The 142,138-nt window shown below is 45.9% G+C and overlaps 4 protein-coding genes, 6 non-coding genes and 2 pseudogenes across 10 annotated transcripts; 10 read left to right on the forward strand and 2 right to left on the reverse strand.

The window, feature by feature from the left end:
- Positions 1 to 5,806: 5,806 nt before the first annotated feature.
- On the reverse strand, positions 5,807 to 10,633 carry ISCU (iron-sulfur cluster assembly enzyme). Its single transcript, XM_061602428.1, has 5 exons — positions 10,497 to 10,633; positions 9,459 to 9,572; positions 9,212 to 9,322; positions 8,337 to 8,415; positions 5,807 to 6,669 (listed from the first exon to the last, which is right to left on the reverse strand). The coding sequence occupies exons 1-5, from the start codon at positions 10,596 to 10,598 to the stop codon at positions 6,572 to 6,574; spliced, it is 504 nt and encodes a 167-aa protein (XP_061458412.1). The 5' UTR covers positions 10,599 to 10,633; the 3' UTR covers positions 5,807 to 6,571.
- A 43-nt stretch (positions 10,634 to 10,676) lies between these two features.
- Positions 10,677 to 44,165, forward strand: LOC133373121 (uncharacterized). Its single transcript, XM_061602427.1, has 6 exons — positions 10,677 to 10,773; positions 15,234 to 15,368; positions 35,422 to 35,470; positions 35,566 to 35,614; positions 37,554 to 38,038; positions 40,112 to 44,165. The coding sequence occupies exons 2-6, from the start codon at positions 15,333 to 15,335 to the stop codon at positions 43,954 to 43,956; spliced, it is 4,464 nt and encodes a 1,487-aa protein (XP_061458411.1). The 5' UTR covers positions 10,677 to 10,773; positions 15,234 to 15,332; the 3' UTR covers positions 43,957 to 44,165.
- Positions 19,276 to 19,439, forward strand: LOC133373572 (U1 spliceosomal RNA). The gene has a single exon (XR_009759703.1). It is a non-coding gene; the product is annotated as a U1 spliceosomal RNA (small nuclear RNA).
- Positions 25,981 to 26,144, forward strand: LOC133373566 (U1 spliceosomal RNA). The gene has a single exon (XR_009759699.1). It is a non-coding gene; the product is annotated as a U1 spliceosomal RNA (small nuclear RNA).
- A 3,711-nt stretch (positions 44,166 to 47,876) lies between the features above and the next one.
- Positions 47,877 to 48,111, forward strand: LOC133373574 (U1 spliceosomal RNA; annotated as a pseudogene).
- Positions 48,112 to 50,088: 1,977 nt separating this feature from the next.
- On the forward strand, positions 50,089 to 50,252 carry LOC133373567 (U1 spliceosomal RNA). Its single transcript, XR_009759700.1, has one exon. It is a non-coding gene; the product is annotated as a U1 spliceosomal RNA (small nuclear RNA).
- A 2,984-nt stretch (positions 50,253 to 53,236) lies between these two features.
- LOC133373561 (U1 spliceosomal RNA) lies at positions 53,237 to 53,400 on the forward strand. The gene has a single exon (XR_009759694.1). It is a non-coding gene; the product is annotated as a U1 spliceosomal RNA (small nuclear RNA).
- A 1,973-nt stretch (positions 53,401 to 55,373) lies between these two features.
- Positions 55,374 to 55,537, forward strand: LOC133373570 (U1 spliceosomal RNA). Its single transcript, XR_009759701.1, has one exon. It is a non-coding gene; the product is annotated as a U1 spliceosomal RNA (small nuclear RNA).
- Positions 55,538 to 57,889: 2,352 nt separating this feature from the next.
- Positions 57,890 to 58,054, forward strand: LOC133373576 (U1 spliceosomal RNA). Its single transcript, XR_009759705.1, has one exon. It is a non-coding gene; the product is annotated as a U1 spliceosomal RNA (small nuclear RNA).
- Positions 58,055 to 62,190: 4,136 nt separating this feature from the next.
- SART3 (spliceosome associated factor 3, U4/U6 recycling protein) lies at positions 62,191 to 83,615 on the forward strand. The gene is made up of 19 exons (XM_061602322.1): positions 62,191 to 62,517; positions 65,601 to 65,727; positions 66,175 to 66,279; positions 67,160 to 67,344; positions 67,814 to 67,919; positions 68,365 to 68,489; positions 70,753 to 70,908; positions 71,371 to 71,509; positions 72,088 to 72,195; positions 72,919 to 72,996; positions 73,865 to 73,923; positions 74,074 to 74,183; positions 74,865 to 74,977; positions 76,494 to 76,570; positions 76,947 to 77,118; positions 77,891 to 78,363; positions 80,084 to 80,236; positions 80,816 to 81,006; positions 82,455 to 83,615. Exons 1-19 carry the CDS (start codon positions 62,329 to 62,331, stop codon positions 82,633 to 82,635), a joined length of 2,847 nt encoding a protein of 948 aa, XP_061458306.1. The 5' UTR covers positions 62,191 to 62,328; the 3' UTR covers positions 82,636 to 83,615.
- Positions 83,616 to 85,908: 2,293 nt separating this feature from the next.
- On the reverse strand, positions 85,909 to 90,754 carry FICD (FIC domain protein adenylyltransferase). Its single transcript, XM_061602323.1, has 3 exons — positions 90,565 to 90,754; positions 88,251 to 88,607; positions 85,909 to 87,424 (listed from the first exon to the last, which is right to left on the reverse strand). Exons 2-3 carry the CDS (start codon positions 88,555 to 88,557, stop codon positions 86,343 to 86,345), a joined length of 1,389 nt encoding a protein of 462 aa, XP_061458307.1. The 5' UTR covers positions 88,558 to 88,607; positions 90,565 to 90,754; the 3' UTR covers positions 85,909 to 86,342.
- Positions 90,755 to 113,857: 23,103 nt separating this feature from the next.
- LOC133373598 (5S ribosomal RNA) lies at positions 113,858 to 113,976 on the forward strand (annotated as a pseudogene).
- Positions 113,977 to 142,138: the final 28,162 nt, after the last annotated feature.

Here is a 142,138-nt window from a genome sequence, read left to right on the forward strand (position 1 = left end):
AATCCCTATTCATAGGGTGGCCATAAGTCAGGATTGACTTGAAGGCAGTCCATTTCCATACTCAACAGGAAGCAGGGGTCAGAGCAGGGGAGCCGAACCAGGGAATAATAAGCCAAGGAAAATCTCATTGAAATACCACCGCTGACCAAGCAGCCAGCCTTTACAGCAGCGGTGGTTAGCATGGCCAAGCGGCTGCATTCACCCTTGGCCAACCCTCTGGAGACCGCACACTAGTGGGGAGTGTGGCCAACAGTGGGTGCAGCTAAACTCCCCCCCCCCAGATACCCACACAAGCACATGCCTCCTTGGTGCTTCTCTGCCCACCCCAGTAAAATGTCTACTTTCATTCCCTTCACCCCTTTGCCAGCATTTCCCAAATTGTTGGTGGTCCAGGAAGAAAACTGTTGGTGCCCCACTTACTGGGAGGAAGGGCAGGATATAAATCAAATAATAAACAAACAAACAGGCTGCAACCAGGCCTGCAGGCTTAGTTCCCTTGCTTTATGGCCTTCCGTGATGAGGGGAGAATGTCCAAGCTGGTTGGGCAGCTGCTGTACCACTAGGACTACTTTGCTGCTTAGGGAGATGCTGCAGTAGGCAAGGGAAGCCACTCACCACCACGCAGGGCAGAAGTGCATAAAAGCCGGGGTTGCCAGTTTGAAGTCTGGCAGCACCCAGCAAGGAACGCAAGGGGAAACCTTAATTTGTGGACACTGGCGTGCTCTTGCACAGCTGTCGCTTGTTTCAGTGGGGCTTCCAGAGCAGAATGTCCCGATGCATTGCGGCCCTGTGGGTCGGGCCTGTCTCCCATGTGGCTGCCCTTAGTGGCATTCACCCTAGATGTCCTGTCCCTCCACCATATGCCACGATCTGCAGGCGAGGCCTTTCACTGGATACTTTGGTCTCCTGAGGCTCAGCTGACAATCTCAAGAAGCGGGGCCCGCTCTGTTGTGGCACCTTTCCATGGGCGTTCCCTTCTCAGACTCTCCTGACCAATTTTATAGGTGGCTGTTAAAGCTTTCTTGTTCTGCCGAGCAGTTTGGAGCAGGTGCTGTGTGTTTTGGATCCCTGTTGTTTTTTTTTTAATGGCAATTTATTTTTTAACGTTTAATGACGCTGGGTTTATGTTTATGATGCCTTCAGGGCCTCATGAGTATGACGGCAGGATACAAATACAAAGAAAAGAGCAGGGGTGTAGCCGAGAGGGAACACAGGGCAGCTCCAGGTCTTTTCTCAGATCAGCAGCAAAGATACCATCTGCCAGAGTGCAAGGGTAATTGATGAACCTTCCTTGCTCTCACAAGTGAATGAGGTGATAACGAGGCTTTCAAGTTTATGAGAGACTAGCAGCCTCATATCTGGTGTTGTTTGGGAATTCTAAGAAACCATAAAATCAGTTGTTTTGAAATCGGTGGTTAAAATCAGTGGTTTTTGAAGGGTTCAGTCCACCATCTTGTTTCAACATGGTGTCCACTTTTATAGACAAAATATAGACAAAAGCCTGCTCCTTAATCTCAGGAATAGCTGTGCTAGATTTGATTATGATATCTTAAAGGAGGTGTCTAAATGCATCAAGAAGACAATGTTCCAAAACTTTTAGTAGATTAGTAGAGGAAGCATGAGGAGGAGGAAAAAAATCAAGCGTATGCGCTTTTTTCTTTGATGGGGTTCCTATAACTTCACCCTAGCAGTTTAAATGCCAGCCCCTTCTTGACAAGGTTGTTTGCAATTTTTAATTAAAAGGTTGCATTTCAGCTAGCTGAAGAGCTGCATCGGGACCAGCTGGGAGCAATCCCCCCCTTTACCCCGCACACAGCTTGTGCCCCTTTGTTCTTGACTGTTCAACAAAAACCAGACGCTTCTCAAATCTAAACATTTCCATCTCAACCCTTTTGCATTCGAGGAGGGACCCGCTGGCGACAGGCATGGCTCCTGCAGCGCGGCAAGGCTGGCGTATCCTGCACAGCTGCCGTTATAAACCGTGACACTGGAGCAGCTGTGTGGCCATTCCAGTTGGGAACCCGAGAGGGCAATAAATTATTTCCAGTACCACGGGCCTCATCAGGAGAGCAACTGGTGCTCAGCCAAATAGCTGCATGTCTGGCAAAAGCAGCAAGTATTCAGGGGATGGCCGTGCAGCTGTCGAGCGCTGTGCATTTATAATAGGGGCCGATTCACATGTGTAGGGAGACCCACCTCATTGCTCACCACTGGGCACAGCTGTTGCTGGGCTGCTTGTTCAGAGTGTGCTGGCAAGGGGAGGGAGTGAACCCAAAATGCTCCCCTGTGGGGGCTGCATAGTGTGGTCAATCAGCTAAGGATATAAGGGCCCTGCAGCTGGAACAGGCCAAAGGATGCCTCCAGGCAGCCCACAGGCAGGGCAGGAAGGCAGCAAACAGCTCTAGTCTCTAGGCAGATGCTTCAGGCGGCAGGTACAGGGTGCATGTGCAGCAGCAGCACTCCTGGCCGCTTCCCCTGAGCCACTGGCCGTTCCTCTTTCTTGGGGATCAGAGCTGGGCCTGCCCCACAGGTTTAACGCCTCAACTAGCCTACGCCCCTCAAGTGCACTGGAACAGTTCTTCAACTTTGGGTCCCCAGATTTTGTTGGACTACAACTCCCATCATCCCCAGATAGTGTGGCCAATGGCCAGGGACAATGGCAGTTGTCATCCAGCAACATCTGGGCTGGGCGATGCTCTCCCATTACCTGTGTTGAAGCAAGATTCAACTTGCAGTGTAGGCCGCTTCTGTACATGGGGTGGGCAGCCATCTTGGCATGGGGTGGGGTAAAGACTTGAGCCAGCCCTGATGATGAGTAGGTAGGGTACACCTGCGGCCCTCCAGAAACTGGCAAGTCTTCAACTCTCATCATCCTTTGCCCATTCACTGCCCGTCCTGGCCGGGGCTAGTTAAAGTTGGGGTGCAACAATATTTGGAGGGGCCACAGGTTCCCCTCCTTGCTATTCCAGAAGCTTCCATACAGCAGTCATAACTAGTCATCATTGATAGACCTATCCCCTCCTTGCTTTGGCTGATTTGCTTTTACAGCAGTGTAATGCAGCAACCCACACCCCACTTACCTGGGAGTAAGCCCCACTGAATTCAGCAGGACTTACTTCTGAGCAGACATGGTTAGGATTACAGTCTAAGATAGTAAACCATCCCATCTTGAGGCAACAAGTCCCATATGTCAATGCTCTGTTGTGAAATAATTCCATTCTTCTGTGTATCCTGAAACTATTGCCAACACATTTCTTTGGGCAACCTGAGCTCTAGCAATATAAGAGGGAGAAAAATTCTCTCCCTTTCTCCACATCATAAATAATGTCATAAAACTTCTATGCAGTTACAGCATAATCCTTTGCATGTTTGGAAATACCAATGTGTTCAACACTAGTACAGCTTAGGGTTTCAGCCTTGAATCAGCTAAAAAGCTTTTGAGCAGCTACATTTTTAGCCGGTAAAAGGAGGTTCTTGATCCATCCTTAGGGAGCAGTTACAAAAAAGTAACACTTTTTAACACAAGTATTTACAAAAACTGGTGGTTTGTGCCCACTTAGGAGAGGCTTACCATGCTAAATAAGAGATGGTGTCCACTGAGAAGCAGGGATGCTTTTTCTAAAATCTGACTCATCTTTTCTTGAGAACTATGTTATTTATTCATATGCATGGAGATTTAATCAATCTACCAAAGCTCGTATGGTTAACCATCTACGATTTCTGGAACCAGGCAATAAGCTAGTCTATCCTTGTACAAAACATGGAGATACAAAAAGCAGTCTGAAATGTTTCGTCCAGGAATGGCTACATCAAGCTTTAGCTCTGAAAAGCATGCAAATGGCACAACAGGTCACCAACCTGGTTCCCTTGGGCACCAGTGCACCCACCAGTTCCTCCTATGGTGCCCACCAATATCCCAGTAAACATCCTCTAAAAATCCACAATTCATAAATTGGGGTGAGGGCACGCCTACACCTTTTTGTGTTACTGACTTTGCCTTCCCTTTTCCATGCAGCAGCTATTTTGCGACTGGTGCCCATGGAACTTTCCAAAAGTGCCCACAGGCCCCCAAAGGATAGCAGCTCTTGCATAAGGCGATTAGGGTCTCCTCATCGCTGTTCGGTGCACGGTAGCCATTCTCACGTGCAGCTTCACTGCCTGATGGTACAAATGCGGTGGGGAAGGCTGCGCACGCTCTGCCTGTAGCATTTCGTAACGTGGCTGAGCCCTGCATGCCGGGATGGTTTTGAGGAAAGACTTGGGTGACGTGGATGACAAGCAGGCAAGGCTCCACTGAAGGAAACGGGTTGCACACCTCTCCTTTCTGCCGCCACGGCCAAACAGAATTTTCAAGAAAATGTAAAGTGTCTATAAGGCATTTCAGGGCCAGGAGACATGCTGTGGCCTGAGACAAAGGACAACTTGGCACCTCCATGACCAGAAGCCAACTGGGCTGGCAGCTGAATCTTATTTTGACACAGATGACAAGGCTGTGTCTTCCTGAGGGCTGTCCCCAAGCACCTCACTGCTACTCCACCTGCTTGTCCAAGGCAACCGTCTCAGTCTGCCTAATGACAGGACCGTTCCCAAACACACTTCCCAAATCATTCCAATTGACTTATGACTCCCCCCACCCTAGCAGCTACAGACCAATATAAAGGGAAGTCTTCCCTAAGTACTAGTTCATTAAACCTTTTTTCTTTTTCATGAGGACTAGTAGCTTTGGTCATGAACTAGCCTAGGAACCTGGAAACGTTCTGATCTGTCACTATTCCTGAAGCTCACAGTAGCAAAAGAGAACCCCAGCTGAACTCTTCTGGGCAACAGGTCCCCCATTCCTCAGGGTTTAAATGCAGATGTTGCTACGAATACATCCCTCCCCCTTGGCGAAGGACTTTTTCTCTTCCTTACTAACTGAATTGCCTTATCCTTCCTTACGTGCACTGCTGCCCTCTAGTGGGGATTGTTGCTTTTTCAAGACAATTGCAAGAGGCTGGCAGATTTCGAGGACGGACAAATCTATGAAGACCAGCTGCTGGGGAACCAGAGGACAGTGACCTTCATGCTCTGCTATTAAAGAGGAGGGGGGTGAAGAAGACAAACGGGACCTGCAACAAAATGTTGCAGAGAAGTCTCCCTCTTAAAAGCAGCGCTCCTGTTCAGTAGGGTTCCTGCCAGCCATTCTCTCCAAGTGAGACATCCCGGTCTTCACTCCTCTCTCTCCCCGATCATCCAGTTGCATTTTTCTTCTCTTACTGTCAATCTATCTCCCATGGTTTCTTTGAGCTGCCTGGATAATTTCTGTTGTGTTGCTAACCTTCCTCCCCGCTCCCAAGCATGCTGACACCTCCCTTTTATTTCTCAAAGGTCTGGCTAAATACTTATTTCAAGTAAGGCTTTGACATGAATTTTGTTTCCAAATTCCGCCTGGAACTTGCTATGGAGATGGATGATGACTATTTTTGGTTCTATACTGCAAGGGGTTTCAGAAGGACTCGCAGGATGCAGCTCCCAGCAGGCGGAGAGAATTGGTGCCAGTATGTTGTAGTGGTTAAGGTGTTGGACTACTACCTGGGAGACCAGGGTTCAAATCCCCACACAGCCATGAAGCTCACTGGATGACCTTGGACCAGTCATTGCCTCTCAGCCTCAGAGGAAGGCAATGGTAAAATCGTCTGAATACCGCTTACCATGAAAACCCTATTCATAGGGTCGCTGTAAGTTGGAATTGACTCGAAGGCAGTCCATTTCCATTGTTAATAGCATGTAGAATGAAACCAAGTGCGAAATTAAAGACAATTCATGGTGCTGGGACACAGCATATTTTATCTCTGTATATATTTATATAGTGCATACTGTACATAAGATAAATCTGAAACTTGTGCATACGGTGTCTGATCAAGGCAGGACACTCTACTTTCTTTAAACCTAAACTTGGGAATAAGGATAGGGAGATGGTTGCTTCCGCCTCGGCTTGCTGTGAGGGTTAAGCTCTTTCCTTCACTCTAGGTCAGAGGAATGTGCTGCCGGCAGCAGTGGAAACCTCTGTTGCTCCAGAGGCCAAGAGCTACTGCTAGTCTTTTGGCCCTGTAGACAAATAGTGTTTGCTGTGTTTCCCTCCCCTTGGGGAGAATGACAGGAAAGAGGTGAGGCTGCCTGTTCTCTCACACCAGAAGGCCTTGCCTGAAGCCGTAGCGAGGCTGCTCCACGCACCTGAAAGGCAACAGCAACCACTCCCTACCAAACTACACACTGAAGGCCAGAAGTGATTACTTGCAGCAAATTCTCACACTGAAATAACAAGAAGATTCTGCTTTTTCCCCACATGTGGAAACAAGACAGACAAGCTGGTAGTGAAAAAAAAAACCCAACAACTCAAGGTGATGATGTGATCACCTGAGCCTCCCCTGGTGGCTGTAATACAACCCAGCATTGTGCGCACTGAGATGTGCATGCTTCCAAAATGCACGAAGGTGAAGCGTTGGCTCCTTACTGTAATTGCCCTGTTAAGTTACAACTGGAATGGAGGCGTGGGCCAAGCTCCTAGGCTTTTGATATATAGGACCTCCTTCTATGCTGTGCTTGCATTTTTGACGGACTCACTGCTCTTCGGTCCCTGTTTCAGCTTGTAATCTGATAAGGCAGCCTTGATGGCATCTTCTGCCAACACTAAAGGGGGAAGAACACAAGGGAAATGTGTTTAAGAGCGAGGCTAGCAAAATAATGATAATAATTCAACCCAGAAGTGCAAAGGACTATGGGAGAAAAGCCAGGCTCTTGGCTCTCACCCACAATCCAGCAAGTCATTCAACAGACTTGGGAGTTCACCCACCAAAGCATTCCCCATGGCGACGGCTAGGTGTTTCCAAAGCGAAAGGGTAGAACACATGTTCATTCTCTGGCATCTCCAGGCAGAGCTTGGAACGTCTACTGCCTGAAATCCCAGAGAATCACTGCCAGTCAGAGTAGACAACACTGAGATAGATGGACCAACAGCCATACTCGGCTTAAGGCAGTTTCCTAAACTCCTAGATTGCCAGGTTTCGGGAAGCGGATTTTGTTGGGTTTAAACAAGCTTGCATGCCACTCCCTTTCACAGGGAGATGTTCCCTCTAACCAGTATTGGGGATATCTCTATATGTTTGTTTACCATGATGCAACTTCCTTAAAGGGTGGGGCTATTTACCTTCTTCCTCCTCCTCCTTTGTCTGGGGATATTGACATCTCTGCACATTAACCTCTAGCAGAGGGAGCAGGCAGGCAGACACTCCTTCCAGGAGCATCCTCACCAATGAATGAAAATGGACTGAGACTTCAGATTATTTCTGTCTAAGCTAGGGCCTATGTTTACTTAAACATATGAAGGTTGTGAGTAAATATTCTTTTATTCTTTTTACCCAAGAAGATTGTCTCTGTGTTATTTGATTATCTAGTATGTCTGAGAGAAGGTGTGGGACTGGTTATTCTCAAATTCTGCTGATGCATTTATACTTTGCTAAGAAATAGGACTACGTACTGTTCCTATTTCATTTAACCAAACAGATTTGGGGCCTGTTTAATGACATCTGTGGCTTAGCATGGGCACAGCATTTGGGCACAAATGATTTCACTTGCCTTCTCACTATCCTTTGCAACAGCCCTATAAAGAGAGGCCAGTATTACTCTCCCAGTGTCTCAAATCTGACCCCCTTCAACAGCGACTTGCCTAAGGCCTTCTGCAGAGTTTAAGGCACTGGCAGGAATTGAAAGAGGAACTTCCTGGTTCAGAGTTCAGTCTGTTGTGACACTAGCTCTTATGGGATCTCTGGACCCGCACTTATGTCCCCAGATGGAGACCCAGAACCCGTTTTCCCCATCCCAAGGGAGGAGAGATTGTAGCCCTACAAACTCTGTTGGGATCAGAACTCTCATCAGCCCCATAAGCATGACCAACGGACAGGGATGATGACAGTTGGAGTCCAACAACATCTAGAGCAATAGTTGCCAGCCTGGTGACCTCTGGATGTTTTGGACTACAATTCCCATCAGGCCCAGCACTGAGGCTATGTTGGCCAAGGCCGCTCTAAACCCCCTCCCACAGATTCCACATCACCACCCCAAACACAAGCATATGCTCTTATTTTCCATCACTTGGGTTTCTCTGAGAACATACCAAGTATGAAGACAGCATTTCTGGGGAAAAAAGGGGGTTAAAAATCAAGCCACTAGTGAAGTTAGACTTGCTTCATTTAAATCCTCTTTTCTTGTTCATGCATGACAATTTGCATTTGGGGCCTTGTGAGGTTTCTCTCTAATCAACTAGCTCAACAGCAACAAAGCAAAAAAGAGTTACTTACTGGAGCAGTGCAGTTTTACTGGTGGAAGGCAGAGCTCTTTAGCAATGTCTGTGTTTTTGATCTTCAAGGCTTCGTCAACCTGAAACATACAAGAATTAAAATGTAGTACTTGGCCTTCTGTTTTGTACCATGGATGTAGGAACATAGGAAAACTGCGTTACACAGAGTCAGACTATTGGGCCATCTAGCTCAGTATTGTCTACACTGACCGGCAGTGATTCTTCAGGGTTTCAGGCAAGAGAGATTCCCAGTCCAACTGGGAGAAGACAAGGAATGAAGCTAGGAATTTCTGAACACAAATCCAGTGCTTGACCACTGAACTACAGCACTTCCTTAGTATCTTCTTGTAATTTTTCACTGTGGACAGTTTCATTTTGTAAAATCTAGGAATCTGCTCCCTGTTGGAGACAGTATACTTCTGAACACCAGTTGCTGGGATCTGGAGGGGAGAATGCTGTTGTGTTTGTGTCTTGCTTGAGGGCTTCCCATATGGCACGATTGCCACTATGAGAACAGGATGCTGGATTAGATGGACCTTTATTTATCTATTTTTATTTATTTATTGAACTTATATACCGCCCGACTAGCAAAAGCTCTCTGGGCGGTGAACAACAAAAATACTAAGATACACAATATAATACAATAAAAACATATAACAATAAAACAATCTTTGATGTGATCCAGCTGCAGGATTCTTCTGATGTAACTTACAACTGGCTTCTGCGCTATCACACTCTTAGGACTATGCATGCAAGATCTACATGTGGAAATCCACGCTGCTGAGACTGAAAACAACCTTGTTTGAGCAACCTAAGTGGTGGAAATGCAGTATATTCAAAATAAGACAAAGGTATATATAGGCAGGTCGGCCTTACCGTCTTGCCCTTTACCCATTCAGTAGCCAAGGAGCTTGAAGCGATTGCTGACCCACAACCAAACGTCTTAAACCTGGCATCAGTTATTTTTCCATTTTCATCCACTTCAACCTGAGGACATTTTCATGACAGTTAGTAAGCAGTGCATTAAAAAAAGCGAGACATTAATCTTGCTCACAATTACCAAGAGAACAGAAAGTGACAGGCTCAGGGAAGTTTTTCTGCCCCAAGACTGCATTAAACATACTTGCAATTTCATGACATCACCACAGGCTGGAGCTCCCACAAGGCCAGTCCCAACATTCTTTGCACTCTTGTCCAGGGAGCCAACGTTTCGTGGGTTTTCATAGTGATCGACAACCTGGCAGGGAAAATTCAAAAGCAAAGCTTTGGCATGTGCCTTCAGAGGGGACAAAGGTGTCATGTTTTGGCTGTGAGAGTCATCATTAGGGGATGACAGGGAGGCTCCAGCCTTACACCAAGATCGATTTGGCGATGAGGAGCCAGGGTCCTGTGATGAGGGTGGGGAGGGATTGTCCACACCCAGAGTGAGTTTGGCTTCTAACACCAGGACCAAATGGGTCCCAAGCCCAGTAAGAGGCAGCACCTCAAACGACAGATAGAAACCCAGCCCATCCAGAGAAGCGCCTGACTGCAGGCAAGGTCTCTTTGACAGCAAAGTTCTCCTTGTGAGGAAACCTCCGGCTCAACAGGAGTCAGCTGAGGTTAAGAGTGTGGTTCCAGTACGTCCAGTTCAAAAATCCCAGTGCTAGGCTGCAAGAGCTGCTGAAATGGCTATCCACCAGTACCGTGCTCTGGCTGTTGTCGGATCTAACCTGCTTCTTGTCTTTGCAAGGGAGGGGTGGGTGGGCGCCAGGTAAGCACACTTTAAAGCCCCTGTTGAAGCTGCCCCCACCATCTATGAGCAGGGATAGGAACCTATCCGTTTTCTTTCCATGTTTTTCCTACCTCTGGTGCCAAAGTTGCTGTTAAAGAAGTGATGCCCAGGAACGCATCTACGTTGTTAACTGTGGTACTGCAGTACTCCCATTATCCCGCCACTCTCTTGTAATAAGAGCTTCCAGCCCCCTAAGCCATAAAGACCCCATCAGTCCCTGTGCAACCTCCCTCTACCCCCCAATACTCCAGCCACCCCTTATAACAACAGCTCCAGAACCACACGCCTCCCCGAGCCCCGACGGCCCCACGTTACAAGGCCCCCCTTCCTTTACTCCGCCCACAATTCTTCTCGAAATATCCGCCCCCTGCGAAGCCCCTTCCCCACCTTCTCGTGGTACCCGACAGCAAGGGGGGCCCGGCCCGGGCCCGGACTCAGGAAAGCAGCGGCCACCGCCCGCTGCGCGCATATTGCCCGCAGTGCCGCCATCTTGTCTGTTTGGGAAAAGGACTGCGACACCAGATAAATAAGATCGGGAGCTAAGGCGGGCGCGCTTGTGACGTCACCGCCGGCGCGCCAGCCGAGGGCGCCACGCGACCCCCTTCTTCAACGCAGGCCTTCCAAGGACCCTTTTGCTGCCTGGAAGCTATTTGTACTTTTTTTGGTGTGTCTTGCAAGTTTTGCTTCGTTTACTTTGGCTGTAATCCTAAGTAACCCCACCGACGTGGGAGGAGCAGCACCCATTGTTTTCAAAAAGTGTAGACAGGGTTAGGACTGCGTTGTTTGAAAGTTTTCTTTCTTTCTTTCTTTCTTTCCAAATCTGTGTTTTAATTTTGGGGGTGCAAAGGGAGGTTTTCTTTTGTTTTTATGTTGCCATTTATTTATTTATTAAAACTATTCTGCCTTTCATGTAAGCATCAGAAGATGGCGTCCAAAAATCATAGAACAGTAGAGTTGGAAGGGGCCTATAAGGCCATCAAGTCCAACCCCCTGCTCAATGCAGGAATCCAAATCAAAGCATTCCCGACAGATGGCTGTCCAGCTGCCTCTTGAATGCCTCCAGTGTCGGAGAGCCCACTACCTCTCTAGGTCATTGGTTCCATTGTTGTATGGCTCTAACAGGAAGTTTTTCCTGATGTTCAATCGAAATCTGGCTTCCTGCAACTTGTGCCCATTATTCCATGTCCTGCACTCTGGGACGATTGAGAAGAGATCCCAGCCCTCCTCTGTGACAACCTTTCATGTACTTGAAGAGTGCTATCATATCTCCCCTCAGTCTTCTCTTCTCCAGGTTAAACGTGCCCAGTTCTTTCAGTCTCTCATAGGGCTTTGTTTCCAGTCCCCTGATCATCCTTGTTGCCCTCCTCTGAACCTGTTCCACTTTGTCTGCATTCTTCTTGAAGTGTGGAGACCAGAACTGGATGCAGTATTCCAGATGAGGCCTAACCAGTGCCGAGGGGAACTAGTACTTAACGCGATTTGGAAACTATACTTCTGTTAATGCAGCCTAATATAGCATTTGTTTTTTTTGCAATTTAAAATACATTAAATTGCATTAACACGTCCTTATAGAATAAATGAAATAACAGCAGGACTCTAGTCATTGGATGTATGTGTGTCTTAGACCTCTTACATTTTGGGGAGCAGGGTCCCCAGATTGCCAGCATCCTATGAGCCAATCAGTTAGCCCCTGAGAAGAGTCTTCTAGCATGCTTCCTTGTCCTTTCCTAATGATTGGAACCAATCAGAGTGAAAGGAGTTGAGTCAGCCACTGAGAAGACTCGATAAGCATGAAAGGGGAGAGTGTTAGCCACTGAGAAGACTCATCTCAGTAGCTAACACCCCTTTCATGCTGATTGGCTCCTAGGGGTATCTGTTGTAGTGAGAGAAGGCATTAGCAAGGATCTCATTCTCACCCCCACCCCCAGCAGAAAAAAGGGGTGTGTGGCTGTGACTATCATGAAGGGACCCTGCACTTCTGAATTTGCTGCTATGCTATTGGTTAGCAGTCTGCCTTGGGCCAAAACAGACATCTGTTGACCATAACAATATCTCAATGTCCTGCAAAGGCTTGAGAGCATCAAGAAGTGTTTAGCAGATGATGGAATGGCATCATTTTAATTGTATGTTTTTAACTACATGTAGTTTTATTTGTAAGCCTCCCCGAGTTCCAGTTTGGAAAAGGGCGGGGTAAAAATAAAGTTTCAATTCAATTCTATCATGGTCAGCACCTGCCTTAATTCACAAGGGAGGTGATTTACAGTTTTATGTCTTTTTTAAAATTCAAATTCTTTTCTTTTAAGTTATTTTGGTGGCATGCAAATACATGTGGTAAATCAATACAGTAGGGCCCCGCTTACCGGCGTTCCGTTTTGCGGCGTTCTGCTGATGTGGCGGCTTTCAATTCGGGGAAATTCCCCGTTTTAAAGCCGATTTTGCGATTTTACGGCATTTCGTGATATTTTCGCGACATTTTTGCGCGATGCGGCCCATTATAGTCAATGGGTTCCGCTTTACGGCGATTTCCGCTTTACGGCGGGGGCCTGGTCCCTAACCCTCCGTATAAGCGGGGCCCTACTGCACACTTTGTCTATTTGGAGTGTGTGTATGGGGAAATACTCTTAGTTACTTATAAAATGTTTTATTGTTTCTGGCTGCTTTGTTAGCAACCCTGGGAATATGAATACAAACTTATGTTAAAGGTGCAGGAAGTAAATTGTGCAAATGAATCAACAGCCATGGCAGCAGAAAAGGGAACCTCCATGTTCAGTGATAGTCTGTCTCTTAACAGGCAGTAGGAACAAACGACAGAGTAAGACTTTGCTGTGGAGGGGATCGTATAGGTTAGGGGAAGCATACTTTCTCTGTAAATAGTCTGACTCTGTGTAAGGCAGTGTCCTGTACTGCTACTCAACCCAGTTGCTTGTGAACCCCCCAGAGGCATCTGGCTGGCTGTAATTGGAAGCAGACCCCTTGATTCAGTGGGCCTTAGTCTGACCCAGTACTGCAATGTAGTTTTTAGGTTCCTATAAAGCATTATATGCATTTCTGAGGGACAGAATTATCTGCACCTAATGGAGACAATAGTCAAGAAATCAGAAGAAGGCTAGGACTGGGGAGGGCAGCTGTGAGAGAACTAGAAAAGGTCCTCAAATGCAAAGATGTATCACTGAACACTAAAGTCAGGATCATTCAGACCATGGTATTCCCGATCTCTATGTATGGATGTGAAAGCTCGACAGTGAAAAAGTGGATAAGAGAAAAATCAACTCATTTGAAATGTGGTGCTGGAGGAGAGCTTTGTGCATACCATGGACTGCGAAAAAGACAAATAATTGGGTGTTAGAACAAATTAAACCAGAACTGTCACTAGAAGCTAAAATGATGAAACTCAGGTTATCATGCTTTGGACACATCATGAGAAGACCTGATTCACTAGAAAACACAATAATGCTGGGGAAAAACAGAAGGGAGTAGAAAAAGAGGAAGGCCAGACAAGAGATGGATTGATTCCATAAAGGAAGCCACAGACCTGACCTTACAAGATCTGAAGAGGGTGGTTCACGACAGATGCTCTTGGAGGTCGCTGATTCATAGGGTCGCCATAAGTCGTCGTCGACTTGAAGGCACATCACAACAACAGCAGCAGTCATGGACAGTTAAATGAAGCCTCCATACACAGAGGCAGAATTCCTCTCCTGTTGGGGACATTTTTCAAATTTGATTTTACTGATCTTCTGGTATCCGATTGTAACGTGATGCAGGATGCATTTAAATGGCATTATTCTATGCACTGACAAGGGGTCTTTGCTGATTGAAAGGCAGTATAAAATGGTGATAAGCAAAGAGAAGGGTGCTTCTTTTCTTGCTTTGCTTGCCAGCTGCCCTCAGAGGCACCAGGCGGGTTGCTGTTGGGAACAGGATGCCAGGCGAGAGCTGCAGTTACAAAGATATTGTGTTCCATGAGGCTTCCTTCCATCCTTCCTGGTATCTTTAGCACTGGAGCTCTGCCACTAGGCTCCTCATCATCTTTGTCCTCTTCCTTTGGACAAGTTCCAGTGGGTGAATTAAGAGTGACACAAAGCTCAGAGCTTGCCTCAGCTCAGCCTTTCCTCTTCAGGCTTTGTAGAAGTTCAGCAGCCTCGTCCCCAAATAACAACAACAACAACAGTTTATTACCTGCCCTTCACCCAAAGGTCCCGGGTTACAACAATTTTAAAATATGACATTAAATTCACAATTTAAAAACAACCTAAAATCCCAAATTGGAAGTCATGCAGAGCCCTACTGGCTCAGAATGAATGAGAGTCTACCTACAACACAATCCTGTACATCAGAAGTGTAGGCTTTGTAAACAGTGAGGTCAGATGGCAATGTAGTGAAGAAAAGCACAGACAGGGATAACTGCGCTATTAACCATTGCCATTCACGAAACAGTTGTTATAAGACATCCTGGCAATGGTAAACCAATCAACATGTAACATATAGTATGGTAAATAGCCCTCATCCTATGATAGTGTATTGTAATTCATTGTAGTTTCATAGGGCCTTTCCTCCAGGGTAACCATTATTGTTTTATTATTATTATTATTACTTAGATTTTTTTAGTTGCTTGATTCCCAACACTATTCTTGTTTGTTCTATGTAGAAGGCAGAAGGCCATTGCTAGCTGATGATGGCCTATACCACATTAGAAGGCGAGTAGGTGAATGTACCCCTAATGTTGTGGGTGACATTATCAGGCCCTTTAATAATATTGACAGATTTAGATATGGGGACAGTGCTGGCATCTGGGTCTGCTCTAGGGGCTGGTTTCTGTGCCTGTATCTCTACAATGTGGCCTTTTGCTGCTGGTGATGACTAGTGGTTTTAGGGTGGGGTCTGTCTGTAAGTTTGTCGTAGTAGTTACAGCAGGACCTGGGGGATCATGGGTTCAAGACCCTACTCAGCTACAAATCTTGCTGGGTGACCTTGGGCCAGTCATTATCTCTCAGCCCTAGCCTACATCACGGGGTGTTGTGAAGATAAAATGGGGAGGGGGAGAACCACTTTGAGCTTGGAGGAGAGGTGGGATAGAAATTTATTTATTTATTACATATATTCCCTGCTTTTCTTTTATCATAGAACCCAAAGAAGCATACCTGCAGTTCTGAGGCAGCCTCCCCATCCAGGCACTGACCTGACCCCGGAGCTGCTTTGCTTCAAGCAAGATGGTGGCCTCAGATGTCTTCAGACCAGAGCCTGTATGTAGTAATAAAGGTAAATAAAAAGCATAGGCCTGTTGTCCAGTATGGGCTATGGTTTCAGCTGGGAACAACAAGTGGAGCTTTGCCATTTTCTCTTCTTTATTTTTATTTATTTATTATTTGATTTATATCCCGCCCTGCCTCCCAGTAGGAGGACTATCTTGGTACTTGAAAGTGTCTGCTAAATGAGTTTGCATGAACTGTGCAATCATCATTGGAGATCTTCCTCTGTGTCTCTCTGCCCCCTGAGGGGAGGCAGGCAGTGACATGGAAGGTGGCCTCTTCAGTGGTGGTCCCATCTCCATGGAACATCCTGCCCACAGGGGCTCTCCTGGATGTCATTTCTGGGCCAGATAAAGGCCTTTCTATCTGCCCAGGCATTTCAACATGCAATATATGCTGTCATCATTGTTCTATATCTGCTCTGCTGTTTTAATGGCTGCTTCTGCTGTCTTCATTTATGTAGCATTGTCTATTCTTATGTATTTATTGTTTTTAATTTTTTTTACTGAAATGTCTTGCTGAAGGATGGCATAGAAAATCATCAAAATAGATCAACAGTGCATGATCTATTGAATGCCAGTTACAAGAGAGGGGAAGGTAACAGGAAGGGTAGGTTGTTGCCTCCAAGTCTCCCAAAACCCAGCAGATACACAGTGCCCGGAAAAAGCACATGCAACAAGGGGCTGTATTCCTGGGTCAGGGAACCACTTGTGCCTTCCAGTGCTGTTGAACTCCAGCTCACGTTAGCCCCAGCCCTCACGGCCAGTGCTCTGGGTGATGGCAGCTGGAGTCCAACAGCATTGAAGGTGTAGCCCGCATAGGCAATCCCTTTTTTTAGTGATAACAAAGGGGGTGGGGTTAGGCTTGGGGTGGATCACATGTTCTGTAGGACGTGAGTGCACTGTCGTTTTTGAAAGTTAAGAAGTTGGGTTAAATGGCTGAGCAGCGGTGGAATTGCTTCTATGAGTAGCCCCTGCAGTGTAGCTTGGGTAAGAAAGGGATCATATCATATCATAGAATAGTGGAGTTGGAAGGGGCCTATAACGCCATCAAGTCCAACCCCCTGCTCAATGCAGGAATCCAAGCCACCCACTTAATAAAAAAAAAGTTGGGTTGAATGGACATTGTTAGGTGAATGGCAACGGCAATGGGGAGGCCCGGTGCCAGTGGGCAGCCAAGTTGGGCACTGGACAAGGGCCCTGGGGGAGTGAAGCTCCCACTCCGTGATCCCTGCCAACATTGGTTTGTGGGGCGTGACAGGACAATGATGCATAGCAGGAACTCCATTCTCCCAGGTGACACCAGCCTTGCACACACAGCTGGTGCATGCTTAAATATGCATGGTTCCACCACCTCTTGCATCACCACGTCAGTGTGCTGCGCCTATCCTCACCCAAAATGGTGGCAGGGATGTTGATGCAACAGTGCACATTGGGTGATGGTGGGCATGCGCACTGACGTGTCAATGCAAGAGGTGGCACAAGCATGAGTATTAAAGTACATGCAGGGTAGCGGGGCCCTGCGGGGGTCTGGTACTGGCCCTGGCAGCGGGATGTGGGCTTGAAGGAGGTTATTCTCCTTTTGTCCATCATTAGAGGATTCTCAAATTTTCAAATCAAAAGGGCAGCAGTGGCAAGTTAGTCCATCAAGAGTTTTGATGGGGCATTAATTGTGCTCTTTAGAGTGGTTTGTGCAGGGCTGGGAGGACTGACTGCGATTGTTATGAAGTTTGTGGGGTGGAGGAAACGGATGATTGCTTTGTATTGGATTGTTTGCTGCAAACGGAAGACAGAGAGCCTCTCCTTTGTAGGTTTAGTGATTTGGGTCTTAATAATTTGCCTTTGGGAAAAGAGTCTCTGGGGCTCAGCTCAGCGTTGGAAATTTTATGGTAATTTGTGAAAGATACATGAGGCTTGACTGAAGGGCCATAAGTGAAGTGTGATGCATACTGTTGCCAGTAGGTGGCGGTAACAGGGCCTTTTCTTGGCCTTGCAACTGGGAAAGCCTGCTGTAGTGGACTGGATGAGGGCCAATAAATGTGCTCGAATCTTGGGCAGACGGAGGCTCTTTGTGTATGTAGTTTCTGTTCGGTATTATAAAAAATACACACAGAAACAGGAACTAATTTGGTTGGTCCTATTTCTTAGCAGAGGTATAAAAATATAAGTTGCAGAATGAGAATGTAAACCAGGCCCACCTTTCTCTATATAAACAACAGACACAATCTTTTAGGTAAAAGAAAAGAATGTTTACTCACAAATTCTTCATATGTTCAGAAACATAGGCTCTAGCTTAGAAGAAAGAAAATAGGAGTCTCAGTTTTAGTGGTTTAGTATTGATGCTCTCAGAGAGTGTATCTGTGCCATGCGGCCTCTCTCAATGGTGGATAGATCAGCAAAGAATATTCAAAAATCCCCCAGGACAAAGGAAGAGGAAGTCAGGTAAGTAACCCCCACCCATTAGGAAGTTACATCATGGTAAAACAGGTACATGGGATATTCCCCAAATATCCCTTAAAGTGACCATGGAACATTTGCCTATTCCAACAGTTCCCATGTCCAGGAGATAGGCAGGTTACCTGTTCTGGATGGGGTCGCGCTCCCTCTGAAGGACCAGGTCCATAGCCTAAAGGTACTGCTGGATTCATCTTTGTCGCTAGAGGCCCAAGTATCCTCTGTGGCTAGGGGCACCTTTTACCAGCTTTGTGTGGTTCGTCAGCTATGGCCGTTCCTCCACAGGGATAGCCTGACCTCTGTGGTCCATGTGTGGATAACCTAGAGGCTGGATTACTGCAGTGTGCTCTATGTGGGGCTGCTCTTGGCCCTGGTTGGAAGCTCCAGCTGGTGCAAAATGTGGTGGCCAGAATGCTAATGGGAGCACATGGCTGACAACATACGACACCGCTTTTAAAACATCTGCACTGGCTGCCCATCCACTACCAAGCCAGGTTCAGAGTCCTTGCATTAATCTACAAAGCCCTGCACAACTTACGTCCAAGGTATCTTAGGGACCGCCTGAACCCTTATCTCCCAGCTCGATCACTGAGATCATCTGCAGGAGCAGCTTTGATCGTCCCCCGAGGTGGTGAGGCTCATTTAACACTGACATGAAACCAAGCCTTCAGTGTCATTGGCCCAGTTCTCTGGAATGCTCTGCCAACAGAGATTCAGCAGGCACCTTCTGTTTTAACTTTTAAACACCTGCTGAAAACCTTTCTGTGCCTCCAGGCTTATGCACGCAATTAAGAACATGCTTTTTTCACAACGGTTGACCTTTGTTTTTATTGTATTTTTAATTTTTTTTAATTCCATGGTTGTTTTTTTAATATGTTGTAAACTGCTTTGATGTTTTTAACAAAATAGTGGTATACAAATATTTTTACCAATAATAAATAAAAAATATTTATGGGGGCATTATCTGGATGGAATGTGAATGAGAATGTTTATAACACCAATACTTTAAGTAGCCACTTTTTATACGAGAGAGGCAAGCTAGGGCTGCAAGCACTTCCTAAGAAGTCCCACTAAACATCTTCCAAGTAAACCTGTTATAGGACTGAACTATGTTAATGTTCCTTAGCCCAGTTCTACTAAACGCCTTCCACAAAAGGGCTGGGTGAGGAGAGCTCCTGGCCTCCTTCTGTTGCCTGGATGTGAAGATGCCGAGTGTGCATTTCCCACTGACTCAGGCCTGCATGCAGATTTGTGCAGCAGAGCATTGTGGGGGGTACAGAAACAGGTGAATATTTTGGAAAGTGGGAAAAGGAACCCTAATTTAAGAGCTCAGTCAGCCAGTTTCAGCATAGTAGGATTGGCCCTACACTTTTTTCTAAATGTTGGAGATGCCAATCTTCAGCTGCTGTATCTTATCAATCAGGGTGCGCAAGGGACAAGAAGGCACGTCTACAGCTCCAACTCATACTTACCTGGCAGGTGAGATACCATGATCATGAAGGTGGTTTTCCCAGGGTGAGGCTCATCCATTGCACTGCGGGTGTGCTGACCCCTGCGATTTCCCCAAATGCGGGAAACTCGACTGCATAATTTGTGGTAGTGGGGGACTGCGTTCGCGCTTTCCCCTGATCCTTTGGGTTCAAAGACAGAACAAGCTTTATTCTTTATAGTTCTGTTAAGTATACTATTTAGGTCCTGTGTCTTTGTAAGGAAGTAAGTCATGAAGAAATGTTTCTGAATAAATAGTATTGTGCTAGCAATTAGGTTGGTTTTTTTCTTGAAAGATAGTTTACTCAATCTGTTGCAACATGTAACACAATCAGTTCCTAGAAGTAGCTTTACTCCCTTTGCCTTTGAAGGCTGGAGATTCAGATTGGTGTTAGGCAAATAACCCTCTCTTCCCTCAACTTGAACCTTTTGCAGTGTTCCTGTGAGGATTAATGAGATGAAAATTGTATTGCACTTCCTGCAAGGCAAAGAGATAATTGTTTTCAGACTTTCAGTGATTAAGTTTTAGCACACAAAAAACAGAGTAGGCATGTTGGTCCGTAAGAAAGAACTCCAAAGTCCAGTGTTGGGTAATACCTTTATTAGAACTAGTCAAAAAGTCACACTCACGCGAAAGAAATTTTTAGCAGTATTTTAATGATTTTTAAGAACAGACTCCCATTTAGTCATTCTTTTTCTAAGGTTCTGTGATGGAGGAAGTATGCAAACTTCTAAAGCAGGCTCTTGCCTCCATATGCAGTAGTGGTGAGGAAGGTAAATTCTTTTCTAGGGGTTGTAGGAAAAGGATTGAAAAGAAGACGGTTGAGATTGTAATGTCTCTGTTAGCTGTAGCGGCTGCATCTGGAGTCATGTGAAAAGTTCTTGCCCCGTTTTGTCCACCTAGACAAGGAACAGAATAAACAGTCAAGATCATCAGGGTTGAGGCACCTTCCGCATGCGGAAAGGCTAAAGTGTATGAGTCTTTTTAATTTAGAAGAAGATGAATGTTAGATTGCATTCCTGTTTACACTCGCCTGGGAGTAAGTCTGATTCAATTCAGTAGGGGTTACTCTTGAGCAGACATGCATAGATTTACGCTGCCAGCTGGCTTATTGTTGAGGGTTATGAAATTACGGTTCTAGAGAATTTTTTCTCATAATACTAGAACTTGGAACCACCTAGTGAATGTGGTAGTATATCCAGGACAGACAAAAGAAAGTACTTCTTCACCCAGTGCATGCTTCTGTAGTGGAATTAACAGCCACAGGACATGGTGATGGCCAGTACCTCAGCTGGCTTTAAAAGGGGATTTGACAAATTTGTGGCAGAAAGGTCTATCAACAGGTATTAGTCAACACAGAGAGATCCTGGACACAATTATCCATGCCCTGGTAACCTCTGTTAGGGTCTCTCTCTGGCCTTTTTCTTTTTTTACTCCAAGCTGAAAACATTTCCCTTTTGACAGGCTGTTAATATTTAAAGTTTTATTGCTGCTGATTTTGTTGCTATATTTTAGGTGGCTGTTTTCCAGTTTATTTATGGCGGTATTCTAAATGAGTATTTTTGGTTTTGGTTTTTCCTGTTTTATATTGTTACCGGACGACTCCCCCTTTGCCAGTATATGCATAGGGTCGAGGATTCTTGCCTTCTCCCTTCCCCCATGTTGACACAGAGTCCTTGTATGTCAAACATTAGGACACCTAAGCTCATGGATATCAACAGCAGTCGTCTAGTGTAGGCGGAGAATAGAATAGAGGAGACCCCACTCAAGACGTCTTGAGTCTTGGGAGGTATCAGAAATTCTCTATTTGGGAGTCAGACTTCAGACAGCAGAACAGTCTTTATAATATATGCTATTTATTAATACCTTGCACACAACAACTAATACAATGCATTCTAGGTGTCCTTAGCCATCATTGCAGAAACAGAAAACAGAAAAATAGAAATATATATATCATCATAAAAGAAATTGTTGGATATCCATGTAACATCAAAGTGTAAAACTCTGAAGGTACATCTTAATTAAAACAAGTTGCAATAGTTGAAGGACTGAGTTAAACTCTTAAGTCATATCACAGAGCCAAAATACAAAGGACATAGGAATACATGTCATGATACATCATCCATCAGATGTTATGGATGGAATAAATGGGGGGTTCTCTTGCTTTCTTTGACCCCCCCCCCAACAGAGCTGAGGGTGTCCTCAGTGCTATGAAACCTAGCTTTTTATACACCTTCTTTTCTTCTAGTCTTTTCTCATGAATTCATTCCCACAGATTTGTCATAAACATTCTCATGGGACAGTCTTACAAACACCTTTCTGTTCTCATAGATTTCTATTTTATAAACATAGACATTCTCAGAGATTCATATCAGTTCATAGGTGAATTGGCCAGGTTACTGCCAGCCATTCAGAAAATCCTACGCAGGTCTTTCTTGTTCTCTTCATTGTTTATGTTCTAACGTAGACTTATTTATTTTGAATCTACTATCTTGGCTGTACACCCAGACTTCCTTGAGGTACAGAAATGCTTGTCTTTTAAAAATGTTTTTTCTCCAACTCTGAAGGGGGGCAATTTCAAACTACTCCTCTTTTACTGTTGGCTCTTGTGCCTATAGCAAACTTTATACACTTAAGTCTTAAGCATCTTCTAAGCAAATCTAAGCATATGTAAATGATTTCAGCACATTGTATGCATACTTTAAGCCATTGTCTGGGTCGTCCCATTACAATATTTTCTTAAGTTGTGAAGTCAATCTAACCACCTATGGGCAGAACAGCCAGATACTGTATACATAAAATATTTATTTATTTAAAATAATATATGTCCTGCTATTTCTCCCTAAGTAGATCAGAGTGGTGTATGTTAAAAACAATTTGAGCAGACATTAACAAAACTCACAGTAGTCAGGATACCCCAGAGAGCTCAAAGGCTTGATTAAAAAGAACAGTTTTAAGCACCGCCTTAACAAGAGCAGTGAAAGAGCCACACAAAATGTAGTTGCCCCCTGACTGTACATTGGAACAGAGGAAGCTGCCTTATTCTGAGTCAGAGCCTTGGTCCATCTAGCTCAGTATTGTGTATACTGACTGGCGGCAGCTCTCCAGGATTTCAGACAGGGAGTCTTATCCCACCCCTACCTGGAGATGCTGGGGATTGAATCTGGGACCTTCTGCATGCAACCTACGGCCCTTCCCCGATTGTAAGAAAACTTCAAAGCAGTTTGCAAAAAATAAAATAAAGAGTTAAAAACAGGTATTTAAAAACATTCAAAACTAATTAAAATCAAGAAGGAGCTAAATACAAATAAAAATACATGTAACTTGTACATGTTTTAAGCAGGCACCAGAAAGAGTACAGCAAAGGGACCTGCCTGATGTCAATAGGCAGAGTTCTGAAGTATAGGTACCGCCACACTAAGAGATCGATTCCTTAACAACTGTGGAACAAGTATTATGTGGCACCTGTAACAGTGCCGATTCCATAAACTGAAGCAGTTGAGTAGGGATACATGGGGTAAAGTGATCCCACAAGTAAATTAGGGTGTTTTGGGGGGTCGGATGTAAGGCTTATTTTACCTCCTTTAAAAGAAATGCATTGGCTGCCTCTTTGTTTATGAGCGCAACTCAAAGTGCTGGTTAAATAAGTAAAATAAGTACTTCAATGTGTTGTACATGGGGCTGCCTTTGAAAACTTTCCCCAAATGTTCAGTTAATACAGAATGCCACTGCTAGGTTACTAATTTGGATGGGCTACACATGGATCTTACCTTGCCAGTTGTTCAAAAGTTCACTTTATTACGGTCATAGACCCATATACAGAAAGGGGGAATAATTCATATATTAAAACACAAATACATTGGAGATTACAATAAAATAGGAGATACTTCTAATAATCCGAAACAGCAGTAGGAAAACAATCTTTACGGATTTGTTGAGCGATAAAAATGAATTTAGCTACCGGTAAGGTTATATCTCTGCGAGAACCATATAGTAGGAGAGCAAGTAGATGTTTATCTGATTTATGTGGAAATTTATTAATTATTGGGGTAATAAACTTAATGCGTTCCTCCTTGTATAGTATGCAATTGAAAATAACGTGATAAAGAGTTTCGATCGCGTCAGTTTTACAGGGACAGATTCGGTTGGTAAAAGGGATACCTAAAAATCTCCCATCTAGTAGGGCTGAGGCTAAACAATTAAATCTAGCCTTGGTGAAGGCTAGACGATATTTAGGGATAGTTAAAAAATCCAGATAGGGAGAACAATTCAATAGATCATATTTTAGGCCAAAATGAGTCGGGGAACAAGTAGAGGAAGCTGCGGATATTGCAAGTTGATAATCTATTTCTCTGAGACGGGTTCGTATAGAATATTTTATTGAATTTGGATCTTGGGATGATAAATATTCAGGGGATAGTCCTATACTTGTAAGGTGGGAAATGAAAATTTTCACCCAACGTGAGTTGTAGGTATCTTCCCAAATAAGTGAGGGGTAGCTAGAGGTATTTTCATATGACATTTTGCACCAATAGTTGTAAGCAATAGACCATGCATGAGTTTGCAATGAGATTAAGTCAGATTCCAGCCTAAGAGCCGCTGACGGGGCACATTTGGGGAGGCCATAGATTTGTCTAAGGAAGGAGGATAAGACTACCTCTACAGATGAATTATATGTACCGATCCAGAGTGGAACTCCGTATAACAGTTGAGGTATTATTTTAGAACAAAAAACCTTCAGAGCTGCTGGGATAAATTGGCCTCCTTTAGTGTAAAAAAACCTTAAAATACCCCTAACAGAATTTCTTGCTGTTGCAATAGCTGCTTGGATATGAGGTCTCCAGGATAGTGATGTATGAAACATGATTCCAAGATATTTGAATTTGTTTACTTGGTCGATTTTTTGGCCATTGATATTCCAAACTGAAGGACAAAAACGGTTGGCAAATACTAAGATTTTAGTTTTTGTGAAGTTTATAGTCAATTGATTTTCTTTACAATAGTACATAAAAGTACGGAATAAGCATTTTAGACCCACTTTGGATAGAGATAGGAGTACAGCATCGTCTGCATACAGTAGCAGCGGGCAACGTTTATTTGCTAATTTAGGGGAATGAAAGGTCAAGGACTGGCATTTAGATGCCAGTTGTTAAACAACTATACTGGCTGCCACTCTATTTCTGGGAACAATTCAAAGGGCTGGTCAACATCCATTTGTTGTTGTTGTTATGTGCCTCCAAGTCGACTATGACTTATGGCGACCCTATGAATCAGCCTTAAAACGTCTAGGCACCAGTTATTTTTATTTATTTATTTATTTCTTAAACTTATATACCGCCCGACTAGCAATAGCTCTCTGGGCGGTTAACATAAAATACAATAAAATTACAGAATCTGATACAACAAGCATATAAAAACTACACAATCTAAAACCAAGTTACAAACATTTAACTAAGATTAAAATGCCTCAGAGAAGAGAAAGCTTTTAACTTGGCGCCGAAAAGATGATAGTGTCGGCGTCAAGCGTACCTCCTTAAGGGATCTACCACAGAAGTTTGTCATCATCTGACCCATCATCTTACTGTGTTTTTCCACCCCCTGAGGGGAGGCAAGCAGTGACATGGAAGGTGGCCTCTTCAGTGGTGGTGCCATCTCCATGGAATATCCTGCCCCCAGGGGCTCTCCTGGACGTCATTTCTGGGCCAGGCAAAGGCCTTTCTATCTGCCCAGGCATTTCAACATCAATAATGTGCTGGACTACAACCTTGGACAACAGGGTTCAAATCCCCACATAGCCATGAAGCACACTGGGTGACCTCAGCCTCAGAGGAAGGCAATGGTAAACCACCTCTGAATACCACTTACCATGAAAACCCTATTCCTAGGGTCACCATGAGTCAGAATCGACTTGAAGGCAGTCCATTTCCATTTTTCCATCATTCTATATCTGCTCTGCTGTTTTAATGGTAGCTTCTGCTGTGTATTTATGTAGTATTGTCTTTTATGTATTTAGTGTTACTGAGAGCTTTTGTTGAAGGGCGGCATAAAAACCATTAAATTGAAAGGGCAGCAGAGACAAGTTAGTCCAGAATTTTGATGGGGCATTAATTGTGCTCTTTAGAGGGGTTTGTGCAGGGCTGGGAGAACCGACTGCAATTGTTACGAAGTTTGTGGGGTGGAGCAAACGGATGATTGCTTTGTATGGGATTGTTTGCTGCAAATGGAAGACAGAGAGCCTCTTCTTTGTGGGTTTAATGATTTGGGTCTTAATAATTTGCCTTTGGGAAAAGAGTCTCTGGGGCTCGGCTCAGCGTTGGAGCTTTTATTTACTGTTGCCAGTAGGTGGCGATAACAGGACCTCTCCTTGGCCTTGCAACTTAGAAGAGCTGAAAGAGGCGGTCGAGCTCTTCACTGCCAGCCTGCAATCCCACTGCCTGTGTGGGAGGCAGCAGAGAGACATACTGGCGCATGCAAATATGCATGCAGCAGAGCATTGTGGGAGGAAAAGTAGGGTGCAGACTGGGGCTTGCAGAGCACTCTGAAACACAACCCCCCCCATGGGGCCATGGGCGCACGGCTGCTGTACTGGGTGAGCTTACTGGGACTGTTGCAGCAAGGTCGCCGTGTCTTAAATAGCAGGGCATGCGAGGGGCAAGGAGGCTCCTGTGCAGCTTCAACTCATACTTACCTGGCAGGGGAGACACCATGATCACGAAGGTGGTTTTCCCAGGGTGAGGCTCATCCATTGCACTGCGGGTGTGCTGACCCCTGCGATTTCCCCAAATGCGGGAAACTCGACTGCATAATTTGTGGTAGTGGGGGACTGCGTTCGCGCTTTCCCCTGATCTTTCTGGTGAAAAAGCAGATAAATGATTTCCTTCTGTAGTGATTGAGTGAACTACTTTCCCTTGCTTTTTGTATTTGAGTTCATTTCTCTTCAGTTATGGTGGATTAATTCTATAAAGGAAGCCACAGATCTGAACTTACAAAATCTGAACAGGGTGGTCCATGACAGATGCTCTTGGAGGTGACTGATTCATAAGGCACATAACAACAACAACATGGTGCGTCAGCCTCATGAGCTCTGAATAAAGCATGCTGGGAAAGTACTCCTGCTTCAAGTGTTTTCAGGCTGCAATTCTAGGTAAAGCCCAATTACTTGGAAGTAAGTCTCATTGATCTGAACAGGTCTGAAGAGACATGTATCAGGTTGCAGTGGGAATTATGGATTCTCTTGTGTTTGCATACTTTTTCCAGGGTATATCCCCAAAACTGCTATCAGATCACAGCTCTCTCCACTGACTGAACTGTAACCATACAAGATGCGACACTTTTTGGCACTCCCATGACACAAAAACCTGAATCCTCATGATATTTTCATAGGATCCACCTGAAACAATAAGAATTCACATCACATTTGTGCTCACGGACTGCACCATAAAAATCCCTGATCCCATATTTCACGGTTTGAAAACATGGACCGGGCCCACAGATCCTCATAGCTCCTAATGGGAGAATGCACAGAAATTTTCTTGTGGGGAGCCAATAGTAACCCCCCCCCCAGACATACATAATTAGCCTCAGAAAACAGGCCTACCATTTCTGGTAGATCTAATGCCTGAGTAATGTTGAGGCTTCTGTAGACTTGGCCTCTGATAAACTTTGTATTCCAAGTCTGCCCCTCTGTTGTTACGGTTAGATCTGTTGCTCATCTGGCATCCAAACAGCAGCTTTCTGTTCACCCCTGAAGCGCTCATTCCTCAGCCCCCAGTTCTGTTGTCTCCCCCCAGCCCTTAATCAGTTCCACTGCAGCTGCAGTCAACTTCACAGCAGCAGCAGCAGCAGCAGCAGCAGCACACACACTCCACTGCATTTCCTAGAACAAACAACGCAACATGTCAGAATAACCACCATGACAGCATGGGAGTACAGTTCAGGGTTGTCATACATTTCTGCGATTCCCCCTTTCTCCCAGCAACATGGGTACAACAGGACTTAGAATCATAGAATCCTAGAGTTGGAAGGGGCCTTGTAGGCCATCGAGTCCAACCCCCTGCTCACAGCAGGAAATCCACAGCTAGAGCATCTCCCGCAGATAGCTGTCCAGCCTCTGCTTGAAGACATCCAGCAAAGGGGATCCCACCACCTTCCTAGGCAGTCGGTTCCATTGCCGAACTGCCCTTACTGTCAAGAAGTTCCTTCTAATGTGCAATCTGAATTTACGCTCCTGCAACTTAAAACCATTAGACCTAGTCCTACCCTCTGGGGCAGCAGAGAACAAATCTGTACCCTCCTCTATGTGACAGCCCTTCAGGTACTTAAAGAGTGTAATCATGTCGCCCCTCAGCCTTCTCTTCACCAGACTGAACATGCCAAGTTCCTTCAACCTTTCCTCATAAGACTCGTTCTCCATACCGGCTATCGTCCTTGTTGCCCTCTTCTGAACCCGCTCTAACTTGTCTATATCTTTCTTAAAATGAGGCGCCCAGAACTGAACGCAGTATTCCAGATGAGGCCTGACTAATGCAGAATATAGTGGGACTATTACTTCCCTCGACCTGGAAACTATAGCTCTGTTTATGCATCCCAAAACCGCGTTTGCCTTTTTTGCTGCAGCATCACACTGCTGGGTCATGTTCAACTTGCAGTCCACTACAATTCCAAGGTCCTTCTCACATAGGGTTGCCAGGTCGGAACCATCCAAAACCCTGAGAAAATGGGGGTGGGCCCTAGTGATGTCAGGGGGCGGGCCCTAGTGACATCACAGGGCGGGCCCTAGTGACATCACAGGGTGGGCCCTAGTGATATCATTAAACATGATACATTGTATCAACCACAGTTGCTTGGAGCATACCATTCAAAAAAAATTCTCTGGAGATTAAAATAGAAATCTTACCTAAAATAGGGTGTTCCTAGGTCCATCTGAAGTGACAAGGTCATTCTTTCTCACAAGCTTAGGGTGACACAAAATGGAAATGGACTGCCTTCAAGTTGATCCCAGATAGGGTCTTCATGGTAAGCAGTACTCAGACAGAGGTGGTTTACTATTGCCTTCCTCTGAGTCTGAGAGGCAGTGACTGGCCCAAGGTCACCCAGGGAGCTTCATGGCTGTGTGGGGATTCGAACCCTGGTCTGCCAGGTCACAGTTCAACGCCTTTAGGGAACATTTAATCTAGCTTACTTGCTTCTGGCAAGAAGGGTTTACGTGCCCTCATGCCAGGCCATTATTGGAAGAAAGGAGCTTAGTGTTGCAGAGACGTTAGATGGGAGCACGGATAGATGCCCCTGAAGGCAGCAACTGTAAACATGCTTATTAAGGAACTAAGCCCCATAGAACTCAATAGGACTTACTTCTGAGTAGATATGGTTGCAGCCATGTTAAGGACAAGGGAGGGCATTCTAGGCAAAACAGACAAATAATTGGGTGTCAGAACAAATTAAACCAGAACTATCACTAGAAGCTAAAATGATGAAACTGAGGTTATCATACTTTGGACACATCATGAGAAGACATGATTCACTAGAAAAGACAATAATGCTGCGAAAAACAGAAGGGAATAGAAAAAGAGGAAGGCCAAACAAGAGATGGATTGATTCCATAAAGGAAGCCACAGACCTGAACTTACAAGATGTGAACAGGGTGGTTCATGACAGATGCTCTTGGAGGTCACTGATTCATAGGGTCGCTATAAGTTATAATCGACTTGAAGGCACATAACAACAACAACAAACCTCCCTGATAGACTGTGGGAATGCTGTGGACACAATATATTTCAACTTTAGCAAAGCTTTTGACAAAATGCCACATGATATTCTGATTAGCAAGCTAGCTGAATGTGGACTGGATGGAACAGCTATTGGGTGGATCCACAGTTGGCTACACAATCATATTCAGAGTGCTAATCAATGGTTTCTTCTCAACCTGGGGGGGGTAACTAGCGGGCTACTATAGGGCTTGGTCTTGGACCCAGTGCTCTTCAACATTTTTATTAATTACTTGGATGAGGAGGGGCAGGGAATGCTTATCAAACTTGTAGATGATGCAAAATTGGGAGGAATACCTAATTCCCTGGAAGACAGAAACAAAATTCAAAGGGATCTTAATAGGCTGGAGCATTGGGCTAAAAACAGCAGAATGAAATTTAACAGGGATAACTGTAAAGTTCTACACCTAGGAAAAAGAAACTAAATGCAGTTATTAAGATGGGGGATACTTGGCTCAGCAATACTACATGCAAGAAGGATCTTGGGATTGTTGTTGATCACAAACTGAATATGAGCCAACAGTGTGATGTGGCTGCAAAAAAGGCAAATGCTATTTGAAGCTGCATTAACATTTGGAGGCAATATGCCTCTGAAGGCCAGTTGCGCTTATTTCTTTTATTTATCTATTAAACTGATATCCCGCCCTTCCTCCCAGAAGGGTCCTGCTTGCAGGCTTCCTATTATGGTTGGGGTGAGGAACTAGATGTTCTTATGTCCTTAAGGGAACCTGAAAACTACTGAAAGGTACCAGGAGAACAGATGGGCCCAACTCCTGCTGTGCAGCTCCCAGCACGGGCAGATGAAGCAGGGTGGCCAAGGCAAACTAAGACTCCGAGCCCTGGCCTGAGGCAGGATTGGACCAGATGCGAGGATCCGCTTCATTTACCCAGGAATGTTGGATGCAGACCCATGGGTGCTCTCTAGCCCAGTGCTGTCTGCACTGGCAGCGGCTCTCAGGGCTTCAGGCAGGGGTGTCTCTCAGCCCTACCTGGAGATGCCGCTGAGGACTGAACCTGGGCCCTTCTGCATGCGCAACAGTTTCCCTAAAAATAAAGTAAGATTCTAGTCCTTATGGTTCTGAATGAAGGGTGATTTAAACAGGGAGCTGCTTTATACTGAGTTAGGCCATTGGTCCATTTGGTTCAGCATCAGCACTGTCTACAGCGACTGGCAGCGACTGTCCATGTTCTCTACCACTGAGTTACGGCCATCTTCCCTTGATTTAAAAGGGGGGGACGGGCTCTGGCCTGCAGGTCCCCCAATATCACCTGCTCCACAGGCTCTTCTCAGGCGGGAGGGTGTTCAGCACTGGGCAGTCTCTGCTTGAGGAGAATTTTGAAAGTGCACATTGGGCAGGCTGGCAGCTGACCCAAGGCATCTTCTCCTAAGGCCACTGACCCACAGACAAAGCCAGCTGGGGCCTCAGGTTGATCTGGCTGCTGGTGGTCAATGGCTCTTGACAGACAAAAAGAGGCTTCCTACTCTGCTGCGGGGGGCTTTGCACGCACACTGAGAGGTTTAACTTCCAGAGTCTTGAGTGGAGGCAACTCAATGCTGAAAAAAGACTAGAAACTTGTTAGCAGAGTTAGGTTTGGGATCAAGAGCAGACCCAGCGCTGATGTGTGTGTGTGTGTATGTGTGTGTGTGTGTGAGAGAGAGAGAGACTTTCCCTGTGAAGTAGCAGACTTTTACGCTGCAGCAATAACTGAGGATTCAGACTTAGTAAAATAAGGAACAGCTTCCTTCATTGAAGGAAATACACAATAGATAGGAAAGGGATTCTAGTTCTAGTAAACTATCTGCATTGGAGGTTCATGGACCTGACAACGCCTGTGCCCTCATGCTGCAGGTGAGAGAGACAAAGCAAAGACATCTCTTCTCTTCAAGAGACAGAGAAGAAGCAGGAAGGAGAGAGTTGGAAGGTGTGGTCGGCATTCCTAAGAGGTATCAGTTTTCAGGAAGGAAGATGAGCATATGACCAAAGGAAAGGCACAGCCTAGCAACCTGGAGGTCTCCTCTCTGTCTCCCTCCAGACGTGGAAACACCCAAATCGAGTTGCATTTCCACAATTCCAACACAAGTGATGCTTAAAATGGAAACTGTGATTTATCAGGGACAGGGATTAGGAAACAGACATTGTTCCTGGGGAACCTGGCCTGGTTTTCCCTGCCTTCCGTCTGCAAGATTCTTTTTTTATTTTAAGACCCACTCTGCACCCACCTGTTCCCTGGGCTGCCAGCTTTCTTTGGGTGGCAGCCAGAAATTCAAGACGTAGAACTTTCATTGTCACAGAGATGAGGGGACGGGCCTGTTCACCTGCTGAAGTTCCATACACACACAAACCCAGCTGGAAAAATCACGTGGCAACCTCATCCTGCTATACATTTTGCTTATTTAAACATTTGGTTTTCAACAATCCAAGGAGCAGTGGCAGACATGGAACCACCAGCTTTCCACAATCAGAAAAGGAAGAGGGGGGGGCCGGGGTGTGAGAGTGTGTGTGTGATGGAATTTCCTCCCCCAAGGTGTGGTGATGGCCAGAGACTGCTGAGCCCCATCTCTCAGGCCTCTCTCTCTCTCAGGCCTCTCTCTCTCTGGCCTCTCTCTCTCTCTCTCTCTCAGGCCTCTCTCTCTCTCTGAGGCCTCTCTCTCTCTCTCTCTGGCCTCTCAGGCCTCTCTCTCTCTCTCTCTCTGGCCTCTCTCTCTCTCTCTGAGGCCTCTCTCTCTCAGGCCTCTCTCTCTCTCTGGCCTCTCTCTCTCTCTCTCTCTGGCCTCTCAGGCCTCTCTCTCTCTCTCTCTCTGGCCTCTCTCTCTCTCAGGCCTCTCTCTCTCTCTGAGGCCTCTCTCTCTCTCTGAGGCCTCTCTCTCTCTCTCTGGCCTCTCTCTCTCTCAGGCCTCTCTCTCTCTCTGAGGCCTCTCTCTCTCTCTCTGGCCTCTCTCTCTCTCAGGCCTCTCTCTCTCTCTGAGGCCTCTCTCTCTCTCTGAGGCCTCTCTCTCTCTGGCCTCTCAGGCCCCCCCCTCTCTCTCTCTCTCTCTGGCCTCTCTCTGTCTCTCTGAGGCCTCTCTCTCTCTCTCAGGCCTCTCTCTCTCTCTCAGGCCTCTCTCTCTCTCTCTCTCAGGCCTCTCTCTTTCTGGCCTCTCAGGCCTCTCTCTCTCTCTCTCTGGCCTCTCAGGCCTCTCTCTCTCTCAGGCCTCTGTCTCTCTCTCTCTCAGGCCTCTCTCTCTCTCTCTCTCTCTCTCTCTCAGGCCTCTCTCTCTCTCAGGCCTCTCTCTCTCTCTCTCTCAGGCCTCTCTCTCTCTCTCTCAGGCCTCTCTCTCTCAGGCCTCTCTCTGCAATCAGCCGCAGTCCAACCTGCTCCTGCCACCCAGCAGCCTTCTGCTTCCAAACGAGATTCCAAACTGCTCTATCGGCCGTGATGCAAACAGCAGCCAGAAACGCCCATCGCGGCCGCTCCTCCCACCCAGCAGCCATGCGTGTCAATCACGCATGCGTGCCTGAGGGGGAGGTCCAAAAGCTGGAGATCAGCCTCTTCACACCAAATATGGCCGGAGGCCAGAGACGGCCCACTTTTGCCGGAGACTCCAGCAGAAAACCGGAGACCTGGCAACCCTAATACCATCGCACCCTCCAATCTTATCATCTATCCCGAGATCCTGCCTGTTATACGCAGATGATATACTGCTTCTTTCACAGACACCCATTGGCCTTAAAAGACTGTTGGCAGCTCTGACATCCTTCTGTTTTGAAGAACTAACAGTTAATCGACAAAAAACCAAAGTTCTTGTCTTTACTAAAAAAAAGACAAAACACATTTGGAGGATCGATAAACTGCCGATTGAGCAAGTGAAAACTATCAGATACCTTGGTATTGTATTACAAGCATCAGGTTCCTATCAGATGCATATTTCCTCTTCCCTGCTAACTGCCAGATGTACAACAAAGGTCTTACTATCTTTCTTTTATACCAAAGGGGGCCAAATCATCTCTCCAGCCATAAAAGTATTCGTTGCTAAAATTCTCCCACAACTCTTATATGGGGCCCAAACTAGTACATATACTAACTTTTCCAAACTAGAAGCCATTAAAAACTCCTTTTTAAGATCAATATTAGGAGTTCCTACTTGTGTCCCAAATTACATATTGAGATTAGAATGTGGTCTTCAATCTATTGAGTCTTGTGTATGGAAATTGAGAATATTATTATGGCTGAAATTGATTTTTAGTCCCATAGGTCTGGCTCCGCATGTACTTTCAGATAAATTTTGTTCTCCTTGGGAAAAAATGATCCACGATAAACTATTAAACCTAGGTTTTTCTCTGCCTTATATTTTCCATCTGGGTTATGATTCTGCTCGTGTGATAATCAAACCACGACTTAGAGACATCGATTTCCAGCATCACTTACTCCTTGTAAGGAAATAAAGACATAATCCAAAGTTTTTCACCTTAATGTCATACCTCTCGACTCTGGAACTCCCCAACTATAGAAGGGCTTTTACCCTAATTAGATTAAACATACTCCCATCTGCTGTATTGTCTGGCAGATATAACAAAACCCCATATTCTGAGAGAATCTGCCCTGTGCTGATGGAGAAATTGAATCGAATGAACATGTTCTTCGTTGTATATTTTACCATGATGTAAGATATCCTCTATGTACACCGCCCAGAGAGCGTTTTTGGCTTAGGGCGGTATATAAATTAAATAAAATAAATAAAATAAATGCGCCTATTTTGTCGCCTTTTCCAGCTAAAACGGATTCTTTCTACCTAGATTATTTATTAGGTGATTATAAACCGGAGGTGACACTTGCTGTTGCCAAATTTAGTGCTGCTGTTATTAAACGTAGGAAAATAAAGGTGCAATAATTTAGTTTGAATGTTTTCTTTCTGTATACTGTTTTTACTTGAGTATATATTTTTCTGCTGTTAAATCAAAATGATCCCATTTATACTTGTTTATACTGTAATATTATTTTGTATTGAAGGGTCAATTTGACTGTAAATAAACTCAACTCAACTCAGCCGCATTGTGATGTCTGGTCAGTGTTCCCAGAGCACAACACCACCACTCTGGGCCAAGGAGGGCTGGGCTGAAAAAAGGCCTTTGTGATGTGGGAGTGACTCTAGGAGGAAGAGGCCAAGCTGGGCCCAGAAACTGCCCAAGCAGCTCTTGCTCGCCAGCTCAAAAGGCAGCTTCATATTCCTGCTGGAAATGAACTGGTGCAACTGGTGCTTTGAGCTGCTGCCTTTCCTGGCCTTCATCACTGTCTGGGTCTTCTGGGTGGCTGCAGCCTTGTGGGTAAGAGATCGTCCCCAGTGGAGGAGCACAGATGAGCCCCAGCCTGGCCTCAGGGTCCCTGCGGTAGGTCTGAAAGTGGCTCATACGAGGAGGGTGACGTGAGATCCTGCCCAGTCAGGCAGTCTATCTGGGAAAGTCAGAATTGCCGTGGTGGATCAGAGCATCCAGAATGTCCATTCAGTGGGTTTTCCAGGTCTGGGTTTTGGTTTATTGAATGTATGGATCGCTTTCTACAAAGTGATTTACAAGCATAAAACACAAGAATAAAAATATGTGAACATATTCAAACATCTATGCACTGTTGCTGCCCAAATGCCCAGGAAAAGAAAAACATCCTTTGCCCGGGGCTGAAACAATGACAAATTTGGTGCCAGACAGGCCTCCCTGAGGAGAGCATTTAATAGATGGGGAGCCACCACTGAGAAGGCCTTTTTTTTAATTGTTGCCACCCTCTGGACCTCCCTTGGATGTGGCATGCAGAAAAGGCCCTCAGATGACAACCTCAAAGTCCAGACCGGTTCATATGAGGAAAGCCAGTCCTGTAATTATAAGTCTTGAGCAATGTAAGGCTTCACAGGTCAAAACCAGCAATTTAATTTGGGCCTGGACAGGCCAGAACTGGTGTTATATGTTCGCAACTGCTTGTCCCAGTTAATAACCTAGCCACCACATTCTGCTCTAGCTGTGCATTCCAAACCCTCTTCAAAGGAAGCCCTGCCTACTACACATTATAGTAGTCTATCTTGAAGGTTACTAGAGCATGGACAACTGAAGCCATGCTTTCCCCATTCAGAGAAGGTCAGAGCCAGAGCTGGTAGAGGGGCACCCCATGTCACTTGAGGTCACTTTTGACTCAAGTAACAAGGTCTACTGAGGGTCTGGGCCTGACATATGGGGGGTGGAGTCTGGGAGCCTAAGGGGTGGGGCTTAGCATATCAGGAGGCAGAGCCTGTGGGAGTGGCTGTGATCTCAGGTGTACAGAAAAGGAAGCAGCTGAGGGTCTTTGTGCGTAGACCTAGCCAATGCTTTATTCTTTTTACTTTTTATGCTACAGGCTGATGGTCCCAGGACCAGATGGTTGAAGATGCAGGAGACATGGATTGGTGAGGAGCTAGTCTCTTACTTTGGGACCTTGGGGGCAGATAGACAGTTCTTGGGTTCTTGACTTTCACAACCCCCTTGTGTCCCTTTCTTACAGCATGCTACGGATTCTTTCATAGAGAACACAAAGGAACATCTCTAAAGAAGTAAGTGGTAGTTGAGAGATCCCTTTCCACTGTACTCAGAGGACCACAACCGCCCCTCTGCTGCCCCAAACCATTAAGCTCCACCCCCTGATCCACTGTATTGGGAGGGGGGACGCCTTGCAGTTGTTGCTATAACAACTGGAAGTCAGAACCCTTTGCTGATCTACTGAAAATCACCCAAAGAGCTACCTTCTACCTGCCCTGCAGGATGCTGCTCCAGGCTCTGGCCCTGATGCTAGGCTCCTGTTATTCTGGTCTGGCCATGTGCTGTCCCCATCAGGTCTTGTCAGCAGAGTCAGCTGCCACACAGAACTGCAAAGGAGGCCTGACCAGGTTGTCCTCTTCCCACCAGGCTTCCAGAGCCACCAGAGATCCTGACCTTGGAGCATAGACTGAGCTGCACCAGTGTGACCGTTCGACCACAACCCAAGGAGCTGGACAGGGATGTTGACTCATAAGTCCTAGGAACACAGGACGGTGCCTTACATTGAGTCAGCCTGTTGGTCCATCTAGCTCAGTAATACCTACACTGACTGGCAGTGGCTCTCCAGGGTTTCAGGCAGGGTTCTCTCCCAGCCCTACCTGGGGATCGAACCCGGGGCGTTTTGCATGCAAGGCAGATGCTCTACCACTGAGCTGCAGCACTTCCCCAAAATGAAGTCCTAGAGGAGCCCAGAAGATGCCTTACACGGAGTCAGACCATTGGTCGATCTAGCTCAATATTATCTACACTGACCGCAGCAGCTCTCCGGGGCTCCAGATCACAGGACAGTCCCAGTCAAGGCCATGTCATGCTCTTGACCCCCGCAGGTGCCAAATGCATGCTTCAGACCAAATTCCCCACCTGGGCAATTGATCTGGAACCCAATACCCCCTTTGCCAAGGTGATGCAATCAACGCCAACCCTGCAAGGTAGAAGATAGGCTGCCACCACTCCTTCAACTGGTTCCACTCTGAGTTAGGGGAGACCCAGAGCCCAGATATAGGTAAACCAAAGATTCTTAAAGACAAGAGCCAAACAGGCACTCCTTGTCCAGAAGCCTTTGGTAACACCAAAATGCACTCTTGTTCGGTAGTTTGTGGTTAGTGGTCAAGGTGCTGGATTCAGAACCAAATTGGTCTCACTCAATGAACACACATAAGTAATAAGAAGTAACTTTATTAATAAAATGTAAGTGCACAATTAATAGCGGCAATACAGTTCCTCAAAACCACACCCAACCAGGCGTGCAGGTATAACATAAGAGAGTTCAAACACAACCGGAAAATGATAAACTAACTAGCCTATTCTACTTACTGAAGAGGTAGTTGTTGGCAAATCTCATCTCTCCTCAGAGAGATAACATCAGGATAGTAAGAAGCAGTGGAACCCCACATGGACAACCACCCTTCCAGATGGAATCCAGGGGAACGCTCAAGGAACGTCCCGGGGAACAAAGGCTATGGGTCTCATCCCCTATACTTAAGGGGAAAATCCCAGCAACAGTTCAGGATGAATCAGCCAATCGGGGCTTCTGATGCAATCATATTCCCGAAGTTTCGTCCCTTTTCACGCCTTGCAGGCCCCCTCCCTGCTCTGATCTCAACCTTCTCAGGCCTGCATGGCCTGGAGATGCTAGGGGTCAACCCTGATTCCCGAAAACTGTCCTTTGCTAAGGGGACGGAGAGCTGAGAATTCCCCTCGCAGGGCTATAATGCTCAGTTTCCCGGGAAGAGGGACTGATGGTTAAACCACTCTGAGCACTGCAGCTCTGCAAGGAGAGCAAGGGATCTCCTGACAACTCTCAGCACCTTCTACAGTTCCCAGAATCCTTTGGGAGGAGCCGTGATGGCTTAAAGTGGCATGATACCGCTCTAAAGGTATAGTGCAGGTGAGGCCTTGATGTATCCCACCAAGCCATGAGTCTCATGCCAATTATGTCTTTATGCCCCCCCCCAGAGTCCTGTCCAGCCTGTCCAGCACCTCCTTGGACTCCCTCACCTCCAGCAGCAGCAGCAGCTGGTCTCTGTCCTCCTCAAGTGAGGACATAAGCCTCCCGGACACAGCCGTCTCCCCACTGCCGTCAGCCCCAGAGGAAGATGGCTGGGACTCTCTGCCTTTTCCCAGGCCCCTTGCCGCTGGCCTCAAGCGACCCCGCAGAGAGCCCGCATCCCGCCACCCGGTCCAGTTCAACATCCGCCGAAAGCTGCTGGAGGAGCTGTGGGGAGGCCTCACTCCCCACTTGGAGTCCCTGACCGACCTGATCCTGGAGGAACCCAACCTCCAGCAAGCGTCCCGGGGCACCAGCGAGGCTGACACCAGCACCAGCAGCGGAGGGGAGGCCTTGAGTGAGGAGGAGAGGCGTCCGCCCCAGAGGGCCCAGGAGGACGTGCAGCAAAGCAGCTCCTCAGAAATGATGTCCGCCGTGTCCAGGCCCTCGAGCTGTGAGTAACAGGCCCCTGTTCTCCCCCCAGTCTCACTGAATGCAATGAGGGAGAAGGGTTGAAGTGTACCCGTCTTCCAGCTGTCTTAGCTTTCTATGTGCATGGAACGAGGATGAATCCTACCCCACCTTACTAAAAGATGAACACTCATACCATACGATCCCAGTTAAGACCCCAACGCATGGGTAAACAGGAAAGTCTTTGCCTGGCGCTTATAGGTTTCATAATGATGGGGCTAGGCGCATCTCTCTAAAGAGCATGCCACAGTGAGGGAGCCATCACCAAAAAGTCCCATTCAAATGTTGCTTGTCCTCCACACTTCCCCTAGAAGGGCCTCAGAGGATGAGCGTCCCTGTGCTGCATCCAGTGTGAAGCCCTTCCCCCTCAACAAGTCTCCACTGCACAGAGCCCATCCCCTGCAGTAGCGGCGCAGTAAGGGAGATGTGGGCTGGGAAACCTTTTCCCCTGGGAACATCTGCTTCTACCCTTGATCATAAGGATTGTACAATCAGTGTTATCTTTTTGGGAGCAGCAACTTAAAATGCCCACTTCCGCCTGCCTCTGTTGCCTGTATTTTTGAACCCGGCCACCAGGTGAGCAAACAGAGAGCCTCGCCAAGTCTTGGGTTCCCCAAATGGGCCATGGGTCTGTTCCTTGAACATATGGGGCTTCTTCAAAATGGAAGATCAGCTCACCCCTTATATACCCAACCAATCGCTGCACTCTGCAGGAGAGGGCCTCTTGCAGATACCATCTCATCAGGAGGTCCGTTCTGTACAATATAGAAATTGGCCCTTTAGTGTGGTTGAACCTACCCTTTGGAACACCCATTACATGTCAGACAAGTGACAACTCTGTTGTCTTTTTGGCATCTTTTGAAGCCCTTCCTTTTTCAACAAGTCTTTTAAGTTCAGATCTTTATCCCACTCTGCATCTGTACTAGATCTGAAATTGTTTTAAATTGTTTCTACATGAGAAAGTGATTTTTTTTAATGTTTAATTGTTTTTATATATGGATTTGCGTGATTGTTTTATTGTGAAATCGGCTCCAGATATTTTACAGGAAGCAATTCATACATGGAATTAAATAAATAATAACAAATTGGAGTTTAGGGATAAGGTCAGGACCAAAGTCAGCAAGGATGCTGCTAGGTGATTAAAACATTTGGTGGGTGACTATAGGCACAAATCGGCATAAAATTTACACTTGCTGATTTATTGATAGCATTCCATTTGTGAACTGATTCCTATGAAACATCTTGAAGCTATTTAAAATGTATAGGTTCAAATTTTGAATGTAAATGTCACAGACGGCAAGGCAACTAACTTCCCATCCAAATCATCCCAGATAAATTCGTCAGTTAATTTGCACCCTATTCCACCCAAAATAAGTTCCTCTTTCATTTATTTGCCTGTGCTTCATTTCCCAGCAATTCCATTCTCCTTCACTTCCCTCCATTCATTACCCCCAAATAATCTCTAAAAGCCATGTGAAATCAATTTTACCCCCAAATTAACATCCTACCCAATAAACCCAGATCATGCCCCCATTCCATTTCCCCAAACTTCATTACCCACCCAGAAACAATTTGGGCAATCAGAAAAAAAAATGGGACCTGTACCCCATAAACCTACGCAGTCACAGCCAGCAGGGAGAGACAGCACTGCTTATCTGACCTCCTGTTACCAGCGTTGCTGTGGATTACTGGGAGGTAGAGGGGGAGGGGTGAGACCACGACAAGCTGGGGAAATTGGTGTGGTGCAAACACATTGGCAGAGCTAATCTGGCACTCCTGTCAATATGTTTGCACTGCACCACACTCCCCACTGTCTTGCTCGCTCCCTTCTCCTTCCCAGTAATCTGCAGCGATGCTGGTGACAGGAGGTCAGGTAAGCAATGACACCCCTCCTTGCTGACTGCTGCTGGACCTATCTCTAGCAACACCCCTGCAGGTCAGGATTACTCTGATTCCTGGACCCTCACCGTGTCAATCTATCTAAGGTGCTGTGCCATCCTGGTGAAAGACTCAGCCAGATTCTCTCTCTCTCTCTCTCTCCCCCCCCCTCTCTCAGGTCCCACCTGCAATCTTCCAACCTCCTGGGAACCTTCTGCTCATCCCTTAACTCCTCCTGAAACCAGCAGCATCCAGGGCAGGCTCTTGCCGTCACTGAAGACCAGCCGAACTCATGTGAAAATCAGGGCCCTGCTTCTGGAGGACATGATGATGTCAAAGGGAATGACTTCCCCGGAGGAGCAGCCTGTCTTGCACAAGCTCCCCTTCAAGAGGGCTCTGCATCCTTGCCGTAGACCCTGCACGGCCATAGGACCGGATACCGCACAGCGCTTGGACTTCAATGTGAAGAGGAAACAGATCCCAGAGCTCTGGGGGGAGCCCACCCCCTTGACTCAGTCGCTGGCCAAGATGGAATGCCAGGCTCCCTACTCCCCTTCCCCAGTCCCCACCCCAAGCCCCCCAGAGAGGGCTGAGAAGGAGGGGAGAAGACAGCCTGAGCCAACGAGCGCCCACCAAAGCAGCGTGAAAACCAAGGCCAAGCTTCTGGAGATGACAATGTTGACAGGAGAAAGTGTGCCAAAGGAGCAGCCCGCCTTGCCTAAGCCTCTTCCCCCCATGGCCCACCACCCCTATCGTGGTCCCCACAAAGCAGTAGGCCCGGACACCGCAGAATGCCTGGATTTCAATGGGAAGAGGAAACAGCCTGAGCCAACGAGCGCCCACCAAAGCAGCGTGAAAACCAAGGCCAAGCTTCTGGAGATGACAATGTTGACAGGAGAAAGTGTGCCAAAGGAGCAGCCCACCTTGCCTAAGCCTCTTCCCCCCATGGCTCCTTGGCGTGAAAGTCAAGATGCCTCGCGACACATAGAAGAGGAACCATCCCTTGCTATACCACTCATGACCTCTGAGGAGGAGGGTAGGATGTCAGAGCACACAAAGGCCCCCTCACCGGGATCTGCACTCCCAACTGCAGGGGAGGAGGTTCCCCGAGCAACACCCCCCATTTCCGGTAAAAAGGAAAGCACAGTCCTAACCACACCAATGGGCAGTGCCGGGGTTCGGAGGGAATTCAGGCCAGGTCAAAAGACACCGGCTAGCCCCCAGCCAGCAAGACAGATTGCATCTTCACAAGCAGTGCTGCAGATGCCAGGTGACCATAGCAGGGACATCGTGGCCAAGCTTCCCCCAAGCTTCCAGGGACCCCCTGAACCTCCCTCCCGCCAGCAGCTGATTCGCTCCATCCTCACCTCCCTAAGCGTGGAGCAAACTGTGGAGGACCTCCGGCTGAGTCTAGTGCAAGGGCTGGAAATGGGCCACGGAGAGCTGAGGGCACAGTACCCCATGTGCCGGCTGTGCGGCAGCTGCAGTGCGAGGTGTCCTCACCCCCGCACTCACCAAGACCCTCTCCTCCATGTCGACCCACGGCTGACCGTACGTGACGGGCATGTGCATATGGACCTGGATTTCCACCTGAAATTCAAGAGGACCTACGGCAAGAAATGGGGGCTGGCGGAAACTGTGGAGGGTGACAAGGTGCAGGAACAACCTCCAGAGCGATGCGTGAGCATCGTGAAACCCAGTGTCCCCACCGATCCCCCAAGCTTCCAGGGACCCCCTGAACCTCCCTCCCGCCAGCAGCTGATTCGCTCCATCCTCACCTCCCTAAGCGTGGAGCAAACTGTGGAGGACCTCCCGCTGAGTCTAGTGCAAGCGCTGGAAATGGGCCACGGAGAGCTGAGGGCACAGTACCCCATGTGCCGGCTGTGCGGCAGCTGCAGTGCAAGGTGTCCTCACCCCCGCACTCAGCAAGACCCTCTCCTCCATGTCTACCCACGGCTGACCGTACGTGACGGGCACGTGCATATGGGCCTGGATTTCCACCTGAAAATCAAGAGGACCCACGCCAAGAAATGGGGGCTGGCGGAAACTGTGGAGGGTGACAAGGTGCAGGAACAACCTCCAGAGCGATGTGTCAGCATCGTGAAACCCAGTGTCCCCACCGATCTGGCCTCCAGGGCCCCTCATGAGTCTTCCAGACTGATGGTGCATCATCGTCACGTGGGGACCAAAATCCAGGCCACCGCCTCCTCAGTCCAGCTGAGTGTTGTAGAAAACCGGGGCCTCCGTCAACCATGGCTTCCTCCTACAGATGTTCCAGCATGTCCACGTGTGCAGCTTCAGCAACCTCTGCAAAGCCTCCCAAACAAGCCTTCTCCCAATAACGACCTATATTCCAAATATCACCTAGAACCTCCGTTGATAGATGATCCACCAAGTATCCCTTTAAGGCAATCTAGGGACAGAGGTATGAATTATGTGGGTCTGTGTCTAATGCTTATGTCTGCAAAACTAAATCTATCCTTCCTAAATGGCCGTATAAGAGGTGACCTTGAGGGAGAGTTAACCTATTTAGGGCCCAGGGGAGTATCTGTTATTGATATGATCTTTGTCTCGCTGGAACTTTTTGCTCAAATTAAATGCTGCAGAGTCTTGGCACGTCCTGAAAGCGATCATTTTCCGATAACTTCTATTGTCCATGGTACAAATAAATCCCCTTTTTTAGAACAACGAACATTCGCTGTGACGGATGTTGAGGTATGTCCAGCGCGGATTAAGTGGATCCCTAAACTTCAGGAAAAGATCGCTGAAGGTCTAAATTCCTTTGAATTACAGACCATTAAAAACCAAATTATAACAGCCACTTATAGTTCCGTAAATTACCATCACTTATATCATCTAATAAATAAAATCCAAGATTTGATAAGACGAGATCCTAGGGAGATAATGAGAAGGCCTACCCATAAGGTGAATCTTTGGTTTGATTCTGAATGTTATGAGGCAAGAACACAAGTCAGATCCCTACATCAAGCATTTAACTTGCATAGATCTCATGAACATCTAGGAAAATTTAGGGCAGCTAGGAAAATGTTTAAACAGTTAATCAAACGGAAGAAGATTATTGCCCTAAGACAAACGTGGCAAAATCTCCTCCAGGCTTCTAAACTAAAGGATTCGACTATGTTCTGGCACATAATAGCCCAACAGTGGCCTAAATCTAATTTCCAACTAGAATGTGCCATTGCCCCAGCCATTTGGGAAAACTATTATACTCCTCTATATCAGGGAAATTATATTATGGATGATCCCCTAGCAGACCCTTCTATAGAATTCCCTGTATGGTCACCTGTTACCTCTGCTGAAGTCTTAGATCTTATAGCCACCCTTAAATCAAACAAGGCACCAGGGCCAGACAATATCCCTCCAGAGGTCTTTAAAGCAAATGCAAAGTGGTGGGCCCCCACCTTGGCTGCGCTATTTACCAATATCAACTCTTCCATGGTTATACCACAAGGATGGGGCGCTGCTATAATAATTCCAATATATAAGAAAGGTTCTCGGTTGAACCCAGCAAACTATAGACCGATAAGTTTGCTTAATATAATAAGTAAGTTATACACCACTTACCTCTATAGGAAATTATTAGACTGGGTCAACCAAACTGATTTGCTAGCACCTGAACAAGCTGGCTTCCGGGTAGGACGATCATCGTCTGACCATGTTCTGGTTCTTCAGCACCTTATCACCAAATATAGTAAAACCAACGGCCATGCTCTATATACGGCCTTTGTAGATCTAAGAGCGGCCTTTGATTCTATATCCAGATCAAGACTTTGGCTCAAAATGCAAAATTTGGGAATTGATAGGCATCTTTTAACCTTGATACAGGGCTTATATCATAACACTTCCCTGCAGATTCGTTGTAATAATCAAGGCCACTTAACAAAACGAATTTCTACTTTTAAGGGTGTCAAACAGGGGTGCATTCTTGCAACCCTATTATTCAACATCTATATAAATCCTTTAGTGGCCAAACTCACATCTATACACACGCACTACTGCTAACCCGGGTATTTCCCATCCTGTACCCATGCATTTTGTTTTTGTGGCCTAAATGCAGAATCCTGCATTTGTCTTTATTGAATTTCATTTTATTAATTTCAGCCCAATTTCCTAGTCTATCCAGGTCCCTTTGGATTTTATTCCTGTCTTCCATTGTGTTAGTTATCCCTCCCAGTTTCGTATCATCCGCAAACTTCATAAGGCTTCCCTCCACTCCATCATCTAAGTCATTGATAAAAATGTTGAAGAGTATCGGCCCCAGGACAGAACCCTGGCGTAACCCACAGTCTCAGTCACAGCCCTATCACTCTTGTATGTGTATAATAATGATTGTTATCATCATTGGTAGAATAATTTTTAAAATGCTTGCAAACATTTTTTGGGGGGGAAGAGATCACTCCCAACCCCCAATGAAAAAAGACTTGAGTTAGAAAGATCATGATCTCCCCTTGTCTTTGCTGCAACATTTTGTTTTTGGGTTGACACCCTGCTGCTCCCTGATCACAGCCACACTAAAATCCTAAACCCTGTTTTCTGTGGGGCTGCAATCACTTCTCTACAAGGGAAGACCACCAGAAAACACTTAAAAGCCAATCAACCAGGTCCTTCATTGCTAAGGCACTCAAATACTGAAATGCGAGAACAGGCTAGTTTCGACCTGGCCCTGATGCACTTCTATCAGAATGGTTTGAGCCCCGAGGTGCTGGCCTAGGTGGCCCGCACCTCCCCACCAGGCACCTTGGCCGAGTTGATCCAGTTGTGTTTGCAGATAGACAGTCGACTTGAGGGCCGTCAGTTGGAGTGCAGAGCGGAGCCGATCCTTTCCCAGGCACCTCTGTCTCTCTCCCCCCCCTCCCAGTGTGGGAACCTCGACCTTGTCAGGGGTGAAGCCTGTGCAAATTGGTGGGGCCCGACCATGATTGTCAGAGGAGGAAAAAGAGAAGCGCAGGAAGGAGGGGTTCTGGCTATACTGCAGAAAGGGGGAGCACCTGCCCGAGGATGCCCTTCCAAAGCTGAGAAAACCCCTGTGCCAGGAAACTCCAAATCCCAGCTCTCGTAGAGGCCTAAGAGTTGGGAGCCAAGTCAACGAAGTGGCCTCATTAACAACCACTTCCATCGCAACCCGCCCTGCTCATGCCGGTCTGATTGACACTGCCCAAGGGACAGAGTTTTCCAGTCAAGGCCATGATTGACAGCGGGGTATCGTCGAGTTTCATGGACTGCAGTTTCACCTGCGAGTATGGCGGCCCCATTCAGACGCTTGAGCAACCCTTGTCTGTTGAGACCATTGATGGGCGGCCCCTAAAGTTGGGAACTGTGACCAGAGTGATCGAGATGCTAGGGATGGAGATCCCGGGGCATGTGGAGGAACTATCATTCTATGTGGCTTCTCTGCCTCGCTACCCAGTGGTGTTAGGGATGCCTTGGCTGGTCCAGCATAATCCGACCATTTTCTGGATGAGGCGGTGGTGGCGTTCGCCTCGAAATACTGTCAACAACACTGCCAGGCCCGGGAAAAAACCGACCCTGAGATAGTGGCTGGAATGACATTGCAGGAGGAAGCTCCTCTACCTGAGAAATATGTGGAATACCAGGATGTGTTTGACAAGAAAGAAGCTGATCAACTCCCCCCCCCCACCGGCCATATGACTGAGCCATCAACCTAATGCCAGGAGTGCCCAGCCCGTCTGGGCGCATTTATTCCCTGTCAGAGCCGGAGTTGGCGGTGCTGAGGGACTTTCTAGACATGAACCTGAAGAGAGGCTTTATTCAACCCTCTCAGTCCCCGGCCGGGGCACCTCTGCTGTTCGTCAAGAAGAAGGAGAGCTATGCCCATGTAATGACTACAGGGTGCTGAACCAGATCACCATCCCCAACAGTTAACCCCTGCCACTCATCACGGAAATGTTGGATCGTTTGTGATCCGCCAAGGTCTATACCAAGCTCGATTTGAGGGGGGCTTACAATCTGGTGCGAATATAGGAGGGGGACAAGTGGAAGACCACCTTCAAGACCCAATATGGACAGTTCGAGTACTTGGTAATGCCCTTCGGACTATCTAATGCCCAAGGGGCCTTCCAAAATTTCATGAATGATATCTTTCGGGACTACAGTAGGGCCCCGCTTTACAGCGTTCCGTTTTAAGGTGTTCTGCTGATACGGCGGCTTTCGTTTTCCATTTTAAAGGGTTTTCCCCCCTTTTGCGCCATTTTCGCATCATGTTTGCGCGACGCAGCCCATTAAAGTCAATGGGGTTCCGCTTTACAGCATTTTCCGCTTTATGGCGGGGGTCCGGAACGGAACCTGCCGTATAAGCGGGGCCCTACTGTATTTGGATTGATTCATGATTGTGTATTTGGATGATATCCTGATATATTTGGACTCCCCTGAGGAACACGAAGAACATGTGAAGGCTGTGTTGCGGCGCCTCCGAGAACATTGCCTCTATACCAAGTTAGAGAAGTGCGGGTTTGACTTGACCACGTTGGACTTTTGGGGATAGTGCATTTCCCCAGGCGGGGTAGAGATGGATCCAGGCAAGGTCCACTGCATTCTCACGTGGCAACCTCCTTGTACCAAGAAAGATTTACAGTGCTCCCTGGGGTTTGCCAATTACTACCACTGGTTCATTGCAAACTACTCTGACAAGACGGCACCCCTCACGGACTGTCTAAAGGAGCCAGGTCCCTTTCGCTGGACTGAAGGTGCGCAGCAAGCTTTTGCAAAGATGTGCCACTGAACACTAAAGTCAGGATCATCCAGAGCATTGTATTCCCGATCTGTATGTATGGATGTGAAAGGTGTACAGTGAAAAAAGCAGATAAGAGAAAAATCAACTCATTTGAAATGTGGTGTTGGTGGAGAGCTTTGCGCATACCATGGACTGCGAAAAAGATAAACAATTGGGTGTTAGAACAAATCAAACCAGAAGTGTTACTAGAAGCTAAAATGTTGAAACTGAGGTTATCATACTTTGGACACATAATGAAAAGACCTGATTCACTAGAAAAGACCATAATGCTGGGAAAAACAGAAGGGAGTAGAAAAAGAGGAAGACCAAACAAGAGATGGATTGATTCCATAAAGGAAGCCACAGACCTGAACTTACAAGATCTGAACAGGGTGGTTCACAACAGATGCTCTTGGAGGTCGCTGATTTATAGGGTTGCCATAAGTCGTAATCGATTTGAAGGTACATAATAACAATGAAGAAGGTGTTGAAATCTTAGATGGATATTTTCTAACCTAGTTGATGAATGGAAATTAAATTGAGCAAGTGGAATTTTAAATGAGAAGCTGATGCGAGACCTATGTGTTTTGTTTTACAACAAATTATGGCATCATGTTCTCCTTATACCCTCTTCGCTAAGAATGTGGCTTTCTTGCTTCTCTTGATGCTTGATCCTGTGAGCCATTTTGGCTTGTGTTCCTGGACAAAGCCGGCAGGCAGGAATCTGTCTTTTACGTTGTTCCTAGCTAGCATGAGGGTCTTCCAGTTGGAGAGCTCGGGGCACGTTAAGAGAGGCAGAATGAGGCTCCCTTCCTCAGAAGGCATTCAAACGGAAAAGTCTCATGGGGTGGAGCAAATCTGTGTCAAAAGACTATGAGTGGAGCAAACAATTCCCCTTCCTGCTTTGTAGCTCAGCTGACAACCGTTAGCCAATCAAATGGAGCATCATGTGTCAGAGGAAACTGTAAGATGGAACATATGCAAAATTCCATGCAGTGGAGCACTGTGGGAGTAGAAACAGGGTGCCATTTGGGGGGGTGTAGGCATCCGCAGACCTCACTCAACCAAGATGGACATTGGCAGGGCTGCTGCGATGCTTGTCTGAGAGGAAGAGTGGGTGCCGAGCTGTGGTTGCGATGTCTTGAGTTGCAGTGTGTGCGTGGGCAAGGAGGTGCCTGTGTGGCTTCAATTAATATTTACCCGGCAGGGGAGACACCATGATCATGAAGGTGGTTTTCCCAGGGTAAGGCTCATCCATTGCACTCTGGGTGTGCTGACCAGGGCTGTGGAGTTGGTAGTCCGACTCCAACAACTTCAACTCCATAACTTTCACTCCACAGCCGTGGGATCCCTGTGATTTCCCCAAATGTGGGAAACATGGCTGCATAATTTGTGGTAGTGGGGGATTGTGTTCGTGCTTTCTCCTAATCTTTCTGGTGAAAAAGTAGATGAATGTCTTTCTCTGCATTTCAGTGAACTGAGACTGAGTAAACTGCTTCTTCTTCTTAATTTCTGTTCAGATGTTGTGTGGCATGTTGACACAAGACTTGATTTCTTCCCTTTGCATATACTTGTCATGGATTGTTGTTGTTATGTGCCTTCAAGTCGATTACAACTTATGCCGACCCTATGAATCAGTAACCTCCAACAGCATCTGTTATGAGCCACCCTGTTCAGATCTTGTAAGTTCAGGTCTGTGGCTTCCTTTATGGAATAAATCATGGATATGTAAGGGGATTTGGTACTTCTGTATTTTGGATGTGAAAATAAGATCCCCCCCCTCTTGAATTTAAAGGGAGTTATTCCTGATTAAACACTGTAGGAGTTAGTAATTCCCTCAGCAGCAATTAGGCTTCTTTCTTTTGCTGAAATGCAGCTGGAGTGCCATCACTTTCTAAAACTGGCTATTTAGTGGGTCCCTAGATTCAGGAAATTATAAAAGTATCCTCTTTGAACTGCATCATTTTTACAATGAATACCCCACATCACAGCCTGGATCTGTCTGCAGAGGCTAAACTAAAAAACCCCCGAGATTTCATATTTTGTTGCACAAAAGCACTAATCCCATGAATCCTCATGGTTCCCCACCCCCAGGAACATGCAATCATGGACTCTGTGTATGCAGGAAAAACACGGATCTGGTGATTTGCTGCACCACCCTGGCAGTGCCATCCAAGGCATGGATCCGTGCATGGTCATGTTATTTTTCACTGGATTCTCTCTTGCCCTCTCACGCCTCCACAGCATCAGAGATCACTTCAGGATCCAAGATTACTGTAAAATCTGCCCCTGTGACTTGGGTGTATGAGGAAGAAGAGGGCAGCTGTTCTGATCATTAGCTCCACACAGTAGTGTAGTGGCAAATTCAGAAGTGCAAGGTTCCTTCATAATAGTCACAGCGATGCTCCCTCAAAGCTGCACCCTCTTCTAAGATTAGAAAATAATCTGGCCAGGCTTGAATACTGTTTTCTGCTTCTCTTGTCACTGTCACGATTTGGTTGTCCTTCTTCACTGTCAGAGACATTGCTTCAATTACTGAATTCAGTGTCTACATGTTTATCTCCTGCTGCTACCAAACTGCTTGATGATGTAGATGGGATGCTACCCTCAGGATTCACTGACTCTTCTTCTGCAACTACTCTCCACAACTTGGCTCTCTGAAGTAGGAACTAAGAGGAATGCCTTTCAATCTGATCTTTTAGTTTGGATAGGCGTTGAAATCTTAGATGGATATTTTCAAACTTAGTTGATGTATGGAAATTAAATTGCGCAAGTGGAATTTTAAGTGAGAAGCTGATACGAGACCTATGGGGTTTTTTTTACAATAAATTATGGCATCATGTTCTCCTTATACCCTCTTCACTAAGAATGTGGCTGTCTTGCTTCTCTTGATGCTGTCTTGTGAGCCATTTTGGCTTGTGTTTCTTGACAAAGCCAGCAGGCAGGAATCTGTCTTTTACATTGTTCCTAGCCAGCGTGAGGGTCTTTCAGTGGAGAGCTCAGGGCACATTAAGAGGGGCAGAATGAGGCTCCCTTCCTCAGAAGGCATTCAAATGGAAAAGTCTCATGGGGTGGAGCAAAGACTGCGAGTGGAACAAACAATTCCCCTTCCTGCTTTGAAGCTCAGCTGACAACTCTTAGCCAATCAAATGGTGCATCATGCGTCAGAGGAAACTGTAAGATGGAACATATGCAAAATTCCATGCAGCGGAGCACTGTGGGAGTAGAAACAGGGTGCCATTTGGGGTGCATAGGCATCCCCAGACATCATTCAACCACGTCGGACTTTGGCAGGGCTGCTGCTATGCTTGTCTGAGAGGAAGACAGGGTGCTGAGCTGTGGTTGCCATGTCTTGAGTTGCAGGGCATGCGAGGGGCAAGGAGGCTCCTGTGCAGTTCCAACTCATACTTACCTGGCAGGGGAGACACCATGATCACGAAGGTGGTTTTCCCAGGGTGAGGCTCATCCATTGCACTGCGGGTGTGCTGACCCCTGCGATTTCCCCAAATGCGGGAAACTCGACTGCATAATTTGTGGTAGTGGGGGACTGCGTTCGCGCTTTCCCCTGATCTTTCTGGTGAAAAAGCAGATAAATGTCTTTCTATTTCACTCTTGTTTAGAGACTGGGTAAACCATTTTTCCTTCTTGTCATTTGCAATCGCATGTTTAAAGTTGTGGTGTGCCAGTATGCGTGGCATGTTCACACAAGACTTGATTTTTTCTCTTTGCACTTCTCTGGCATGGATATGTATGGGGATTTGGTACTTCTCTATTTTGAATGTGAAAATAAGATTTCTTTTGTTCTTGCATTTAAAGGGAGTTACTTCTGAGTAAACACTGTAGGAAGTAGTTCCCTCAGCAGCAGTTGGGCTTCTCTTTTGCTGAAATGCAGCTAGAGTGCCATCACTTTCTAAAACTGGCGATTTAGTGGGTCTCTAGATTCAGGAAATTCTAAACATATCCTCTTGAAACTGCATCATTTTTACAATGAATACCCCACGTCCCAGCCTGGATCTGTCTGCAGAGGCTAAAGTAAAAAACCCGCCAGAGATCTCGTAATTTTGTTGCACAAAAACACTAATCCCATGAATCCTCGTGGTTCCCCACCCCCAAGACCATCCAATCATGGACCCCGTGTATACAGGAAAAACACAGATCTGGTGATTTGCTGCACCACCCTAGCAGTGCCATCCAAGACATGGATCCGCACATGATGTTATTTTTCACAGGATTCTTTCTTTCCCCTCTCACAACCTCATAGCATCAGAGATCACTTCAGGATCCAAGAGGACTGTAAAATCTGCCCCCATGACTCAGGTGTATGAGGAGGAAGAGGGCAGCTGCTCTGACCATTAGCTCCACACAGTAGTGCAGTGGCAAATTCAGAAGTGCAAGGTTCCTTCATAATAGTCACAGCCATGCTCCCTCAACCCCCTTTAGGAAGCACACCTTTCTGTGGTGAGGGGGGTTTGAGAGTGTTGAAGAAGGTGAGAGCAATGCCGTCAGGAGTATAGACCAAGAGGCTAGACTCCTAGCAGGGGCACCCATGCCGGAATGGTCAAAGCTGAGACACCAGACTAAGATGCATCCAAACTCAGAGGAAGGCAATGGTAAACCACCTCTGAATAATAATAATAATAATAATAATAATAATAATAATTTAATTTCTGTGTCGCCTATCTGGCCAATGGCCACTCTAGGCGACGTACATCTTTATTTCAATAAAATACATCATAATAAAACAATACAACGATAAAACTATAAACAATGACAGTTCAGAGTACTAGGCAATTTATCATAGTGATTAACCCTCCCCGGAAGTCCCAAAGGCCTGTCTGAAAAGCCAGGTCTTCAAGGCCTGGCGGAATACATTCAGGGAGGGGGCATGCCGAAGATCATATGGGAGGGAGTTCCAGAGAGTGGGGGCCGCCACTGAGAATGCCCTCTCTCTCGTCCCCACCAACCTAGCTGTTTTAGTTGGCGGGATTGAGAGAAGGTCCTGTGTGGCTGATCTTGTGGGGCGGCATAATTGGTGGCGTTGGAGGCGCTCCATCAGATAAACTGGGCTGAGACCGTATAGGGATTTAAAGGTTAATACCAGCATCTTGAATTGGGCCTGGAAAACAACTGGGAGCCAGTTACCTCTTACCACGAAAACCCTATGAACAGAGTATCCAAAATGCAACACGAGATAGTGCTGGAAGATGAGACCCCCAGGTCAGAAGGCACTCACTGAGCTACTGGGGAAGAACAAAGGACAAGTACGAGTAGCGCTGTGACTAATGACACAGCTGGGTCAAAGCCAAAAGGAAGCCCAGAGGCTGATGCGCACAGATGCGAAAGGAGAGTCCGGAGTTGTACGACGTACACAATAGGAACATGGAATGTGAGATTCCATAAAGGAAGCCACAGACCCGAACTTGCAAGATCTGAACAGGGTGGTTCATGACAGATGCTCTTGGAGGTCGCTGATTCATAGGGTCGCCATAAGTTGTAATCGACTTGAAGGCACATAACAACAATAATGCTCCCTCAAAGCTGCACCCTCTTTTAAGATTATAGAGAATAATCTGGCCAGGCTTGAATACTGTATTCTGCTTCTCTTGTCACTGTCACCATTTGGCTGTCTTTCTTCACTGTCAGAGACATTGCTTGAATTATTGAATTCAGTGTCTACATACATTTATTTCCTGCTGCTACCACACTGCTTGATGATGTAGATAGGATGCTACTCTCAGGATTCACTGTCTCTTCTTCTGCAGTTACTCTCCACAACTTGGATGTTTGAAGTAGGAACTAAGAGGAATGCTTTTCACTCTGACCTTTTAGTTTGCATAATGAAGGCGTTGAAATCTTAGATGGATATTTCCAAACTTAGTTGATGAATGGAAATTAAATTGAGCAAGTGGAATTTTAAATGAGAAGCTGATGCGAGACCTATGTGTTTTGTTTTACAACAAATTATGGCATCATGTTCTCCTTATACCCTCTTCGCTAAGAATGTGGCTTTCTTGCTTCTCTTGATGCTTGATCCTGTGAGCCATTTTGGCTTGTGTTCCTGGACAAAGCCGGCAGGCAGGAATCTGTCTTTTACGTTGTTCCTAGCTAGCATGAGGGTCTTCCAGTTGGAGAGCTCGGGGCACGTTAAGAGAGGCAGAATGAGGCTCCCTTCCTCAGAAGGCATTCAAATGGAAAAGTCTCATGGGGTGGAGCAAATCTGTGTCAAACGACTGCGAGTGGAGCAAACAATTCCCCTTCCTGCTTTGTAGCTCAGCTGACAACCCTTAGCCAATCAGGTGGAGCATCATGCGTCAGAGGAAACTGTAAGATGGAACATATGCAAAATTCCATGCAGCGGAGCACTGTGGGAGTAGAAACAGGGTGCCATTTGGGGGTGCATAGGCATCCCCAGACATCGCTCAACCAAGTCAGACTTTGGCAGGGCTGCTGTGATGCTTGTCCGAGAGGAAGAGAGGGGGCTGAGCTGCGGTCACCATGTCTTGAGAAGCAGGGTGCATGAGGGGCAAGGAGGCTCCTGTGCAGTTCCAACTCATACTTACCTGGCAGGGGAGACACCATGATCATGAAGGTGGTTTTCCCAGGGTGAGGCTCATCCATTGCACTGCGGGTGTGCTGACCCCTGCGATTTCCCCAAATGCGGGAAACTCGACTGCATAATTTGTGGTAGTGGGGGACTGCGTTCGCGCTTTCCCCTGATCTTTCTGGTGAAAAAGCAGATAAATGTCTTTCTTTCCATTTCAGTCTTCTCTAGAGAGTGAGTGAAGTTTTACTTACCTGCGTTCATTTCTGTTCAGATGTCGTGTGGCATGTTAACACAAGACTTGATTTCTTCCCTTTGCACTTCTCTGCCATGGATGTGCCTTCAAGTCGATTACGACTTATGCCGACCCTATGAATCAGTAACCTCCAACAGCATCTGTTATGAGCCACCCTGTTCAGATCTTGTAAGTTCAGGTCTGTGGCTTCCTTTATGGAATAAATCATGGATATGTATGGGGATTTGGTACTTCTGTATTTTGGATGTGAAAATAAGATCCCCCCCCTCTTGAATTTAAAGGGAGTTATTCCTGATTAAACACTGTAGGAGTTAGTAATTCCCTCAGCAGCAATTAGGCTTCTTTCTTTTGCTGAAATGCAGCTGGAGTGCCATCACTTTCTAAAACTGGCTATTTAGTGGGTCCCTAGATTCAGGAAATTATAAAAGTATCCTCTTTGAACTGCATCATTTTTACAATGAATACCCCACATCACAGCCTGGATCTGTCTGCAGAGGCTAAACTAAAAAAACCCCGAGATTTCATATTTTGTTGCACAAAAACACTAATCCCATGAATCCTCATGGTTCCCCACCCCTAGGAACATGCAATCATGGACTCCGTGTATGCAGGAAAAACACGGATCTGGTGATTTGCTGCACCACCCTGGCAGTGCCATCCAAGGCATGGATCCGTGCATGGTCATGTTATTTTTCACTGGATTCTCTCTTGCCCTCTCACGCCTCCACAGCATCAGAGATCACTTCAGGATCCAAGATTACTGTAAAATCTGCCCCTGTGACTCGGGTGTATGAGGAAGAAGAGGGCAGCTGTTCTGATCATTAGCTCCACACAGTAGTGTAGTGGCAAATTCAGAAGTGCAAGGTTCCTTCATAATAGTCACAGCCATGCTCCCTCAAAGCTGCACCTCTTCTAAGATTAGAGAATAATCTGGCCAGGCTTGAATACTGTTTTCTGCTTCTCTTGTCACTGTCACGATTTGGTTGTCCTTCTTCACTGTCAGAGACATTGCTTCAATTACTGAATTCAGTGTCTACATGTTTATCTCCTGCTGCTACCAAACTGCTTGATGATGTAGATGGGATGCTACCCTCAGGATTCACTGACTCTTCTTCTGCAACTACTCTCCACAACTTGGCTCTCTGAAGTAGGAACTAAGAGGAATGCCTTTCAATCTGATCTTTTAGTTTGGATAGGCGTTGAAATCTTAGATGGATATTTTCAAACTTAGTTGATGTATGGAAATTAAATTGCGCAAGTGGAATTTTAAGTGAGAAGCTGATACGAGACCTATGGGGGTTTTTTTACAATAAATTATGGCATCATGTTCTCCTTATACCCTCTTCACTAAGAATGTGGCTGTCTTGCTTCTCTTGATGCTGTCTTGTGAGCCATTTTGGCTTGTGTTTCTTGACAAAGCCAGCAGGCAGGAATCTGTCTTTTACATTGTTCGTAGCCAGCATGAGGGCCTTCCAGTTGGAAAGCATTTAGAGAGGCAGAATGAGGCTCCCTTCCTCAGAAGGCATTCAAATGGAAAAGTCTCATGCGGTGGAGCAAATCTGTGTCAAAAGACTGTGAGTGGAGCAAACAATTCCCCTTCCTGCTTGTAGCTCAGCTGACAACCCTTAGCCAATCAGGTGGAGCATCATGCGTCAGAGGAAACTGTAAGATGGAACATATGCAAAATTCCATGCAGCGGAGCACTGTGGGAGTAGAAACAGGGTGCCATTTGGGGTGCATAGGCATCCCCAGACATCATTCAACCACGTCGGACTTTGGCAGGGCTGCTGCTATGCTTGTCTGAGAGGAAGACAGGGTGCTGAGCTGTGGTTGCCATGTCTTGAGTTGCAGGGCATGCGAGGGGCAAGGAGGCTCCTGTGCAGTTCCAACTCATACTTACCTGGCAGGGGAGACACCATGATCACGAAGGTGGTTTTCCCAGGGTGAGGCTCATCCATTGCACTGCGGGTGTGCTGACCCCTGCGATTTCCCCAAATGCGGGAAACTCGACTGCATAATTTGTGGTAGTGGGGGACTGCGTTCGCGCTTTCCCCTGATCTTTCTGGTGAAAAAGCAGATAAATGTCTTTCTATTTCGCTCTTGTTTAGAGACTGGGTGAACTGCTTTTTCCTTCTCTGAACATCTGGGTTAACTTCTGTTAAGTTCTGGTGTGTCAATATGCATGGTATGTTCACACAAGACATGATTTCTTTCCTTTGAACTTCCCTGTCCTGGATATGTATGGGGTACCTTTGTATCTTTATGTCAAGATATAAATTTAATATATGCAAATATATGTATAACAGGTGGATTCTTTTTAATTCTGTTATCACCTTCAGGGACACTATCATAAAATGCTTTGATGTTTTTAACAAACTATATTTATAAATAAATAAATAAAATACAGTTGGGTGTTTCCAAAAGCATTGTGTGAGGCTTATTTTGTGTGGTGCAGGTTTGGTGTAATGGGGAGCTGGATGGGCCCCGCTGGTATTTTGTTAAGGTTTTCCAAGTTCAAATGACCAAGGAGCAACAGCATGAAATGTTTTGGTGTGAGGAACAGCAGAGGGAGGGGGCATTTCAGGATCTTTATTGGGGCATTCCCTGGACGTAATGTGATCGTTTATACTTGTCAAGAATAGCTAACTTTAAGTTAAAGTTGGTCAAGCTAAAATGGTTCAACCAGAGGGAATTCTGGGAGCTTGTTGATCTCTGGGATACTCTGCTGGAGAAGTCCAACGCTTCAGTGCCAGACAGGCAATTTACAAATGTCAAGAAGATGCAACTAAACCATATCTGTTACCTCTTATCTGCTTCCTGAGATCAAAGTCAGGGAGAATGGGTATTGCAGATCAGGACCCCTGGGTGGGACTGTCTAGCCCCCCTTATCTTCAAAGAAGGTGATCATGGAAGGGGCGCCTAGGATGGCTAATTGGCTCTCCTTGCAGTTGCCAGCTGAACTCCATAAAAATGAAGGGTGATCCTTCAGTTAGTTGTTCCTGTTTCCGTTTCCTAATTTCAACTTCTTGACCTGCCTGACTTGCAGTTACACTGTTGGGGAACCAAGCGTTGCTGAAGTGAGTATGGATAGGTTGTAGGTTTGTTATTTGCTATTGTCTGTTTGAATCTCTCACTATTGTTATGCCAGTGTAACTCTTGTAGCCCGGTTGAGGGCAATTAGCTTTTAAGGAAACAGATGCTGCTTTTTTTTTGTATGTACCTTTCTTTTAAATAAACTACCCTTTTATTAATGGTGTGTATTGCTTGGGGCTAATGACTCTAAAATTCAGTCCTCGATCGCTGGATGCTACTGACTACTGTTGATTAGGGTGGATTAATGCCCTAGAGCAGAGGATGTAACAAAAGGTCTGCTCTAGGATCTCAGTTAGCGCTCTGAGGTCCCCTTCCTCAGAGTAGGAAGCTAAGAAAGGGGTGGTGGCAGTTTCTACTGTAAACCTAATCCTGAAAGAGGGAGAGGTTGCCTGGGAAGCAGCGACCCAAGGACTTGGGACTGTTCTCAGAAGCAGGGGTGCTGAGGTCAAGGGACCCCAGGGGGGCAATCTTTGACAATACAGCAGGGCCCCGCTCATAGGCAGGTTCCATTCCGGACTGCCGCTGCAAAGCGAAATCCACTGCAAAGCGGAACACATTGACTAACATTGACAAAAATGGTGCCTGAAAAATGCCGTAAAACCAGAACAAGCGCCATAGGAGCATGGCCTTTCTGCAATTGACAACCACTGTATCGGTGGAACGCTGCAAAGCGGAGTGCCGCAAAGCGGGGCCCTACTGTACTAACAACAACACTTTTAACATCAACTTTTAATACTAGGGCTGCAAGCCTTGTGGACAATTCCTAACAAGTCCCACTGAACAGCTTTCAAGTAAACCTGTTACAGGACTGACCTATGTTCATATTTCTTAGCACAGACCTGATGAGCACATGATGCTTAAATTGCAACATAATACGAAGAGCTATGAAGCCATTCCCAAACTGAGATGACTTGATGTCCTTTGCTGATTTGATATTAATTATATAATTTCTAATTTTATCTTCCTTATGAGCTTTCTTTTAAAAGCTGGATATGCAGGGAGCCTTGCACAGAAGGCATGTGTGAGGGGAGCTCCTTGCTTCCTCTGGCTGTCTGGTTGTGGAAATGCGGAGTATGCATTTCACACTCGGGTCTGCATGCAGACTTGTGCACAGGAGAGCACTGGAGGGAGGGGCAGAAACAGGTGAAAAATTTGGAAAGTGGGAAAAGAAAACCTGTTTAAGAGCTCGGTCAGCTGGTTTCAGTGTGATAGGATTGGCACTGGATCTTTTTCTCAATGTTGGAGGCTCCAATCTCTGTATCTTAAAGATCAGAAGTGCACGAGGGACAAGGAGGCATGTATGCAGTTTCAAACAACATTTATCTGGCAGGGGAGATTACCAGGATCATGAAGGTGGTTTTACCAAGGTGAGGCTCATCCGCTGCATTCTGGGTGTTGCTTCTCCCTTGGATTTCTCCTAATGTAAGAAACTGACTACATATTTTGCATCAGTGGGGTACTGTGTTCACGATTTCCCCTACTTCTTTTAGTTCAAAGATAGAAAACTCATTTTTAATACTTGCAAGTTTGAAGAGATAACTATTACATTAAGGTGCTTTTCATTTCCAAATGAGCCTCATAACATTCATTTCGTTTTTCTTCTTAGTAGATGTGTTTAGCATTGTACTGTTATTTTAGCAGCAATCGGGTCTTTCTTCATCATCATCACCATATTTATTAGTTGTTTGATACCCAAAGGTATCAGATATATCATACTCTAAGAACAAAACCATAAAACAACAGCAGCAACCCTATGCAGCCACAGGACGTTTTGACAGCATACTAATAACAGACAACATCATTTCAGTCTATCAGATGCCTGGGGAAAAAGGTACATCTTTATCTGGTGCCAAAAGGATGTCAATGAAGGTGCCAGGCAGACCTCACTGGGGAGTCACAACTGAAAAGGCCTTCTCCCTTGTCACCACCCTCCAAGCCTCCCCTAGAGGGGGGACCTGGGGAAGGGCCTCAGAAGATATAAAGGTCTGGGTAGGGTTCATCTTAGGAGAGGCATTCCAGAAGATATTGGATTCCTGAACCACAAAACCTTTTAAAGATTAAAATCAGCACTTTGAATTGGGCTCAGAAGTGTACAGGCAGCCAGTGTAAGTGGAACAGGATTGGTGTTATATGGTTTGTTTGTCATGAACCTGTCAACAATTGGGCAGCTGCATTCTGCACTAATTGAAGCTTCCAAACTGTTTCCAAAGACAGCTCCAGTAAAGTGCATTGCAATAATCTAACTTTGAGGTTACCAGAGCATAGATTACTGTAGCTAGCTTATCCCTGTCAAGATAGGTTCATAGGTGGGCCACCCAGCCTAAGCTGGTGATAGGCACTCCACGTCAGCGAGGCCAGCAACAGACCCAGGAGAACCCCCAAGCTACAAACCAGCTCCTTCAGAGGGAGTATGACCCTGTTTAGAGCAGCTTGCACCACCACTCACTGGTCAATCACCCACCAACAGCATCTCAGTCTTGTCTGGATTAAGTTTCAGTTCATTGGCTGTCATCCAGGCTATTATTGCAACCAAACACTGATTCAACACATCCACTGCTTCATCTGCAGAAGACAAAAATGAGAAATAGAGTTGTGTGTCATCAGCACACTGATGACAACATACTCCAGAACTCCACATGGCTCCGCTCAGCCATTTCATATAGATGTTAAACACCATGGGAGACAGAAGCGACCCCTGCGGGACCCCATACTGGAAAATCCACGGAGCCAAGCAGCACTCCCCAAAAACCACCTTCTGGGCCATCCATCCAAGTAAGAACAGAACCACCACAATGCAGTGGCCCCAACACCCAACTCAGACAGGAGGATACCAAGGTCGATGGCATCGAAAGCTGCTGGAAGATCAAGGAGGAAATATCCTTGAGCTATATAGTTCACTTAATGTGCTCTAACTGTGCGGAATAAACAGTTCCTAGAAGCTATTTGTTCCCTTTGCCTTCTGAGGTTGGAAATTCACCTTCAAATCCCTTGCTGAGCCCTGAACCTTATTGACTTGAACTCTCCCCTACTTCAAGTTGAACTTTTTTTTTTGCAGGTCCTGTGAGATTAATGAGAAAAAAATTATTGCACTTTGCATAAGGCAAAGGAGTAATGGTTTTCAAACTTTCAGTGATTAATTTTTAGCACACAAAAAGCAAAGGTACTTTTGTTGGTCCATAAAAGCAAACCTCCAGAGACCACAATTGGGTACTACCATTATTAAAAGTAACAAACCTTTTATGTGTGATATTTTGGTTCGCCTTAATAAGAGTGTCACCCAATTGGGAATTTGGAGTAATTTTTAGCAGTATTTTAGAACAGATTTCTCTTAGTCATTACTGAAGTGGGATTGCAACTCTGTAAGGAGTTGTGGCAAGGAAAGAAAACTGCCAAGGCTGTAATGTAAATCTGTGGCCTTTGCAATCGTGTAAAGCCATGGTTCCCAAACATTTTACACACGGACAGCTTGAAACTTGGTGAGGGTTTTCGCAAACCACTTACGATGCAATCCGACTTGCATTTACGCTGGGCTGAGGGGACCTGGATGTGGCGGATCTCCAGCTGAGCTGGCTGGGTCCCTCAGCCTGGCTTAGCCAAGACTGGAGCAGCAAGTGGAGCCAGTGTAAGCTAGCGTAAGGGCCGTGTTGAGAGTGTGTCCGGGGAGGGGCCAAGGTGAGGAGACTTAGGCCGCATCTAACTTGTGTTTGGAGCACTCCTGCAGATCCCAATCCAGGGAAAAGTTACACTGGGAAAAAGGTCGGTCTAAGAAAATAATTGCAATAGAAGTCAATAGAGAGGGCTTACTCCCCAGTAGGGATATTTGGGAGAGCAGGCTTTTACTTTCTGGTACCTGCACACAGCTCCCGGCTGAGTCAGCATTCAGCCAACCCAGAGGCTCCTGAATGGTGACTGGATGCAGCGGAACTTTACGCCGGCTTCGCTCGCTCCAGCACAACTTGTGCCGGCTTCCGCTGAGTTGGATTGCTCTGCCCAATCTTTTTTCTGCCTGTTGTAGCGATTGTAATGTGCTGTACTAGGTCTTGTGTTTTTTATTGCTTCTTTTATTTTTTATCTTTTCTACTTATTTATAACAGTATTTCTACACTGCCGTATCATAAAATCTCAGGGCAGTTGAATTCCATAGTATTCAAACCATAACACATATATATAAAATAAGAAATAATAACAGCAATAAAAATACATTTAAAATCCAATATAAATATTTTGCGTGAGGGATGTGCCAGCTTTTGCTTTCAACTACGAATCTGCAGACATGCCAGAAACTACTCGAGGGAAGCTCGAGGACTACCAGTGCTCCACAGGCTACTGTTCAGCAACCCCTGATGTAAGGCACTCTGGTTGCCCCAATTCTGAACAGCTAAAAAAAAGATGAAGTAAAGGAGAATCAAACCAGCCAGGGGGCTGGGGCATCCTCTGGGTTCAAATCCCCACTCTGCCAAGAAGCTCACTGGATGACCTACTTGGGCCAGTCACTGTCTCTCAGCCCAACCTACCTCTAGGTACGGGTGAGAATTTTGATTCAGTTTGCATTTGAAGCCGAATCAATCAAATTCACTCTTTCCGAAACCATATGCCATCCTTCACAATTCAGCTTATACAAATTTTGCGACGGCAGTTTGCCAACCAATGTTTACACAAACGGATGTGCTAGGGTAAAGTGTACATAAAAATGAATAAATGAGTGAAAATAACATGCAAAAATGCATTTTATTTATTAAATTTATACGCCACCCTTCCTCACAGAAGGAGTTCAGGGCAGCAAACAAAAACACTCTAAAACATGTTAAGGATTAAAAAAAAGACTTTAAAACAGCAAAGCAAAACATCTTTAAAAACATATGAAAACAAAGCATCTTTTAAAAGGTCTTTTTAAAAAACAGATTCGATTCTAAAGCATCTTAAAAAGCAATTTTAATAGATGCAGACTGGGATACAGTCTCTACTTGTTGAAAGAGGAAGGTCTTCAGTGGGCTCCGAGAAGATAACATGTCTAATTATTTAAGGGGATGACAAATGGCTTGTAGTGTAAAAATATGTCCATTGATCAGAACTGCCTACAAAAATACGTTTATTAGGAGAAATTCACACTGAAATGCTGGAGAATTTTCATGAGGAACTGCAAATTACCGCAGAAATGAGGAGAACTGAATTTAAGATCAGACAAACTGAGAGGACCGAAACGGACAGGCGTTGCCATTCCTACCTCCCTCACAGGGCTGTTCTGAGGATAACATTGTGGGAGGACCACGCCCACCACCTTGAGCTCCTTTGCAGAAATGGCGGGATATGAGTGGGATAAAAAGTGCTTCAGGTCAAAATTCTCCGCGGAAGCCCCTTTGGAATGAGTGGCCTGCCACACTCCCAATGGCGGATACAATGGTCTTTCCCAAGCGGCCGCGGAGGCCCGGCTGACCTTCCTAAAGGCCCCGATGCCTCACCGCCTGCGCGGGGCTGTCCAACATCCCGCCCTGTTTGAAAGGAGCCAAACGGCGACGCCCTTCCTCCGCCAAGGCCGCTTCTCGTCCAACGGGCCTTCTTCGGAACCTTGTGGGGCTAATCCCCCCGGCCCTGGTCCGTTTTAATCGCGTTGGGAGCCGGACCTGCCTCTATTTTTCAGTCAGGCGGCACTCAGGGCAGCCCGGGAGGTCTGGCGGGCGAAAGGGCTTGTGGGAAGGGGCCTCTCCTGAGGGAAAGGAGGTAGAGCGGTGGCGGCTGCTGCTGCTGCTGAACAAAATGGCGGCGAGTGGCGGAGCTGAGGTGGCTGGTGCCGCCGCGGCCGAAGAGGAGCTGCGGGAGGCGGGGGACTCAGAAGAGGAGGGCGAAGGCGGCGGGGGCGAGGAGTCCGAGTCCGAGGAGTTCTCTGTGGAAGGCGAGGATGAGGAGAAGGAGAACGAGGCCGAGATCCAGCGCCTGGAGGAGCAGGTGAGGGGCGCGAGGGGCGCGAGGGGCAGGGCTTCGGTCGGGGAGGCCACGCCCCCTCCCCTACTTCGCCTCGTCCCGCTTCTTTTAGGCGGTCTGCGCGCGAGCACCAGATACGTTTAAAACGCCTTCTCGCTGTTCCCCTCCACCCGCCCCAGAAGAAAACCATCTTGGGAATTCTAGTTTGTTAAGGGTGCTAGGGATTGTAGAGATCCCTGAGTGGGAAACTACAGCTCCCAGGAGGCTTTGCTGTCAATGATGTGCTTCCAGTTTATAGAACATAGAACAGTAGAGTTGGGAAGGGTCCCTTAAGGCCATATAGTCCACCCCCTGCTCAATGCAGGAATCCAAGTCAAAAGCATCCCCGGCAAGTGGCTGTACAGCTGCCTCTTGAAGGCCTCCAGTGTTGAAGAGCCCATCCCCTCCCTAGGTCATCGGTTCAATTGTTGTACCGCTCTAACAGTTAGGACGCTTTTTCTGATGTTCAGCTGAAATTTGGCTTCCTGCAGCTTGAGCCCACGATTCCACGTCCTGCACTCTGGGACGATCAAGAAGATATCCTGATCTGTATGGCAACCTTTCATCTACTTGAAGAGTGCTATCATAGCTCCCCTCAGTCTTCTCTTCTCAAGGCTAAACATGCCCAGTTCTTCCAGTCTCTTTGTGTGTGCAACCTTAGTCCTAGAGTAAAAAATGTTGAGAGATGCAGGAAAAAACTAGCTGGTTTTAGATGTCCTCCCTCTCCTTCTGTGTCTTTGCATGAGTCTTTGCTCTAAGCCTGCCCCCTGCTGATTTTTTTGGGGGGGGCGGAAGGAAGGCGGCAGCCGCAGGGTGGTGACTCGCACAGGGGTGCAGCTGGCAACCCCAACACAGGAAGCTGCCTTATACTGCAAAAAAGCAAATACTATTTTACGCTGCAGTAACAGAGGTGTAGTTTCCAAACTGCGTGAAGTAGTTCCCCTCTGTGCAGTACTGGTTAGACCTCTTCTTGAGTTCCACATTCAGTTCTGGATGCTGCACTTTGAGAAGGACGCAGACAAACTGGAACAGGTTCAGAGGAGGGCAACAAGGAAGATCAGGGGACTGGAGACAAAGTTCTATGAGGAGCGACTGAAAGAATTGGGCATGTTTAGCTTTGAGAAGGGAAGACTGAGGAGAGATAGGATCACACTCTTCAAGTATTTGAAAGGTTGCCATACAAAGGAGGACCAGAATCTCTTATGGATCATGCCAGAGTGCAGGACATGGAATAATGGGCTGAAGCTGCAGGAAGCCAAATTTTGACTGAACATGAGGAAAAACATCCTAACTGTTAGAGCAGCACAACAATGGAACCGATGACCCAGGGAGATGGTGGGCTCTCCAACCCTGGAAGCCTTCAAGAGGCAGCTGGACAGCTACCTGTCAGGGATGCTTTGATTTGGATTTCTGCATTGAGCAGGGGGTTGGACTGGATGGCCTTATAGGACCCTCCCAACTTTTTTGTTCTGTGATTGTGTAAATCAGACCGTTGGTCTAGCTAGCTCTGTTTCTGATGGGTTCTTTCCCAGCAGTACCTGGTGATTGGGGCCTTCTGCATGCAAAGCAAGATGCTCTGCCGCTGAGCCACTGCTCTCTAGTGCAGGTGATTCTGCTGTATCTCTGCATGAGGAGAGAGACTCCCTGCTGTATTCCTGAGTCCATGTTTTGAGCATCCCATCCCTGACCTTTTGGGGAAGGAGGTGAGCTCTGAGTGGTGCCATGTGCAGAGATGCAGTGGGCAGCCTCCTTCTGTGAGGGTAGGTAGTGGTGTTGCACCCCTGCATTGGGAGAAAGCCCTGCTGTGTCTCTGCACCTGACTGGCAGGAGGCGACCACAGCTTTGTGGCTTGTGGAGAGATGCAACAAGCAGCCTTCTCCTTCCCCAAGGGCAGGTGGTTTTGCTGCGTTTTTTTGCTGGTAGGTCATTCTGTTGCATGCCATTGCTGTTTGGAAGGAGGCGAGCCCTCAGCAGCGACTCATGCAGAGATGCAATAAGAGGATAGGTAATTCTCTTATGCTTCTTATCTGAAGCATCCAATTGCTCTGATGGCAAAATTACCTCACTCCTCCTTGTGAGCATGTGAGCTGACAGAGACAGTGGGGGGCACCTTCTGCTGTAACTGTGTCAATGTGCTGCATCTTTACATGTTGAGGTGGTGGTGTACCTGATTACAGTTGTTGTGCTATGCACACTCATTTGGGAACAAGGCCATTGAATATAACAGGGCTTAACTTCGTTTCAGCGCAATTCTATGCACTTATACTTGGGACAGATACCCAGAACAACCACTTGTGCAGTGAGGCAAGAAGCCACACTCTCAGAGGATGCTCAGTTCTGTTTCTGCTCTCTGTCAGGAAGAATTGTATCATCTGGCTGCACCTAATGCAGTGGTGTGGTGGGGCTACTCTCCCAAATAGAGGCTGATAGGAAGAGGGCATGACTGGAACGTTGCATCATGCATAGACGCAGCAGTTGCAGGAGATTTCTGGTATCTAATTAACTTGATTCTCATGGTGCATTAGCTGATGTTTTGCAGCACTCTGCTGTGTCCTGTCATACAGCTTGGGAGCTCCTTGTATAAATGTATGGAAACATAATATATTATTTAATATGAGTCTTTTCTAGCACAGACGCTTTGTATATTTAATAACCTGCATGGCAATATAGGAGTACCTAAGATTCTATTGATAGTAATAATGATGAGTCAGCTGTTCAGATATCAATGTTTGCTTCTTAGTTTCTTGGCATTTTGGTTTATTTCCAAGGCAATCATCATCACTAGACTGAGGTGTACATAGCTTTCAAATTCCTGGTCTGTGCGCTGGGGCTGAGAATTCACGGTACAAACCACAGCTCATTGTGCTGTCAAGAAACATTAGGGACTTGAGCATAACCCGGGTGAATGGGTTTGTAGATCCCCCATTTTTGTTTGTGGTGCCTGGCTCAGTCAAGAGCACAACATTGAGAAAAAAGCCTTTGAGGATTGATTGCTTGAATAAGCACTGCCTGTGCTTCTCGTGGAATATTACAAGTAAAGCCCTTTTGTTGCTGTTGTTGTCTTTAAGCTGTCCATCAATGCATTTGATTACAACTGCCATCTGGATCTCATAAAATTGTTGCACCAGGAAGGAGAATTAGTCAAACTCCGAAGAGCCCGTCAGAAGATGAGTGAACTCTTTCCCCTCACTGAAGGTAGGCGATGTCTTGCTCTAACCTTATACTACCAGATGTGATGATGGCTTCAAAGGGACTTATCCTTGTTCTCTGTGAATTTGTCTGTCAATGGCAACTAGTCATAATGATTATGTACTACCTTCAGGATGTATGTCTCTGAGTACCAATTGCTGGGGAAAGTGCTGTTGCACGTGTGTCTTGTTCGTGGGCTTTCCCTTGGGGCATCCTGTTGGCCACAGTGAAGATTTCTTCTTTTTTTTAACAGAACAAGCTTTGCCATTGCTTCGTGCAGCCCATCCCATCCCTCAGTCCAATAAAATTGTAAAGGGAACAATGCTACATTTTGTAGGGCTGAAGAACAGTAGAGTGAAAAAAAATAAACAGATCCTTCAAATTAGACTCTGGTGTAACATTCTGAATTAGTATTTCTGGGTAGTAAGACTCAATTGATCCTGTGTGTTACAGAAATTTGGCTAGATTGGCTGAAGGATGAGATTCGTATGGCCTCAGAAAACTCGGACAGGGACAAGATCTACGATCTCTTTGAGAGAGCTGTGAAAGACTACATTTGTAAGTTTTTGACTTTAAAAAGCCCTTATTCGTGTGGAATAAAACTTTGTAGGTTTGCATGAAAATGCTTTTGGTTAGGAAATGCCAGTTACATTTTGTTCGTCTCTCTCTCTCACCCTTCCTTCTGCCTTTCCCCCACAAAAACACTGACACTTTCCTAGCTAAAACAGCATGAGCTGACAGGAGCCTTTCTCTAAACAGCAGGATTCTAAATTGTAAATTCTCAATTGTCCAACTCTTTTGTATTCTTAGCAGATTAGCTTGTAAAGTTCTGGGTTGTGCACATTTGTTTACCTCTGTTTTGTGCCATGTTGGAGAACTCTCCAAGGAAGGATAAATGGAATTGGGAGGTAATAAATCCACATAGCTGTAGAAGAAGAGCTGAGGGATAGGTAAAGGTGACGTCTGTCTACACTGGAATAAATGTCTGATTTATCCTCTCCCTCCCTTCCTCTCCCGATACAGTGATAATTTAGATATTGTTGAACTTCGGTCCCCAGCATTCCTGACCACTGGCCACGCTGGCTGGGGCTGATAGGAGTTGGGTATCCAGCAACATACGGAGAGACAGCAGGACCACCTTGCAAATGAATACAAATTTTTACTCTTTGATCTGCTCGCATCTGACTTTATCAATGTTTATGACTGAACAGTAGAACCTGGCAAGTTCGCGTTAACAGATTTGTCACGTAGAACACAATGTGTGAGAGTTACATGTCGTCGAATTCACTAGAAATACAGTACGGCAGTCAAGAATTAAAAAGAGAAGGTAGAAGCAAGATAGAATCAGTCAGTTCAAGATTAAAAGATCCTAAAGCTCAAGGTCCTTTCACAGTTCCTCATAGACAAGAGTGAGCAATGTCTTGGTGCTTTCTTCCAGGTCCGGAAATATGGCTAGAATATGCCCAGTACTCGATTGGTGGCATTGGCCAGGAGGGAGGCATTGAGAAAGTTCGCTCGATATTTGAAAGGGCCTTAACTGCTGTTGGCCTTCACGTGACGAAAGGAGCTGCCATTTGGGAGGCCTATCGAGAGTTTGAAAATGCTATCTTGGAAACGGTACAGGTAAAGCCTTATCTTGCTTTGCTAACCTGGATTTGTACTTGTGTGGATGGCCAGCTCTCAAGAAGGGACTGTATTTCTTCTTGAGGTGAAAATCCAGCTGAATGGCTATCCTGGGTGGCTGGATTTTTGTGCATCGCTCTCTGTTCCCTACACACTCCATGCAAATAATTGGCCCGCTGAGAAGTTCAGCAGGATGGGAATTAATAGGGAGCCTTCCCCAGACACTAGTGCTTCATCTAGGGAGGAAGGGCTACAGAAGCACCAGTGAAAGGCTGGTCTTTGTTCTCTCCCCAATCCAAACCGCCGGCCGGGGGTGATGGTACCTGGAGGGTCCTGTCAGCAGATCCCATGGCTGACTCAGGGCTTGGGATTTCTTGCGTATGTGCATTCTTGTTTCTGGTAAGATTGGCAGGCTCCTGCAGGCTTTTCTGCGTAATACCCACAGCTTGTTCTGTCTCTCTCTCTGCAGCCAGCAGCTGGGGGCATTCCATCTGCTGATCAGCAGCAGACCATCTGTGCCCAGCTTGAGAAGATCCACATGCTCTTTAGGCGTCAGTTGGGGATCCCACTGCTGGGTAAGAACCAGTGAGCTCTAATAACGTTAATAACCATCTGGGGGCTGCATCTGCTTGGGGTATGTGTAGTGTGAACACTGAGACAGATCTGCTGTGATTCTGAGTTGGATGCAGAGGTGTCTGTATCGTAGCTGTTTGACTCTGGACTGCAAGCGTTTCTTTTGTCAGCTCCCTGGAAAAGTCTCCTTCCCTAAGCAATCAAGAGAGTGTCTCATGCAGAGAGCCTTTGAACACGGCTTTCTTTTTTGAAATATTTTGTTGGGGATTTAATGGGGCGAAAGTTAAAAATATCAGATGATGTCCTGTATATATACTGTGCTGGATCAGTTTCCTGTGGCAAAGAAATAAGCTTGGGGCTGCCTGGGGGGAAGAAGTCATTTTAAATGCTGAGAATCATGTTAGGCAGGTAGGAAGTTCTCTGAAAGTTTTACATATTTATGTCAAGATATGGAGGCTACTTATGCGGAATATGAAGAGTGGTCTGAGGAACCGGTCCCTGAAGCAGTGACCAGAAACTACAAGAAGGCATTGGAGCAGATGGGGAAATGTAAACCCTATGAAGAGGCCCTGGTAAGGTGCTTCCTTGCTTGGTTGAATGTGGATATTTTGTTTTTCAGAAGAGATGTAAATCATCTTTAGCAAAGTTGTTTTAGATACATTTTCTGGTGGTGTTGAAGCTCAAATATGTTGTGTATTTTCTCTGGCCTCTGTTAATGGACTTTCAGATACTACAAGGGAGTACTTTAATATGGTAAAGGCGTGATTTTGCGTGTTGGTTTTATACAGCTGAAACAAAATGCCATCCTTGCATGTGGCACTTCTAAAAAGAATGAGAGGATAGATCCCTAACCCTGCCCCAGCAGGCTTGTATTGACATAAGGGTGATATTAAAGAAGGAAATCAAGAAGGGGAATATCCTGTGATTATTGATTTAAAATCAATTTGGCAGTAAGAGAATTGCTTTTTGATGACTTGGCAGTTGTAACTTTGGAAAGCATAAATCTGCAAAATGTGTTACAATTTCTGCCCTTGACCTCAAGTGCTCTCATCATTTTGCAGAGGGGGAACTCAAGCTGTAGGAGTGACTTGTGCAGGACTAGTCCTTTGGAACGGAGGGATCTGAACCCAGGTTTCAATCAATCAGTCAGTCATCATTTATTACGGTCGATGACCAGCACTATAAAATGTAAAAACTGTAAAACAATAAAACATAACAGTATTATACAGAGGAGGAAACGAGGGCAGCAGCCTGAGATAATATGGTACTAATGATATTGAATTAATTCTAAATTGAACCTAGGTTTGAATCTGGGTTCCCTTTCAGGGGGAAGGGCTGTGGCTCACTGCTGGAGCACCTACTTCCCGTGCGGAAGATCCAGGCTCCATCTCTGGCATTTCCAGTTATAAAAGGCTTTTGTCGAGCAGGGCTGGTGAAAGCCTTTCTGTGTCTCAGTGCCATGGGGAGCTGCTGCCAGCTTCCCCCAACCTGCTGCCCTCCAGATGCTGTGGACTGCAATTCCCATCGGCCCCAGCCAGCAGGCCTGTGATGGAAGTTACAGTCCAAAATATCTGGAATGCACCAGGTTGAGGAAGGCTAGAGTAGACCATTCTGGACTCAATGGGACCAATGAAGTCTGGCTGAATAGAAGGCAGTTTCCGGTGTGCCTAAATCATCTGTGGGGTTTCTTATATCTCGGAGAAGAACTCCCTGATGACTTTCCAGGCACACGGGACTAGTCCACTTGAAGCCTCAGTATTCCTGAGTGGCACGTTCCATATTTTGTACAAAATAGCTACTTGCTTTGGCTAGTGGGCCAACTGTAGCCATGTTGGGATGGAGATGGCCTGGCTTCTTCAGTGGTCTATGCTCTGGCAACCCCATGATTGTACGACTGCAATGTGCTATATGTGTGGATGCCTTTGAAGATGGTTTGCAAGTGCAGAACTCTGCAACCGGATTAACGAGGACTGGGTAGTCCAGACATGTACCGTTTCTGCCCCAGCAGCCAATCTGTTTCCAAGCCCAATTCAAAGTGCTGGTTTAAAACCTGCAAAGCCTCATGTGTCATGGAACCCCAATATCTTGTGCTCTGCCTTCCCACATATGACCCTAAGATTATTACTGTTAATAATCCTAAAATGATTATTATAAGACCCTACCCTGACCCTAAGATACCGGAGGCTTTTCTCTGCTGCACGCCCCCTTCAGAAGTCTCGAAGATGGCAATGCCTTTTTAGAATAGAAGTTTTACGTGGCAGCTCCCCATTTGCAGAATACTCTGCCTGGGGGAATTTCCCTGGGGCCATTATTGGTATCTTTTCAGCACCAGGTGAAGATTTTTTTTCTCCTAGGCGTTTAAGTACCTAGGAGTTCTGGTTCTTGTGGCTGTATTAACTGGGATCTTTGGTGACTATCTTTGTGTCATGTGGGGAAAGGGCACTTTTGTTTGTTATTATTAGCGAATGATCACTTTTAGCTTGGTGTTGATTTTAAATGCAGTATTTGTTACATTTGTATGGATTTTATTGTTGTATGAGGCTTATTTGTAGAAAGTGATCAGTGCATGCATCTATCTATCTATCTGTCTAGCTGTCTGTCTAATCTATCTATCTAATCTATTTGCCCCATAGCCGAAACTCTCTGGGCAGTTTCCAATAACTAAAAACATTAAAAACAAATATACAAATTTAAAAACACATTGTTTTAAAACAATTTAAAACACAGTTTAAAACAATTACTTAAATGTATCTTATAAAGCCCTTTCTTTTTCCACCAGTTGATTTCTTAACCCCCTGAAATGGTTTCCTCCTTCTCCTCCTGCTTTAATTCCAGCTAGTAGCTGAGACACCAAAGCTAGCAGAATACCAAGCCTACATAGACTTTGAAACGAAGGCTGGGGACCCGGCTCGCATTCAGCTGATCTACGAGCGTGCCTTGGCTGAGAACTGCCTTGTGCCAGACCTTTGGGCTCGTTACACTATGTATCTGGTAAGGAGCCCTGAGTGGGTTTCTTTGAGTCTCCTGGGAGGCACCTTTCTTGTAGCCTAATGGGACTGGAGCCTGTCACTAGTTTTAACCAGGGCTATGAGTATATCATGCTAAAGGAAATTTAAAATTCTGCACCAAAGATATCAAAATCCTGTAAATGTATAATGCAGATTTTCATAACTGTACTATTAACTTTGTATAATTTATTCTGATTTTGTTAGTTGTGGGGAGGGGCTTTTGAAGACCTCCATGCCAGGGGCTACTTATTTTTAGCCACTTCTGCGATTTGAGCAGATGTCACCAGCTTTCAAGCGTATCTCCTCCACGAGGCCTAGAATCTTTAGTGGAGATTCTCACAAAACAGAGCTTGGCACTCAGATGCCACCTTCTGCATAGCTGTGGAATCGAAGCAAACACACGGCGCTTCTTGTGACCTTTTGGGATCTGTGCTTTGTCTCCCAGGACCGACAGCTGAAAGTGAAAGACTTGGTGCTTTCTGCACATGAGCGAGCAGTCAGGAATTGCCCTTGGACCGTCAAGCTGTGGAACCAGTACCTTCTGGCCATGGAGAGGCATCGAGTTGAGCATGAACTGATTTCCGGTAAGGACTGAGATGCATTTGAAATGTCAAATAAAACCTTTCATGTCCCAAAGCTTAGAGTTTTCAGCCTAAAGTTTGATATTAGACAAGCAGTGACAGCTCCCCAAATGCCCCGGTCTATTTTGCAATAGACAGGCTCCACTTCTGAGAGTGTGTTGATTAGCCTTTGAATAACCGTGGGGGAAGGGAGGTAGCTCAGTGGGAGAGCGCATGATTTGCATGCAGAAGGTCCCAGGTTCAGTCCCCGGCATCTCCAGATGACGGTGGGGAAAATGCCCCTGTCTGCAGTCCTGGAGAGCTGCTGCCAGTCAGCGTGAACAACACTGAGCTAGGTAGGCCAATGGCCTGGCTGTGTGTAAGGCAGCTGCCAGTGTACCTATGACTGCGGCCAGCCCAGATCCGCCCTGTACCTCGCAGTTGGGGGAAGAGGAAGTGCTGAGGGAGCCCTGAGCTTGGTCACTTGCAGTTGTAGGAGCTGAACTCTGAATGGCATCCTGCTGCTAGTGGGAGGAGGGTCTGGGTCAGGCAGTTCGCTAAAGCCCTGTTAACGCTGCTTGATCTCCCTTGCTCACCTTTAGAGAACTTCGAAAAGGCGCTGAACGCTGGCTTCATTCAGGCTACCGACTACGTGGAAATCTGGCAGGCATACCTGGATTATTTGCGGAGAAGGGTGGATTTCACTCAAGGTGATTAACTGTCTCTGGGGTTAAGGAGTCTTATGGTAGCCATTTGGGCCATTGTCAGTGTCCTAGACTTAGTTCCTGCAAACAGCCAGTGAGGTGGTCACCTGTCTCTGGTCTCCGTCACTTCAGAGCATTCCTCCATAGAGGGGGGAAATCCTTGCACCTAGAAGGCTAGTGTGTCACTGAGAAGGCTAGGCTAGAACCCTTCTCTTCAGTGTCTGTGAGCAGGGAGATTTGTCTGTGGAGAAGTATGCAGTCGTGCTTGAACCAAGATGACTACCTCACTGGCTGCATGTGAGAATGAGGCCTCAGGTCTTTCCCCTGCCCCCCTCCCTCTTTTACTCTCTCTGCCTGCATCTTGTTGAGGTATAGCCCCAAAGGCGGGTGCCTTCATGCTTGGAGGAGGGAGGTGTAATTCTGCTCTCCTCATTGTGGCTGGTCTAGCTGGGCTCCCTGTGCCTATGAAGCTGAGTGATCCCAAGGGTGGGTTGGCCGGTTTATTCTTTGCCTCTGCGGTGGAAGCAAGTCACAGGAAGTGCCGCCCAGGGTTCATTGGGAGGAGGCCGAAACCTGTCTGACGTTGGGAGAGGGGAAGGAAGAGTAAACAGCAGGAGGAGCTGGAGGTCTTACAACTGGTATTTTACACCTCTGTCCCTCTGAAACGTCATCCACGTTGTTTTGGTTCTGTTTCTGACCGGTGTTCTTCTGCCACTTGGCTTCCTTCAGACTCCAGTAAACAGCTAGAAGAACTCCGGTCTGCCTTTGCCCACGCGACAGAACACTTAGAGCAAGAAGTGGAAGAGCGTATGTTGGAGCTTCTATTTTAAAAACCAGATATGTATATGTCTCGTTGCGAGTGCCTCACACTGGATGTTTCTGATGGGGTCTGAGAAGCATTCTTGCGTCTGGTCTGCAAGGACCTCTCACACTTTTTGTTCTAGTCTGCCTCCTTCAGCTAAGAGAAATGTCTGTTCAAGCATTCCTCTGGTATTGGGTTTCCAGCAAAGAAACAGCCAGGCTGTTGCCTCTAGAAGAGGGGTGGGGCAGCTCCCCAGATGTGGCTGGACTCCCGCTCCCATCATCCCTGACCATTGACCAGGTAGTCTGGGGCTGACTGGAGTCTGACCACATCTGGAGGGCCACACCTTCCCCACCCTCTTCTAGAAGCAGAGCATGATGGTGAAGGCCTTCCTCTCTGCCACCAGCATCTGGTGCTTCCAGCTATGCCGCCTCTAATCATGGAGGATCTGTTTAAGCCACTCTAGCACTTTTGCTGCCATCACATGTGAAGCGAGTGAGAGAGATCAAGAGAGAGTGTGGGTGTAAGTTACATGAGTTGTGTCGGACCCAGATCTCTGAAGAAGACTTCTTGTGGAGGGATTTTTTTTTCAGTGGTTACCCTGAGGATACCAAGTGTCTCATTCTGGAAGTGCTGAAATCAGCCAAGTACCTTGTTTGGAGCCAGATTTTAAAGCCTTTACTCCAGTGCCTGGACATCAGGTGTCTTGAATGTAAAAGTGCCTTTAACACCTCCCCCCCAACCCTCCCATCCTGGTTTTAACTTAATGGGACCTTTAGACTTGGGCACCTTTCGTCAGAGCTTTGCTTATCATTTCCTATTCTGCAGCAACCTTCTAGGAATCATTCTTCCCCCCCACCCCTTTGCCTGCAGGGTTTAGTGAGAGTGGGGATCCTTCGTGCACCATCATGCAGACCTGGGCGAGGATCGAGGTAATGTTGGCTGTCTCCGTTGTGGTCTGTGTCTTGTCCTGCTGTTGGGGTGGGGGTTGTGAGCCTCAGAGGGTGCCCCTCCTCGTAAGGAGGGGCAGCATTTTAGACCTCTCTCTACTTCTTCAGCATCCTCTTGTTCATTCCTGTCAGGCTCGCCTGTGCAACAACATGCAGAAGGCTCGAGAACTCTGGGACAACATCATGACCAAAGGGAATGCGAAATATGCCAGCATGTGGTTGGAGTACTACAACCTCGAGCGGTAAGAGGATTAGCAGCTGCCCCCAGGGGACGCTTCCGCTCTGGTCCTGAGCCCATCTGATGGCTTCTTCTCATTCAGACCTCCTTTGGCTAAGGAAAATAGTTTCGCTCTCTTGAGGTGCAACTGACAGAAGCAAACTATGCAAGCCCTTTTTAATAATGATGCATTAAAAAAAGAGTAAGATGAAGATGTCAAGGTTTTGCCTTTAAACCAGCTGCTGTATGAAGATGGCAGCCTTTCCCAACCTGGTGCCCTCCAGATGTTGTTAGGCGATGAGTCCATTATCTCTGATATTGGCTGGGCTGATAGGAGTCAGAGTCCAAAAGATCTGGAGGGCACAGTATTACTTTTTTTTAATGGTCAAACTACTTTTCAGTTTTAAGACATTTAAGCAATGTCTCTTCTCATAGGGGGTTCACCTCAGAGGTTCGGTGTTTCTTTTCTGCCATCCTTGGCTTTTTGTCTCTCTCTGTCGGAAACTTTGGGTCCAATAGGAGTTGCAGGCAGTGTTTCTTAGCTAGTGAAATTATTTGACATCTCGTATGAAACTGTAGAATATCCGTAGAACAAATTTAAAGCAGCACAGGCTACGTCGAAAATGAAAAACTGACTGTATTGTATGGTTGATGTGTTTACACCTGTAAAACCCATCCCTCCTTGTCTGTCTACCGCTGGCTACAGAGCGCATGGTGATACCCAGCATTGTAGAAAGGCCTTACATCGGGCGGTGCAATGCACAAGCGACTATCCAGAGCATGTCTGTGAGGTGCTGCTTATGCTGGAAAGAATGGAAGGTAAGCTGCTTTTGACTTTCTTCTGTGTTGATTTTGGTAATTGGTTGTGAAGCTATTGTCTGTGTTGCACTTACGGTGGTGAAGAGCCTGACAGGCTTTACTGCTGTGATGGCACAGAATATTGTGGGACTGTCAACCAGGCAACAAAGGAAACCTAGGGTTTGTCTTTGTCTTTCTCTTGGTAGAATTTGTGTGTTTGCTTCCTGTCAAGAGCTCTTTGTTAGATAAGAGAGAAGCGGGCCTGCCACTGTTGCAGGATGGAGTGCCTCTCTTCAGGGCCCCAGCCACTCCATTCCTTCCCCCCCCCCCCGGTTTTCCAGGTTTTCATCTCAGTCATTAGCATTTGTGTCTACTGAGCGTGCTCAAACTTTATTGGCCTGTTTTCTCTCTCTGCCAACACCCCACCGCAAATATTTTGCAATCTCTTTGCTGGTGCTGGGAAACACAGCGCCCAGTCCCAGCTACATTTAAAATCTTGGATTTCTCCACTGATTTCTGTGAGCAGCCCTCACTTCCCTTCCGGGGGACACTTTAAACACAGCTTCCTGTGAACCAGGAAATGATCAAGACAGTGAGATGGTTCTCTCTGTTCCCTTCTCATATACCAGTGATGACTCCTTCCTTTCCAGCCTAGAAATGTGAAGGCCTGGGGGGAAAAAACTGGAATAATTTGGAAAAAGCCACGTTCCCCCCCATCTTCCCTCTTTATTCTGGGTCTTCAGCCACCCCAGTCTATTCCCCCCCACCTGGTTGTTAGTCCCCCTCCCCCAGTCAATTTTGTGCACAATTGACTTCTTATGGGGCTGTTTTTGGGGTTCTCCACTTTTAGTATTTTTTAAAGATTGTTTTGCTTTTCTGCAAATCTTAGTGTGGCTCCAAGTTGTGGAACTGACAGTTTGGAATTCCCTCCCTTTAAATATTAAACTGTTATCTTTTTGGTATCTACTAAAGACCTTTATCCCAGCCTGCGTCTCTGTTGGAATGGCTTTTTAAGATGTTTTTAAAGTCATTTTTTTAAAAAATGTGTTTCAATATGTTTTGAAATCTTTTGTTTCCAAGATGTTTTAAAGTGCTTATAGTGTTTTTGTTTGCCTCCCCGGGCTCCTTCTGGGAGGAGGGGCAGGATATAATTTAATAATAAATAAATAATAACCGTCTGCTGATACCCCAGTGCATGGGTGATACAGTTTTGGCTACATAAGCACAGGAAGGCTCAAAATGGTATCGGAAGGAATGATAGGATGGATGTGATGGCAAGGGATCTGGGGCTGAGTGGATTGGTAAAGACAGTTCACACAGAAACCTCTCATGGTCTGATTATTCGAATCCCTGCTAAGGCCACCCCCTATGTTGTTTGTAGGGTTCTATCCAGTGAGCCCCCTCAACGCAGCAACGTGCTTACGTAGTTTCAAGGGTTGTTATGACACTCTTGGCAGTGCATGTTCATTTCCGAAGGATGCTTACATAGAATTGGTAGAGGGGCTCCATAACACTTCCTTCTCTCTCTCTCTCTCAGGCACTTTAGAAGACTGGGATGCAGCTGTTCAGAAAACGGAAAATCGGCTTGCTCGAGTCAATGAACAAAGAGTTAAGGTCAGGAGATATATATTTAAATCTATTGAAATTGAACTTGGGGCTCTTCCTCTGCTTTATAAAGGCATATTTAAATCTCATGTGAGGCCATGCAAATTAGATTCAGCTTTCACTTTTGTGCTGGGATGGGGCCTTCTGTGATTTGGGTCATGCCTGTTCTGCAGCGACAGTTGTTTTGACTCTCCATGTCACTGTTGCCACTTCTCAGCCAGTCCACAGACCTTCCTGGGTTAGTCAGATAGGGTGGGAAGGGACCTGGATGCAAAGGTGCAAAGTTCTGCTGTTTCAGTGCAGAAGAGGTGAGGAGTCCGTTAGAGCCTTAGAGGGTAAGACCTTAGCTGGGCCATCTTGCCCACAATGCTATGTTGCTCTACAGGCTGCCGAGAAGGAGGCCGCCCTGGCAAAACAGGAGGCAGAGCGGGCTGAGCAGCGGAAGCCGTCTCGGGCGGAGAAGAAGAGGGCTGCCAAAAAGGCCAAGAAACTTAAAGCTGGAGACAAGCGCAAAGCGGATGAGGGCGATGGCGAGTGGGGGCAGGAGGAGGAGGAAGGTATTGGCCCCACCAAAGCTGGCACAGCTGCTTTTGCTGTGTACTTGGCTTTGCAATAGGGTAGCCCAGTTGCTGCTGTGCTGGTGGCAGGAGGGAAGGGGGCGTGACATCCTGTGCACAGTCGCTAGGAGGTACGGCACATTGGCTTAGGTAGACCGTCTGGGTGAACGTGACAGATGAAAGCAAGGCAGCCTGCATTTTTGCCTCCCCCCTAATAAATTGTGCAGCTCTATTCCTCTTGGTGGACCATCCTAACCAGCGAGTCATTCTCCTGCCTGGCAGAACCTGACCAGTCACTTAGAGCTCTCAGGCAATGGGAGGGACAGAACTGCAACCCACGATTGCTGGTTTGTGCCATCTATTGTTCACTTGTCTTCCTGTGGGGGGTTCTAGAGCAATGAGGCCCTCTTCCATTCCGTTTCCCCCTCTTTTTCTTCCTCTTGGAGGACATCTGAGAGGTGATTAGGGTTCTGGCAGGAAGTACATGAGGGTTTTTCATGCATACAAAGCTCCGTTTGTGGGAAGAGATGGGAAAGCAGGATGATGGGAAAGTCTTGTGTGCTCTGTCTTTCACGAATTTGCACCAGTGCACAGGTTGGACTTGGAGCACACATACGGTGCAGGGGAAATGGTGCAAACGGTAGCTTTCGGGTAGAGCTTCTCCTCTTCTCGTTGATAACCTCTGCTTAACCTTTGTGCCGCAAATGCTTGTGTGTTGCAATGGCACACCCCAGCTGAGAACATCTCAACCGCTTCATGTGTCTTTGAGCAGCTGAACAGCCCTGCAAGAGGCACAAGAGGGGTGATGGCGGCGACGGCAACACGTTGGCTGAGGATGAGGTCGAGGACATGGAGATGGAAACTGGAGTCTTTGGAAGAAATGTGCCCACAAATGCAGATTTGAGACCAAAGGAGGAGGCGGGGGCGGCAGCTTCCAAGTGGAAAGATGTCCCCAAAATCTTCCACGACAGCGAGAAAGACAACGTCACGGTCTTTGTCAGCAACCTCTCCTACAGCATGGCGGAGCCCGAGGTGAAGCTGAAGGATCTCTTTGCAAACTGTGGGGAGGTGACGGAAGTCCGCCCCATCTTTAGCAACAAAGGGACTTTCCGGGGCTACTGTTATGTGGAGTTTAAGGATGAGAAGGCTGCTCTGCAAGCTTTTGGCCTGGATCGGAAAACCGTTGAGGGGAGACCAATGTTCGTTTCTCCGTGCGTCGACAAGAACAAGAATCCAGATTTTAAGGTACTCCTGTCCTCTCCCTTCCTTAAGCTGGGGGCACCATTGCTGATGGGCAAGGCTACTTGCAGTGCAGCTGCAGGGCTAGGGAGCAGGCAGCCCTCCTGATGCTGTTAGACACAAATTCCCATCATCAGTGCCCATTGGCCATGATGGCTGCGGATGGTGGGAGTTGGGAGTCCAGTGACACCTGGAGGGCCACATGCATATTTGTTTCAGATTGCTAACCTGTCTCCTCATAAGGGCTTAGCTGATTGACATCGGAGGTCTCCACACCCTTAGCAATGCACAGGTGAAGCAGAAACTGTTGAGTGTAGGTAGGGGACAAAGGCATCGAGAAACAAGCTCCAGTTCTTCTGTTAAGCCACAGATGGACACCATCCCGACTGGTGTGTCCTCGCGTTTGCCCAAGGCAGGGACCTGTGACAGTTATTTTTCCCACCTGCTCTCCCCTAGCGGTTCCTGTTTCACCCCTGCCTTCTCCCAGAGCAGACAATCAGTTTCTCACCTCCTTAGTTTCTCATTTGTCTCAGGCTTACTTTATTCAGCTCTCCGAAACATGGATAGTCAATGGGGTGCCCACCAGATGTTGTTGGGCTCCAGCTGTAGTCATCCTTGACCATTGGCCACGTTGGCTGGGGCTGATGCGAGTTGGCATTGAGCAACATCTGGAGAACATCATGTTGGCTCCTCTTCTTCTAAAACCCTTTTTCTTAACTGCACATGGTTGGCCATTTTCCTTCCATATACTTTTTTTTGTAAAAAAAAAAATGTTTTTGCAGTTTTCTTCACTCTTGTTGGCTTACACTGAGATGGTTCATTGGGGAGCAGGATTTCTTCCTAGCCTGTGAAGCCAGTTTGACTGACTGTCTCCCCCCCAGAGTAGATGTGTAGTTCTCTCTCTTTTAAGACAGTTAGAGGCACTTCAATTTTAAGATCAACAGTTAAACAATATTATTTGCCAAAGAAGTGTGGCAAGATCTTGAGTTCTACACAATTCTTCTTCAGCCAAGTTAACTTCATCGAATTTTGAGGAAAAAAATCACACTAGTGGTTTTTGGAGGTGTATTTTCTACCCCAATGACACTTCCAATGTATGGTGGGGTGATATCTTGACCTCAGATAACTTTTGTGTCTGTGGTGTCAGAAGTGTGCTTGACAATATCCAAACATCTAGAGCCAGAAAACACCGATTCAGAGGAGGCAGTGTTTCTGTGCATTTGACTCCAATGCTCTTCGTTCTATGAAAAATGACGGGGTGTTTTTATTACCCCAATCCACTAGCATTGGCTGGGGTAGTAAATACACCCCAATGCATATCTGGGACATTTTATGCACAAGGTGTTTTTTATTTTCAGAAGAAAAACAGTGTGGTAACTGGATGAAATTTGAGGACATTGTATGCGTGATAATTTGTTACAAAGTCCTAGAAAGACTACCCTGTAGATATATGTAAATTACACAATGAAAACTGCGCTGGGGTAGGTTTTTGCCCCTCAAAATTAACAAGAGTTCTGGAGAAGTCAAACACCTGCCACACTTTTGTGGCATTTTGGTTGGTCCCAATAAACTATAGTCTGAGAATTCGGGAGTTTTCTTAAAGGCTGCCTTTTGAAATCTTGCATTTGTGAAGTAAACACACAGCATTGACTATGTCAGATTGTCCCTCCTCAAGTACTTGCTGTTTTTGGAGTCTTGGGATTTTTCTTGTTTCTCTTCCCTGAAGGTGTTCAAGTATAGCACTGCCCTGGAGAAACACAAGCTCTTCATCTCTGGCTTGCCTTTTTCCTGTACTAAGGAGGAGCTGGACGAGATGTGCAAAGCCCATGGGAACGTGAAGGATATCCGACTGGTCACAAACCGAGCTGGTAAACCCAAGGTAACATAAGAACATAAGAAGAGCCTGCTGGATCAGGCCAGTGGCCCATCTAGTCCAGCATCCTGTTCTCACAGTGGCCAACCAGGTGCCTGGGGGAAGCCCGCAAGCAGGACCCGAGTGCAAGAACACTCTCCCCTCCTGAGGCTTCCGGCAACTGGTTTTCAGAAGCATGCTGCTTCTGACTAGGGTGGCACAGCACAGCCATCACGGCTAGTAGCCATTGATAGCCCTGTCCTCCATGAATTTGTCTAATCTTCTTTTAAAGCCATCCAAGCTGGTGGCCATTACTGCATCTTGTGGGAGCAAATTCCATAGTTTAACTATGCGCTGAGTAAAGAAGTACTTCCTTTTGTCTGTCCTGAATCTTCCAACATTCAGCCTCTGAGCTAGTGACGTGGACATCTCTCGTGGTTTGGGATGATTCCTAAGAATGATCTTGTGTCTCTGTGTGCATGTGCTTTTCTAGAAGTGGCTTTGTGGATATAAATTTTGCTCTTTAAAAGTTGGACAAACGTCCAAGCTGTTCCAGTAAGAGGAACAGCAGTGTATTACGTTGATAGTGCATCTGTTTACTCTTAGGGCCTGGCCTATGTGGAATTTGAGAATGAAACACAGGCCTCCCAAGCAGTGATGAAAATGGATGGCCTGACTATCAAAGATCATGTTATTAAGGTGGCAATCAGTAACCCACCTGTTCGAAGGTTTCCTGAAAAGTCTGAGGCTGCAGGGAGAGCATCTCAGTCCCTGGTCCCCCGGCAGATCTATGGCGCGTGAGTATACTTTACATGTGGTGTGGTGCATTGACTTCTTCAGGAGTGGCCAGAAGTGCATTATGGGTTGTGTCTTGTACAGCAATTGCAGCATCACATGTTCTGGGGACATCTCACTGGCTCCTATTAGCTACTGGGTTAAGTTTGAAGGGTTCTGGTTTTGGTGTACAAAGCCCTACGCAGCTCGGGACCAGGATACCTGAAAGACGGTCTTATCCCTTATATACCCCGTCGATCACTGCGCTCTGCAGGTGAGCGGCTCCTGCAGATACCATCTTATCAGGAGGTCTGTTCTGCACAACATAGGAAACGGACCTTTAGTGTTGTGGGACCTACCCTTTGGAATCCCCTCCCCTTAAATATTAGGCAGGCGCCATCTCTGCTATCTTTTTGGCATCTGCTTGAAGACCTTCCTCTTTCAACAAGCCTGTTAGGTAGAGTCCTTATCCCAGTCTGCAGTCTGTGTTGGAATTGCTTTTTAATACATTTTTAAAGCTTTTTTTTTTTACAAGATGTTTTTAAAGATGTTTTAATATGTTTTTAAGGATGTTTTGTTTTGATATATTTTAAAGTTTGTTTTTATGATGTTTAAGAGTGTGTTTGGTGCTTTTGTTTGCCACCCTGGGCTCCTGCTGAGAGGAAAGGGCGGGATATAAATCTAATAAATAATAATCATAATCATCTCTTCCTCTCCCCCCCCCCGCAAAGGCAAAGAATAAACCGGCCAACCCACCCTTGGGATCACTCAGCTTCATAGGCACAGGGAGCCCAGCTAGACCAGCCACAATGAGGAGAGCAGAATTACACCTCCCTCCTCCAAGCATGAAGGCACCCGCCTTTGGGGCTATACCTCAACAAGATGCAGGCAGAGAGAGTAAAAGAGGGAGGGGGGCAGGGGAAAGACCTGAGGCCTCATTCTCACATGCAGCCAGTGAGGTAGTCATCTTGGTTCAAGCACGACTGCATACTTCTCCACAGACAAATCTCCCTGCTCACAGACACTGAAGAGAAGGGTTCTAGCCTAGCCTTCTCAGTGACACGCTAGCCTTCTAGGTGCAAGGATTTCCCCCCTCTATGGAGGAATGCTCTGTGCTTGTTACCAACTAAGACTAAGGGGTAATTCTGATGGTTGTCAAGACTTCGCTGTTGTGAAGACATGACTAGAAAAGGGGCCTTTTCAGTTGTGGTGCCTTGTCTCTGAAACACCCTTCGCAGGGAGGCATTCATCTGGCATCAAACAAATTTAAGACAGTAGCATCTTAATTTTTCTTTTCAGGGCTGGGTAAAACACTTTTTAATTACTCTGTCTTAGGTGCCGCTTGTGTCTTCTCATGACTAGGCATAGTAAAAAGGTTTGAACTTGAATGAATGCAGGACATAAAAGTTTAGCGTGCAGTAAACACAGCCTCTAATCGTGGTATATGTCATTTAATCTGTTCTTTCAAAAGCCGGGGCAAGGGGAGAACCCAGCTCTCGATGATGGTCCCTCGTGCGTTACAGCGCCAAAGCGCCCCTGTGGCCAAGGCAGAGAATGGAATGGTCCAGAACCCACCAGCCCCATCCCTGCCCATAGAGGAGCCCAAGAAGATGTCCAATGCAGACTTTGCCAGGCTGCTTCTGAACAAGTGAATGAGTTGCAGTGACCAGCAGGGCAGGGGGGGTGCGAAGTGCCGCCTTGGGAGCCACACTGTGTTCCTGCGTACTGGCAAGAGAAGCGCCACCTGTCGCTCCTCCTCTGGACTTCCATACCTACAAAACTATACAGAGCTGGGAGCTGCTGAAATGGAATGGTCTGCTTTTTCTCTGAGAATCAGAGGGCAAAGATGTTGCATTTGGGGCTTTTGGGGAGGGTGGGCAAATCCTGGTTAAAATGGCTTTAAATGTTCCCTCATATTGAGGGATGTGATGTGGTGAGAACTCACTTGAGAGGTAGGGTACACAACATGATGTTCCATGGAGGTTTTTCCTTTAAAAAAAACTTTTTAACAAATGAGAAGTTTATAATGTGAAAGCTTATTGCTGTTAGTTTGTATAAATCCTACGGCAGGCACAGATCCAGTTGGACAGGGCAACTTCTCTATCTAATAGGCAGTACACTTTGCAGACACTTGCTGTCAGATTTGTGGCACTACCCATCTCCTCCTCCTGTATAAAGTTGTTATAAATAGCAGATGCTAGTAACTTCACCATAATGGCCTATTTTAGTACTGGGGTGCAGGGGTAGGAATTTATATTGAACCTGTACTGACCATTTGCTCAAGTTGGTCTGTTTTTTTAAAGATCTATATCTATATATATTTGTGTATTTGTAAATGATGTGCCAGACCATTATTTTTCAGCTTTGTTTGACACAATACTATAAGAACTGCCTGTCAACTTGGATGTGCTGCTTCTGTGGACCATTTGGCATTTTTGTTCTGCCAAACATCTGTACTTATTTATATCCCGGCTCAGTTTTTGCTTTGTTTTCTGATTACTATTTTTTGCTTCAGTTTTTTCCCTTGGTTTTATACACAATGTGAAGTGTGAGTTTACGTTCCTCCTTTGGGTTCATTAAAGCAAGTCTTGAGAGCTGCCTGGTTATTGTTGCTTACATGAATGTTATTGGGAGGATATTTGCCTTTGAGTCTATGGTAGCAGAGATAAGACTGATTTGAGCACTTTAAGTTCTCTCAAATGCCATTTCATGCAGGGCTAGCCAGTATGGTGGCCTCTATTGACTATGCTGTCTGTGGCTGCTAGGAGTCTTAGTCCACCACCAACATCTGGTGGATACTATGTGGACTACCCCCTGATGTAACGGCACTGTCCCTTAAGCAGACTGCAATAATTAACATGGTGAACTTCAATTGCAATTAAAAAAAAGATAACAAAACATGTTTAAGCCCTGGCAGGGAGAAATTAACAAACACAAGCTCCAAATTCGCCAGCCTGGTGCCTTTGAGATGTTTTAGACTACAGCTGGGAGTTGTGGTCCAAAACATTTGGAGGGCACCTGGTTGGGGAAGACTGATATAACCTAATAGTGCTTCTCTCTCTCTCTCTCGTGTGAATTGGGCTTCTGGTCTGGCTCTTGGGTCAGAATGGCCAGCATATTCTCTTAGCACTCAAAAGACCTAAATCTATGTGGACTCATGCCAGATGTAGACTCCAAAATGGATCATTACTAAAACTGAAAAGAGCAATCATTTAACACAAAAGTTTATTCCTAATAAGCTTTCTTCATTCAGCAGGGAAAAGTTTTGTTGCTGCAGCTACTGGGAGTCGGAAACCCTTGCTGGTCTACTGCAAACCAGACGGCTCTCCCAATAGATCCCACTCTGCCTTCGCCTCACCACCTCTGCCATATCGCATGGCACTCCAACTACCTTTCAAATAGGCTACAGAGAATTTTTGGAGTGCGACTCCACAATGCTACACTGGTTTTCTATTTGTTGTAAAGTGCTTTGTTTTTTAATAAAACGGAATAGCGGTATAAATTTATAAATAATTAATATAGCAACCTTTGCTAATGTGCTGCCCTCCAGATATTTTGGACTACTCCATGGCTGTGCTGAGTTAGGCAGGTGCCCTCAGTTAACGTGTTTGAAGGCATACTTATATTTGTTTTAAAAAGCTTTACTGACTTGATCTTTGTTTTACTGATAACTATGTATATTTGGTTTTGTGGAGTTTTAGCTGTTATATCCATAATTTTGTATGTGCACCACTTTGTGATTAAGCTGTCTATAAATCTTTCTGAATAATATAAGCTGCAGTCCAAAACATCTGGAAGACCCCAGGTTGGTAAATGCTGCTATGTAAATAAGCAGAGCTTCTTGTAGGCTATACTGTCACCATGTTCTCTTCTGGACAGTGTGTTAAAGGTACAAGGGCCCTTGCCTGTTACCCTCCCTTTCAAGTCTGCTTACTGGGTTTGTTAAACTTGACCAGTTCTCTAATGCATTTATTTTGTATAGCTGTTCCGTGACCTACATTTTTCAGAGGGAAGACTGGGATGCCAGGAGAGTAGAGAAGATGAACAAAGAATGAGGTGTGAGAGGGAGAAAAGAGCAGGCCAGCTGACTGCCGCCTCCCCTGTGCCAAATACTTCTGGCGTGTAGCAATATTGCTGAAGTACAAGTCTGGCTTTGGCAGATCTGGTGCAACGCTTAGCACCATTTCTTTATTGGCAAGTGAATCTGTGTAAAGTGCTACCAAACAAGGTTTTTATATATACAGATATAAAAAAACTTCAACTTTTTACATTAAATATCCAGTTTTTAAAAATTCTATGCCAGGTCATAGAATCAACCTTGCACTGGTTAACAGTACTAAACCAGGGCCAAGATGCAAAGTGGGGCCTCACCTATGTAAGTGCACAGGGTGTTTCTTTGATTCTTGAACAATACACCCTGCCTATCCCTGTCCCCTCCCCCGCCTGCCCAATGTTGCATCCTTGAGTTGTGTTCTTCAGACAGGCCCTGGTACCCACAGAATAAGTTGTGGGGCCTTTGATCTTGATCCATATGAGATACTTCGAAAGGAGTGGTTGTCTGGGGGGGGGAAATATGACATATGCAACAAAGTAGCAACAAATTAGGTTCCCCCGAGTAAAGGTGGGGGGAGCAAAAAGGGAAATACTTCAGATTTGGAATACAACTGACACACACAAATTGGGGGAAAGCAATGAGGAGAGTCAAAAGCAGGGGAAACTGACTTCTGGCCCTTTAGATGTTGCAGAAGTACAGCTCCCATCATTCTGGGCCACTCGGCGTGCTAACTAGAGCAGATGGGAACAGAGGTTGGAGAGCACAGGTTAGCAACCCCTGATCTGAAGTACAGCTTGGGATGGATTCAGCCAAGTATCTCCCCCCCCACCGCCAACTCCCTAATGAGACTGAGCTTAGGCATCACCATGCCTTGATGTCAAACTGAGCTATTTTATTGGAAAGAGTCCTATTGCCCAGTGGGCTCCTCGGCCAGAATTTCCTGGGCAAGCTTAACAACAAATCTTTCTTGCCCAATGAGCTTTGGCTGAGAAGTTCATGGAGGACAGCTTCTCTCCAGCTAAAGTAACTATTTGATTAAGAACGTGGTGCCGGTAACTGCCGGTGCTCATTTGCAAAAATGTTATTTGCCGAATCCACCTCTTGCTCCCCTCCGTAATAAAGTCAATCAAACTTTTAAAAAAAGTTTAGCGTAATGTTATGGAATAATAAATATTTTGAGATAATTCCTGCAAAAAAATATTTAACTTAAAACGTATTTAAATAAATGAAATGCTTAAAAGAAAGTGCCTCTAGTTCTGTTTGGAAACACGAATGCCAAGGGGGTTCCATGACCCACACTGACATTCACGTTCGGGTTTTGACAGGGATGGTCTGCTTGCAGTCAGTGGTGCTACCATGCGCTTCGGGCAAGCCCACTGAATACTCAGTGGTGGCAATGAGTAGCATGTCCAAGGTTGTCTCGGTGCATTTGGCAATAAAACGGATGAATGGCCTGACATCGCCTTCATTGGCCACCTCCAAGACGTGGTAGTATTCTGCTCGTTGTTCCTTTCGGATGGTGATTGGTGGATAGCCTGCCTGCATGAGGATGAGATTCATCAAGAGGCGTGAAGTCCTCCCATTGCCATCTATGAAGGGGTGGATATAAACCAGTTTGTAATGGGCCAAGGCTGCAAATTCAACTGGGTGCAGACTCATGGCGTCTTCAGAATTGATCCATTGTACAAATTCAAGCACTTGCTTTTCAACGTCACGAGGGTGTGGGGGAATATGGTGCCCAACAAAAACCTGGGTAGTCCTAAATCTCCCGGCCTCCACTGGGTCCACGTAACCCAGTACTCTCCTATGGATCTCCAAGACATCACTGAGGGTTACAGACCCAATTCTAGACACCAGTGTGGCATTGATGTACTTCATGGCAGCGTGCATGCCAATGACCTCATTTTGCTCCACCAGACTTTTGCCAGGAACAGCATACCGTGTCTCAATGATGTGCCGAATTTCAGAGAGCGTCAGTGTGTTCCCTTCGATGGCTACTGTGTGGTAGATGTGGTGGTAGTAAGACTCCTCCATCACCCTGCGCAGGGCAGAGTTGCCTTTTGGGATGGACATGATTTTTTGGACCTTGCTGTCAATGATGCTGAAGTATCTCTGGTCAATCTCTTCAACAAGGGGCAACGTCCGGTCACGACTGATCACAGCCTTCTCATTATGGGGCGAGATGGTCAGGGCTTTGGAGTATAAGTAGTCAGCCTGAATAATATCCTTCTCCTCTTCAGAGAAGAGGCCAAACTCAGTTAAGGCATCAACATAATCCGGGTCCATCTTGAGGGCGTGCAAGAAAAGCTTGTGAGCTTTCTCCCGCTTACCTTGCCTCTTCATCTGCAGGGCCTGGTTCAAGGCTGCCTTGGCTTCTAACTTGACCTCTGAAATGAAGCAACCTCTATTAGTATTGCAGAAAGTTCTTCAACCTTACGTCCCCAGATGTTGTTGGACTACAACTCCCATCATCGTCGGCCATTGGGGTTGATGAGAGTTGTAGTCTGACAGCATCTGAGGACCCAAGGTTGAACAACTGTGCTCTACAGCAGAGATGGGGAACTTGTGACTTTTGCAGCAGTTGTTGGCCTCCAACTCCCATCAGCGGCAGCCAGCAGGACCAATTGTCAGGGATGATGGGAGTTGTAGTTCAGCAGCATCGGGAGGGTTAAAGTCTCCCTACACCTGCACTATGACAAAGGAATGTCAGTCTGTTGTGACCACATTATCTTCCAGCCTACATGGTTATTCAAGGGCTCTCCTCTGTCCCTAGGGGAGCATGGATGCTGGAACCCCTTTACATGATGTCTGATGTTAGGATCGAAGCAAGAACCCTCTATCTTACCCACTGGTGCAGATTCTTTTCCCAGCTTGCTCCAACCTCCTTAACCTCTGTGGAGTTCATAGAATCATAGAGCTGGAAGGGGCCTTGTAAGCCATCGAGTCCAACCCCCTGCTCATAGCAGGAAATCCACAGCTAGAGCATCTCCCCCAGATAGCTGTCCAGCCTCTGCTTGAAGACATCCAGCGAAGGGGATCCCACCACCTCCCTAGGCAGTCGGTTCCATTGCCAAACTGCCCTTACTGAGTTTTATTTTGTTGAGTGATATTATTACATAACTATGTGATCTCAAAGGCAGGAGTGGAAATCTTGACACACCACAGAATAGAAAGAAATTGTTTAAGCTTGAAGACTCCCCCTCCCCCCCATACCTGGGGAGGCTTTGGGCTTCAACACCAACAGCTCCAATCCACCTGAAGTCACGCTGAGGCCAGTCGTCTGCCCTGTGTACCTGGTGATCCCCACATAGCCTAATCCCAGCTTGCTCTTCAGCAAGGACAAGCCCTTGAAAATGTTGTGGCACTGTTCTTCCACCGACGTCAGCGGGAGCAACAGCACAAGGAGTGCTGCCAGAAGGACCACCAGCACTGCCGCCCAGCGGACCCGGCACCAGAGGGACACCCATTTCAGCTCCGGCTCTGCCACTGCCACCACAGCTGCCATCGATACAAGGTTCATCTGGCCACGGGGAAGCGCAAGAGGCACACCCCCTCTCTCAAAGGCCTCACCTGGGAAATGGAAATGGATGAGCTTCCAAAGGAGCACCGGACTGCCCTCTTGCTGCTCTCTCTGAACTAACCCAAAAAGCATCTCCCAGCATGAATCTATCCAGACCCCAAGATCAACCACCAAGTCTTTTCTCTGGGTGCCCCTCAGAGAGATGCCTTTTTGGTTAAGGCTTCCAACCTGTGGAATGCTCTCCCAAGCAAGGTATACCTGGCACCAACACAGAAATATTTTCAGCACCAGGTTAAGATCTTCCTCTTCTCCCACGCTTTGAATGAAACATGATCCTACTGTGTCACGGCTTGAATCGCTGATAATTTTTTGGTTTGCTTGTTTTCTGCGGAGTCTGATGCTGTTGGCCCTTCTTTTCTAACAATTTTGTATGAGTGAAACTGAATGTTAGTCTTACTCAGAGTAGACCCACTGAAGTTAATAGACATGATGAACTTGGGTTCATCAATTTCAGCGAGTTTACTCTGAGTAAGACATAGTTGACTATAATCCTATGCTTTTAACCTTCATTGCAAGTCCCTGGGAGACTGCCTTATGTTAGGCAGCTAAGACTGAAAAAAATCTGTGTTGTCCAGACAGTCTAATCACCCGTTGCCACCTTCCTAGGCTATAGGGCCCTCTGTTTATTGCACCTTTACAATGGATCTACCAATGTAACATCATTTATTAATTAATTAATTATTTGATTTATATCATGATGGGGTAGAATGGATTGTATCACTTGAGATGGCAGGTGCGGTATAGTTAAACCTCTCCGTAAACAAAAAAGCAAAAAATGTTGTAGCCACCCCCACTTGCTATGCTGATCTTCTAACAGGGAGCTCTTTATATTGGGGACCATTTAGAAATGGTACCCCACCTCCACTTTGAAGTGGTACAGTCCAGTCTACCACTTCAGGACTTTACCACCTTCTTGTAAACCTGCAGATGCCGGTCTCAGCCTCTAGAGGTCTTTCAGTGACAGGGGTGCCAGCTGCCCCTTATTGTGACAGGTCATTCCTAATTTACTTTTGCAAGAAAGTCAACGGAAGTTACGAGTTTACTCGCCTGCTTGCCACCTACAAAGCACCTTGGGCTGGTCACCTGGAAGCAGTTCTGACTCACCGCAGATGATCGGGCAGGAATTCTAAAGGATCAGAACTTTTGAGTGTGGAAGCCATACTAGTTCTGATTTGCAAAATGCTCCGTTCAAGAGCACGCGAATGCCTGATTTTCCATCGGGCCGTGGGTATGGAACGAGGAGGGAGCCACAACTATGGTGCCACAAATATGGATCCCCAACCTCTCTCCCCCCCATCCTGTGCCCTTCCTTCTCTTCCCCCTCACCCCCAATAGTGATTCTCCACCTTCCCCCCGAATTAAAACCCACCTTTTCCCTCTTCCCCAAACTTGCCCATCCTCCCCAACAACTGGAGAGCCGCCCCCATTATGCTCTTCCCTCTTTTGACCCTCTCAGCTGAGACCCAACTTTTCCCTCTCCCCAGTCTGATACCCCCCATTTCTTCCTCCAGTCCTGGCCCTCCGCAGGCCCTACAGCCTCCCCAAAAGAAACAGAGGCCCCTCCCCCGAAGTGCGCCCCAACTCCCCTCCCCCCAAGTCCTGCACCCTAATTCTTTCCGTTCCCCAGAAGCGGGCACCCCTTTTGCTGAACCCCTTCTTTATCCCCCTTCTCAAATCAGCCACAGCATCCCCCTTAACGCCCCTTTTCTTCTCCTGCCCCCCCCCAGCCCAGCCCAGCCCAGCCCCGGACTCCTTCCTTTCCTCCGCCAATTGGGGTATTTCCACTCCCCCATGGAGACTCTCTAGTTTAAGACCCCCCCTTTTCTTCTCTCCTTCATCAAGTCTTGGCCCCCTTTCTCCCCCCTCCAATATTTCTCCCCCTCCCCCATTGTGACACCCCCCCCATTTTGAACCCTCCCCCCCATTCCCCTCCTCCCCCCTCCCTACCTTGAGCCGGCTCTTCCGCCTCCCTGCCTGCTTATCCGCCTCTCCCTCTTTCTGACAGTCCCCATCCTTCTCTCTCGCTCTCTCTCTCAGCTCCGCCCACTGGCCAGCCCTTCCTTCGCTTTCCCACTTTCTTATTGGTCTCGGCTCGTGTCTATCTCTCTTCGCCCCGGCCGCCCCCGGCCGCCCATCTCGTCACCTATTCTCCTTCCATTGGCACGTCAATCTGTTGTCAGCCCCCGTCCTCCTCTCCCGGAGGGAGGGAGCGAGCGAAAACGGGACGAGACTCTCTGGCTTCGTGGACGGCTGCCATTGGCCAGAGTCCCCGTCCATCCAGAAGGCCGGTTTTGGCCATTGGAGAGGATTGGAGGGCGCAGATGCGCGCGGGTTAATAAACGCCTGGGGAAGATGGCGGCCGGGTTACTACGCAACTGGTGGCTGGGTTGGTGGGGTCTCGGCGAGAGGCCTACGTTTCGGAGGTAGAAGAGGTCCTGGGCCGGCGGGGCTAGTAAATTGTTCTCTGAGGGGTAGAGAAATGATGTTGCAAGAACACGCAAACAGCCACAAAACCCTGAAAGGGCTGCCTTATTTTTGTTTATAACGCTGCTCTTTTTTTGGACAGGAAAGCATTTTATAAAATAAATGCTGCAGCGTTGAAAGAAGTAGAAGGCACGCGTCCTGAAGCTGCGAGCACGCGCTTCCCCCACGCCTTCTTGCTAGGAATTTTTTTACTGTTTTAATGTTAAGCCTTTTAGTCGTCGCAGTTTGCAAGAGAAGCAGTAAGACAGGGAGTGGTGAGAAAAAAAGCGCCGCGCTTCATACAGTCATTCAAAGCGCAAACTCCAGGGAGGTATCGTCGGGCTGGCCTGTCAGAGCACCAGCAGCAGCCTTGGGGCACCTTCGAGTCTAAGGGCGCATGCAAAGTGGTGTTTATTGTGGGATGCACGTTTTCCACAGTGTCCACACAATGCCATTGGCATCCAAATGACAGCCTGCCACGAAAAATCCAATTTGTTTTTTAAAAAAAGGTTGCCAATGGCCTTCTGGCAATATTTTCAACCGCTGGTTTCCGGTGTTAAAGCCCCCTAATAAATTTATCGTGGCAAAAGCTTTTCGTATACTACCGCCTGGCATATTTTGTCACATGAATGGAATATTAACCTGTGGTGGTTGGAGATAGGGGGAGTTTTAACCGGTGAGCTCAGAAGGAGTCAAAATGCAGAAAAGTTCCAAAGCTTATTAACAGTGGACATGCACAAGAAAGGGTTGTTGATAATGTAGACATTTTGGCATTGGTAAGCCAATTAGCACATGTGGCGTGAGTAAAAAATCCATTGTCCCCATTCAGTCTGCACGTGATAGCATTGAACCTCTGGGTGAATTGTAAAATGCAGCAGTTTGACATTGCAGTCACCTCTGCAGGTCAGTTACAGAGTGTCCTGGAAAATTAAAGCGTCCCCTCACCAATCTGTATTTTAGATATTGCCATTTCTGATGTCAGACATGTGTCTGTTTATTCTCTGCATATAGAGAATGCAGAATGGCCTGTTTGTGCTATGTAGAATGCAGAAGAGTATTGCTGGCAGATGATGGCACAAATCACATTTAGAAGGTGTGCAGGTGAATACCAGTATTGTGGCTGACAGTATTGGGTCCTGTGATAGTGTTGCCAGAGCAGACATGGGGACAGTGTTGGCACCCAGGTCTGCCGTAGGGGCTGGTCCCTGGCTACGTGTATCTCTGTTATGTGGCTGTTGACAACAGCAAAATTCAGAGTAAGCTGGTGCCATGCCCTAAGGTGAGTTAGATGTCTTAACAGTGTAATCCTGAACGTGTCTACTCAGAAGTGTGAACATCAGAAGAGCCCTGCTGGGTTGGACCAAAGGCCCATCTTGTCCAACATTGTCTTCTCACAGTGGCAAACCAGGTGCACATTGGAAAGCCACAAGCAGGACCTGATTTCAACAGCACACTCTCCACTTGTGGTTCCCAGGAAGTGGCATTCAGATGCATACCGCCTCTCGATACTGGAAGTAGCACACAGCCATCATGACTATTAAGAGACATGGATAAAATAACACCTGTTGAGTTTAATAGGCTTATTCCCAGGTAAGGAAGTATAGGATTTCACTTCTTCGTAGACTTGGATAGCACTTAAATTTCTCTTCGAATCCCAAGGAACAAGGAGAGAAGTGATGAAGAGGTCCTGGATTCTTTTTAAATGCAGTGTGCTTAAAAGAACAGTAATATTTTTTTAAAAAAAACCTCTTGCCAATAGATGGCAGCAAGTGGTTTTATTTCACTTTGAATTGGTTCATAAAAAAGTCTATTCTTTGTCAGTTAGGGATTCTGACATTGTAGTGATGATGAAAAATGGACTATGACAGAGAGATGCCTTCTGTACACAGTCAGAGCTGGAAGAGCCTTTTCAAGTCAGGTGCTTTGGGTATCCTCAGAGACAATTACATCTAATTTGAATTTATTGATGGATAGATTGATAGCGACAAATTCCTCCTGATTAATTAGTCATGATGCTTTTGCCATGATAGCAAAATGAAACCTGCATATGCAGATACAGTCTACCTCTGAGTATCGGATGCTGGGGAGAAATAATGGGAGGCCCAATGACCTTCATTTTAGACTCAGACTCAGAAAGTTTATTGCCAGGCCATAGGCCATCACAACGTTAGAAATTTTAATTTTTTTTATAAAATTCTACATTCAAACATATAATTATACAAAACCACTAACACTAAAATAACATGTTATAACTCAGTAAATAGCATAATAAAACTATAAAAATCTCATCAGCCATAGAAATCCCTAAAGCCCATGATCTTTCAGATACTTGGCCCTCAGCTTTTGGGCAGCTAGGGCGAAATGGGCCACCCTATAGGTGACCTTATAATCATTATCAGCAAGAAGAAATGAAACTATTTGCTCAACCCCACAAGCTCCTAAGCTCTTAATCAGGGTTTCAAGGTATTTAAATCTTGGATGTGAGTAAAGTGGGCAGTTGAGTAAATAATGGGGCAAATCTTCCTCCTTTCCCGATTGACAAATACACAGCCGCTGATCCCTCAGGATCTGATGATAGCGGCCAAAAATAATGGCACTAGACATTGTCTGAAATCTAAGGGCTGTGAAAGCATGTCTTAGATGCACAGATAGAAGGTACGACAAGTATTTAGTCCTAAAATGATCAGATTTAAAAGTGCTGTACCACTTTGAGAACTTAGAGATAGCTAACCTGTCCATCCATATACAATATCGTTCTATCTGATCACGGATTTTAAATTTATTCAATAGGGAAAAGGGCTGAGATACAATGTGATAATGATGGTATATATTCAAAAATCTCGAGTTCCAGAATGTAGTCGACATGGCCAGATCAAAACAGGCCTTCGCCAAAATCTTAGCTGGTGCATTTGTTAGCGAAATCCAAAATGTTAACAAAGAATTATGTATTTGGGCGCTAATAGGTAAAAGGCCAGATTCAGCACGTAGGAACGCAGTGGGAGTACCGGGGGGTAAACACATAAGCTGTCTAAGGAAATTATTTTGTATGGCTTCTAGGGAGGGGAAAGAGGAAGCTTCCCATCCCCATATAGCCGCCCCATAAAGAATATGTGATAAGACCTTGTACTGAAAAATCTTTAAAGCAGGGGCCACAAGATAACCCCCTTTAAATATTTAAAGGAACAACATTGTACAATTGGATGGTTTCCGATAGCCCATTTATGATTATTAAATCTTTTCCCGAAAACCATAATCTTTGTTTTCTGGTAATTAATTTGCAATTGTTCCTTTTTACAGTAAACATCTAAATTCACCAGTAATCTCCTTAAGCCTATGGGGGTAAGAGATAAAAGTATCATGTCATCCGCATATAATAACATTGTAACCTTCCTACTTCCTACCGAAGGCGGAAAAAATGATGGGCCCGCCAGTTCAGCTACAATATCATTTAGATATAAATTGAATAAAATGGGAGCTAAAAGGCAACCCTGTTTTACCCCCTTATTTGCCAAAATTGGTTCTGTTAAATTGTTTCCCATTCTTATTCTTAAGCTATTATTCGAGTACAATTCCCTGATTAAATATAAAAGGCGTTTATCAATGTTGGTGCAGGCGAGCTTGGTCCACAATCGTCCTCTATCGATTGAATCAAAAGCGGCTGCCAGATCTACGAAGGCGGCATAGAGGTGTTTTGTGGGACCAAGCATCGATTGCCTAGCTAGAAAAAGGAGGGTGAAGCAGTGGTCGATGGTACTCTGCCCTTTCCGAAACCCTGCTTGTTCCGGATAGATAACCCCATTAGCAGCTTCCCACTCCTCTAATTTGAGCAGGAGAAATTTACTATATAACTTAGCTCCGATATCCAGAAGGCTAATGGGTTGATAGTTACATGGATCTTGTCTCTGACCCTTCTTGAAAATAGGGATAACAATACTCTGCTTCCAACCCTGCGGGATAATGCCTGTAGTATTAATCTGGGTGAACAATTTGGCCAAGATGGGGGCCCACCATTCAGGGAAGTTAGTAAAAAGTTCAGGTGGTATCATGTCTTCCCTGGGTGCCTTACCCTTTTTCAATGAAGAGATAAGAGCTCGTATTTGGATTACCGTGACCGGTGGAATAGTTCACCTCCTTAAAGAGCAAGGGAGGAGTAATAATAGCCACCGAAGTGGTATAAAGCTTAGTAAAATGATCATGCCACCCTGAGGCAGAAATTTGATCGGTTATGAAATATCTACGGTAACCAAACCCACCTGCTACCATATTCCAAAACAAACTCTCATTACCTTCCAATAGTGCTTGATTGAGTTGTTGCTATTGCGCTTTTACAAACAGAGCCTTTTTTTGTCTTATTAATGCCTTATAAGAAGAGCGCAGATGGACAAGATGTTTGCAACGCAATGGAGTTGGATCCCTTCTTATTCTGCGTGCAAAATTAACTAGTTGACGCTTGGCAGTTTTACAATCATGGTCAAACCATCTCTTACTCATCGGCCTCACTGCCTTAAGGGGGCCTTTCTGAATCAACATAGGTTTGAGAAGAAGAGTAATTTGTTGATAAAAATTAAGTACATCACTGTCACGGTCCATAATTTCTTGCCTGAGAGAAAGCATAGTGTCACTAACCAAAAATTGCGAAGCAAAGGTGTTTAAAGTTGGGGACCAACGGACTCTACGGTCAGCTATTTGAAGGCCCTCCAAGTCTGGTAAAGTAGCAGGGGGCAAAGGTTGGCATAAGCTCAATACCGTCAAGGTAGGGAAGTGATCACTTTCAATTCTATCTAGAACTAGAAACTTATAAACCTCTTGGAATAGTGTCCTTGAAACAAACGTAAAATCTATCGCACTAGCTCCACTGGTTGAAAGATATGTAAATGTACCATTGGTCAGGTCCACGGCTGAGTCATGAAGACACTCCAGATGATGTATTTGAATGAGCTCTATTAGCTTTAGACCTTGTTTGTTTACAATCTGATCTTGAGATGTCCTAGCAGTTAAGGGGATAACAGGGGCCGGGCCTTGGTTTGATGAAGGGCCGTCATTCCACCCAGGACCCAGCCTGGCATTAAAATCCCCACAAAATATTACCCTGTAAGAAGGGAATTGGCATTCCAAAAGAAATAGAAATTCTGCTAATTGATCCCAGACACAGCCAGGAGCTAGGTTTCTAAATAGGCGTTTATGATAATAAGAGCACCAATAGGGGATCCTGTTAACCTGACACCCTGGACATAATGATCACAATTTGGAGTCAGGATTTGAATGTCTGCGGGTATATCCGCAGAAATGAAGATACAAAGTCCCCTGCTACCCCTTCCTTTACTATTAAGTTTAATCGCTGGGAGGGTGAAAGCTTGGTAGCCACTTAAGAACACTGGAGTATCTATCATCGCCCATGTTTCCTGGAGGCATATGATCTTAAAATTATGCAGAAAAGGGGACGGATCTGCCTCCTTAAATTTATTAGACCATCCCCTTATATGCCAGGAGAGGATCGTAAACTGTCAGTCTGTGCTGGTTACATCCACCGGGCTAGGAGAACAATTTTGTCCTTTCTTTGTTCGTGTGGTAGATGGCGTCCTAGGTGGTGAGCTCCCTTGTTGAAAAACGGGTTGTAGAAGTGTCATAGGTAATGCCTGAGGTTGGATTTGATCCGTTGATAGTTGTACTTTCAACTCGCTCTTCATCTCGAGACTTCTTTCTAGAGGAGTGGTCAAATCCACTTAGGTCTGCTCATGGATTGCAGATAAGCGAAGGAGAAGTTGGACTAGTCTATTTAAAATTTCATCCCTGTCGGTCGCTGGAAGGTTACCGAAGGATTGGAGCAACGCTTGTTCCTCATTCTCCACGGAATCATCTATCCGCCTCTCCCTATGGTTCAACTCATTGATCATTTTTAACTCAGGGCCCTGTGGCATGGCAATGGTGATATCTCCACTCCCAACCGTAGCCTCCGGAAAGTTCAAATTGGACATCCCTTTCAGTGGATTCAACGTGATTGACGGCCGGGAATCAATAGTTTGAGAACAATGGCGAGCCCTTAAGTCCGTGACCTGTTTTTCTGGAGCATTAGAAGGGTCATCATGTCTTTCCATTTGATTATTAAAATCCAGGTCGATTAACAGATCAGGGTTAGACTGGGGCGATGTATGCGCCTTATTTTGAGTGTGATGAAAATAGCTAATTAATCCCCAAGGAGGAGCTAAATTTTCAAAATATCTCAAAGTAACTATACCCATCTTGGACAGTGCATCCTTATTAAGCCATATTTGAGTGGCTACCTCCTGGGAGGTAAAAGTGACCACCGCACGAGCATTGCTGTCATTATAGTAGAGGTATTCTACTTGCTTAATGTCATTAATATTTAAAGATAATGCCAGCACATTTCTTATAGTATCTGAAAAATGGCTTTTTCTGATGTCTGGTAAAATACGACCCCACGGCTTGGGGTAATTTTCAAATGCCAATGTGCACCTGTTTAAGACCAAATTCCATCGGGGCATTACCTCTGGTGATGCAGTATTCTGTTTTATCAATGCGCCCTCTAAAGCATCTTGCCAAGGGTCCTGATGAGGGATAGTACAAGCTAATCTCTTAGTGAAAACTGAGCAAGATTCCAACTTGGCAAGCGGAGGAGAGGGGAAGTTAACTCCATGTTCAATGGAGACATAAGAACAGTCTGTGAGGGAATGCTTTCCCAACTTCGGACTTAACTTCATTCTATCCTTCTTTCGAATCTCATCAGAAAGATTTTCCAACAATCTGAAAAGTTTCTTAAAATTCATTTGTTTTGTAAGACTTTAGATTTTTACTCTTTTGTATATGGGGAGGCAGTCGCCTTTTTTTTGTCCATGAAGATTTTTTCCGAGAAGGCGCTGGAGGTACAGATGGCTTGGTGGTATGAGCCTGAGCAATACTCGGCTGGGTGGTCTGTGATTTTTGTTGTAATGCGACTAAAGAAGTCAAAAGCGAATTGCATTCACTCAGGTATGCTTTTACATGCTCCAACTCTGTCGCCAAAATGAACAGCCAACCTTTTATAGACAGGCCTTGTCCAGAAAGATCGTCCATTAACAAAGGGTGGGTGGATTTAATGTCTGAGCCAAAATTTCCATCATGATTTAAGGGCCTGTCAAGGGAGGAACCCGCATCCATATGTTGTGTTGTATAGTTGTTCTGCTCTGAGGTGTTTTCATAAAGTAAGTCAGTGGTCTCTTGAAAGGATTTACAAATGGGCTGTTCACTAGTTTCTGAAGGCACCGCCGTGCGATTAACACCTTGTGACAATATTATGTTAACTGAATTTTGATTTTCAGCCAGTGCTATTTCGTCAGCCAGACTCATAGCAGATGGCTCCGTCAATGGGCTATGGGCAAAACCCCTAAGGGGAAGTGACCATTCCGAAGGGGGGGCTACAGCTTGCCGGCTATCCAAATCAGTATGATGGTATAGTCTGGGTGAAAAAAAGTTCATAATTTTTTGCTGTCCCTTTAACTCTCTAGGTGAGATTTCATCCTGTTTTGGAAATGGAGGAATTCCCTGCTGAACCTTATCTCGTCCCTTCTTCTTTTTCTTTTCTTTGTCTAATAAGCTTTCAAAGAGAGGAGGAAATCCTAAAGCTTGTCTCTGTTTCCTTGTTAGCACCATTATCTGGCTATAATTCTTAACTTGACAGAGCGAAAAGTGATTTGCACATAACCCTGAGGTTTCCAGAGCACAAGTTAATTAACTCTTAACCCCAGCTTGTTTCTCCGGCCGGTTATTATAAAGGTTAAAGGAATGAAGCAGCATTTGTTTATCGTGGAAACTCTTAGTTTACGTCGAGAGAATATAAATAGTTAGAATATATATTGGCAGAATACCAGGAGCTGCAGGAAAGACTCACTCGATGCCATCAAATCAAAATTTCTTTAATATATATCTTGCATATTCAGCATATAAGTGCTCTCAGGCCGCCCCTGGCTAGATCATCACCTTGTGGTGAGTGGACTTGCGTGTTCCAGTGAACCCTGTGAGCGATGCCATCGCGAGTTATGTACTTCCAGCAGGGTCACCCATGGCAGAAAGGTCAAGGGAAAGGAACCAGACAAAGAACAATCCAAGAAAGTCCTCAACGGCAGAACAGGCGGAGGATAACAATGTGTATGTTACAATAGTGAAGGCGGATGAAGGCTGCAGCCGATAAAAGACTTCCAATTGTTGTGGTATCCATGCCATTGGATCAAAGCCTTTTTCTGTTAAGATTGTGTGTTGTCATGCGCCAATCTCCCCACATAAAACAAATTCACGCACAGGCATCTTCCAACCAAACCAAAGACCCCATGGCGATCGGCGAATGGTGATGGGGGCAGGACTGTGAACTCCGGAAGCCCCTAGTCATGGACCGGCACATGGGTGGTGGATACAGACTCAGTCGTCCTGGCTCAAGGACTGAGGCAGTTGAGTAGTTCAGCAGCTGTATCCACGACTGAGCAGTCCTAGTAAGGATGCACTCTGCTCACCCCGTCTGGGGAGGGGGCTAAAAAAGGTGCCCTAAACATAGTATGCCTCATCTCTCTCCCTGACTGGATTACCGCATCCAGTGGGGTCACCACTTAGCGGTCACAAAAGACAATTGAACTTTGGAACATGGAATATACGGACATTGCTGGACAATACAGATAGTGAACGTCCTGAACACAGGACTGCCATCATTGCGAGGGAGTTGAGATGTTTTAATATTGATATAGCAGCACTCCAAGAAACTTGAAGAGCAGGAGAAGGACAACTGAAGGAAGAAAAAGGAGGTTATACCTTCTTCTGGAAAGGACTGCCAGAACAAGAATGATGAATACATGGAGTAGGCTTTGCTATTAAAAATAATCTTGTAAAGCTGTTGTCAGAAGTTCCTATTGGCATTAATGAACGACTCTCAACTCTCCAGTTAAAACTTGCCAAAAACCAGCAGGCAACTATTCTAAGTGCTTATGCACCAACATTAGATGCTGATGAAGACATCAAGGAAAATTTTTATAACCAGCCGGACACCATCTTATCAGAGATGTTAGCTGTGTGGGATGCAATGAAGGCGGTCCTCCGAGGCCACTGTAGAAAGGAAATTAGTGTACTGAACAAGCAAAGCAGCAACATATTTCTGACTGAAATAGATCAATGAGACAAATACTATGGAGGGCCGAGAAATATGAGGATTTAGGAAGACTTCTCACTGGCAAATCGTCCAAGTTACAATCTCTACAGGCCGATAAAATACATAGGGAAATGGCATACAAACAGAGCAAATATTCACAAACAGGCAAAAAACCCCTTGTGGTTTAAGAACGTACCTATAGCCAACAGATATTTCTATCACACTTTGAATAGCAGGGCAATTGGGCAGCTATAGCGAATGTGCCAGGAGAGCAGGAGACCTGACTTCCTCTCTGAGGTATTGTACTGCCTTACAAATGTGTAAAAATGCAAAAGCAATTTGGGTGGGTCATTCACAGTCCAATCCATTTCCTGTGTAGCTTGGAAGAATTTGGAAATGTGCCTCTGAGCATATGGTGGCAAAAGAAGGGGGAGGGAAGGGGCAAGAGGGAGGGAATAGGATAGAAGGGGAGTGTGGGTTTGATCTTTGCATGCTTTTTGAGTTCGATGGGATTTACTCCTGTGCAACCATGCTTAGGATAGGTGAAACTGACCTGGGGGAGGAGCAGGGAGGGGGAGGGGAGGAGATTGGGTGGGTGGGCAGAGGGGAAGCCCCTTTCCTTTCCAAAAGGAAAACATTCAGAGCACCCTAGCGAGGGAGCCTGCTCCACGAGCTAGAGGGAGCCCCAGCTGACGAAGCGTCAAGGCCCCAGCTGACAAAGCGTCAAGGCGAGTTAAGCAGCAGAGCAAGTTCGGCAGCAGGGTGAGGAGGCCAGGGCCCCCACTCTGCCCGTCTGTTCCCTGACCTCAACTAAACCGCAGTCCCCAACCCATTAATGTAATAAACCTTAAACAAAACTATGCAGGTAAGAAGCCAGCAGGGGTGTGGGGGCTTTCCAGTGTTTTGCACTGCCTGCAGCATGTACGACTGTTGGACAGAAGTCGTGGGTGTGCTCTCGGTGCAATGAGCTCCTGGCTGTCCGGGAACGACTTCATTTCCTTGAGACCAAGGTGGCTGACCTGGAAAAGCTGAGAGAAGCAGAGAGGTGTGTGGAGAAGTCCTTCAGGGACGTTATAGCTGTGTCCCACTCCAAGGATGATAGCTCTCCTGCTATCATGGAGAATGATGGTCTCGGGGAAGGAGAGCATTCAGCTGAGGAAGAGGGAAACGATCCCTTAGAAGGGACCCATTCCTTGGGGGATGAGCAGCTATCCTCTCGTGCCGAGGATATATCTCCGGGGGGGTGGTGGAGGCATCCTTGTAGTGGGTGATTCGATCATTAGGAACATAGACAGTGGACCGCAAGGTGTTTTGCCTGCCTGGTGCGAAGGTTGCGGATATTGCCTGTCATTTAGATAGTTTGGTAGACAGTGCTGGGGAGGAGTCAGTGGTTGTGGTGCACGTTGGCACCAATGACATGGGGAAATGCAGCCGTGAGGTCCTGGAAGCAAAAGCAAAAGCTAGGTAGGATGCTGAAAGCCAGGACCTCCAAGGTAGACTTCTCTGCAATGCTACCGGTTCCACGTGCAGGACCAGCCAGACAGGCACAGCTTTGTAGTCTCAATGCGTGGATGGGACGATGGTGTCTGGAGGAGGGGTTTGGATTTGTTAGGCACTGGGGAACATTTTGGGACAAGCCGGGCCTGTACAAAAGGGACGGGCTCCATTTGAACCAGAATGGAACCAGACTGCTGGCACTTAAAATTAAAAAGGTGGCAGAGCAGCTTTTAAACTGACTGAGGGGGGAAACCTGACAGGAGCTGAGGAAGGTCCTGTTTGGAATAAACCTCCCCCCTGGGATAAAGACCAAAGAAATGATGAAATTTTAAAAGGGGTAGGCCTAGAAGTAGGCATTGTGAGAGCAGGAGCACAGGATATAAATTCAGAAGAGCAAAATTACCACAGGCCAAACCAAAAGTGCCAAAGACACTTGAAGAGAGACACTGCTTACAAGTGCCTGTACGCTAATGCTAGGAGCCTCCGAACCAAGATGGGAGAACTGGAGTGCTTGGTCTTAGAGGAGACCATTGATATAGTGAGCATGACGGAGACCTGGTGGAATGGAGAAAACCAGTGGGATACGGTTATCCCTGGATATAAACTATATCGGAAGGACAGGGAAGGACGTATTGGTGGCGGAGTCGCTCTATACATGAAAGAAGGCATTGAATCCAGCAAGCTTGAAACCCCAAAAGAGGCGGACCCCTCCACAGAATCGTTGTGGGTGGTGATACCATGCCCCAGGAGGGATTTAATACTGGGAATGATCTATCGTCCCCCTGATGATCAAAATGTTCAGGGAAACCTGGAGATGAGATATGAAATTGAGGAAGCATCCAAACTAGGAAATGTGGTAGTAATGGGTGACTTCAACTACCCGGACATAGACTGGCCGCATATGTGTTCCAGTCATGACAAAGAAGCAAATTTTCTAGATACTCTAAATGACTATGCCCTAGACCAGTTGGTCATGGAACCGACCAGAGGGACGGCAACCCTGGACTTAATCCTCAGTGGGGACCGGGACCTGGTGCGAGATGTAAGTGTTGTCGAACCGATTGGGAGCAGTGACCATAGTGCTATTAAATTTAACATACATGCAAATGGCCAATTGCCAAAAAAATCCAACACGGTCACATTTGACTTCAAAAGAGGAAACTTCACAAAAATGAGGGGAATGGTAAAAAGAAAGCTGAAAAACAAAGTCCAGAGGGTCACATCACTTGAAAATGCTTGGAAGTTGTTTAAAAACACTATATTAGAAGCTCAACTGGAGTGCATACGGCAGATTAGAAAACGTACCACCAGGGCCAAGAAGATGCCAGCATGGTTAATGAGCAAAGTCAAGGAAGCTCTTAGAGGCAAAAAGTCTTCCTTCAGAAAATGGAAGTCTTGTCCGAATGAAGAAAATAAAAAGGAACACAAACTCTGGCAAAAGAAATGCAAGAAGACAATAAGGGATGCTAAAAAAGAATTTGAGGAGCACATTGCAAAGAACATAAAAACCAACAACAAAAAATTCTATAAATACATTCAAAGCAGGAGACCATCTAGGAAGGCGATTGGACCCTTGGATGAGAAGGGAGTCAAAGGTGTACTAAAGAACGATAAGGAGATTGCAGAGAAGCTAAATGAATTATTTGCATCTGTCTTCACAGTGGAAGATATAGGGCAGATGCCTGAACCTGAACTAACATTTGCAGGAAAGGATTCTGAGGAACTGAAACAAATAGTGGTAACGAGAGAGGAAGTTCTAGGCTTAATGGACAATATAAAAACTGACAAATCACCGGGCCCAGATGGCATCCACCCGAGAGTTCTCAAAGAACTCAAATGTGAAATTGCTGATCTGCTAACTAAAATATGTAACTTGTCCCTCGGGTCCTTCTCTGTGCCTGAGGACTGGAAAGTGGCAAAAGTAACACCAATCTTCAAAAAGGGATCCAGGGGGGATCCTGGAAATTACAGGCCAGTTAGCTTAACTTCTGTCCCTGGAAAACTGGTAGAAAGTATTATTAAAGCTAGATTAACTAAGCACATAGAAGAACAAGCCTTGCTGAAGCAGAGCCAGCATGGCTTCTGCAAGGGAAAGTCCTGTCTCAGTAACCTATTAGAATTCTTTGAGAGTGTCAACAAGCATATAGATAGAGGTGATCCAGTGGACATAGTGTACTTAGACTTTCAAAAAGCGTTTGACAAGGTACCTCACCAAAGACTTCTGAGGAAGCTTAGCAGTCATGGAATAAGAGGAGAGGTCCTTGTGACGTCCTTCCCTGGTTCTCCCTGTCAGGTTCCCACCTGCTTGTGGCTACTGCCTTTCACTAGGCACCACCAGGGATACCACCAGTCCGGACCATCCTTTATATGGTTTCTCACTCCACTCTAGCACAGATCTCACTAGATCCCCCTGCTAGGCAGCACCACCAGTCACGTCCTATAACCAATACTCCCAGAGACTTTGCCTGAGTCTCTCTCTAGCTGGTTACTTTTGTGACTGTGTGCTTATGCTGTTCCCAACCCCCTTGTATCTTTATAGATAACGCATACAACTCTGGGTTGCTCTGGATACTTGAATTGTTATTATTCCTCCCTTCACCGCTGCCACCATTAGATACTGTTTCTCTTCAGCCATGGTAATTACCTTGCCCTCCCTTCTGGTATGTATATCCCCCAGCCAAGGATCAGGCCTTTGGTAAACCGAATAAGTATTTATTAAATATCAGAAATAACAAGATTAGTTTTAGAATGTTTCACAAGCGTATGGTTTCATCTATTCCTGTTTTGTACTTGACTTATTATTAATCAGAACTCCAGCTCCCTCTTTCTCCACACTCCTGACCTCCACCCTCAAACACCTCTTTCTCCACACTCCCAACATCCACCCAGATTCAACTGTCATTCTTCCATTTATACTCCCAGCCACTCAAACGCTCAGCCAATCATCCAGCATTCTACTGCTCATGTACTCCCCCCTCCTCTTTCACTCCACTTACCATATGTCTTCTATATAAACAGCACTTACCATATTTACACTATAAGCAGGAACATCACAGTCCTCTTGTGGATAAGGAATTGGTTAAGAAGCAGAAAGGAGAGAGTAGGAATAAACGGACAGTTCTCCCAATGGAGGGCTGTAGAAAGTGGAGTCCCTCAAGGATCGGTATTGGGACCTGTACTTTTCAACTTGTTCATTAATGACCTAGAATTAGGAGAGAGCAATGAAGTGGCCAAGTTTGCTGATGATACTAAATTGTTCAGGGTTGTTAAAACAAAAAGGGATTGCGAAGAGCTCCAAAAAGACCTCTCCAAACTGAGTGAATGGGCGGAAAAATGGCAAATGCAATTCAATATAAACAAGTGTAAAATTATGCATATTGGAGCAAAAAATCTGAATTTCACATATACGCTCATGGGGTCTGAACTGGCGGTGATCTACCAGGAGAGAGATCTTGGGGTTGTAGTGGACAGCACGATAAAAATGTTGACCAGTGTGCGGCAGCTGTGAAAAAGGCAAATTCCATGCTAGGGATAATTAGGAAAGGTATTGAAAATAAAACAGCCGATATCACAATGCTGTTGTATAAATCTATGGTGCGGCTACATTTGGAATACTGTGTACAGTTCTGGTCGCCTTATCTCAAAAAGGATATTATAGAGTTGGAAAAGGTTCAGAAGAGGGCAACCAGAATGATCAAGGGGATGGAGCAACTCCCTTATGAGGAAAGGTTGCAGCATTTGGGGCTTTTTAGTTTAGAGAAAAGGCGGGTCAGAGGAGACATGATAAAAGTGTATAAAATTATGCATGGCATTGAGAAAGTGGATAGAGAAAAGTTCTTCTCCCTCTCTCATAATACTAGAACTCGTGGACATTCAAAGAAGCTGAATGTTGGAAGATTCAGGACAGACAAAAGCAAGTACTTCTTTACTCAGCGCATAGTTAAACTATAGAATTTGCTCCCACAAGATGCAGTAATGGCCACCAGCTTGGATGGCTTTAGATTAGACAAATTCATGGAGGACAGGGCTATCCATGGCTACTAGCCATGATGGCTGTGCTCTGCCACCCTAGTCAGAGGCAGCATGCTTCTGAAAACCAGTTGCCAGACGCCTCAGGAGGGGAGAGTGTTCTTGCACTCGGGTCCTGCTTGCGGGCTTCCCCCAGTCACCTGGTTGGCCACTGTGAGAACAGGATGCTGGACTAGATGGGCCACTGGCCTGATCCAGCAGGCTCTTCTTATGTTCTTATTGTGACCGGTAAAATTGTTTTTCAGGGTTTCCCCACCTTGTTATTCTACAGCAGGCGCATGTAGCCTCTCACCCAAATTTAAACCAAAGCTGTCCCTGGCCATATCCTTTATTTCCCTCTAGACAGTCATGGCTTCTCCCAAAGAGTCCTGGGAAGTGTAGTTTGTGAAGGATGCTGAGAGTTGTAAGGAGAGGCCCTATTCCCCTCACAGAGTTACAATCCCCAGAAGAGGGGCTGACTATTAAACCACTCCGGCCGCTGGAGCTCTGTCAGGGGAATAGGTGGATGCTAAAATCTTCATCTCCATTATGGTGAAATGGCTGAATATTTTCACTGGCACAGTAGTTGATCCTGCTCAGACTGCTTTCATACCGTGGTGGCAAATTGCCAACTCAATCAGAAAGGTTTTAGATGTAGTCATTCATTCATTGGCGATCACTTGTGGCCGAGTAAGATTGTCTTCCAAGATAAGGTGTTTGCTTGGAAGACGCCTGTGCGTGAATTTGTTTTATGTGGCGAGATCAGCGCATGACAATCAACACACAATCTTGAAAGAAAAAGGCTTTGATTCAATGGCATGGATACCACAATGATTGGAAGTCTTTTATCTGCTGCAGCCTTCATCCGCCTTCACAGCTGTTGTAATGTACACATTGTTATCCTCTACCTGTTCTGCCATTGAGGACTTTCTTGGATCGTTCTTTGGTTCCTTTCCCTTGACCTTACCACCATGGGTGACCCTGCTGGGAGTACATTACTCCCGACGGCATCGCTCACAGGGTTCATTGGAACACACAAGCCCACTCACCACTACAAGGTGACAATCCAGCGAGGGGATATAGTATATTCTATATAGATATAGTATATTCTGCAAATGCAAGTGTTCACTTGATCACCCTACTCTCTCTTGATGCCTTCAAAGCTTTCGACAGACTGGAATGGTTGTTTCTTAGAAAATGTGTAGAGAAGGTGAAACAGGGAGAAATTTGAATATATATTGAAGCATATGCACACTTCAAAGGTGAGAATACGTGTTAATGGCTACAAAACTGCTCCAATCACAATACAGAGGGATAATCAGGGGTGCTCTCTGTCGCCCCGCTTTTTGTCCTCATCACTGATGTGTTAGCAGTACAGATCCATGCCACAGATGTTATAGAAGGTATACAGATGGCACACCATATATTTATTTGCAGATGACATTCTGCTGACTCATGAAGAGTTACAGCATATTCACATTATCTTTGAGGCCTTAAAGCAGTAGCGGGCTTGGAGATACCTGGGTGAAATGTTGTGCCTCAACAACCCTCTAACAGATCAAAGTAGGTTGCCAGAATGTTTGGGCCTTCAACTTTGCCACGGGGGGTTTCTGCATCCAAAGTTTGGTGGCAACTGAAGAAGAGCTATTTAAACAAGATTGTGGAAAAGGTCATAAAAGAATTGTGTCCCTTGAAGCACTTACCTTTACCATGGTTTGCCAGAAGTGCTATAATTAAAATTTCTGTTCAGCCTAAGTTGCTTTTTATGGCCTGGGTACTACCAGTAGATATTTCAGAGAGCTGGTTTAAAAAGTGGCAAGGAGTTAATGAGTGGTTTATTAATGGGGGAAAGTGAAACAGGATCAATAAGAAATCTATATATAGGCATAGATCCAACCTGCATTTGCTATCCTATTACCATGCAAACCATTTGAAACAATTGCTTCATATACTGCAGGTTCAAAGTACTGTGGGTAGGTGCAGAATTGAGCAAAACTAAATAAAGCAAACATAATGGCCACAGGAAATCCTTTCTTTGAGGGCCACAGTGAAAGTCTGGGGTAATTGGGCCACCTCTCATACATCTGCTGGAACATGGGGACTTTAAACACATAGATAAATCCCATCAATGCAGAGACTGGGAATATAAAGGCATTTACCAGCTCCATGATTTATACAACAATAGCCAACCTCTGACAGAGGTGGAACTGCTCTAAATAGGTGGTGATCTAAGGCCCTCCTAGCTCCAATAAAGACTTCTGCACAAAAGCAACTGAGATCTGGGGATCTGGTGCCGCCCCTTACTTGGTATGAGAGCTTGTGGACAAAGGGTTATTAAGATTTTAAGGTGATGGTTTCCTGTATTTTTAAGGCTCTCATTGAAGATTTGGTAGGTGGCTCTTTGAATTTAAAAATGGTATGGGAAGCAGATCTCAGGTGGGATGTGCCGGAAAATACTTGGGATGTTATATGGGGCAAAGCCCCTCTAGAGACTATGTCAACCAGAATACAGGAATCGCCATTGAATGTTATCCTTCGATGGCACTGCACCCCACTTAAGTTACACAGAATAAACCCAGACATCTTGAGGGAGGGCTGGAGTCCTCTGTGGGGAAAGAGGTGACCTCTTATCACTTATGATGGTGATGTTGCTATGCCAGTAAATTCTGGGACATAGTATTTGCGAAAATATCGGTCATCGTAGGTGAGTTACTTCCCCCAGACCCAGAAATTTCATTATTAATGAACCAGCATCCAGAGGATTCCCAGCTCATCCATCAGGAGCCAGTGGCTCTGGTGCTTGTGGCTGCATGTATGGAGCTGGCCAGCCACTGGAAAATGACAGGGTTCATGATGAAAGTCTGGCTGGAGATGTTTTGGGATAGGACTTTACTGGAACACTTTGCTTACCATAAAGGACTGCCTAGAGTGCTGTAGACAGAGATGGTCATTTGATGCAACTTCTGTTGACCCATCACACTATGGAAAAGATATATATATGAGGACATATTACTCGTTAATCTCTTGGTATTAAAATTTAAACAACTCACGAGTCACAGTATTGCTTATCTGACACAGAAGCAATGCACTGCTGTGTTCTGCTTGCATTGTTTTTCCTGGCCTATGTATTATTTCATTCAGACCGTGGTATTCCTGATCTCTATGTATGGATGTGAAGGTTGGACAGTGAAAAAAGCGGATAAGAGAAAAATCAACTCGTTTGAAATGTGGTGTTGGAGGAGAGCTTTGCGCATACCATGGACCGCGAAAAAGACAAATAATTGGGTGTTAGAACAAATTAAACCAAATTACCATTAGAAGCTAAAATGATGAAACTGAGGTTAACATACTTTGGACACATCATGAGAAGACATGATTCACTAGAAAAGACCATAATGCTGGGAAAAACAGAAGGGAGTAGAAAAAGAGGAACGCCAAACAAGAGATGGATTGATTCCGTAAAGGAAGCCACAGACCTGAACTTACAAGATCTGACCAGGGTGGTTTATAGCAGATGCTCTTGGAGGTCACTGATTTATAGGGTCGCCATAAGTCATAATCGACTTAAAGGCACATAACAACAACATGTATTATTTATGTCTAAACTTCAATAAAAATTAACTTTAAAAAAGTTTCCCAAACCGCTCTTCAGTTGAAAGACCCTATGATGTTGGCTTCAGTAACGGGAGTGGGTTTGGACAAGATGGCCATTAGTAACCACCTCCTCTCTCTGAATGAACCCTCTCCTTGCTGCAGTCACCACTGCTTGTTCACTTCCCCTCGCTCTTTGGGCCCACTTGGAGAAGGCACGTGAAGAGACCCCAACACAAAGAAGCAGTAGCACCAGGAGCAGGGGGCTCTCAGGGTGAGCAGGGGGACCCCTGCTAGACTGGGGGCCTTGGCAAGTGCCCAAGAATGCTGGCCCATGGGGTTCCAAGGCCCTGTTCTGACTGGTTCCAGTCCAGCTCAGCGTGTTGATTTGTTAGCAAGGCTCTGTACATAACTGTGGATCCTGGGAACATAGATGATGGGTCTTGACCCATAGATTAAGCAGTTATGGATTCTGACCTGTACGTTCACAGTTCGACCTAGGAAACTAGGCTAGGATTGAGAGTGATGGGTCCTGAGCAGTGAAATCTGGCACAATTTAAAAGAGGAGTATTTTGGATTCTGAGGTAGAAATATGGGTTGCAAAACCACAGTGGGGCTGTTTCATTTTTCAAAGGAAGCTGGGTAGTCAGTAGCCTCTCTCTTGCAGGAAGTCTTTCATAGATTAGCAAGAATTCACATTTGGTTGAGAGTGTACAGAGGCCAAATGTGATCAGTGCCCTTACAGTCATCTGCTGGGAGTGGGTTAACCCTTTGTTGCTGTATTTTTTTGTCATTGGAAGAAGAGTTGTGCTAGGCAGTAAAAAGATGCATGCAGGAAGCTGCTTTATATTGACTCAGACCACTGGCCCACCTTGGGCAGCTCTGTCTACGCTGATTGGCAGGGAATCTTTCCTACCCCTCCCTTGAGATGCCATCAGGGACTGAGCTTGGGACCTTCTGGTTGCATCACTGAGGCACAGCCCTTCCCCTTGATGCAGAGGGCAGCCACCAGACATGGCGATTCATTACCTGCTCTTTAAAAAAAGGGTAAAAAAGAAGATCCGGGGAATTACAGGCCGGTCAGTCTGACTTCAATACCGGGAAAGATATTAGAACGGATAATAAAAGAGTCCATTGGCAACTATCTAGATGACAATGCTGTGATTAGAAGGAGCCAGCATGGGTTTCTCAAGAAAAAATCCTGTCAAACTAATCTCATCTCTTTTTTTGATCGGGTCACTAGCTTAGTAGATGGTGGAAATGCTGTAGATGTCATCTATCTAGATTTCAGCAAGGCGTTTGACAAAGTCCCCCATGACCTTTTGATTAGCAAACTGGTCAAATGCGGACTACATGGAAATACTGTCAGGTGGATTCACAACTGGTTGGAAAACCGTACTCAAAGAGTGGTCGTCGGTGGCTCTGCTTCGGACTGGAAGGAGGTTTCGAGTGGAGTGCCACAGGGTTCTGTCCTGGGGCCGATACTCTTCAACATTTTTATCAATGACTTAGATGATGGAGTGGAGGGAAGCCTTATGAAGTTTGCGGATGATACGAAACTGGGAGGGATAGCTAACACAATGGAAGACAGGAATAAAATCCAAAGGGACCTTGATAGACTAGAAAATTGGGCTGAAATTAATAAAATGAAATTCAATAAAGAAAAATGCAGGATTCTGCATTTAGGCCACAAAAACAAAATGCATGGGTACAGGATGGGAAATACCCAGATTAGCAGTAGTGCGTGTGAGAAGGACCTTGGAATTGTAGTGGATCGCAAGTTGACCATGACCCAGCAGTGTGATGCTGCGGCAAAAAAGGCAAATGCGGTTTTGGGATGCATAAACAGAGCTATAGTTTCCAGGTCGAGGGAAGTAATACTCTCACTATATTCTGCATTAGGCCTCATCTGGAATACTGCATTCAGTTCTGAGCGCCTCATTTTAAGAAAGATATAGACAAGTTAGAGCGGGTTCAGAAGAGGGCAACGAGGATGATAGCCAGTATGGAGAACAAGTCTTATGAGGAAAGGTTGAAGGAACTTGGCATGTTCAGTCTGGTGAAGAGAAGGCTGAGGGGGCGACATGATTGCACTCTTTAAGTACCTGAAGGGCTGTCACATAGAGGAGGGTACAGATTTGTTCTCTGCTGCCCCAGAGTGTAGGACTAGGTCTAGTGGTTTTAAGTTGCAGGAGCATAGATTCAGATTGGACATTAGAAGGAACTTCTTGACAGTAAGGGCAGTTCGGCAATGGAACCGACTGCCTAGGGAGGTGGTGGGATCCCCTTCGCTGGATGTCTTCAAGCAGAGGCTGGACAGCTATCTGCGGGAAATGCTCTAGCTGTGGATTTCCTGCTGTGAGCAGGGGGTTGGACTCGATGGCCTACAAGGCCCCTTCCAACTCTATGATTCTATGATTAGTGCCAAGCGACCTCCCAATGCATTTTGAACATGCACATTTTTCCCCACAAGGGAAAACAAGAAATGAGATAGGAAGGCAAAATCTGAGTCTGATTTTGTTCTCTCCCAAGTTCCTCCAAGGTAGAGAGGATTGTTCAAGAAATGAACAGTTTGCTGGTATAGCACAGTGGGGAGGAGAGCCTGGCTGGGAGTCCAGAGTCTGGGAGTTCAAATCCCAGCTCATGTCTCCTGGGTGTCGAGGGCCAGCTAAAGATCACCCCCACAGTGAGTGGCTCAGGGGTTACATGCCCTGCCACCTGTGCAGCCATGGGCAAGCTGCGTAGTCCCAAGGAGCCCAGTTGCCCCCCAGCTGGCAGTTGCGGACAAGGAAGGGGCTGGCTTGTGCAGCTGTGGCAAGCTGAGCAGGCCCTGGCCAGCTGGGAGGACTAGCCTCAGAGGGAGGCAATGGGAAACCCCCTCTGAATGCCGCTTACCATGAAATCCCTATTCATAAGGTAGCCAGAAGTCAGGATCGACCTGAAGGCAGTGCATTTCCATTTTCCATTTTGCTGTTCATATAGAAAAGCGACTGTATGTGTACTTGCCCTCTGCGGCCATCTGGAGAATACAATGTGGGCTCAATGTTATACTGAGCAAGTATAGGTCCTTTCTTGTATCGTTCTCCTGCTTCCTGGATTGTCAGGCTTGAAGCTTAGGTTTCTATGGAAACTTATTTTGGTGCAAACGTTACACCCGATTCATGAAGGAAAAGAGAACAAGGCCAAGCCAGCACTAATTAGCCACACAGTGCCCGCTAAAGCCAGCTTTGTAAAATGTACTCAGTGCCTAAGAGGGAGGCTGGTGTGATTGTAGCCTCTCAAACTTTGACTGGTGCAATGTATTGGACATTATAATGCCTGGCACATGTTCCGTTGATGCAACCTTCCTAAGAACGGACCCTCTCCAAATGGTGCCTCATGTGATGAATTATAGCAGGGGTGGCTAACCTGTGGCACTCCAGGTGTGGTTCAGCTATAACTCCCATCATATCCAGCCAGCATGGCCTATGACCATGGATGATGGGAGATGTAGTTCAACAGCATTTGAAGGCAGGGGTGTAGTTGTCTGGGGTCTTGACGGGTCTTAGACCCCTTACTTTTTTGGGAGCAGGGTCCCTATGTCTCCTGTGCCCTACAAGCCAATCGGCATAGAAGAGGACTGTGTTAGCCACTGAGAAGAGTCTTCTAACATGCTTCCTTATCCTTTCCTGCTGCTTGGAGCCAATCAGAGTGAAAGGAGATGAGTCAGCCACTGAGAAGACTCTTCTCCACAGCTAACACACTCCTCTTTCATGCTGATTGGCTTCTAGGGATGTCTTGTTGTCGGAGAAGGTTCACACAAGGAAGGACTGAGGAATGTGGAGATGATGAACAAGAGCAAGCGAGGGGGTGTGGAAGTGACTATCATGAAGGGATCCTGCACTTCTGAATTTGCCACTACACGACTGTCTGGAGAGCCACTGATTAGCCCCTCTTGATTATAGGTTCAGGCTGCTATAGTGCCCAAGGAAATATGGTGTTCCTTTGCCATGTGTGTGATTCAGGGAAAGGCTGTGACTCAATGGTACAGCACTTGCTTTGCATTCAGATGCTCCCAGGCTCAGTCCCTGGTGTTTCCAGATAGGGCTGGGAATCTGAAACCCCACAGAACCTCTATCAGGGCCAACAGCCTGAGCAGCAGCCTGGGCTCTGACTCTGATACAGAGAAGGATCTCTGGAGTCCACACCCTGAAATCCTGCACACTCTGAGGCTCCATCCCTCTCCACATCAAGGACTCTTCGCATCTCTTTGGTGGCCCTTTAGCACAGGTAGCAAGCATGGAGGGAACTGGCCAAGTGGAGGACCATTGCTTAGGCTCCAAGGCAGAAGCCGGCCCCATAAACTACCAAGTGCCCACAAGGGAAGACTTACTTTCCTTGTGGGCTGAATGAGATCCAGCTGCTCAGCCCCACCCCCTTGCCCCTGAGGAGCTCTGGTGGGAAGCCCTGCCTGGTGTGACACCAAGCAAGGAGATGGACGAGGGCAGGAAATTTCATCTATCATCTCTGTTCCACATGGACCCCATGTCATTTCAGTTCCTGTACCAGAACTGAGTCAACGGCCATACTACCCTGAACATGCCCAATCTTGTCTGATTTCGGAAGCTAAGCAGGGTCAGGCCTGGTTAGTACTGGGATGGGAATCCGCCTGGGAATACCGGGTGCCGTAGGCTTAGAGGATGGCAATGGTAAGCCACCTCTCAATACCTCTGACCATGAAAACCCTATGAATATATCCAAAAAAGATTCATAGAGTCGGCATAAGTCGTAATCAACTTGAAGGCATATAACAAAACTAGAACTTAGTGTGATTTTATCTTGAGAATCTTTGCTTTGAGAGTCTCTCAGGAGGCTATAAGTATTCGAAACAGATAAATTTAAGGCCTTCCACCCCTCAGGAAAGAAGCAGGATCTGGGAAGGGCGGTGTAGACCTGAAGGAATGAAAGGCTTCAGTCCAGTTCTTGAGCTGGTTGGAGCAGGTTGCTTGCTTGGCACTTTCCATGGGCTTCTTGTCAAGGCCAAGACAGGGCAGCCACTGCCAGCTGTCAGGCTCAACCAGACATCCCTAAAGTGGTGCCCAATGGTCAGGGATGATGGGGAGAAGCTGGAATCTGCCAACATCTGTGGGGTACCAGATTGAGGAAGGCTAATGTGAACAATACAGAGCTGGGTGTACCAATGGTCTGACTTTGTGTGTGTTCCTAGATAGAGCACAATTTCCCAAGAGGTAACTGAGAGTCATTTTGGCTGTCAGTTATTTGCACAAGCCCAGGACATGTGAGGGAACTGTGATTTCTGAAAGATTCCACTTGAAACATTTAATTTTTTGCTCAAATACAGGAAGTGTGACACCGTGTCTGCCTTGGTGCACAAACCCTCCCTGAACATATTGCTTCAGAAGGGAAAGGCAGCCAAAACCCTTGACCATTGAGCTGCCTGACACTGAAGCCATCCTAGAAGGCAGATTGGGTGGTCCGTCCCACTAGGCTCTGATTTACTGTGTGTCAAGCACTGGAAATGTTCTGAGCCAATAGATCATTGCACTTTTCATTGACCCGTCCATCCACCAAGGTGAGCGGCTCACGTCCTGAGCACTAGTCCCTTGTCACTCAGGAATTATAAATCTGCTTGGCAGAAGCATGTAGAAAATAATTGTTTCTGGGGCCTGAGAAATTCAAAACTGAAATGAGATTCTTCCCCCCCCCACACACACACATCACGCGTATACACCTTGCTTGTTTTAGATCACTAGACTGACTTGTCAGATGAAAAGACAATAACTATTTTTGAATGTCAGTGGCCAAGCATATAGTTTTGGAGCCTCTCATCTCCCCTTCCTCCCTGGAGATCTAGTTAGTTCAAGACTGGGCCCACTGTGAACTGAGATCAGTTCATGCTTAATGGAAGAAAGTAACTCAATCAATACATTTTTCTCTTTTGTGCTGGCTGTTAGCAGCTGAATAATTTTCATGAGGATTTTTAAAGAAGATATTGCAAATCCTGGAGAAATGCGGACAACTGAATTTAAGACCAAGAACTGAAGTATGAGAAACTGAGAGAACTAAAATGAACACATCGTTCCATGCTCTAGATAGACAGACAGACAGATTTTTTTAAAGCATTAATCAGGACTTCAGACATGTTTGCTGTGATCCTAGAAGGATGTAGTTAATCACTAAAACCATATATTAATAACAGTGGCTAATAAAAAAGATATTAAAGCAAAATGTTTGTGCCTTCTTCAGCTACTCACATAGAAGTGTGTGTGCTTGGATTAAAAATATGTATAAAATCCGGTGTCCAATTAATTTAGGGCTCCTTTTTAGTTGTCTAAGACATTTTTAAATTGCTTAATCAATTCAATGTTGCAGCCTTCCTGATAACACTGGAAGTCATCCACAGGGTATATAAGAAAAACTCTGCTTCAGCTTGTTAGGCCAGACAACTGGTGCAAGGAGTTTCAGCACCTTGGACAAGGGCCATTGCCAGCAGAAATTGGAAACTGGCCTGAAGAACACAAGAGAACCTTTGCAGTGGCAAGGATTGCATTTTTAAGTAACCCATATTCTAAAACCTCCCACGCATCCTCCTCTGGGATACTGCTACAATGAAAGCTTTAAAACAGCACAATTTATGGAAGGAGCAGACACTTTTCTTGCTGGAGGTGTGTAGAATGTTATGCCTGGTAAAATTTGATGTGTTGTCATAAATTAACTTTTGGCTGCAGATGCTGTTGGATATAAAGCAAATGTAATGGTACTCCTTGTCTCCTCCCAACCCAACCATTGGCTTTTGCTCCAGATGACTGGCCAAAGTAGCAAACCTGAGAAGCGCAGGCCCTTTGCTTTTTTCTACTCTGTTTTTAAAAAGAAAAACCGTCTTGCACAACACAATTTGCTGCCTCCTGCCATGGTTGCAAGCATGTATATAATATACGTGAAAAACCAGAGAAATGCCTCTCAGCTGGGCCCCTAATTTCCCCCTCAGACTATATCTTTAAAAGTCTTTACTTCAAAAGATAATCAATTTTTAAAGTAAAACACCAAGAAAATCAATATAGCCTTCCTTTTATTCCTCGTGGGTTCTTTGGAAATGGAAGCTGCTGTAAACTGATTCAGACTATCTAGCTCAGTCACACACACACAAAGGCATGGTGGGTTTTATCTGCCATCTCACAGAGGCCTGCCTCTCATGAGATTGTTTGAACTGAATTGTTCAAACGTTGAAGACTGGGAGCTTCAAAGTGGCTCTGCAGGGTTTCAGGCAGGGGTCTTTTCCAGCTTTACCTGGAAATGCTAGGGACTAAACTATGGGCTTTCTGCTTGTAGAGTGGTTGCTTTTCCACTGAGCAATGTCCCTTTCCCTTGTGCAATTCCACTGGATTCCATTGCCATGTTTTCTGTGTTTTCATGTGCCCTGCATGCTATAGCCTAGCCGCTCACACTCAAGCCATTCAGTGACAAAGCACACCATGAGGTTGTCATCTGCCATGAATTTCCAGCTTGCTCATATGGTAATTGAAGTGGCAAATGTGTAGCGAGTTTATTTTTAAGACAACAACTCTATAGTCTGTTGAGGGCAGGAGTGAAGAACTTTGGCCTTCCAGATTTGCTGAATGACACCCCATCAGCCTCAGCAAGCATGGCCAACTGCCAGGGATGAATGGAGTTGTCATTCAATATCTGGAGGGCCAAAGGTTTTCCACACCTTGTTTAGGGACTGTTGAAAATTCTATATCCTTCCCTACAAGTCAGGGAGAGATGGAAAAATGCCGATCCTTCTAATAGCAAGCTTGGGTGATGAATGCCAGAAGGACTGTAGCAGAAACAACAACACTGAGAAATTAGAGGGACATATTGGCATCTCTTTTTTTTAAGGGAGGGAGCCTCAAGGTTTGCAGAAGCAGAATAAAATGTTTAAAGGAAAAGAAATCCCCATTAAACTCCCCTAAACGTCCCTCTGAAAACTGAGCATGCTCAATCAGTGGAAGGTTGACTGCCAGCTGGAAAAGAAAAAAATGGAAAAGTGGAGGGAAAGGAGTAGTCTGCTGAAGAAGGGCCTGTCTGGCTGGCTGGCTGGCTGGAGCCCTGGACAGGAGCACTCCTATTAGGAGGCACGACACACTGCCAAATATTGGTGCAGGTCCCCCTGGCCTTTTCCTAATCCTCAGGGTCCCCCACTCCTGCTTTCTTGCTATGTGGAAATCTGTGTGGCTGTTGAATTGGGAAATTGAGCGCTCAGTATTTATGGCTTACAAGCCCCGGGCATTTAATCGGCAAACTGTTCCCCCTCTTCTCCACCCAACCTGCAAAAGGAGAGCAGTAAGGAATTTGGAAAGGCTGAACTTCCAAAACCTCCCTCAATGACACTTTAAAAATGTGCCTACCATATAATAGGAGGTGTTCTTGGCAGATCGTTTCTCCCCCCCCCCTCATTATGCAACTTTTCCCTGTTGGTGACTCACCAAAATATAAACCTCAGCCCTTTCTGGAAGCCAGGCAGGAATTAATAGAATCATAGAACAGTAGAGTTGGGAGGGGCCTGTAAGGCCATATAGTCCACCCCCCTGCTCAATGCAGGAATCCAAATCAAAGCATCCCCGACAGGTGCCTGTCCAGCTGCCTCTTGAAGGCCTCCAGTGTCGGAGAGCCCACTACCTCTCTAGGTAATTGGTTCCATTGTCGTATGGCTCTAACAGTTAGGAAGTTTTTCCTGATGTCCAGTCAAAATCTGGTTTCCTGCAACTTGAGCCCATTATTCCGTGTCTTGCACTCTGGGACGATCGAGAAGAGATCCCAGCCTCCTCTATGTGACAACTTTTCATGTACTTGAAGAGTGCTATCATATCTCCCCTCAGTCTTCTCTTCTCCAGGCTAAACATGCCCAGTTCTTTCAGTCTCTCCTCATAGGGCTTTGTTTCCAGTCCCCTGATCATCTTTGTTGCCCTCCTCTGAACCCATTCCAGTTTGTCTGCATCCTTCTTGAAGTGCGGAGACCAGTTCTGGATGCAGTATTCAAGATGAGGCCTAACCAGTGCTGAATAGAGGGGAACTAGTACTTCACAAAATACTTCACAAACTAGTACTTTACAAAGAAGACAAGATTCCCCCAGCAGATGAGGTGAATATTGGAAGTGACAGCTTTCTTGGGAGAGGAGATTTGCGATAAGGCATCCCCCTGTGGATGCTGTTCCACATTTTCCATGTATGGTGGACAGGGATCTTCATAGTGATCACTTGCAGCGGTTTGTAGCCGTGAGTGAAGCCTGCAGTCTTTTGGAGCTCCACAGGGGGTCACTGCCGTATGTATATGGGAAGCTCAGGCAGATGTATGGATATACATTTCTAGAGGCTACCGAGGGCAAGTTCACAGTGTACATGCCATTGGAACTTTGGCAGAGCATGTGTAGCCCACAGCCACCTCTGTGTCAGGTGCAACAGCTGGTTTGTGAACAGTCTGTTACCTTCTGCTTCCTCAGATGCTTCTTTTACTAGATAAGTTTTAAAATTAGCAACATCTGGCCCGCTCCCCTCTATGAGGCTATGTCTGGGAAATCCAATGTTCACTCGCCGACCTCGCTTTGCATGTCAAACCAAAATGGCCTCAACTGAGGGAACTGCCTTTCTTTTTAAAATCTTTTATTTTTAATTTTTGTTACTTACTGTACATTGCTTGAGTGCACCTGTTTGTATAGAAAAGCGATTCACAAATCTAATAAATAAAATAAAATAAATAATAAATAAATATTGGCCAGAGTATCCCTGAATCAGGCCTCAGCCTTGTGCAGATGGATTTTGGGGATGGTGGCCAACCCTAGTGATATTGAAATGCGTTTGTTACATTGATATGCCAACTTTCCTCCAAGGAAACCAAGTGCATGGTTCTTTCCCCTCTAGGGATAGGTGAGAATTTCAATTCAGTTCACATTTCAAGCTGAATCTATTTAATTTTCCATTTCCAAACAATGTGAAAATCAAAACACAACCATCATTCGAAATTTGCACTTATTTGAATTTTGCAGTGCAGTTCCAACCAAATAATGTTTAGAAAGATGCAAATGTTAGGGGAAAGTGCGCATAAGAATGAATATATTCATGAAAATAACATACAAGATGCATTACATTAGGATAAATTGCTTGCACAAACGTGTCCATTCATCAAAACCGCCGACAAAAATGTGTTTATTAGGAGAAATTCCCACTAAAATGCTGAAGAATTTTCATGAGGATTTTTTTTAACTAAAAAAGATTGCAAATTGCTGCAGGAATGTGGAGAACTGAATTTATGATTCGAAAAAGTCACTAAGAGTGACTTTGCAGCGCTCTGACGTTGACTCAGCAACGAACCTCTCCCTGGTGTCCACTTAAGTAGGCTTGGCTTTCGCGCATAAATGTTGGCTCCTCCTCGACGATGGTTGAATCTCCCTCTTCAGCCACCGGCTCGTGCAGGGTGAAGGAGGCTGGCTCTAAGCTTCCCCTTCCAAGAGTTGTGGGTGGTCAGCTTGCTTGATCGTGGGAAGCTGTGGGCGCCTGGCTGGGAAATTACAGGTGGAGTAGGAGGTGCCTCCGACGGGGGCACAGAGCCTGGCTTCTCAAAGCCTCCCCTCCCAACCTGAATCACAACAGTAAGATTCAGTTGCCAATCCCGTCAGCTTCTGTATACAGAACTGGGGCATCAGGAGGGGAACCAGCTCATCTTTCCCCTAAAGTAGCAACATGTCTTGGGGTGGCCCTAGTACCTGAGTAAGTGTGTGGAGCTCAGTACCCACTGCAGCTAGTGGGACAAGTTAGGAATGACTGAATGGAAGTCCCATTGATTCCAATGAGAATGAAGTTTAGTCAACTTAGTCCTGATCCAACCCTTAGTAGGAGGGCTGCCTTCTTCAATGTGTTTTCCCAGGCACCCTGGTGAATATCAGTGGGTGGCCTCAAGAGTCACAGACAAGGCTGGGTCCAGGTTTTATGGGGGCTGTGGTCACAGGCTTTCAGTGAGCCCCTTGCTTTCCTCCTCAAACCACACTCCTCCTCCCTCTTGGCCCTGCCCCTTTAAAGTAAAGCAGATCTTGACCACATGGGAGCCCCCTGTTGTCAAAGAAAAACAATGCAACATTTTGAACTTTTCAAACGATGGGTGCCATTTCTTCAGCTCTGAATGGATGCACCACTATCGTATATTAAAATTAACCCTTGGGTCTCTCTACTATAATCTGATTTCAGATTTCCTTTTTTGGAGATAAAAAGTAACCATTTTTGTGCAGACAAAGTACATAAATAAATAATATTTGATATTATAGCAACATCCATAAGCGGTGTTAGGCTGGGTCCACTGAAGGGCCCATCTGAGCTCCTGGGCCCTTGGCCAGTGCCCCACCTGGCCCACTGCTGGAACTGGGCCTGGATACAGAGGAGAGGGAGGGAAAAGTATTCAGTCACAATGCCAGTGCTTTAAAACACCCTCTCCAGCAAGAAGCACGTGGCCCCATTGCAATTAGTTTGCCACTGCCCGGTGGGCATTTGAATAATTTTAAAAGTTTTATAACAACTTCCAGAACCATTCCACAATGCCGGCCAGGGATACATTTTAAAGACATAACAGCAAGAAGTTGTCATGCCCTCAGGTGGAGCACATATATAGGTGAGCCTCTATGGAAATTTAGTAACATGCAGCCCCTTGGCCAAGATCTCCACAGCCTGACCAGATCTATAGCAAGAGATCCTTGTGTTGGAGCTGTAAGGAAGAGGCTTGCTCACGCGTCAGAAGCGTTGCCAGATCTTCTGTCTGTTGGTGGAGAGAGAACAGACGTTGCCCTCCTGTAATCCGGCCAAAAGGGCCACAAGTCCCAGTCTCAGTGCCTGGACTGGAGAGACTCCTGAAAAAGCTGTACAAGGAAGCTTTCCAATGTTTGTCTTTGGGGAGCAGCCCTAGCACAGCAGAAGGGCACTGGCTTGGCATGGTGAAAGTCCCAGGTTCATCTGTTTGCTTCCCTGGGCTACCTTTGGAAGGAAGGGTGGGATTGCTGGGATATACATTTCATCATCATCATCATCTTTATTTATTTATTTATTTTATTATTTGATTTATATCCCACCCTTCCTCCCAGCAGGAGCCCAGGGAGGCAAACAGAAATGCTAAAAACACTTTAAAACATCATTAAAAGACCTTAAAATACATTAAAACAAAACAATGTTAAACACATTTTTAAAAAAGCTTTAAAAACCTCTTTTTTTTAACGAAAAAGGGTTAAAAACATTATTAAAGAAAATGTATTAAGCAATTCTAACACAGACACAGACTGGGATAGGTCTCAACTTAAAAGGCTTGTTGAAAGAGGAAAGTCTTCGAAAGGCACCAAAAAGATAGCAGAGATGGTGCCTGCCTAATATTGAAAGGGAGGGAATTCCACAGGGTAGGTGCTGTCACACTAAAGGTCCGTTTCCTATGTGGTGCAAAACGGACCTCCTGATAAGATGGTACCTGCAGGAGGCCCTCACCTGCAGAGCGCAGTGATCGACTGGGTATATAAGGGGTAAGACGGTCTTTCAGGTATCCTGTTCCCGATCTGTATAGGGCTTTGTACACCAAAACTAGAACCTTGAACTTGGCCCAGTAGCTAATAGGAGCCAGTGCAGTTCTTTCAGCAGTGGGGTGACATGTCGGCAATACCCTGCCCCAGTGAGCAGTCTCGCCACCATGTTTTGCACCAGCTGCAGCTTCCAGACCAACCTCAAGGGCAGCCCCACTTAGAGCACATTACAGTAATTCAGCCTGGAGGTTACCAGTGCGTGGACAATGGTGGTCAGGCTTTACATGAGGGGCCTCCACCCAGAGAAGGACTGGCCCTCATTCCCCAGCCAGAAACAATCTTCAGAGACCATTGGGGTGGGTGGGCAAAGAAGGAATCCTTGCATCCTCAGTCGATGCAACCCTCTTCCTCCACAGGGAGGCATCTGAGTCCTAGACTTAAGCCTACCAAGGCCTGTGATTTTGGGCTCCTGCTGGAGGAAGAGTGGGATATAAATCAAATAATAAATGAATGAATGTATGGATAAATAAATAAATAAATCAGGCCAACAGCATGGCAGCCAGGCGCCCCAGGAAGAGGAGGAGCCCCACGGAAGGACTGCTCTCATTGGCCCATTGGTGGAAGCAGGCCTGTGAAGCAACAGTGCTGAAATAAAACAGACCAGCTGTGAGTCAGTGCCTTGTTCAACCTCTCAGTCAGGTCTGGGCCTGTGGAAGATATGGTACACCCCTCTTTTGAAGTGCCCCTTCCTCTGGGGTACAGCACGTGCCAAGAAGCGTTACCCTTTAAACTTGCCAGCATGAAATACAGACACCATCAAAGGAAAATGAAAGTACCCAGCCACTTTGTGATGATGTTCCCTCCTTCTCTGACTTCCTTTATGTTAATCTGCCACAGCAAACTTGAAAGCCTCCTTATCGCCTCATTCCCTTCTCAGAGCAAGGAGGAGGGGCCTGTCCATGCATGCTGGTGCTCCGGCACCTGATGTCAGGGCTTTTGCTCTGAAAAAGAGTCCTGAGACTGCGCTCCTCTGCCGCTGCATCATGGCACCTGCTTCTGGCTCATTTGTGCTGGCAGCCAGATTCCCCCCCCCCCAGTCCTAAAGCCCAGCATCCTGGAGCCTGACATACGAAATGCTCATCCAGAAATCGTCGCCTGGCCAGGCTGCCGTGGCCTGTTCTGAAGAAGAGCTTGCTCTCTTGAGTATTGATCACACTGATCCACCAAGGCCTCTCCATAGGAATTAAAAGGGACTTCACAGCTACCAGCAAAGTGAGGGGTGTGTGTGTGGAATCTCTCCCCATTCTCCTTTCAAAGCCATCTGTTGTTCTCCAACGTGCTGCTCTCTTCCATTGTCGCTCTCATTTCAGTACAAAGCATCTGACAGCTTGCCTTTGCAGCAAGCGTCAGGGACAGCTCTCAGCCGCTCATTTACCTGCTTCTCTGCCAGCGATGGGGGAAATCTAAGCACAATTCTCTGGGGTTCCCTCCTCCCTCTCCAGCCACCCTCTCTTTCTGCAGAGCATGAAGTCAATGCCAGATGAGGATATGAGTTTTCAGCGCGGCTGCTGTTAAAATGTGTTAGCTGGGGAAAATCTCATTAGTGCCGGGACTGTACTGGGAGACAGAGAATGGAGAATGCAATTTAGTCCTGTAAGTTCTTATTAAAAATGTGTCCGTGGCATTGAAGGGGGCATTCAGACATCCACATGGATCTGTGGAGAGTAGTGGGAATTGATGGAGGCAGGGGGGGCCCAGACCTCCCAAAGTCCTGTTTCAGGCTGCTCTGCCGTCTTGATGGCAAGGCCAGTGGAAGGAGGGGAGAGGTGGAGGCCCATAGAACCAGAGCTGTGCCTATGGGAAGTGGGCGTGGAGGAAGGAAAAGGCAGCCCTTTGAGGTCTTCCAGGCAGGGGGAATGTTGGGATCCCAGCACCCTGCAGTTCTTGTTAGGGCTGCAACCTGATTAAAGACATTTTAATCCGTTCATTGCAATGAGCTTTAATCGATTAACGCATGCTTAAATTCACAGAAATTTGCATGTCAGTAAAAAGGGACATTTCTGAAGCAAGAAGACTGTTTTTATTTGTTCTTTAGGTGACATACACAGAGGTCTGAAAAGAGGCATTGCCTCTTTATAAAGGACACATCTATACAATACATTTTACAAGCTGTTGCCAATATTTAGCTGTTGAAAATATTTGCCCTAACTCACCCTTCCCCAACCTGGTCCCTCCAGGTGTTCTGGGCGACGCTCCTATCAGACCCAGCATGCACCACAGGTATGGTCCTAAACATGAACATCAACAGGGCTAAACCAATTTATTAAATTAACATTGCGGCCTTAGTTATTCCTTTGGCTTCTGCACCTTTGGAAATTATTATTATTATTATTGTTGTTGTTGTTGTTGTTAGTAGTAGTAGTAGTAGTAGTAGTATCCTGCTGTTCCTCCCTAAGCCAACCCAGGACAGCAAACAGATGGTAAAGCTCTAAAGACATCATAAAAACAAAAACATCTTTAAAAAATGTTCCATACTCTCTCTCTCTCTCTGTGGGGGGGGGTGGCTCCCTCCCCTCAAGTATTTTTTTCTAAGCTGGAGGGCTGCAAACAGGGACGTTTAAATCTTGACAACAAAGGCCCGTTGCTCTCTGTCCCCTCCCTCGCTTCATTTTCCAGCTAAGCAAAATCGTTAGGGTGGAGGTAGCCAACATGGTGCCCTCTAGGTGTTACTGGACTGCAATTGCCATTGTCCTTCAACTTTAGCCATGCTAATGGGAACTGTCATCCAACAAGATTTGGAGAGCACCACAGTGGCTACCCCTGTCCTAGTGAATAGATCCCACTGAACTCACTGGGACTTACTGTTGAGTGAACACACTTAGGATCACTCTAGATGACTGCAAATGATGCCCTGCATGTGTAACTGGTTAGTCACCATTCTATCCCCATAGACAAAATGTTCATATATCCTCAAACACACTGTGGATTTTCAATAGGGCTGGTTATGACATGTGTTCAGTTTGCCACTTCTCATGTGTAGAGAAACCAGAGGAGACACTATGGGCATGTGAAAGAGCCTCAAAGTCCTTTGGATGCCAGATTTTTTTCTTTCTTAAATTTATATCCCGCCCTTCCTCCCAGAGTCTTTGCCAGACTTTGATCTGTGCAATGCGCCACAGAAAGGCACATGTAGATGGCACCGGTTTAGTTCAGGAGTTGTCCGTGGTTCTGCAAGCTGTTCTCAGCCAAATAGCAGCCGATTTGGCATGAGCAGAATTTTGTTGTTGTTACCAGGCTTGCATTTCAGAAAGCTATTGCTTGGCATACAGATGCTTTTGCCAGCCTGTGAGAGTAGAGATGCAAGATGCACTAGGTGAGGGAATGTAAGAAGAGCCCTATTGGGTTGGACAGAAGGTCCATCTAGATCAGCATCCACACTGGCCAATCATATGCATCTGGAAAGTCCACAAGCAGGGAATGAAGGCAAGAGCACTCTTCCTCTGTTGCCCCTAGCAACTGGAATTCAGGAGTAGACTGCCATTGTGCCTGAGAGCTGGTGATGGAGCTATCCTCCATCAATGCCCTCTTAAAGCTATCTGAGGCAGCCATCATCTTGTGGCAGTGAGGAAACTTTTTCTCTTCTCCTGGTGTCAAACCTCACATCCCTCTCCATGGAAAATTGGGTGTGGGACTTATCTCTGAACTTTACATGCTTTTACCCAAATGAAATCTTTTTCTTTCCTATAGGCTGGTAAAAAATAATTTCCTCTTCCTTTAGTGCTAGTTTGGGGGGGGGTTGTATGTTTTTGTTTTTTAAAAATTGAGCAAATCCCACACATTTTTTAAAAAGGGCCTTGTTTCCATGGCAACCGAAGTGATCCTCTATTGCTCAAGGAGGCATCTGGGGGGGGAGAGGAAAATGAATGGCAGTTTGCTTTGGATGGTGTTTCCACATTTTGCTTTTGCATTGTTTCTTTCTGAACTCAAATCTAAGAAAAGGATAGGATGGGTGAGCTCTGTTAGTAGCCTCCACCATCTCCTGAGGGCTAGTGAATCCATTCTCTCTGTAAAAGAAATTTTGTTCCTTTATGTTCATGTTCCCTTGGAAATGGGTGCTCTTAAGCAAATTCAGAGATGTGAGGGTTGTGAGTCCTATCGGTGAGGTCCTGCTTCTCTGTGATTTTAAAATGGTATCATGTTAATGCTTTCTCAAATGCAGGATTTGGCATCAGGCACCTTGAGAAAACACCTAAACAAATCAGGTTTCTAGTCCATGGGGTGCCAACAGGACTTTCTGGACCCAGCACACTATATTTATTTATTATTTATTTCATTTATACCCCGCCTTTCTTTTCATGATAGAAACCCAAGGCAGCTTACTTATGGCTCCCAGGTGGTTTCCCATCCAGGATCTGACCAGACCTGACCCTGCTTAGCTTAGGCAGGGAGCTGGCCTCATGTGCCTTCAGACCATAGCCTGGCAAATTATGACGGTGGATGGCTGAGGTTTCACTGGCCCTGGACTTTGCCAGGATTTTGGCTTCCCTGTAAGGAAAGTAAAAAACTAGTTAAGTTGGAAAAATAGGGGGAAGAGGGGAGGAGATCACCGCCCAGGGCTAAGCCCCCCTGTGATGTTCCTATATTAATGTATATATGGTAAGTGTTGTTGTTTTAGAAGATACATGGTAAGTGGAGTGAAAGAGGGGGAGTGAATGGGCAGTAGAATGCGAGATGATTGGCTGAATGTTTAAAATGGCTGAATGTATAAAAGGAAGAGTGAGAGTGGAATAGGGGGGAGAAGAGAAAGAGTGGATTGCTTGGTGGGGTTTAGAGAGTTGTTTGCCAGGAGGGAGGTGGAGTTCGGATTAGTATTGAGTAAAACCATATGCTTATGTGCCTTAAGAAGAAATCTTGTTAATCTTGTTAGCTTTGTTATCTTTAATAAATACTTAATTTGGTTTACCAAAGGCCTGATCCTTGGCTGGGGTTTCACAGACCAGAAGGGAGGGTAAGGTAATGACCAAGGCTGAAGGGGAACTGTAACAAATGGTGGCAGCGGTGAAGAGAATAACAATACCAGTATTCAGAGTCTCTGGGAATACTAGTATTGGGACGTTACTGGTGGTTGCCTAGCAGGGGGATCTGTTGAGATCTGTGCTAGAGCGGATAGGTAAACCATAAGAGAGTGCGGTCCGGACTGGTGGAGTCCCTGGTGGTGCCTAGAGACAGGCAGTAACCACGAGCAGGTAGGAACCTGACAGGGAGAGCCAGGGAAGGACGCATCACATGTGGTGGCAGTAGCGGTGGGATACGAACAACAGAGAATCCAGATACGAATACTAGAGAATCCAGAACAGTGGTGTGGCAAACAGAAATAACAAAACAAGATTACTTGTGAGAGTGACTGGCAAAGAGTGTGTGGCAAAGAGTGAGTGAACTCAAACACCATGGCTGAATACATAAAAATGAAAAGAGAGGAGCTGGTGGAGAAGTGCATAACATTCAATTTACCTCACGAGGGTAAAGGGGTAGATGAATTGAGGGTAGCACTTATAGGATTTGCTACTGCCCAGCAAAAACAACCTGTCAGGGAAGAGACCCCAGAAGGATATTTAAGCAATCCCGCTTATATAGAGTATTTGAGAGAGAAGTTAAGGATGGAGGCTGAGGAAAAAGACAAGCAGAGGGAGTTGGAAGCTGAGAGATTGAAGTTGGAAGCTGAGAGATTGAGGATGGAAGGTGCAGAGAAGGAAAAACAGAGGGAGTTGGAAACTGAAAGAATGAGATTGGGGTTTGAGGAGAGGGAGAAGCAACGAGCATTGGATGCTGAATTACAAGTAGAAAAGTTAAAATTTGATAGAGAGAAATTTCACTCTGAGGAGACAAGGAAAGAGAGAGATGGAGCAAAAATAAAAATTACTCCAAAGGACTTTGCTGTCTATGAGCCTGGTCAAGATCCTCAAATTTACCTCAGCACCTTTGAAAAAGCAGCTCAGTTGTGGGGGCTACCTGAAGATAAATACATGCAGTATTTATCAAACCTGATTAAGACAGGCCCGTCACCTATGCTGAATTCAAAGAAGCAGTGTTTAAAAGATTCAGACTGGGGCCTGATTATTTTAGAAAGCTTTTCAGAAACTGCCAGATACAGACAGGGAGGTCTTTTGTGGAACTGGGAGCAAAGTTGATGGATATATTTGGAAAGTGGATGAGTAGTGCCAAAGCTCAGTCAGTGGAAGAGGTGAAAAGCCTCATGATACTGGATCAATTATACCATCAGTTACCACCAGAAATAAGGCTCCTGGTCAAAGACCGTTCCCCTACATCTGTGCAGGAGGCCGCAGAGATGGCGGATCACTTCGCCTCCAACAGAACTGGCTGGGTGGGGAAAACATCAAGAGAGTTTAAACCCAGACCATATAGTGCTGGCAGAAGGGATGTGGTACCACAGCGAGTGAGTCCTCCATTAAAATCTGAAGGGCACAGGGCACCCCAGAGTGGATCTGTGTACCCTAAAAGTGAGGAGAAATTATGCTACAAATGTGGTAGACCGGGGCACCTACGTTTTCAGTGTGAGGTTGCCAACCCCATTAGTAATCCTGCTCAGACAAGGGCAGTGAAAACAGAGCCCAAGGCTTTAGAAGCAGCGAAAAAGGTTCAGTTTTGCCAGATAAACTGGACAGAAGTAACAGACCTTGATTCAAGTCTGAGAGAGGAAGTGAGTGTACAAGGGGCAACTTATTGGGCATTGCTTGACACTGGTGCCGCTCAGACGTTACTGAGGCCAGATTTAATAAAATCTGAAGAAATATTACCTCAGGAAACAGTGACTATCCAAGGAGTGAGGGGTCAACCAGAGAGTTTGCCTGTGGCCCTAGTGAAAATGGAATGGAGAGGCCGAAAGGGCCAATATAAAGTTGGTATTAATGCCCAGCAACAAGAACCAGTAATACTGGGAAGAGATGTTATGGGGGCACAGGGGAAAATATATGTAGTGACCGGACAGCAAATTGGCAGAGAAAAAGAAGCCATATTAAGGGGGGCTGAAACAAACAGGGTGGAATCTGTTAACCAGCCTCAGGTCACCATAGCAACCACTAGCAGGCCTGCTGAAGAAGACAAACTGTATCAAGTGGTCTCTGGGGAAGAAGCAGAGCAATTCAGGGAAGAGCTGCATAAAGATATCAGTTTGAAGCAGGTAAAGGAACAAGTCCTGACCCAACAGATTCCTTTCACTGACAAACTGAGGAATCAAGTTGTGTGTGAGAATGGGATTTTATATAGACTGTGGATGCCTGCTGAGAGAAAGGATGAATGTGAACCAGTGAAGCAATTGATAGTACCTAGCAAATACAGAACCAGATTTAATGGAGTTTTGAAGGGCATGATCAGAAGCTATGTTCAAGATCACCCACAAGACTGGGATGAACGTTTGGGATGCTTCTTATTTGCATACAGAGAAGTCCCTCAGGAGTCAACAGGCTTCTCACCCTTTGAACTCATGTTCACTAGAAAAGTGAGGGGACCTTTGGAACTGCTAAAAAATTCATGGGAAGGAACTCTGGGAGAGTACAAAACTTCTGTAGTAGATTTTGTATTGGAATTCCGCAATAAATTAACATCAATGATGGAAGTAGTGAAAGAGAATTTGAGTCATGCACAGGAGAAGCAAAGTTACTGGTATGACAGAACAGCCAGAGAACGTGTGTATGATGTGGGAGATATGGTTATGGCGTTCATACCCAGGAAACATGACAAATTACAGGTTAACTGGGAAGGACCATATACGATCAGAGAAAGGCTTGACACAGTGACATATGTAATCACCACAGACCAATTAAACAAAAGCAAAGTGGTTCATGTAAATATGTTGAAGCCTTACCATACCAGGGATGCACAGGTGTTGCAAGTTACCTTATTCCCTGAGGGAAGTGGGCCTGAACTTCCAGATTTGGTACAGGAAAGCAAAGACAAAGGAGGGGTAGATCAAGTGGAATGGTCAGAGGAGGTGAAGGAGGAAGTAAAAGAGGAGATTCTGAGAGTTTTGAAAACCTATAGGAATCTCTTTAGCAACAAACCTGGCCGAACCAGTATAGTTATATATTCCATTGATACTGGAGATCATGCCCCAATCAGATCTGTTCCATACCGTGTGAATGGGAAAGTTTTGAATGAGATCAAAAAGGAGGTGGAAGATATGCTGGAATTAGGAGTGATCAGGGAATCCATTAGTCCCTGGGCCTCAAGTATTGTCCTGGTTCCGAAAAAAGATGGAACGACAAGGTTTTGCATTGATTATCGGCTAATCAATAAAATTACTGTCCCAGATGCGTATCCTATGCCTAGGGTAGACGCTATGTTAGAGTTATTGGGGGCAGCAACCATTATCTCTACACTAGATCTCTGTAAAGGATTTTGGCAAATGGAACTAGACGAGCAATCCAGAGCCAAAACTGCCTTCAGTACACCAGATGGGTTATATGAGTTTGTGACCTTACCCATGGGACTAAGGAACTCACCAAGTTCATTTCAGAGGCTAATCAATACTGTGTTGCGAGGCATGTCAGATTTTGCAGTGGCCTATATCGATGACGTGGCCATTCTTAGCAAGTCGGTGCCTGAGCATGTCCAACACCTGACAACAGTATTGGAGGCCTTAAGAAAAGCAGGCCTCACAATAAAAGCTAAGAAATGCCAGTTTGGACTAAAGGAAGTAATCTATTTAGGACATAAGGTGGGGAGTGGGAAAATCACCCCCTTATGGAGCAAGGTGGAGGCAATACAAGTGTGGCCGATCCCCTTAACCAAAAAACAAGTAAGGGCATTTCTGGGTGTGGCTGGATTTTATAGGAAGTTTGTGAGAAATTTTGGGGAAATAGCAACCCCCTTGCATGAATTAACAAAGAAGAAGTGTTCTGAGCGTGTGGTATGGACGGATGAATGTCAGAAGGCTTTTGATCTACTGAAGCAAGCCTTGTGCCAAGGACCCATATTAATAGCACCAGACTATGAGAAACCATTCATCGTGGCTACAGATGCGTCAGACCTGGCGCTGGGAGTCGTCTTGCTACAGGAGAGAGAAGGCACCAGACATCCAGTGGCGTACCTGAGTCGCAAGCTGACGCCGAGGGAGAAAAACTATTCGTCGGTCCAGAAGGAGTGCCTAGCGGTCGTGTGGGGACTGAACAAGTTGCGCCCATACGTGTGGGGACGAAGATTCACAGTGACTACGGATCATCGGGCCTTGTTATGGTTGCAGACTATGAAAAACCATAACACTATGCTGCAGAGGTGGTCCTGGGCCCTACAGGACTATCAAGTGGACTTCCAGTTCATAAAAGGCAAGGACAATGTACTGGCCGATGGACTTTCCAGGCAAGTGGCTGGGACTGCAGTGACGTGACCAGACAGAGGAACAAAGAAAGACATTTTCCCCATAGAGACTTTTATTTGTTAACGCGACGTATAAATCCTGGAACAGGAATAATACTCTGCTGTTGTTTAAGGGGGGGGGAAATGTGATGTTCCTATATTAATGTATATATGGTAAGTGTTGGTTGTTTAGAAGATACATGGTAAGTGGAGTGAAAGAGGAGGGGGAGTGAATGGGCAGTAGAATGCTAGATGATTGGCTGAGTGTTTAAAATGGCTGAACGTATAAAAGGAAGAGTGAGAGTGGAATAGGGGGGAGAAGAGAAAGAGTGGGTTGTTTGGTGGGTTTGAGAGAGTTGTTTGCCAGGAGAGCGTGAAGAAGGAGGGAGGTGGAGTTCGGATTAGTATTGAGTAAAACCATATGCTTATGTGCCTTAAGAAGAAATCTTGTTAATCTTGTTAGCTTTGTTATCTTTAATAAATACTTAATTTGGTTTACCAAAGGCCTGATCCTTGGCTGGGGTTTCACAGACCAGAAGGGAGGGTAAGGTAATGACCAAGGCTGAAGGGGAACTGTAACAAATGGTGGCAGCGGTGAAGAGAGTAACAATACCAGTATTCAGAGTCTCTGGGAATACTAGTATTGGGACGTTACTGGTGGTTGCCTAGCAGGGGGATCTGTTGAGATCTGTGCTAGAGCGGATAGGTAAACCATAAGAGAGTGCGGTCCGGACTGGTGGAGTCCCTGGTGGTGCCTAGAGACAGGCAGTAACCACGAGCAGGTAGGAACCTGACAGGGAGAGCCAGGGAAGGACGCATCACACCCCCCACATCAAATTCTCAAGCAAGCTCAAATGCAAGGAAAGGCCACATGCAATGCAGCGTTATGGTGAGGAAAGTGGTGAGAGGCACCTTCTCTCTCTGGCTCTTTTCTCTTTCACCTGCTAAGGTGAACCTGCCAACACTGGTTGGAAAGCAAACAAGAGTCAAGTAGTCATTGCACTGGGTTGAACCACCTGAGCCCTCAGCTGAAAAGCTTTGCCACTTGTGCCAAGGCTCATCTCTGTGGATTGAGGCCTGGATGAAATTCCAGTTTAGGGTGGGGCTAAACCAAATGGAACAGTGTGGTTTTTCCCCCTGGTGAAGGGTGTACTTGTCACAATACTATATCAGCTGCCATTTTGATGTAATTACACATATATGTTTATAACAGTGCAATTTTAGATGTTTTATTCACTGATATGTATCTTTTTATATATACACCACTTGTCTGAGGAAATTAAATTTGGAAATTTTTGTTTTATTAATTAATTTTGGTATTATGTTTCACAGACAGACATGCAAACACAGTTTTGTATTGTTGTTCATCTTAGGAGGTTGGGTTTATATTTCCCTTGTTCTTTTATCTGACTGAAGTGTGCATTTTCAACAGGAATGAAGTTGTCTTATGCACCAAGTTGTTGGTTCATCCGGCACAGTATTGTCCACACTGACTGGTAGCAGCACTCCGGGGTTCCAGACAGGGAGCCTTTCCCTTCCCAAACTGGAGATGCCAAGATGCAACTCATCTACTCCACCACTCCGCTACGGCCTAGCTGCTTGCACTGGCTGGTAGCAACTGCTGTATTCATCAGATTCAGCCCTCTTGTTAACATCCATTTGTGCCACAGACTGTTTTTTCTTCTGTTGTCTTAATTCAGTGTCACGAGATGGTGTTTTTCTTCTTTCCATCAAATCTCACTACAGTGCTTTGCAGCCCTCCCAGCTGTCCACACTTCCTGAATGGAAAAAGTCCCATTGAAGAAGCTACCTTATAGTGTTTTCTCCTGAGCTTGTTACTGAAACATGGAAAGCCAGAGAGTTCGACTGCCAAGTGCCTGAGATGGATGTGCTTACATTTTTAAAATTATTTTTAGGGTACTCCTTCCTCTCACCCTTTTTTAAAAAAAATCTGGACTGATTTCTTTGTGTAAAAAGATTTCACTTAAGAAAACAACAATGAACACCTGTTAGTCCCACAGTAGGCAACCTCCCCACACTTACAGGTCAACCCAGCCCAGGAAGTTTTCAGGAAGTATGGGCACCCTGGGAGGCTGCAGAATAAAGATCACTGGAGTGATGACTTGTAGATTGAAAGGACACTCACAGAACCCCTTGGCCACCTTGAAAGTAAGGTAAGCACCACAAAAATGCCTGCACCTCACTCTTTGAGAGTTTTCAAATGCAATTTCTTTTCTCATGAATCAATGGACAATGGTTGACAATAAATGCAGAAGGAAATTTCAGCACAGCACTAGGCTGAAGTGCTTAAATCCTCTGAGAGCAGCCAACTCCTTTAGGACATCAGAGCAGGCCCATCTAGTCTAGCATCCCATTGCCCACAATGGCCAACCAGATACCCCTGGGAAGGACGCAGGCTGGGAAGAAAGGCAATAGTCTTCATTTTCTATTGCTTCCACCCTTTCCAGTGATAGACTGCCTTTGAACAAGCAGGCTCCATTATAGGCGATAGCTAGTAATTAAGAATGAGAGGAAACTCAGCGTTAATACACCCACACACAAAAACAAGGCAATTAATACGTCTAGGCCAGGGCTATCTCCCTTGGATGGGGGGAGGAATAATCCCTTTAAAATCCCTTTTTTATCCCTAATTTAGAAATGAAAAAGCAACAGCCATTAGTGCTTCTTTCTATAAAACCCTCCATCATCTTTGCCAAGTACAATACAGTTTCCCTGAACTCTCCTTGGCTTGTTCATCAACAGATAAAAGTGAGTACCTGTCGGGCGGTTCCTCATCGGTGGCCATCAGGAGTCGTGGCATGAATCTGGGGATCTGATTGTTGTGACAGATAAGGCAGGCAGGAGCCGGGATGGATGGATGCATCTTGGCTAGAGTTCAGAAGGCACTTGAAACCAGGTTGTGCAGGAGTCTTAGGGAGGCGGAAAAAGAGTCCCCAAAAGCTGCTTAGGGGAAGGGTTGTGGCTCAGTGGCCAAGCATCCGCCTTTCATGCAGAAGGTCCCAGGTTCAATCCCTGGCATCACCAGGTAGGGCAGGAAGAGAACCCAGTCTGGGGCCCTGGAGATCCACTGCCAGTCAGTGTAGACAGTATTGAGCTAGATGCAGAGCTTGGAAAAATTACTTTTTTGAACTACAACTCCCATCAGCCCCAGCCAGCATGGCCACTGGATTGGGCTGATGGGAGTTGTAGTTCAAAAAAAGCAACTTTTCCAAGCTCTGGTAGGTGGACCAAGGCTCTGACTCAGTATAAGACAGCTTCCTATGCCACACATTTGGATGTGGAAATGGGTTGTTTGCATGATGCAAGTGTACTGTGCAGTTAAGCACGTGTCTGAGCAGCAAGTTGGCAACACCAGGCTCCACATCCCCTCAGCCAATTTGCTCAAGGATTTCATTTAACAGACTTTTAAAGCTAACTTTGTGTTTCTTGGGTTAATGAACAGTTATCCTTCCATTTTTGCTCCTCTGCAGATTTTTCAGGACAGTTCTTGTCTTTTAAAAAAATTGCAAAATGCATTTAAAATGCATACTTTAACTTAAGATGCATACCAAATTGTGTATTTAGAAATGTAAAGCATACAAAAAATGTGTGTTTTACTTAAAACTCCTTTTTTGTAGTTGACAAGTAGGAAGTCAAGTGGTACTATGTAGTTAAATTACTTTTAGTTGGTGGTTAACTACTGACAGTATTAATTATGTTAATTAAGGAGGGCATTTAAATATTTTCATCATTTATTATCATACAGAGAGCTCGGCATAAATAGCAAGAGAAATACAAAATCCGTTGCAAGGAAGGCTATAGGGATGCCAGCAATTCCATGCAAAAAGAGCAGAAGTCTCCCTTCCATTCTTCTAACTTATTATCTAAGTGTGTAACATTTCTAAAGGAGTTGACTGCACTCAGAGAATTTAAGCATATCAGCCTAGTGCTGTGCTGAAAATTTCTTCTGCATTTATTTTCAACCATTGTCCATTGATTCATGAGAAAAGAAATTGCATTTGAAAACTCTCAAAGAGTGGCATTCCACTCTGCCTCCTACAGTGGAGACCTCCAACAGTGGAGATAGCACATAGTCATTGTGGCTGGTAGCCATTGATAGACTTGTCTAATCCTCTTTTCAAGCCATCCATTGGTGGCCATTGCTGCCTCTTGTGGGAGCAAATCCCATGGGTTAATTATGTACTGCGTGAAGAAGGACTTCCTTTTGTCTGTTCTGAATCTTCCAATAGTCCATTTCGTTTGATGTCCTGAAGCTCTAGCTTTATGAGAAAATAAACTTTTCTCTATCCACTTTCTCCACATCATACATAATTTTATACACCTCTATCATGATTCTTGTTGTTGTTGTTGTTGTTATGTGCCTTTCACCTTTAATCTAAAAAGCCCCAAATGTTGTAAGTGTTCCTCACAAGAGAGTCGCTCCACCCCCTTGATCATTTTGGTTGCCCTTTTCTGAACCTTTTCCAGCTCTACAGTATCCTTCTTGAGGTGAGGCGACCAGACCTGTACTCAGTATTCCAAGTATTGTCACACTATTGATTTGCATAACAGCATCATGATATCCACAGTTTTATTTTCAGTCCCTTTCCTAATGATCCTTAGCATGGAATTTGCCTTTTTCACAGCTGCTGCACACTGGGTCTAAAATCCCATTGAGCTATCCATTACGACCCCAAGGTCTAATTCCTGGCCAGTCTCTGTCAGTTCAGAACCTGTGAGCGAATATGTAAAAAAAAGATTTATTGCCCTAACACACATCATTTTTTGTTGGTTTATATTGAATCACATTTGCCATTTTACACCCCCGCCCCTTCAATTCACTTCGTTTGGAGAAATCCTTTTGGAGTTCTCCACTATCTTGTTTTGCTTTAACTACCTTGAATAATTTGGTATCATCAGCAAACGCGGCCACCTCACTGTTTACCCCTAACTCTAGATCATTTTATGAACAAGTTCAAAAGCCCAGGTCCCAATGCTGATCCTTGGGGGACTCCACTTTCTACATCCCTCCACTGGGAGAACTGACCATTTATTCCTACTCTCTGCCTCCTGTTTTTTTTAACCAGTTCCTGACCCATAACAGGACCTTTCCTCCTATTCCATGACTGCTAAGTTTGCTCAGGAGACTTTATTGAGGTCCTTTGTCAAAAGACTGCCTTTTGAAAGCAGGTCTTGGGAACTTCGTGCCCTCCCAGTGTTGTCAGTCTCCAGCTCCCCATTGCTTCTGCTGGCTCCTGAGAGTTGGCATCCAACAAAATCTGGACAGGTGGGCGGGCGTGCCCTTCTATCCCTGAGCTTTATTCTGCTACACTGTGTGAGGGTGGAGGTGGGTCTATTTATTGCTCATTCCGTTTTTGCCATTTTTAGAGCCACATAATTGGTTTCTTCCATAAACCCCAACACATCTCCCCTTAAATACTACAAAGTACAGAATAGGTTCTGTCTGGGAGGGAGATAACACTGCGAAATCCCATCTCCCACCTCCTGAAATATGCCACCTTCCCCATGGGTGTGATGGGCTTGTGATTGGCTGGACACAGGCCCACCTGACTCAAAAACTCTTTAAAAGATGACTATTGACAAGCAGCCCTTTATCTCTCAAAGTCCCTCAAATGACTACCTGCTACAGGTGAACACAACCCTGTTTTAAGTAGTTGTGTTAGGATAGATAGACTTGAATGCAAAGGTTCAACAAGCCTTTTAAGGAGAGACCTTATCAGTCTGCATCTGTGTTGGAACTGGTTTTTAAGATGTTTTTAAAGCTTTAGAAATGTTTTAATATAGTTTAAAGTCTGTTTTTAAGATGTTTTAGAGTGTTTTTAGTGTTTAGTTTGCTGCCCTGGGCTCCTTCTGGAAGTTAAGGGTGGGATATAAATTTAATAAATAAATAATAAAGAAATGAAGGTTCTTTTTGATATTTTCTTGAAGCACCATTCTGCCTCTTCCATTTGTCCTCTTCCTTTCTTTGTAACATTTGGCTGTTGGGGTAGTGGGTGTATTTGTGCCTGGACTCTCTGGGTTATTCCAATCTCTCACAAGCCTAGTCACTTGGTTCATGTATGGGGGGACACTGAAAGAGAAAAGCAAGCTACTTTGGACTCTGGGGAGGGGCAGATGAGATGGATGCTATTATTTGCTTCCCCCAGTATTTGCCTTTGATCCCCGCAAAGCGCTCCTGTCTGGGGTTAGTGGGGAGCATAAAGCTTCTGGCATGACTGGCCTACCCATACTGGCAGTTGTTACATTAAGGACCAGGGTGCCTCCAAGAGGGTGCTCAGCTTAGGAAGATGTGATCGGTACCAGAAGTAAGCTCAGGACTCCTTTCACACAAAAATCCGCTCCTCGTTCCCCCCCAGGAAATCAGATCCTGATCTAACTTCTGGCTAGCCGGAGACTTTGCCCCTCTAGAATACCTTTCAAAAGACACAGGTGATTCTGTTGCCGTCTCCCCTACTCTTCAAAAAGAGCTGACTGTTCAACCTGGACTTCTGCTTTTTCTCTCCCTTCCCGCCCCCCAAGAGCTCAGCACACGATGGCTGAGAAGTGGCCCTCGCGGTTCTGTGTCACGGTGGCCATCTTTAATCTGAATTTTAGATTAGAAATTTGTTGAACAAGGATGCCTCAGGGCTCCTATTAATTAACACATGAGTTCATCAACAGCACCCCTAATTTATCTATGATAAAACAGTCCCATTAATTAAAACAGCACGGGCGATTATTTGCCTGGTGGGATGGCACATTTAACTGATGAACGACTCTTTAGAAACAGCCTCCCCTTTCAATCAAAGGGTTTGGAACAAGTGGGACGTACACTAGCGGAAGTGAATGTTTTGAATTCCTTGATCAAAAAGTGCCCCCTCCTCAAAAAGAGCTAAATAATATTTGTTCTTTTGACTTTCTCTTCCAATGCCAATCAAAGCATGTTCTAATGGGAAAACACGGCAGAGATGATGAGGTACCCTTTCCCTGTTTAAAAAGAGAGAGAGAGAGAAGTGGATGCAAGCATGCAAAAACTCTTTGGCTGGGTGGATGTTCTATAAAAAAATTGAAACCTAGGAAGAGAAGATATTTTTATCGCACCTTTTCTCCAAGGAGCTCGAGGCAGTATTCATGGTTCTCACCCAACTCCATTTTATCCCCACAATAACCCTGTGAGGGAGATTAGGCTGAGAAATATACAGCGACTGGCCTTCTTGGCTGAGTGGGGATTTGAATCCTGGTCTCCCTGCATGGGTAGTGGACTTCGTTCGACATCTAAGGCCCTCCTCCGAGTACCGAGTCATCGAGAAGCTCGGAAGGTAATGACAAGATCCAGGGCCTTTTCTGTGGTGGCCCCCGAATTGTGGAACAGTCTCCCCGAGGAGGTACGCCTGGCACCTACGTTGTTATCTTTTCGGCGCGAGGCTAAAACCTTCCTATTCTCCCAGGCATTTTAAACCCATTTTAATACATTTTAATATACTGTTATGTATTTTAATGTCTTAATGCTTTAGTTATCTTAAATATTGTTGTGTTATTATGTATTTGTTTTCTATATTTATTGATTTTTGTTGACTTATTGTATTATAATGTATGTTGTACACCGCCCAGGGAGCCATTGGCTATGGGCGGCTTATAAATAAAATAAAATAAATAAATAAATAAATAAAGATGGTCCACCCCAAAAAACTCATGGAATCCACTGGATTCCTGAATGCCCTGGGGGAGTTCCCAGCAGAAAGAGCAGGTGACCCTGTTGAAGCCCTTGTCAGGCTGTGGAACAATGAGATGCATTGGGCTTTTAAGATGGTTGCCCCTGAGTGCCCTCTCTGGCATTTTGGAGCCCAGTTTGCACCTTGGTATACCAGTGAACTAAGGGCAATGGAACAGGCTGGATGACGGCTAGAGCACAAGTGGGGAAAGACATGTTGTGAGGCTGATCAGGCACAAGTAAAACATTATAACATGCCTTCTGTGTGGTGGTGAGGGCGGTAGCGAAGGCCCACTTCTCTGCCTCCATTGCATCCTCAAGTACTCATCCAGTGGAGCTTTTCCGTATTGTCGGGGGTCTGTTGACATCAACCCTAGGAAACTGAGTTTTAGACTCATCAGAGGTCCACTGTGAATTGTTTGCAAGGCACTTTGGGGGTAACGTTGCTCACCTTTGTAGCAGTCTTGATGCCCCCTCCATATCTACTGTAGTCCCCAGTGAGGTGTCCAGTGCAACATCTGCTGAAACCTCTTGGGATTGGTTTCAGTTGATGCAGCCTGATGACAAGGACAAGGGGCTTGCAACAATGAGGCCAGCAACGTGTCCTCTCGACCCTTGCCCTTCTTGGCTTGTTAAAGCTTGCTGAGGGGGTCTGACCGAGTGGATCCAGGGTATGGTCAATGCGTCTTTGTGGGAGGGAGTGGTCCCAGCAGCCCCGAAAGAGGTGGTGATCCGACCACTCCTGAAAAAGCCCACCCTGGACTCATTATTGGTTTGTGACAACTACCGCCTGTTTACAAATCCTCCCTGTTTAGGGAAGGTGATCGAGAGGGTTGTGGCACAGCAATTGCAAATATTTTTGGATGAAACAGATTATCTTGACCTATTCCAATCTGGGTTCAGGCCTGGTTATGGGACTGAATCGGCCTTGGTTGTCCTGATATATTACCTTTGTGGGGAAAAGGACAGGGTATGTGTGACTCTGTTATTCTTACTTGATCTCTCAGTGGTTTTTGATACTATTGATCCTGGTATCCTTCTGAGGTGACTTATTTATTTATTTTATTAAATTTATATCCTCCCAGCAGGAGCCCAGGGCGGCAAGCAGGACCCAAGGGAGACTTGGTGAGATGGGTATCGAAGGCACTGTTTTACAGTGGTTCCAATCCTATCTCCAGGGACATTTTCAGAGAATAGCATTTTGGGATTGTCTTTCAGCCCCCTGGCCGTCTTGATGGCAAGGGCAGGGGAAGGAGGGGAGAGGTGGACGCCCATAGAACCAGAGTTGTGCCTATGGGAAGTGGGCGTGGAGGAAGGAAAAGGCAGCCCTTTGAGGTCTTCCAGGCAGGGGGAGTGTTGGGATCCCAGCACCCTGCAGTTCTTATTAGGGCTGCAACCTGATTAAAGACATTTTAATCCGTTCATTGCAATGAGCTTTAATCGATTAACTCATGCTTAAATTCACAGAAATTTAAGACCTTCCTCTTTCAACAAGCCTTTTAAGTAGAGACCTTATCCCCGTCTGTGTCTGTGTTGGAATTGCTTTTTAAGATATTTTAAAAGTTTTTTGTTTTTTTTAAAAGATGCTTTGAAAGATATTTTGTTTTAATATATTTTAAAGTCTGTTTTTAAGATGTTTTAGAGTGCTTTTAGTGTTTTGTTTGCCGTCCTGGGCTCCTGCTGGGAGGAAGGGCGGGATATAAATTTAAAACAAACAAACAAATAAATAATCTTACTCCAACGCTCTAGACCAATGCTCTGACCTTCTCACCTGGCAAAACCTTCTTCCGCAGATGATTCATGCAACCAGGTTGCAACAGTCTACAAACTGAGATGGCAAACTGCAGAAAGATATGTCCAGCATACAAGTTAATTATGCAGAATTAGTGCTTGAATTTGGTTGCTTTCCTATTCCCAGCATCTTACAAAGCAGTGCTGTGTTATGTACGTGTAAAGTGATGCACATTGTGGTTAAAAATAAAAAGTTTAAAAATTCTTAATTTAGGAATGAAGGAAGTGATCTTATACTGCATCAGGCCATTGGTCCATTCAGCTCAGGACTGTCTACGCTAACCGCCCACGATTTCAGGCAGTGATGATCAGGAGATATTGGAGATTGAGACTGTCTTACAATCCTCACGGCTTGTGAAAGAGTGAACAATTTGGTGATGGTGGAAGGTCCAAGTCTCCCTTTGCACTCTTCCTGAGCCCCCACCGCCTCCCGGCCCCTCAAAGCAGCTAGGAGTTCTAGCCCAGTTGAATTGATGTGGCGTTCTGTCTGGGGTTTTCAATTTAGCTGTATTGATTTATGAGGCCTTTTCAATTACTGAATTCTCAGCAGTGGCATTTGGTGGAGTCCTCGTACGTGAACATCATGCTTTATGGAGTCCCGCTGACTTAAGGAAGGGGCTGGCTCAGTTAAGGAAGGTAGTCATAGATTGATGAAGCCCCAAATAATGAGGATTGTCCATGCATCATTTATTAAAAGGAAAATCTGGAACTCATTAGCGAGAAGGAACTGATATAAAGAAAGTCGATGAGGGGACAGGGAGGAAGGATGGGAGGGGGACAGAGAAGTACAGTTACCACCATGAAAATAATATATGAAGCAATTTTCAATTCAGAGAAAGGCAATTTGAGATCTTGTTTTGGCTTCTCTTTGTCTTTCTCCCTCTTGCTCCCCCTCTCTCTTTTATGATTTCTGAGGAAGAAAAAAATATCACTGCAGACTGGAAAGAGAGATCCTTCGTGATTTAGGATGCATTGCTGAGCTGCCATTCTAAATCACATTGCCAATAGCAGCAGCCAGCATGATAGCAAGGAGCATCCCAACCGCCATACTGGCACCCCTTTGTGGTGAGCCCCTAGAGGGTGCGGAAAGGAGGAGGAAGAGACAGGATTGAGACTACAGGCTCCAACAGGACTCTGCCCACCAAGCAGCTGATTGGTTCCTTCCAAACTGGTGGCACTATAAATACTTCCTAGTCAGGTCAGAGCCTTCTCGACAGCAGCCAACCTCTGGACCCTGTTCCCCCACAATCATCACCAGAGAGTGAGAGAGGTGACAATGCGGTGCTTCTTGGGCTTCATGAGGCATCCTATGTCAGAATCCTGCTTGGGAGGAGGAACCATGGCCATCAGGAGGCACAGCGTGAGAACCCCACCAGTTCACCAGGAAGGGTGGGGCAGCCAGTATATCAGCCAGTGGTGGCCCTCTAGATTTTGCTG

This window comes from Rhineura floridana, chromosome 19, assembly GCF_030035675.1.
Source record: "Rhineura floridana isolate rRhiFlo1 chromosome 19, rRhiFlo1.hap2, whole genome shotgun sequence".
Lineage (NCBI taxonomy): Eukaryota > Metazoa > Chordata > Lepidosauria > Squamata > Rhineuridae > Rhineura > Rhineura floridana.

Coding starts and splice junctions, on each gene's coding strand:
- ISCU (XM_061602428.1), bottom strand. CDS start 10,598: ATGGCGGCACTGCGGGCAATATGCGCGCAGCGGGCGGTGGCCGCTGCT. Junction 8,416..9,211: donor AATGGGTAAAGGGCAAGACG/GTAAGGCCGACC, acceptor TGTATGTTTCAG/GTTGACGAAGCCTTGAAGAT. Junction 6,670..8,336: donor AGTAAAACTGCACTGCTCCA/GTAAGTAACTCT, acceptor TTCCCCCTTTAG/TGTTGGCAGAAGATGCCATC.
- LOC133373121 (XM_061602427.1), top strand. CDS start 15,333: ATGTCTTCAGACCAGAGCCTGTATGTAGTAATAAAG. Junction 35,471..35,565: donor GATGCAGGAGACATGGATTG/GTGAGGAGCTAG, acceptor CCTTTCTTACAG/CATGCTACGGATTCTTTCAT. Junction 38,039..40,111: donor CGTGTCCAGGCCCTCGAGCT/GTGAGTAACAGG, acceptor CCCCTCTCTCAG/GTCCCACCTGCAATCTTCCA.
- SART3 (XM_061602322.1), top strand. CDS start 62,329: ATGGCGGCGAGTGGCGGAGCTGAGGTGGCTGGTGCCGCCGCGGCCGAA. Junction 78,364..80,083: donor ACAAGAATCCAGATTTTAAG/GTACTCCTGTCC, acceptor TCTTCCCTGAAG/GTGTTCAAGTATAGCACTGC. Junction 80,237..80,815: donor ACCGAGCTGGTAAACCCAAG/GTAACATAAGAA, acceptor GTTTACTCTTAG/GGCCTGGCCTATGTGGAATT.
- FICD (XM_061602323.1), bottom strand. CDS start 88,557: ATGAACCTTGTATCGATGGCAGCTGTGGTGGCAGTGGCAGAGCCGGAG. Junction 87,425..88,250: donor GAAGCCCAAAGCCTCCCCAG/GTATGGGGGGGA, acceptor GCTTCATTTCAG/AGGTCAAGTTAGAAGCCAAG.